The sequence below is a fragment of the Hydractinia symbiolongicarpus genome, chromosome 8 (assembly GCF_029227915.1).
Source record: "Hydractinia symbiolongicarpus strain clone_291-10 chromosome 8, HSymV2.1, whole genome shotgun sequence".
Taxonomy (NCBI): domain Eukaryota; kingdom Metazoa; phylum Cnidaria; class Hydrozoa; order Anthoathecata; family Hydractiniidae; genus Hydractinia; species Hydractinia symbiolongicarpus.
Genome location: NC_079882.1, coordinates 10,990,704 through 11,134,882, shown reverse-complemented (window position 1 = coordinate 11,134,882; position 144,179 = coordinate 10,990,704). Strand labels below are relative to the sequence as shown.

Below are 144,179 nucleotides of genomic sequence, written 5' to 3'. Positions count from 1 at the left end.
TTGATGGATAAATGCCATCATATGATCAATCTAGGGGTAAAAATTTATACATTCATTCAAAATGAAAACACAACTTGCCGTGTTTTGTAATTTATAAAATTCGACATAAATTTATGTACCTGTTTTTTTACATCTTCGTCACTGAGAACCATCGCTGCAATTTAAAAAGTGACTTTTTTGTTTAGAGAATTTGGTGTCTAAAGATATGCAAAATTTCTTTAATTAAAAGTATTAACACAATTCTCCCATAAACTAAAGTAAGTTAAGGAAACTCAAAATTATTTCATTAATTCTAACCCCTAATATGGATGACAGTCAGAAGTGCTAATTAAAAATTTGACTATACAAAAGAATTACTGACAATCCTTAATGCTCGCTATTTTTTAAAAAGTGGCCTTTTTCAATTGAAAATGCCATTTTGATTGAACCTATAATAAATTTAAAATGGAGATGAAATTTGCAGTTAAAATTAGAAAGGCATAGAAATATTTTTCAAGTTTTTATTAAAGTGGTATAAAGTTATAGCTATAAACTACAGTACTGTAAAAAGGTTTGTTAACATCGTGGTTCGTGTTTATTTCATGTTATGCACGAATAGCCCACAATGCCTATTTTTTTAACAATCGCGGACCACACAATCATGTTTCGAGGACTACACGAACAAAAATTAAACATTACACCATGGCGTCCACGCTAGATAACTTCTATTGTAAAACAACAGAGACCATTATCAATTAAATCAAAACCGACAGCAAAAATATAAATTAACACTTGTTGTTTTAATTCGTTGTCATAAAGCTAGCTACATAACAGATTTTAATAGTTCGTGAATCAAAATTGTGATCTAAAAAAACATTTCTATCATTGCTTTTTTCTTATAAACTTTTAAAATGTGATCTAAAAAAACATTTCTATCGCCGCTTTTCGTTTTTAAACTTTTAAAATGCAATCTAAAAAAGCGTTTCTAACGGCACAGCAAATTTAACTTTTCTAGACAAATGACATTTCATAAAAATACAATCGCGTCATGATGAAAAAGTATACACCAAGAAAAAACTCAAATATGCTTTTATAAATAGAAAAAAAATTAAATTATAATGGCTATAAAAATCGTGGAGCTCGCGAAAATAATCGTAGGACACACGATCCCTCGTGGAGATAACAATATTGGTGTGGTGGCCACAATAAAATGTTTGAATGTTTGTTATACATAAAGACCACGATTTTATCGTGGTTTGTGTGCACCACGCTCGTTACACGAACACGATGTTAACAAACCTTTTCACAGTACTGTAGTCAAGCAAACTTGTTATATTAATTAGTCTGTACACATTGATTAGTCTGTACTGTTGTAGCATCAGCTAGCATTTAACAGCAGGTTTCCACTAATTGTACTGTAATACCCTGCTAGTAGTTAGCTGTTTTAGTCTAGCTAGCAGCTAGCTAGGCTACTACATGAAGCAGGAGTAAAAAAGTAAGAAATTTACTTCACAATAGATGAATTTAGTTGCTTACATAGCGGTATGCTCTTTCGGCACTGGCATCTTTATGGCAGAAAAGATGGGCAAGGCTAGGTGAAGCAAAGTATTTTTTTAGTGGATTTCTTAGGACTTTAAATGAAAACAAATAAATCAGAAGCATTCAATCTACACTCAATGATAGTGCTGTGTTTTTCATGTGTGCGCAGAAATGGAGGTAACATGTCTGCTTGGTTTGTTTACATTTTTACCTCCATTTCTGCGCGCACATTGGGTATTATGTAATTGTTCTGCCCAATCTTGGAACACGCTCCGTCTTAAGACTGGCCAGGCCAATCTTCCGACAGTGACAAATGGGTGGCCAGTCTTAAAACTGGACTGCCCAATCTATGGACGTACATGCCCAATCTTAGAACAATTGTGGAAGACAAACAAAACAATAAAATTTTTAGAATTTACCTTTTAATAGGAACTTTAAATTGAAACTTTTCTTGGAAAATCAAAAGGCCAAAAATTTATATATACCATGTATTTTATGTATAAAAAATTAAAACTTCTCAACCATATTAGCATAGTCTATAAGGTTTTTCTTCTATAGACTATGATATTAGCTAGCTGGCTATAGCTCGCTAGCTGGCTAAACATCTCATCCGAAGAAATTAACAGCTAGCCAACTAATAATATGGTTGAATACGATTTTTCTGATTCTTCATAAATATAAACCTTATATTTTTAAAATGTAGCGACTACTACAAGCTGTATGTATATAAATGCTAAATGTATAACACATGCTCTACCAGCTACCTAGGTAGCTAGCTACGATTTTCACTCTACTGTGTCCAAAAACTGACCAGGTCAATTCACCATTACCCAAAATATGATGTTTTAATGTGCCTGAGAATGTTTGTTGAGACTTGCAAAAAACGGAGCTTGTGTGGTACATCCCTTCTTTAAAATCTAAAAGGCACCAAGGATGGGCCTAACATGGTCTTTTGCCCAATCTTGTGACGGCCTGCCCAATCTTAAGACTGGACGGCCAGTCTTAAGACTGGGCAATTTTATGTCCAAAGATTGGGCAGCGTTTTAAGATTGGGCAGAACATAATCACTTAGATGTGCGCGCAAGTAAATATCGGGACTGTGATTCCATGTATAATAGTTTTAAAACCTTGAACGATGTTTGACGAGAAGAATAAATCTACAGCCAAGACCTCTCTTCACTATCCAAATGCCAGAGTCGAAGAGCTTACTGCTAAAAAGTAAACAAATAACGACACGCGGGAATTAATCTATACCTTAGTTACACAATACAAAAAATAATCATGGATAAGAAGTATATAGCTAGAAGAAGATAAGAGAATATGAGAAGCTTCACAGGCTAAAAACCCATCTTCATCACACTCCTTTAGAAAAACTTAGCTAAACCCTTTTAGTATCATCAAAGAAACAAACAAGGAAAATACAACCACGTATTATGAAAATATATTATCAGCATATGGCTAGCTACGAGCTAAAAGATACAATAAATGGGTTGTTGCTCTTCTCATTCTCGTGACGTGATCCCTCCGCCATATTATGTCGCGCAACCCGATTTTACCACTTATTTCTATCCTCGAGTTCCGACTTCGTCCAACCTCAACCCTACAAGCCCGTACGCGGGGTTTGCGTTTTGGGGTTTTACGCGCGCTCTAAAATAAAAAGAAAAAACAGGAATAATTAGGCAACATATCATATTCATCCTACTAACTAGTCCTTATTATCGTTTAAAAACATTCTCGTAACCAGGGCTTGTTAGATGAAATCTTTCTAAAGCGAACACCGAAGACAAGCAAAATAATTTTTTTACTTTAAAAATGATTAGTTAATTTCTGTTTCTTATCATACTAACAGCCTTCTTTTCTTGGAAATTCCTCGATAAGCTTTTTTACCAGATACTATGGACACATTTCAGAGCTAATCTCGTACCCTAAGAATAAGTTACTCAAGATTAAGTTTGTTGATTTGATAAGCAATATTTATCAGTGATGTATGGAGAAACAATGCTAAAAACAAAAAGTTGTCGGTTGTGTGGCGTAGCGCCTTGCTCCATAATAACGGCTCGGTTGGACATTGTAGGAAAAAAAGGTTTATTCTCTTTTATATTTTGATATCTCAAATTTGAGTGGTGACGAATTATGGCTAGTAAATTGAACGTCGGTATTTTAGCCTTACTCTCACGCAAATCTACGCAATTTGTAGTGTAAAGGCTATCACCTAGGATACCATCGATGAGGAGAAATTAATCTGCTAAATATTAGAGATGCCCGCTAAATGGAAAGTCAACAGTTTTTTAATAATTTCAACTTTTTTGACCTGCGTAGGAGTTTATAAAAAGTGTAAAATTATATTTCCAAGTTATAACTTCAAGTACATATTTTCAAAAAAAAAACACTGATGCGAGTTCGTCTTTTCTGTTTGATTGTGTGTAAGGCCTTCTATATTTTTTTCTATACTGTATACAGAGTATCGCATTGTGTTGTCATCAAGAATCAGGGAGTCATCCACACTCGTGTCATCTACATTGACTAGCTTATCGAGCATCATTGTTATTCTGTGATGCATCAATTTTATTGTTAAACATTTACCAATGAACATATCCAAAGTGTCGGCACAGTTTTTACAATTACCAAATTCCTTCCTCAATATAAGGTAATTGGAAAGTGGGTTAGAGTTTCTTATGAGATAAACTTTGCACTAGGCATAAAAAACCAATCAACTCGACTAAGAAAATAAACTTTTTGGGAGATAAGCAATTGTCTAAAATATTTTTCTCCTTTTATTAGAGGTGTCCGCAAATTGGGGTGTCCCATAATTTAGGAGGTATATCTTCTGATCTTGTATATTTTTGGACTACTACTACTAACATCGTCGCAAGGGCTCCCATTTTCGTCCCCAGAGCTCTTTGAGATTAAAACCTCGAGATTGTAATCTCAAAGAGCTCTGGGGATGAGAATGAAGGGCTCCCTTCTTTCGCTCTTACGGTTTCTTCGCTTCGAGAAATTGAACTGCAACGTCAGCACTTTCGGTATATTACATGTCCACATTTACTTAAATAGATCATATGACAACCATATATGGAGTAAAAACTGAGAATTAAAATTATATTCAAAAAAGAAAGAGATGAGTTAAAAAAATCTTTTCCAAAATGGTAGATTTATGTGGTTTTTTGTAATCACAACAAGTAAAATGGACTTGGCATTTTACTTAATTGGTTTTGAAAATCCTTGTTTTTCTTGATGGATGATCGTTGCGTTTCCTTCAATAATTTTTTGTGGTTTAGCTGAACCTAACAAAGGAGGCCTGGGGATAAGTTGGGACGGAAAGTCACGGTAAGTCGTCCACGTATTACTTCCTGAATATAAAGGAGATATAGTATTCAACATGTGTTAGACCTATGTACGTTCCCAAGCCTTGTGGAGATAATGATGTGCTATTCTCCATAAAGCACAAGTGTAGTAGCCTGTAGTAGAGCGTAGTAGAATGTATTTCTCTGTAGTAAAGCGTATTTCTCTGTAGTAGAGTGTAGTAGCCTGTAGTAGCTTGTAGTAGAGTGTAGTAGCGTGTAGTAGAGCGTAGTAGAATGTATTTCTCTGTAGTAAAGCGTATTTCTCTGTAGTAGAGCGTAGTAGCATGTAGTAGAGCGTAGTAGAGCGTATTTCTCTGTAGTAAAGCGAATTTCTCTGTAGTAGAGCGTAGTAGCGTGTAGTAGAGCGTAGTAGAATGTATTTCTCTGTAGTAAAGCGTATTTCTCTGTAGTAGAGTGTAGTAGCCTGTAGTAGCTTGTAGTAGAGTGTAGTAGCGTGTAGTAGAGCGTAGTAGAATGTATTTCTCTGTAGTAAAGCGTATTTCTCTGTAGTAGAGTGTAGTAGCGTGTAGTAGAGCGTAGTAGAATGTATTTCTCTGTAGTAAAGCGCATTTCTCTGTAGTAGAGTGTAGTAGCCTGTAGTAGCTTGTAGTAGAGTGTAGTAGCTTGTAGTAGAGTGTAGTAGAGCGTATTTCTCTGTAGTAGAGCGTATTTCTCTGTAGTAAAGCGAATGTCTCTGTAGTAGAGTGTAGTAGCATGTAGTAGAGCGTAGTAGAGCGTATTTCTCTGTAGTAAAGCGTATTTCTCTGTAGTAGAGTGTAGTAGCCTGTAGTAGCCTGTAGTAGAGTGTAGTAGCGCGTAGTAGAGCGTAGTAGAATGTATTTCTCTGTAGTAAAGCGTATTTCTCTGTAGTAGAGTGTAGTAGCGTGTAGTAGAGTGTAGTAGCGTGTAGTAGAGCGTAGTAGAATGTATTTCTCTGTAGTAAAGCGTATTTCTCTGTAGTAGAGTGTAGTAGCCTGTAGTAGAGTGTAGTAGCGTGTAGTAGCTTGTAGTAGAGTGTAGTAGCGTGTAGTAGAGCGTAGTAGAATGTATTTCTCTGTAGTAAAGCGAATTTCTCTGTAGTAGAGTGTAGTAGCCTGTAGTAGCCTGTAGTAGAGTGTAGTAGCGCGTAGTAGAGCGTAGTAGAATGTATTTCTCTGTAGTAAAGCGTATTTCTCTGTAGTAGAGTGTAGTAGCGTGTAGTAGAGCGTAGTAGCGTGTAGTAGAGCGTAGTAGAATGTATTTCTCTGTAGTAAAGCGTATTTCTCTGTAGTAGAGTGTAGTAGCCTGTAGTAGCTTGTAGTAGAGTGTAGTAGCGTGTAGTAGAGCGTAGTAGAATGTATTTCTCTGTAGTAAAGCGTATTTCTCTGTAGTAGAGTGTAGTAGCGTGTAGTAGAGCGTAGTAGCGTGTAGTAGAGCGTAGTAGAATGTATTTCTCTGTAGTAAAGCGTATTTCTCTGTAGTAGAGTGTAGTAGCCTGTAGTAGCTTGTAGTAGAGTGTAGTAGCGTGTAGTAGAGCGTAGTAGAATGTATTTCTCTGTAGTAAAGCGTATTTCTCTGTAGTAGAGCGTAGTAGCATGTAGTAGAGCGTAGTAGAGCGTATTTCTCTGTAGTAAAGCGAATTTCTCTGTAGTAGAGCGTAGTAGCGTGTAGTAGAGCGTAGTAGAATGTATTTCTCTGTAGTAAAGCGTATTTCTCTGTAGTAGAGTGTAGTAGCCTGTAGTAGCTTGTAGTAGAGTGTAGTAGCGTGTAGTAGAGCGTAGTAGAATGTATTTCTCTGTAGTAAAGCGTATTTCTCTGTAGTAGAGTGTAGTAGCGTGTAGTAGAGCGTAGTAGAATGTATTTCTCTGTAGTAAAGCGCATTTCTCTGTAGTAGAGTGTAGTAGCCTGTAGTAGAGTGTATTTCTCTGTAGTAAAGAGGCGTTCATAATGGTCTCGCACTATATACAAACGAAAAATTATCGTGACATCTTCGCACAAAGAGATTCTTATCAGTACATCACTTGTAGTTGGTAGATAAGCAAGGGATGATGGCCGATTCGCCAGTGGTCATCATAATATCAGAGACAAAGAAACAAATTTAGCAGACACGCCTAAATATTCATTTTCAATTTCACATCCTGTGTTTTACTGCGCTTACCCAACGAGACATGATCCGTTTGTTTGAGCCTTAGAGAATACATTGCAAGCAATGTATGTCCTAAATACCATGAGTGTTCACTATTATGCTTTGTATTCATACATCAATCGTCAATTCCTCACAAGTTACTTTGGGGATATTAATTTTGCTCTTGATTGTTGAATGTCTAGTTGCGGTTTTATGAAAGAATAGTCGAAATTTCTATCTTTGAGCTGGAACGTGAGCAACCAGTGTGTAATGTCATCCATACTTCATAATTTTTATGTGCAGAAATTGTTACTTTAAAATTGCTCTACCGTGTTTAGTATTTGCGAAAACACTACAAAAGTCTTCATGGAAAAAATAAATGAAGCCTTTTCAATGTAGTTTATATGTTCAAACGCAATTCATGATAGCCGTTCACTGGGTGAAGCAAAACTAAATTTGGATATGTTTACATCCTACAAAGAGCTTTTTCTCAGTAAATCAAGTGTAGTTGGCAGATAAACAAGGCATAAACGTTGATTTGCCAGTGTTCATCATAATATCACATACAAAGAAGCAAATTTAGGAGACTCGTCTAAATATTCCTTTTCAATTTCACATCTTGTGTTCTTCTGCGCTCACCCAACGAGTTCGAAATACCCTCAATGCTCAATGAACAAATACAACTGGTAAACGAGACGGAAGACAACCCATTTATCCCAGATGCCGGAGGAAATGATTGATGCGGCTCCCTTAGAGACGATCGTAGACGAGGACGAAGAAGGCAATAGTGATATTGAGATCGATTAGTGTTTGTTTTTATTATACTTTTAGAAATATATGTTGTGTTTATTAAAATTGTTGTTTTTATTTTTTAGCACACTAAGACTTTTGCATAATTTTATAAGTCCCCTCCCATTTAACCCCCCGCCACGCCCCTCCCAAATAAGCCCCGTCCCCCAAAACCCATTTTGACAAATAAGCCCCCAGGGGCCTAATCGATCATTAACGGTAGATCTTTCACGGTTGCGCAAAGCATTCTGGGTAATCACTATGACAAAATACAACACCGCTGCTAGCAGGGATGCGAAGTTTATGTGGTCGCGTGGTTTTTCTGTTTATACAAGTTAATTTTTAATCAATTCTTATATATTTTACTTTTAATTAATTAAAAAACCTAAAAAGTTAAATCAAGTGAGCTTGATGGCTTCGGTTAAAGATATTAAATGTTTGCAGAATTTTTTAGAACTTTCTATGGCTGAACTTCAATTTTTCCTTTCCCAGCGTGGGCTTCCAACATCTGGATCACATGGAACGTTGGCTGTAAGAGCTCTGATTGCTCATGAGCAAAAAGTAGAAGTAAAAGCCACTGCTGAACATACAATTTGCTTCTGCGTAACATGCGAAAAGACATTTGATTCAGACGAAGAGCTGACTTGGAATGTTTGGAAGGGTAAGTCGGTTTAAAATAACTGAAACAAATACCCTTTTTGGTTGGTTCGTTTTTAACGTAATTTCGAACGTTTTCTTCTCCCTTTAAAATTTGAACTGTACATTCTAATTTAAGTAGTTGTGGATTAAAATTTGCCATACACTCAATTATAGTGCCGTATTTTTTCTGCGCGCGCAGAAATTGAGGTAACTTTTCTCAGTCAGGGATAACCGCAAATTAGGCTATGATAGTCTAATTAGTCTACGATAGCCTATTTAGGCGATTTATCTCTCCTAATTAGGCTATCAACATGGTTTTTGCTGCCTATCGCTGTTCTGTTACATAGTCGCAATGATTTTATTAGCTAAAAACATTCTATAGAACCCCTTTTTGATGGTCCAAATATATTTTTCTTTATTATTTGCGCTGTCAGAAGAAATAGCGTTTAGTTTGTTTTGATTTAGAACGCATGCGCTGTGATACGGCTTCTTTTTTTTACGGCCACGGTTGCTTCTGAACAAAGGCTAAATTTCCCGCGCGCATATTTTCAACATGGTGGCGCATAGCCTAAATAGACTATTTCTCGTCTAATTAGCCGATCCAAAGACTTTTGACATATAATTTTTAGTTCCGCGAAGCAAATTACATGAAATTTTACTTGACCAAAGACGACTTGACAGGCCACTGGATAGCCAAAAAAACATGGCGCAACTATATGTCGTTTCCGTTATATTTAACAAAGAAGATAGCAAATCGCCTAAATAGGAGATACTCGCCTAAATAGTCTATGAAAAATCTCCTAACTAAGCTACTAGCCTAATTTGGCGTGATAGCCTAATTTACGGTTATCCCTGACTGTTTCAGATTAGTTTGTTTACATATTTACCTCCATTTCTGCGTGCGCATCGGGCATTACATAATCACTTGATGCGTGGGCAAGTAAATATCAGGAGTGATTCCATGTATTGGTATTCCATCTAATCATGTGCAAAATTTGATTGTTGTTTTAAAGATGAGAATAGATTTCAGCTATAAAATGGCTACTGACCGGTTTTGATTCTGCCCTGTAAAATACAAAGCCATTTGTCAGGGGCACAGACCTCACAAGCTCGGTCTGTACTTTTGAGCCAGGCTTTGTATTTCACAGTACGTTATCAAAACCGGTCAGTATTTATTTATTAATGATTAGGCGGACGTCACAAATATTTGGTGTTAGAGTCACCCGACTGACCCTAATTTTTGATCAAAATTTTTGATATACTGAGTCGGAAAAACTAAAATGACAAACAATATTATACGCTTGTTGTCTCTCCACAGCAATTGCAGCGATTGTTGTGCTTCGCTTTAAAATGTGAAAAGTGTTCACGCGGAAACTGCCGGAGGTGCCAAAGTTATCATTAAACATCGGCAATTTAATGGCGCGCGTTAATGGCTGGATGGTTGGATATTTTTGAGTTATCATTCGCCGATCTACCAACCGACTTTATTTTTGGTGCTCAAATGACTCTAACACCAGATATTTGTGACGTCCGCCTTATGTAATTTGGATGCCAGCTATCGTTCAAAGTGTTTCCACTCTTTGAAGGCTTGAAATGCATAAAGAACTGTCAATTCTGAATTCCAGCTTGTATTAAGGCTTTCGGTGGTAAAGTAGCTGTATATTTATTTTTACTATAAAGCCAATGTTTAGCTAGCTACTAATAAAAAGCCTGTAATTAGTAAGTTAAAAAGAACACCCACTGTGCTGAATGATAAAAGATAAATGGGCTGTGGTATTTCTTTTGAATAAACTTCACTTCTTTTATTCTGAACTTCTGGTAACCAATTAAACCGGGGCTATGGTAACATTCAGATTCACTCACCCATGTTGAATCTCCGTCAAGAGGAATTGAGCCCCGGTCAGAGTACGAGAGCTATAACCACTAATCTACGGCCCCACAAGTAACCTCGAGATTTCCTCCTTTACACAAACCAGGGTTTCAAATAACCTGGAAAATACTTAAACTTGAAGTATAGACCTATATTCTGAAATTTTAAAAGTAAATCTCAATTATTACCATACACAACATTACTACAATATATCATTGGCTATCGGTTGTCTTTTCAGAAATGAAAAGGATGCAGCCTGAAAGGAAAGCTGAAATATTGAGGTATCAGAAAATATCTATAAAAATAATTCGATGGCTCAAAAGGTTTGACTCACTGATGGTATGACAATACTGGGATCTATTAAAGATTAAAATTGAAGAGGCGTCCAGGGCCTCAATCTTGACAGTCCCACCAGTGAATCAGAACTAGAGATCAAGACTATCACTGTAAAACATATGCACATTTTACCAGGAATTCCATGAAAAAAACAACACGCATGAATCTATATTGGAGAATTTGCGCATCCAATTTTTTAATTTTTAGTATTCACTTATTGAATGGTTTAAAAGTGTTAAATATATTAACACATTGTTTTGTCGGTAGAAGTAACCTATAGCAAATATATACTGCAGGAATACATGACAAAGGGAGGGCTATGTCGTACGATGTTGTATTCACTGCAATCATCTACTATTTCGTTTGCCGTGTCAATCTGCCCCTCAACATGGCCGCAGATTATCTTTTCACAGCAGGTTATATTTTCTCGTAACGATTGTGTTCCTTACTAAAAGACATTCTTTTTTAAACTCTAATTCCATTTCAATCTTTTGCTCCATACAATTCTTTTTTTCGTGGGCAAGATGCATGTGCATTGATGTTTTAAAACAGATGATCATTCCAATTTATTTTAAAAAGATTTATAATTTGTTAGGATTTGTGCATTTAATGTTTACAAAATCAAGATTTTTAATTTTGAAAATGTTACCACAAGATTTTTAGTTCCGTAAATTCTCAGTGATCTGCTGTTATAAGACCAAAAAATAACTTTTTGAGGAAAATGATGATAATAGGTATAATTTACATATAAAAATTGATTCTTTCCAGTATACAATATCTGGCAACAATAACTTACGCTGTTGATTGTCATAATACTTATTACAGCCATTCATTGGAAAGCCATGCTATTAATGGTACACATTAACTGTGGAAATTTCCTATTAAAAAGTTTAAATAGGTGTTGTTGTTTTTTTCAATTATCTGCTGAATAATAATTTTATAAAAAGATTAAAAAATAATTTTTTGAGGAAAACGTTAGTTTTTAAAATCTGATGTGGTGGAAAAGTAGGCCAGGGTTGATTTTTTAAATAAAGAGAATATTTTTTTAAATATAATTTCCACCAACATGAAATGCAGCTAATTCCATACTGAATACATGTTCTGAAAGAGCTGGCACATTTATATTTATTTTTGAAAAAAAGAGACAGTGTACGTCATCTATTCAAAGATATCTGAGTTAAGCATATAATTATATTTCTGTAGCCTGAGCTAGATTGAATTTTGTTAATTATTTTGAGTAAGCTTATTTTTTAAAGAAAGACAAATAGTGCTGTGTGTTCACTTTAGTAGTAGGAATACTTTTTGCCACTTGAAATACAATTGATCCGAAGATATTTTTTGTCTTGTATGAAAGAAATTTGGACAATACTTTAAGGCAAGAACTTCTATTGTTCTTTGCTCACGTGATCATTATTGGGAAATCTTTTCTTCTTTAATGTTAGATGTGGCCATGCTGGCTTTATGCATATTGGTTGATTTTAATTCGGGTTGCACTGAAAAATTATTATATAAAAAACTCAATTTTAATATCTCAAAGAAAACTTAGTTAAAGGAGCACTCCAGTGAAAAAAAAATCTTTAAAAAAAAAATGTTATATAAAACATAGAATCGGATAATTCTCTTCATGAAAAAGACTTTACAAAGCTACAGCCACACGACTTCGAACCTCTTCTGTCTCACAAGGGAGAAATTAATAATGATGCAAAGTGATGAGGTGTCTTTTACTGGCTCAAGCAACGTTCTTAGCAAAATATTTTTTTTTTTAAGAAATAAATATACTTAATCGCTTTTTTTAACATTCTTTTCGTCAAAAAACTTTATCATTTGCTTCATTAAAAAATCTTTCATACTTTACAAGCCAATTTATTTTTTTCACAGTTCAGCAATATTTTTCCTCTGCACGCGCTTTTTTTGCGCACAAATGTAAACAAATTTTATGTAACGTTGAATTTTCTCCGTGATGGAGGACCATTGAAATGCGTGATATAAAATCAAATAATGTTCGGGTCTAGATAAGTTGGTAAAACGGGGTATTATTATTGTATAAATAAAAATCAATCTTATGATTATGGTAGGTCATAAATGTGTTGGAGAAGCTACTGACTTACAAGTGGTTGTTTTGACAAAGCTGTTTTAGAAACTGCATTATCAGCATTACATGCAGCCGTTATAAAGTTACAAAGATTGAAGAAAATGGGTACATTTACCCCCTGAAAATACTTGGCATGTCCTTCCATCAAAAAAGCTTCTTTTTTGAAAAACAAAGAATAGAAACTTGAGCGCTACAAAAGATACATGTGTAACTAGAAAGCTTTTTTGTCGGTGTTTGTATTGGAAATTCGTATAATGTTCTCTTATTTAATATAAAAATGTACAAAACGTTATTTGGTTCAGTTCTGTGGATATAAGTACAAATATTGAGATGAGAAGAAATGAGAAACTTTAATCGCGTTCACTAGCTAAAATAGCATTTTTACAAAGTTGCAGAGTATCTTAATATGGAAGTTTATTTCCTGCAGATATCTTTTAAAAGAACTATCTGTGAAGTGCACCAACCAAATATAAAAACTTTGATCGCTTGGTAGATCACCTGCACGACGTATTTTGTTTAGTCGTTTTTGAGTTCTTTCTTTTTCACAGACGGGATTCTGTGAAAACTTACTTCTTTACACTTCTCTGATCAATCGGTACATAGAAACACAGAGCAACTAACCATTTTTTAAAGATTTAAACGTAAATTACATACAAAAAGCGATTTAATGTAAGCTGTATTTATAGGTCTTAACATGCGCTTGCTTAAACTTTCTGCACGATGTGATGTCATTATTTATAATCGGGTCCAGTCCGAAATGAAATCGCACCTGTCTGTTTTTTATGAGAAAAAAATTGAATATGCGAAGGCTTGTACAACAATTTTAAATAAGAAAAACAAGTAAAGTAAGTTTTTTTTTATTTCTTATGCTTTTCTGAGTACGTATAAAACAAACAAAAAAAAGAAAAGTGATTTTTACTGGAGTTCCCCTTTAACTAGGCTAGACAACTAACTAGGCTACTTGGTACCATAATTATTCAAATAAGTAGTCAAGTTTTTATTCAGTATATTGACTTTCAGGAGGGACATGTTATATGTACAGGTAATATTGCCAGTTGAAATACCCCTAAGTTGAAGTATATCCCTCTCTTCAGTCAGCTAATTTCCTACCTCAAGGCTTTATTGCGACTTATGCTGAAAAATTGAATAAGCAATTTCTGAAACTTTTACACCCTGTTTTAATTTATAACAATCGTGGAGTGGTGGAGTTAGTTTTACAGTGTAATGATTTTAAAAACTAGATAAATTTCTGTTGTTTTAATTTAATGATGATGCGCGATGTTTTTGTTCACAACTCTTCTCGGGATTTTTCTGTTCTAATTTATACTTTGCTTTTTATGTTAATCAATTTGGTGGTAATTTTTGCTTCTTTACTGTTTTTTTTGTTTTTTTTTGTATTTCTAATGCAGGTAAAACCAAAAAAAAACTTTGATGAAAATGATTCTTGGAAGAGTGGGATAAGGAAGTTTTCTGGTAACAAAATTAGTTTTGTGTAAATACTGATACTATGTGTGACCTTTTGTATTTCTGTGTTATGTTATTTAAAAAATATTTCCATTGTTGTAAAACCATGAAAGTTATTGGTTCGAATCCAATCCATCTTTAAAAGGTGGTAGTTCAAATGGAAGAACAACATGGTGTGTAATTAGTTTCATACTGCAACAAACAATAATGCAAATCAATTCAAAAAATTTTACAAACAAATGTTTCAAAAAAAGAGGTAACTATAAGAAAAGAAATGAAAGAAGGAAATTTTTTAATTTACTCGGGATATACGTTCAGTTATTCAGGTTTTGCTGAGCTATAACTACAATCATGTTCATAAATTATTGGAAAAACGGCTTTTGAGGCTTTTTTCAGAGTTTCCCCCCTCTCCTCCTACAGTCTGTGTTGATTTTGTGTTGATTTGTGCCCCAAAATACTGCCGGCGACTCTGGAAAAGACCTCCAACCAACACTAAAGAGTGGGGGGAGGGGGAAAGTGGTTTTTCCAAAACTATTATGAACATGATTGTCTCTATAATGTGAGACTTAGTTTTTTTAAGTGGCTTTTTTTTTACAAAAGCTTTTGTGTGCGTTTGTGTTGGCTGAATTAAGGACAAGTACTACTTTGTCATTCCTTATACCGTGCATGCAGAGCTGGTTGGTTTTCTTGTTTCATAAACTAGGTTCCAGGCCTCCTAATGTCTGTTTGTTTCTTATTGTTTGTCGTATGTGGCAAGAGCTTTTATATGCTTATATATTGTATATACATGACTAAAATTGTTCTTTGTATAACATAGACACTTTGTAGTATAAAAGAAATGGAAAACACACACGTTCCACACACGTTCCGCACACGTTCCACTCAAGTTCCATAGCCAAGTGTACAAGAGGAGACTGCAGTAGCACACGTTCCACACGTTACGTCAATTTTTTATAAAAATTAAAATTTACTTCAATTTCATTGAATTTGACGGTACGTGTGGAACGTGTTCAATTTAGTTGCAACCGATGGTGGAGCACCTTGGAACGGGTGTGGAACGTGTACGGAACGTGTGTAACGTGTCATCAAAGCAAAATTTTGGCTCTAAACAAGGGCAACCCCTTTTCAATTTTTTTATGTCATTTACAGACAATCATGTTCATAAATTATTGGAAAAACGGCTTTTGAGGCTTTTTTCAGAGTTTCCCCCTCTCCCCAACAGTCAGTGTTGATTTTGTGTTGATTTGTGCCCCAAAATACTGCCGGCAAAATACTCTGGAAAAGACCTCCAACCAACACTGAAGAGTGGGGGGAGGGGGAAAGTGGTTTTTCCAAAACTATTATGAACATGATTGTAGTTGCCATGTCAAAGTCAAATCCAATAAGTAAAATTTAGTTAAAAAAATAATTTTTTGAGGAAACTAATTTATCACACCGCAGTTTGTAACATGTAATTGGTAATAATGTAATAATGTAATTGGTTCAAGAAGCTTGAAAGGTGGATATATTTTGGATAAGGTAGAAGATTGGATTAATGAATTAAAGATGCTGAGTAAAATTGCTAAAACAGAGTCGCAAGGGACATAAAGTTGTTTTATCAGTGGCTGGCTACAAGCATAAATTAACATACTGTATGCAAACATACCACACATAATATAATTATTGGAAGAAGTACTCGTAGTTATTAATTCGAATTAATACCAGCACTGACGGGAGGTATTAAAGTAAACAATAACGAGAGACAACTGCTGTCACTCCCGGTTAAACTTGGTCGTCTTACGAATATTCTAAAACTTATCACAAATAACTGAATATCTTGGTAAACAAATAAAAAAACAGACTCGACAATATGAAGAAGATCCAGAACTGAAACAACAGAAAAAACAATCAAACAAAATAAATTGCTAAGATTAGTGTCATTCTTGATCATGTCAGAAGTAAAATGTGTAAGCAGGAAATCAGACTGAACGATATCAACCAGGAAGCAGTGTATCTAGTTGACTGACTACCTTCAAGGAACGAGAGATACACAATTAACAAGCTATGCTTCTGGGCTCAGATTCGAATTTCAAGTTCACAATTGATCATGCTTTGTCATGCAAATAATGTGGCTTCCTTTCGCTTAGACAATGAAATCCGTAATGTCACGGGGATGTAACTAAAAGAGGTTTGTCATAATGTACGCATTGAACCGTGTCTACAACAGTTACCTGGTGAGCCATTGAGCCAGTGGACAGCGAATGTTTCTCAGGAATCGAGAGTTATGTATGCACAAGAGGCTTTTGGAACACTGGTCAAATGGCATTTTTAGATGCGAAGGTGTGCTACCAAAAGCATATGATGTAAATAAAATGGAAAAAAAGAAAAATTACAATAAACTTATTTTGCAAGTAGAGCATGAAACTTTAACGCCACTAGCGATATCCGTGTGTGGCGGAATGGGTCGCGTGTGTCGAAAGTTCTATACTCGGCTTTCTGAAATGATTTCTGAAAAGCGTAAACAACATTTTTTAAAACTTTCAGCATGGATATGACGTAACATTTGTTTTGCGCTTATCAAGTCTATATGCATATGTGTTCGAGGAAGTCGATCAGTCTTTTCATCTAACCTTGTCGCATCTCTGTCAGTGGATCCTAAAGTAGTTCTGCTACCTCTATATATCATACTTATGTCGACATCAACTGAATAGCATTTTTCTTTTAATAAAGCGGCGATATTTCGGTATAGAAAAATTATAACAAATTATTTTATTGAAATGTATGTACAGTTGACTCTCTCTAATCCGAATCTCAAGGGGGATAATTCTCTTTCAGATTACAGAGAGTCGGATAGTAGAAAGTAGATTATGAGAGTTTCTTAAGGAAAATTGACGCTGATTTTTAATTTGTTCGGATTATAGTTAAAAATTCGGATAATAGAGATTCGGATCGGAGAGAGTCAACTGTATATACGTTTTAATTAAATATAATGTTCAAAAAAGGACCATAATTTTTTTGTAACATACTGTGTGCTTCTATGCTACCTTCGTGTAGTATGGATGGAGCATGATGACGGGTCTATTCAGAGCAATACGCTAACTATCTTGTAAACTGCCTTAGTCTATTAGAATTACTAAAACCTTTTAGAAATAACTCAACAAATTTTACTGTTTTGCAAAAAAAAAAATGCTAGAGTACTATTTCTTTTTAGGAGTCAAAATATACCCAATATTAGCTAAATCAAATTCTATTCATACTATTATTACCTAATAGCTATTTTCAACCGGTTATTATGAGAAAGTCGTAGCGTTCAATGGCTAGAGAGCCTTAAGAACGGGCCTAGGACAGCACAATATAACTTAACTTCGTAGCAACCATAACAGTCATAACTCAATTTTATTTAGCTAGTTAGACTATATTAATAACTATGTCCCTCCAATAGTTTTTCTAACAGCTACGAACAAAAAAAGTCCATATACATTTTTATCATTTTTGTCATAAGGTTTTAGTTTTAAAAATATTGAAAGTTCAAAATCACATTAAACTGCTTCCTATGAACAGCAAAAAAAACATATGATACACACAACTATTTTTCTGAAATATCGTTTTTATTTGTGTATGGATAGTTATTCAACTCTACTGCTTGTTTCAATATCTCTCTTTTGATAGATGTATGGATAGGTGTCCCACATTCCTTCATTTTTACTGCGTCGAATAAAGTATTCCGTGAATTGAGCTGTTAGAACATCTAAGGTTGGCGTGCTAAATATTTTAATTCGCGCGAAGGGTAAGATCAAAAAATGCGTTTTTCAAATGATGCATGTATATTGATAAAATCTCTATTTTTATAAGGTATGGATGGATCTCTCATTTGATTGGTTGTTTACTGAGTAGAACTAATTTTTTATACACAGGTATGCTAGGACATGCTGTATGTTTTTCCGCCTGAAGGTATTTTGCAAAATATCCTTTTAATATTGTATGGTGGTATGGATCGGTCTCCCTTGTTTCTGCTTCTTACTGAGTGCAATAAAGTCTTCCCGTGAATTTACATGCCAGGACATCTGATATTATCGCGCGTGATTGTTATCGGAGTGGAATGAAGTGTTTTTAGACATATCTGGTAGGGTCTTCTTCTTGATTGCTTCTTTGTGGTGTAGAATAAAGTTTCGCTTTTGATTCGCTTACTAGCTAAATCTCCTTTTTAGTAGTGTATGGATGGATATCTAACATTATATTCAGCGTGAAAGGCAACTTCCAAAATTCTCATTTCAAATGATGTATGGATAGGTCTAACACTCTCGTGCCTGTTTTCTGAGTGGAATAAAGTCTTTTCTCGAATTGGCCGACCAAGAGATTTAATACTTCACCTTTCGCGATAGCGTTTTTATCAGATATCTTTTAGGTTGTATGTCAGGATCTTTTGCTCCCTTGCCTGTTTACAAAGTAGAAGAAAGGCTTTTTTATTCGCTTGCTAGAACATTGAACATTTCATTTGGTGCGAGCTTCTTCCTACAAGGTGCGAGAGAGCTTTAACAAAATCTTTGATGTATGCACATGCAATGATATACGCACGCGCGTGCTACTCGCCCTTTCGATTTTTGAGTAGAAAAAAGTGATCGTTGGACCGTTTTTTATTCTGTTCTTTTTTTTATATTGCGTAAGATTATTCCCCAAAATACTTTTTTAATGATGAATTGATAGGTTTCGCTACTTGTCTAATTGTTTTTTAATCAGAATAAGATTTGCCTTATTTAGCTTCACAAAACATTCAATATCGTATATATTGCGGGAATGGTTTCCTAAATTTTGTTTTCAGTATTGTATGTGTAGGTGTGGATGTGCCAGGCTAATTGTCTAAATATTTACCCTAATAGGACATCTTCCCCAATTACTTAATTCAATTCGCTTGCTTGTGTACTGACTAGAATAAAGTTCCCCTTGCTTTTTTGTTTCCGAACAAACTCGTTAAAATTTAGAACAGTTGTACACATTTCATGTGATAAAAAAAGACCTTAATGTTAATCGAGATATTTAGTAGGTCTTTGCGTTTTAATTCTTAGTATTTAACCAGAATTTTAAAATTTGTTTAACGATGAATTTCACGTTGCAAAAATTAAATGCGTACGGTACGGTATGGATGGATGCGTTGTTTTATGAATGACGAGCATATGCCATAACCCATTGGGTAATTAATTACTCTGCAAGTAATAAAAGAGACACAGTTACATTAATACATGCAGTCATGCTGCCGAGCATGGTGATACATACTAACTTTCTGCAGCCCTTCCCTGGCCTCTTCCCAGCTGAACTTGTGTTATGTTATATAAGTACAACGTCGTCCGTAGCGAGGTTATAATAATACAACCTCGTCCCTGGCTATAATCGCTGTTGCGATGTCAGAAAAATACAACTAGTAGCTTTTTAAACGTCCTGGATATTTACGTTACACTTTAATAAGGGACATTAAATTAACGTGAATTTTTAAAAAAATCTGGCTAAAAAGCGAAAATAGCCGAAAACCAGTTGGCTGCAACAAAGTTTTCAGATAGGTGGCTACACCCTTTACTTTAAAAAAAAATTTAGCGAAAGTCTAAAGTTTGTTAATTCAAGGAGACAACAGTTTCAACAAACCTGTAATACTTAGCTACGGTTTTTAACTCACAATTAATTTTGTAACAACAAGCTTTATGATGTGTTTTTATTTGAAGTGACATTGAATTTCGTGAATTCCAAGTAAATTAAGTCTATTGTTGCAAGACTATGAAAGTTATTGGTTCGAATCCAATCCATCTTTAAAAGGTGGTAGTTCAAATTAAAGAACAACAGGGTGTGCAGTAATTAGTTTCATACTGCAACAAACAATAATCCAAATCAATTCAAAATTTGTAATTCATTCAGTAATACACTTTTGTAACCACATCATCAAGTTCTATCCAAGCCAGTACCGGTAAGTAACGATATGGAGGAGATTCTTATTTATCTTTTGCTGCTTTTTTAAAATGGAAACAAATCAGAAATTTAAGCTCTTCGAATTTTTCTACCGTGATTAATTAAAAGTTAAGGCTCTTTACATTGCTTTTTAATGGTTCGACAACGAAGATTTGAACAGCCAGATTTGAATAGTAAAGTTGTTGGGTTTTGACAAGGTTTAAAATGTTCTCCTTATGACATTTTTGACTTCTAAGGGCTTTGTTTTTACAACATACTCACTATAAAAAACGGACAATATATCGATATTATGTCCATATGCACTGCAATGAACGGGCTTCTAAATATTGACATATTGACCATATGTATGAAAAATGGATATATTGATGATTTTTTCAGGAAATCCGAGAATCCATATAATATAGAGACCTGGTGACTATGTCAGGACGGAGCGCATCGCTGCTGCGTCTATCCGCTGCACTGCAGGGCGCTCCGCGGTTTACGGACTACTGCATCCTTGTTCCCCATCCTCTTCCCTCTTTCAAACAAGGAAATATAACACTAAGATTTATTTATTAACGTCATCATCAGGTATCTACAAACTTGAGAAGCCGCCACTTACACTAGGCTGAGTCTGTAGCCAGGATACCCCTCAACCTTCCATAACATTTCATATCATACTTTATGACTAGCCTAGTTATTTAAGCTTTCTTTGATAGAGAAAGAAAAAATTGATCGTAAAGGCGGTTTGAAGGGAAAACGCTGGGTCTCCTGGCTAAATTTGTGGCTAGACAGACTCGTTTTTTCACAGAACTGTGCGTTTCTCTGCACGATAATCGTTTAGGGGACGTAGGTAATGTTTATTTACAGGTAATCAAGATTCTAATATGAAAGTGGAAAACAATAAACTGCCGTCATTAGCTAGGAGGGGGAGAGGTGCGGGTGGCTTTTGGAGATGGCCAGTCAGTTAGGCGCGTACAAGAGTTATCTTACCTTCTTTCTTGCCTCCAGCGGTGAGTTAGGGGGCCACCAATCCATACTGTGTATTTTACCGTGGTCACTCACAAACAGAGTTGTTTGCCATGGTATAGACAACCGCAAAAAACTAAATTGTTTAAAAAGGATAACTACCATAACACAAGAACTCACAGTATAGTACTAAATTTGCACAAAGTAAAAGGCTAAGAGTATAAAATATCAATTGTTTAATAACATTCTATGAAGTATTCTATAATGGAAAATCATTTGAGACTTACGTAATCAGCATGAGATAGTTTGTTGGGAAAGGTTGCTGAATATTGTTCCATTATTTAAAAAAATGACCGCTGAGCGAATGTAAATTGGAGGTGGTTGTTTATCTACACTAGGTACACTAGGTAACTTGTGAGTGAAGTGCAGAGCAAGTATATTTCGAGCTAAAAATGGTTCCTTCCTGATCAATATAGTAAATTTCAAAAGGAATAATTAAAACAAGAACGTATTGAAATTTCAATAAACACATTGAAAATGTGTATGTACTCTTCAAAAAACAATCACACAATGGTTCCATGGCGAAAATCTATTTCATGAAATTTAAATTCACTTTTCGAAAGTGTTCTTCAATTCAATTCAATCTTGCAAAGTTTCTATGATTAAAGTAGGTAAGATATATTCTATCATCTGAATATATCTTCTTGTTTCATGCAAAAGATCTAGAGTGGATCTCAACAAAGAATTATCCTGCTAGCAAAATGGAAAAGTTGCTCCGTGAAAAACTTGAAAATAACAACAGCAAGCGAAAAGGACAACGACACCTTATTTCATGGGCAGAAGCAATGCATATAAGAACAAACAAGAAACAAAGAAGGCAGATAATAAAAGGAGGATTGAATTACATAGTATGTAAATCTGTGGAGACGTTGATAAAGACTTCATGAAATGTTATAACACCATTGCGGGGACATTGGTGTACCTCGTGTTGAGGAGAAGTCTGGCGAAGACAGTGATTTTGATTTCCCATGGATGGAAAATACAGAGATTGATGGTAAGTAGAATTGTTGTTACATTTCTTGACACTTCATATATCATGATTTTACACTCATTGTGAAAACATTCGGGTTGAGGTACTGTAGGGTTTAAAAAATAGTGGCGACAACGAAAATGAGTTGTTGAAAAGATGTGAAGAAGAAGTCGGCATACTCAAAAAAGAAATGTCTAGCTACTGGCTTTTTTACAGTATAATTGGAAAATGAGATAGATGTCAATAGCTTCAACTTTTATGCGAATGAGGTATGCTGAATGCTTCTTTTGCCTAATTGTGCTAGTTTATATTTATATTTTTTTTTTTTTTTGGTTTTGTCAAATGTTCAGGATTCTTCTTTATTGTGTGCTTCTGATTGGGATGTCTTAACAACAGCTCTTGCAGTTTTAAAACTTAGGATTAGATATGGTTTCTCAAATGCTTTTCTATGACATTTTTTTATATTTCAGTGCTTACCAATGGCGAAAAGGTTAATCCTGAAGAGAGGCATGTTTCCGTGTCCGGCTCAGACAGTGACCCGGAATAATGTAGCTGTTATCGTCTGTATTTATTATTTGAACTACCATAGCTCTTTTCCGGGATTACATAATTTTTAAGATTTCGTATCGTATCCAAAATCTTGTTTAAACGGGCTTTTTCCTCCTTCGTTTTCCTTCTTATCCTTCTCACTCATTTTACACAGTATGTTCTATTGTTTGTAATCTCTTTAATAATAGCCGTCGTCTGTGTGTCTGTGTGTCCGCGAAAGCCGTGTCCCGTAACGGAAACACGAATTTTTAAAATGCGCATCAATACCAAATGCGATATATTTCTGTCCACTTTGTTGCAACGGGTTAATTTGAAGGACGGACGACCCCGTGGATTTTTCCACGGGCTAACGACTAGTCTCTATAATAATAGCCGTCGTCTGTCTGTCTCTGCGCGGACCCCCCGCTGAGTTAGAAAATGATGTTGCGGAAACACGAATATCAAATGCGATATATTTTTATCCACTTTGCTGCGACAGGTAAATATAAAGGACGGGCTACTAATCAACGACTAGTCAATTTATATTATCAACTTGTGTCAAGTCATTAAAGTATGTTTCTGAACTATAAAGGGAATGAAATAAATTGAATTTGTTCCGAAATCTTTTAGCCTGCAAGGACTTTTCATTCTACTTTAATCAAGAAGAGAAAAACTAATAGCTCTATACTATATTTCAACTATTTGTAGAATATATATTTTTCCCTTTTTAACAAGTAGTTAATTGCTTCTTAGAATAATACAAGACGTATAATATACGTAAAACTAGCACACCTCATACGTGACACTGTATTATACATACTCATTTGTGGAAATAAATTGAAATCAATCACAATGGGCTATCAAACGGAAAGTGAATGTCTCAATATCATTCCCTATGTAATATATTAAAAAGGATGACCACAAGCTTGATCATATTATTTTTGAAGTAATCATATAAAAAACTTCCTACATTAACAAAAAGCAATTCATAAAGAAGTAGCAATCTTTTTGTGAAACATTCTGTGATGCCACGGATGCTAATTGTTTTGACTTTCGTAGTGCATGAGCATATTTTTAGAAAGTAGCTTTTAGTCTGTGAAATACACAAACACCACTAGATTTCATCAAGACTCTACAACTATAAACTACAATCGTTCAATATATATTAACAATTGTTTCACAAAAAACGGATTCTTCTATATTCGAAAGCATAACAGATTAATCCTTAGCAAAGACGGCGTGATACATATTTGCCGAAAACTTTGTTCCGGTATACGTTAACAAGTTTTAATATTGTGAAACAAAAAAAGGTTTCTTTCAACCAAGAGATAATCGGCATATATAAAAGTATTCAGGTCTTAATTCATCGAAACAAGACAAGTAGAGTTCGTATATGTGACAATACCTTAGACACATTTCATTTTCCGGCCAAAATTAAGCGAAACGAGAGAAACATGGAGCGCTTAATTGATAATGGCATAGACAAGTGCCGACTTCGGTGATTTTTGGTCTAAAATTTCGTTTTATATTGTCAAAATTGAACGAAACAAGAGAAACATGGAGCGTTTAACTGATATTATCATAGACGAGCGCCAAATTCGGTAACTTTTGTTCTGAAATTTTATATTCCGGCCAAAATTGAATGTCAAAAAGTATTATCTAAAAGGTTATGAAAGGCCCAATTCACCAAAACAACTGAACCTGTTATGTATAGATTGCTTCTAGAAACATGACCATTTTCCTGAATTTTTTACAATGGCCTAGCTCACCAAAACAAGTAATTCTATTATGTACGGATTGCTTCTAGAAACAGGATCTTTTTCCTGAATGTTTATCAATGGCTCAATTTACCGGAAATAACCGCATCTGTGATATATGGATTGCTTCTAGAAATAGGAGCTTTTTCCTGAATGCTTAACAATGGCCCAATCCACCGAAACAACTGAATCTGAGATATATGGATTGCTTCTAAAACAGGAGCTTTTTTCTAAATTTTTATCAAGGGTCTAATTTACGGAAACAACCGTATCTCTTACGTAATACTGATCACTCGCCTTTACTAATGGTATTTGGAACATACATTGCTTGTGATGTATTCTGTTAGACTCAAACAAACTGATCATGTCTCGTTGGGTAAGCGCAGTAAAACACAAGATGTGAAATTGAAAATGAATATTTAGGCGTGTCTGCTAAATTTGTTTCTTTGTCTCTGATATTATGATGACCACTGGCGAATCGGCCATCATCCCTTGCTTATCTACCAACTACAAGTGATGTACTGATAAGAATCTCTTTGTGCGAAGATGTCACGATAATTTTTCGTTTGTATATAGTGCGAGACCATTATGAACGCCTCTTTACTACAGAGAAATACACTCTACTACAGGCTACTACACTCTACTACAGAAAAATACGCTTTACTACAGAGAAATACATTCTACTACGCTCTACTACACGCTACTACACTCTACTACAGGCTACTACACTCTACTACAGAGAAATACGCTTTACTACAGAGAAATACATTCTACTACGCTCTACTACAGGCTACTACACTCTACTACAAGCTACCACACTCTACTACAAGCTAGTACGCTCTACTACAGAGAAATACGCTTTACTACAGAGAAATACATTCTACTACGCTCTACTACACGCTAATACGCTCTACTACACGCTACTACACTCTACTACAGAGAAATACGCTTTACTACAGAGAAATACATTCTACTACGCTCTACTACACGCTACTACACTCTACTACAGGCTACTACACTCTACTACAGAGAAATACGCTTTACTACAGAGAAATACATTCTACTACGCTCTACTACAGGCTACTACGCTCTACTACACGCTACTACACTCTACTACAAGCTACTACATGCTACTACACTCTACTACAGAGAAATACGCTTTACTACAGAGAAATACATTCTACTACGCTCTACTACGCGCTACTACACTCTACTACAGGCTACTACAGGCTACTACACTCTACTACAGAGAAATACGCTTTCCTACAGAGAAATACATTCTACTACGCTCTACTACACGCTACTACACTCTACTACAAGCTACTACATGCTACTACACTCTACTACAGAGAAATACGCTTTACTACAGAGAAATACATTCTACTACGCTCTACTACATGCTACTACACTCTACTACAAGCTACTACAGGCTACTACACTCTACTACAGAGAAATACGCTTTACTACAGAGAAATAAATTTTACTACGCTCTACTACACGCTACTACGCTCTACTACACGCTACTACACTCTACTACAGAGAAATACGCTTTACTACAGAGAAATACATTCTACTACGCTCTACTACGCGCTACTACACTCTACTACAGGCTACTACAGGCTACTACACTCTACTACAGAGAAATACGCTTTACTACAGAGAAATACGCTCTACTACGCTCTACTACACGCTACTACACTCTACTACAGAGAAATTCGCTTTACTACAGAGAAATACGCTCTACTACAGAGAAATACGCTCTACTACACTCTACTACAAGCTACTACACTCTACTACAAGCTACTACAGGCTACTACACTCTACTACAGAGAAATACGCTTTACTACAGAGAAATACATTCTACTACGCTCTACTACACGCTACTACACTCTACTACAGAGAAATACGCTTTACTACAGAGAAATACATTCTACTACGCTCTACTACACGCTACTACACTCTACTACAAGCTACTACATGCTACTACACTCTACTACAGAGAAATACGCTTTACTACAGAGAAATACATTTTACTACGCTCTACTACACGCTACTACGCTCTACTACACGCTACTACACTCTACTACAGAGAAATACGCTCTACTACAGAGAAATACGCTCTACTACACTCTACTACAAGCTACTACACTCTACTACAAGCTACTACAGGCTACTACACTCTACTACAGAGAAATACGCTTTACTACAGAGAAATACATTCTACTACGCTCTACTACACGCTACTACACTCTACTACAGAAAAATACGCTTTACTACAGAGAAATACATTCTACTACGCTCTACTAAACGCTACTACACTCTACTACAAGCTACTACAGGCTACTACACTCTACTACAGAGAAATACGCTTTACTACAGAGAAATACATTCTACTACGCTCTACTACACGCTACTACACTCTACTACAAGCTACTACAGGCTACTACACTCTACTACAGAGAAATACGCTTTACTACAGAGAAATACATTCTACTACGCTCTACTACAGGCTACTACACTTGTGCTTTATGGAGAATAGCACATCATTATCTCCACAAGGCTTGGGAACGTACATAGGTCTAACACATGTTGAATACTATATCTCCTTTATATTCAGGAAGTAATACGTGGACGACTTACCAAAGTCACGGGGATACTGGTTTCTGATGTTCCTACGTCATTGTGCACCGTCACAAGAAAATACTCTAAAGCTAAAGATTTTTTTTAACTTGCCTCGCTTGCCTAAACGAACGTTTTTTTAAAAAATTTAAGAAACTCATTTTAATATCCTCATTTAAAAAAAAAAGGTTTGTTCAACCTCGGTCCCAGGACCTATTGTCAATCTATTAATGAGCACTGCACCGATGAGAGACAAAAAGGCATTGGGAGGAGATTGGAAAGTTAAAGCTCAGTTATTTAACCCAGGGGTATTTACCGTTGTTCTTTTTCGTCAATCTAATAAAATACAGAATAAAAATTCTAAAGTGACTTCAATTTTTTACTGAATCTGCAAAATATTCAAATTTGCCTCGGTTAGTTCTATGTATTCAAAATATCATCTGGTAAAAACGACCGAATCAGTAAGGACGAAGTTAGTTATTCTTGGAAATTGTCCATAGGCAAAGGCCCGGGCAAGATTGTTTTATTGTTCTGTTTATATGTTCGTGTCCTTTTTAATATCGCCCTTCTTTTTATTTTAAAACATTTCTGAGGACACCAGAATGGCTACATCGTTAAGGTACAGAGAAAGAAATTCTCCATCAACAAGCTCGGGTTAGTATGTAGCCTAAGAGCAAGTATAACTATTATAGCTAGCTATAGCTACTTCTAAAGCCATGTTAGATTAGCTAGCAAAAGCTCTCTGCTAAGCAGCCAACAGCTTAACCAATAGCTATTCTCCCACACTGAGACTACTTTTAAACATTTCACTAATAAAACCTTTATATTTTATTCCGGAAAAAAACAATTTAAGTAGACAGTTAAACTGTAAAGTAAAATATAAAAGCTATTCAACCAAAAGTTAGCATGCTCATCCCCAGAGGTTTTTAAGAAACAGCAACGAGAAGGAAAGTGTAGCTAGCTATGCACGTGATGAACATTTTCGTTAGTCATATTACTAAAAATAGAAATTTCTTGTATAGCATTTACACATGCTAGCTCTACATGGCTGCTGCGTAGCGGACAAAAATGCTATGAAAAATAATTCCATTTACCCTCTCAGTTAAAACAGGATATCTCAAGAACAAAATAAGATTTTTATATTCTGTAAAAATAATAATAATCTTAGATAAATTGTCCATATTATTAAAAGAAAAAATTTTTTGGACACCTGTCCGAAATTGGTAAAATTTCTAAAAATGATTTAAAAATTATCATTTAGATGAATGTCTTCCACAATATCTCTGAAATAAAGTTAAGAAAACATGTTTTTTATGGTCCACAGGTTAGGTTAAATATTTTGAATGAAAATTACTTAATTTTATTACTGTCCGAAATTGTCCAAAGGGTTATATTTGGGCCAAATATGAGAACTATGTGAAAAACGGCCTTAAGAGCCTCAATGTAATAGTTGGCTAGCTAAAGAATAAAGTCAGAATGCAAGTCTAAAAACTCTAAAATCTCTTTTTATTTCAAGTATTTTAATTTTCATACATTATTTTTGGTTTGACAACTAAAAATAATATTTATTTTATATAAGTGAATAATTGACAAAAAGTGAAACAAACATTAAAACTATATCAAACAAAAAAACATTTTGGATGAAAATACCAAATTTTTTTACAGAAAAAAACAACAATTTGATTTGAAAAAAATCAAAGCATAAATGAAAAGATTTTCTTCATAAAAATTATGCTCATATAATAATACCTGTATAAAAATATAAAAACACATATATGTGCTATATATAAGAACAAGCTTTGTAGCACATTTCTTTCCTTCTTTGGTTTTATAATGAGTATAAGTTTAAAAAAATCACAAAACTGCCTTGAATTAATAAGTAAAAAGTCTCAATTTGCTTTTATTCAAATAATGACATCATTTTAATATTTTAAAGCCTTTTTTAACAAGGCATACTTCATTTTGCCTTTTTGTATAAAATTTCAACACTGTAACATTTTCTTTCTAGAAGGTTCAATCCCATTTGGTGTGGGATACTTGCCACAAAGTTATGGAGAAAATGTCCTGGATGAAGAAGATTCTGATTGTTCAGGAAAATATGATGAATTCCCAAAATTATACAACGGATCGTAAGTTTATACAGTAAAATATTTGTGAAGGGAAATGTACATAAAAGTAATTGTGTATAGTTTTTATTTTTAGATTCAGCTCTTTACAATACTTACGTTTTTTGCGAGGAACGTATGCTGGCTATGAAACCACTAGGTTTTCAACCACTTCAGAATGTGTGTTGTTAAATAATTATTTTTTATTATTTTGATGTATGCATTTTGGAATGCATGGTAATAAAATTTTGCACACTTTATTTTTTCTTTTGTTTATAAACAACTCTTTGTTCAATTTTTTTAAAGTTATAAACTGTCAAAGATTAAGGGTGTGGAAAAAATTAGCTTTGGTTGTGGGGGGGGGGGGTAGTTTTTTTCCTAGGGTACTTTATATTTGGTGATTTAATGTAAAGGAAAGTTTATCTATACTCAAGGGGAAGAAATTTAAATTATTTACTTGACAGGAGAGAGAAGGATGTGAATATGAATATCTTCAAAATGAGGAAAGCTTTTTTAAAAAATCCAAAAGACTTGTTAAACGTTTTAAGTTCTATAGTAAAATCCGACATTGGTTTTCATCTCAGGGTCCCTTACATTCACATAATTTCGATACATTTTTGTGTACAATAAGTATATACATTTAAGCCAATTTTTGTGTGGAGGCATATTGTGATGTTTCAACTTCTGTGCCTAATATTTTTAATCAATTGATTGTGTAATATATAATGGTTTAAAATCAGCATTTTTTTAATATACTGTTATTATTTTATAGCTGAAGTAGACAGTGAAGCTTTTTCTCCTAGCGTGAGTTCTCTTTTATTAGTATTTTTTTATATTTTACAATAGAAAAAGAAGGAAAATGATCTTTAAAATAAAATAGACACTTTTGCTATTAAATTGCCAAATATTTCTTTGCACATTCTAAGTCAGTGGTCATATTTGATATGAACAAAACAGTCAGACAGTAGCCCCATCAAAGGGAAATGAGAATTCTTACTCAAGTGGGTGTCCAAATAATGTAATAGGTATTAATTCGTTTTTATTGAGCTAAAAAAAAATAATTCTGTTCATGGCTGATCTTGAAAATAGAAATTTAAGTCACATTCTGTAGACTTCAGAATAAGCTACATCAGCCGTTTTGACTAGTAAAACCAGTGGAAATTATGAGAATTGCAGTTGCTCTTTGACATACATCGACAGGATCCACAAAAAGTAAGTTTTTTAGCCTGCCACTCAACTTTGTTCGCAAAATTTTTTATTGTAAGTGGCAAAACTATGTTTACTGCAAGGTTGTAAAGTTGCAGCTGATTTTGATTTGGTTAAATGCAGTTAAATTTTTACTTTTTATGTATTTTACATCTTTGCTTCCTGGTTTTCTCAAAAGAGAAAAATCTACAACAACAAAAATTATATTTAGACTATACAGTTCTTTTTAAAACTAAAAAAGAAGCATTGAAAAGTTATTTGCTCATGCAGTGAAAAAAAAAATAATTACATGTTAAAAGGTGCCAAATGCATAGTAGTTGCATTACCTACTGGAAGAACTGAAAAAAAATTTTATAGCATGTTCGCAAGGTAGGAAGGTAGTAAACTCCAAAGCTGTTTCTGATCAACAAAAGTTCTAAAGTTTTTTGTTTCTATCGACTACGGTTTATAAAAAAAGATGTCTTAGCCTTTCTAATTATCATTGTAAGGAACTAAAATAATAACTTACTTTGCTACATTACGTTTTCCTAAATTAGCATTTTCAAATAAACAACTGTTATTTATTCGAAATCTAATTATGTTAAACATCTAGTTGTAAGTAAGTTTTCTAGATATGTCAATTTCCTTAAAACCATCTGCATGCATTGAAATGTAGATTATTAATATTCATGTACCTTGTAAAAATCATTACATTATTTTTTAACTTAGGTTTCTTTGTTTTAAAGGCTTTAAAATCGTACTCACGAACTAAATTTCACTGTGTTAGTTTTGTTTCTTTCAGTTTTTTAAATCACTGAAAAATGAAGTTTGTATGCATTTCACCACTGTTAGCAGAAATTATGTCTCTCCACCGCAGTTTACTTCTTTTGTTAATTGCTCAACGAAGCAGATCTTTGATTGTTGTTCAGAGATGGAATAAACATAGTTAATACAACTATGGAATAAAGCAGTAAATTATTTTATAAATGAATTTTTTGTTTTTTACAATATATACTACAGCAAGTACATTTGTCGTAAATGTGTAAAAAAATCACAAGCATTTGAACAATTTGCCAGATGCAAAATACATGGTCAAGATTTATTATGTTTAGCTAAAAATTTAACGTATCTATTTACAATTTTACATAGACTGCAACATACAACTTGCTTTTCTAAAATGTTAACCAATAAGGTGCAAAAAAATGTTTTAAAAAGTCCAGAGGACTTGATAGAATTAGATGTTTATTTGCGGTAAGAAGCATTTATGATTTTAATTGCCATATTCTGTATATTTATAGCCTTAATTGAGTTACTAATTACTGATAAAGATTTTAATATTCTTTGAAATGATTTTTAACTTCTTATAATTGGGGAAAGTGCAACATAAGTATAAAAACAAATTCTTCCGATACATTTTTACACATTATTTTATTTTGTTTTGAAATGCAGTGTAACATTAGAATGATGTTCCTTGGTTTGTTTTAAAAATAAACAAGCTGACAGTGTTTACCTTTTTAAGACATAAACATTCTCTATTTACTTTTCATTGAAACGTCATGTTTATAAATACATGTCAAGTTCATTTTCCAACAGGTATATAAAATTTATTCATGCCTAAAAAACTAACAGGCAGTGTTTTATAAGATCACCTTGCATATTTAGAGATCAAGTCCTAGGTTATCTAATGCTGCCTCAGTTACAACAACAAGTGATGAGATTAATGAATCTGATGTACAGTATGAAAGTGATAGTAACTGCCTGATACCAAGGATTGAAGAATTACAACAAGTCAGAAACTCTACAACAGGACTAATTACATACCAGTTTGTGCCAATATACACAACACGAATTTATGACGAAGTTTTTGAATATGAAGCTGATTCAGAACCAGAGTCAGAGCCTGCAGAAAACAGTGATTTTGGGGAATGTCAAAACAGTATTGAATATTTTCTTCTTATATATATTATATAAATTACTTTTATATATGCATGGCAAGCAGCTGCTAGTATTTTTTTATTTAATTCTTGAACTCCATTCTTTAAAAAATTATATATTTTACTTTTAGCACCTAAATGGATAGGACAAAAGGATGATGCAGAAGATGAGCTATCAGAATTATCAGAAGTGTTTTTTGAAAAAAAATGGGACTGCCCAAGTTGTTATAATAAAAACCATTCAATGAGTAATAGATGTGCACAATGTTTTCTTTTAACAGGAAATTCTCTGAAAAGGTATGGGACCATCACTTGTGTTTTTGCTTTGCTCTCTACTTTATTTATTGTGACAATTATTAGATAGATGTAAAATATCATTTTTTTTTTTTTTTTTTTTGCTTTAATTTAAAGACTTGTCGATTTTGTAGCAAACTCATGAGTCCAATAAACTTTACCAAGTAACTTTTCATGTGCTTGTACAAGTAATAATATGAGTAATCATGGTACCAAACCATATATTATTACAGATCTGAAACAATAGAACGTGATATTAGTAGCACATGTTATTGTATGTTGCTTACAAATTAATGAAGTATTGTAAAATAAAGTTAAGGTGAATAAAATAAGTTGATTTATTATTTGTTGTACATGTAATTCTTGATTTTTAAATTAAAGAGTAAAAACGTCTTTAGCGAAGTACCTTGAATGTATTACTAATAGATTTTTCTAATTATAGGTCAGTTTCCAGTCCACCTCTCATTGACACAGACAAAAAAAGACAGTTTACGATGCCATCATCAACAATAACATCGCGAGACATGAATTTATCAAGTAAGCTATAAATAACTTTAAAACTCCTTTATAATAAACGTCAGAATAATTAATTATCATTATTATTTTATAGCAAATTGGTTTAAACACCTATCATAAACGAAAACTTTGTACAAAAATTCGAAACGTTTTCAGATTTTTTTTACAAATTGTCTGATGTTTTCTTTACAGTATAGTTTTGACATTGGTAGTTTTGAAATTTGGATAAAGTTTTAGCTTTTGATTTAAAAAATATCTGTTTGTGTAAGTTATTTGTGTGGACAAATTTAAGGTTTACGTTAGCTACACTATAAATTTATGCATATTTTGTTTTATAAAGTATAGATGTTTTTGTTATTATAATTGTATATTCGAATACTTGTTTGAATTATTAACAAATGCAAATCTGTGAAAAAAACATAACACTATTTTTGCATAAACTTTAAATTAAAATATTTCTGTGCACTTCACCAAACTGTTTTGTTGAATACCTGCAATATGCAATACTAATGCACTTGACGTTTAGGACGTTCATAATAAGTCTTATTTACGTAGGAATCATTCTTACAAACCGCATTTACGAAATTACTTTTTTCAACCAATAAGATGTTAATTATAACAATACAATAGTATTCCAGTGGAACAACTTATATTGCAACAGTGTGAGGACGTATGATTTCTCAAGATCATCAAGTTCTCAACAACAGTAGTTACATGTAATTAAACTTTATTTGTTTTTTGTGTCAATAGAAATAACTTTGACTGTGTGAAGGAAATGTCAACTTTTTATTTACTATATAAAATCATATCTTCCTGTGCAAAATTTGTTCTTTGTAGTGATCATTTTTAAACATCCTGTTATACTTCATCTCAATTTCTGACGAAATAAAATAGCTTTACATTATATTTGTTGCACAATATTATAAACGTGCATTAAACAAAAAAATTTTGTTACCAATGTCAAGCTTTTTTTTGAGAATACACTTCGTACCCAGTTTCTATGTAGGAATGCCAAAATTTAACAAATTTGAATTTTGTGATGACTAAATTTTTGTTGACAAACAGTCAGGTTTAATTACCTTTAATTGACAACCTCTGGTGAATTGTTTAGGTGAAGTTTAATAATTTATAAGAGACAGATGATAGAAGTTTGTTTGTATAAATACATATGCATTATTATCTTTCAGATAACCTTGGATTTTCCATAGGATTAAGGGAAATGTCAGGGGATTTCCTGTGATGTCTTTGATAGTCATAGTAAGTTTATCAAAGACAAGTTTTAAGATTTGTGGAAAATACACTTTTGATACCGAAACAAAATTAATTTGAAAAAAACTAAGTTTGTTTTTTTCATCAAGAAAGTTACCTTTATTTGAGGGAAATAAATAATGTCAATTTGCTAATTTATTTATTGAGCGGAAATAAAACAGACAATAGTAGACAATATACACGTGATTAAGAGAACAATAAAATGTAATTATCTGTGTTTTTTTGTATAATAAAGTCTTTAAAATAAACAAACGTTTTTACAAAAGAAACAAATGTCAGAATAAAAATAATCACTTAGAAAATGTGACATGTTAATACAGCTACTCTTTAAGGAAAAGTTACCAATCGACTTTGCTTATTACAAACAGACACACTTAGCATAGTATTATATTAGATAAAATAAAACAGATTATTTGTAAATGTGAAAAAAAGACGGGTACTTAGCTTTACCTTTTACTTTGGCTAGAGAAAAAGTTTCAACTTCAGCCTTTCCAATTTGAATTTACCTGTGTCAGCAAAAATTTAGATGTCTGCCTGCCTGCTTTGTTAACACACCTGCAATTGTGTAACTTATAGTAAGATAATGAAAAATGGTCACCAAAATTTGTGAGATAAAAGAAGTCGAAATGATAATTAGGTAGAAATTTTTTTGCATTCATTTTATCAAAAAAGTCTAGAACCTAGTCTAAGTCATAGCTTCAATTTTTACAGAAGTTGTGAGGAATTATTTTGTAAAATTTACTACCTTCCACTAATATTAAAAGCCGTAAGATGATATGTCATAGCAGTAAGTTATTTAGTATTTGCAGATCGTTTTGCACTTCAACGACTTAGTGTCAGTAAAAAAAGTTTAGGATATTGTGAAAATCAAAAATAGCTTGTTTACAAATAGGATTTTTCAATTTAAAGTTGTTTTAGGGTGCCATTACGTAATGAAATTGGGATAAAAAAAATATATTAGCTGTATATTTACTTTCTGAGTTCCAAAATTTAGGCGTTTTAAAAGGAGGCTAACAAGACTTTTGTAAAACATTGGGAATTTTGACCAAATGTTGAAAAAATACGTATATACATTTTCTTTTCAGAAAAACATGATCAAAGCCTGAGTCAAATAAATCAGAGCAACTGATCTTGTTATTATGTTTTTACGCCAAATGTTGGTTAAGCTCTATTACCACATTTTATTAACACACAACCTGGTTTAAATAGGGTTAATTACTACAGGACAATGAATATGTTAAAAAGATATCAGAGATAAGGCTGCCTAAAATTTGCCTAAAGTAACCTGGGAAAATAATACTTTAACTCCATTATGGCAAAAACTAAAACATAGTATTCACCACCAGATACTTGCCATCACACTATGGAATAAATTTGTGGAATAAATATACTGGCTGTCAAGCTGGATATATGTGGCACAATATATTGCCATTAATAAATCTGTTTACCTATTCTTTTAAATTACTATGTCAAGTTACACTCAATATACTATAATACACAATTAAAAAAATTTACCGCGGTACATTCTCAAAGTAAAAAACATTAGAATTACATAACTATTCGAAAATAAGGAACAAAGGAAAATCACGAGAAGTGTAGTACGTCAGCTAGTGTAATTTCAGATCACAAAACGAAAGTACCTCTTGGTGATATAGATACGTAGCTAAAACATCAAAATAAATACATTTAAGATTTGTATATAGGTGAAAAAGGTTGTCAAGATCCAACTAAACTATAAAGATTTAGGAAAATATAAATAAGGAAGCAAAAAAGAAGTACAAAGAACTATAAAGGGACATAAAGAAGTTGTGGCTACCCTAGCCAGTTTTGAAGTTACATCGTCACATTTTGGGAAGCCTGGATGATAATTGAAACTGTGAGTAAGCTACCACTATAATAATCATTTTTAAAAGAAACCTAAGCTACTCCGGACGTATTATAATATGGATTGCATTAGTGCAAAACAAGCCATAAAAATCTTGCCTAACAGTCTTGCTTAGAATATGCTACCACATTTCTCGTGTTGTTGGTTTGTATATGTTGAAAAAAAATCTCTTTTTTTTTCTTACATCCCATTTTTGAGTTCCAGGGGCAATAACTTTGGAATAAACAAAAAATAATAAAAAAGTGATGGCATATTTCAGTCCAAGCTGTCACTATCTTCTTCAGAGCTTCATTATTTTTGGCAATAGGAATTTTGCAGATTTTTTAATATATCATTAGAAAGCTCATAATTTTCTTTATAAGAATATGATAAATTTTTTTCGAATTTTTGCTACAAACGACCTCGCATATATGTAATGACAAATATAACCAATAAACTGATAGTGGTAAGTTAATTTAAGTTTGTGCCAAGAAATAGTAAATTCAAAAATTAGTGAATTGAAAGGTAAGGGAAATGTTTATGACTCTGTGCTGCAGTACATGGTAGGAACAATAACAAGACCACAAAAAACAGATAGGTGTATGCAGGTATGCTTTGTCTCATCTTGCGTTCTACATTCACAATGTTATTATAAGTTGTAATAACTTTTAAATAACCTTTAAAAATTAAATTAAAAATATGTAAAAATGCTCAAGTAGCATTGTACAGCTTTAATTTGGAATGGCGGGAAATGCGCTGTCCTGAGTATTAAGGGGAATTTAGTGTCAAAATTTTCTAAGAACTCTTTATTGCCCACTGATGCTATATTGCTACCACAGCAGCCTTTCTTATCCAACTTACTCGTCAAGAAATTTCGGGCTTGACTTCACATTAGCAAACTGTTTTGCGTTGGCAATTATCTTTTGATTTGCCATTCCATGTTCCCATGTTCAAACAACAGTTAATTAAGAATGACATGAAAAAAAACAAAGTAAAAATTTGTAGACATGAATCAAGAATTTTAATGAATTGGGATTTTTTCATAAAATGTCAGCATTTGCTTACATATTCAAAGTGCTAACATGAATTAGAAGGTCTGCATAGAGATCTCTGCATTAAAAAGCTGTTGTACACACCAAATGAAAGAAGTGTAATGCATCTTTCTGCAGATGGCTGACTTACTGTCTGTAAATGTCCTGCTGAAGAGGAATGTTAAGTGCAAGTTCCTTTTGCTTTTTAAAATTGTACACCAGTTACAATTTGGTTCAAGAAGAAAGTTTATTATCACCACACTTCCTCCATTTTTAAATTTTAATAAGAGTAAATTGCTCATGGATAGAAATTTGCTAATTTCCAGTAAGATTGTATTTATTGTATTGTATTTGTACAGTAAATTTCTCTTCTTGGACTACAAGCATTTTCTATAAGAAGAACTCTTATAAGAAGAGTAAAACTAACATATATAATTTAAAATAATTTACCTACACTGATAAAGAAGTATGAACAAAGTTATGTACCAGCAGATTATTTTAAAGTGATTATTTGATAAAAAAAAATATGCCAGGCTTATATTATAGAGCTGACAAAATTGTTTGACCAGTCTTCTTATATTTTCCAAAAATATAACTTTTCCGAATATGTATATATGCTGCATAAATTATGTCGTCATAATTAAGTGAAATGTTCAGTTATCTGTGAAGTCAAATTCAAACTTTATCAATGTATAGGTTTTATGGAGGTGAGAGCTTTTACATTACTTCGTAATACCTTAAAGCCTACACACTGTTTTACAATAATCTTTTATGGGTTAAACTTGTATAGGCTCTTATATATTGAGAAAATGTGATTGGAAACAGTTATATAAATGTACACACTATTGTATAACGTTTTGTGGTTGTCAGTTAGTATCATCAGATTTTGTGTCTTCATATTCAATGTTGAATTAAGTTTATTCTCTATATTTTTGAAATTCTAATTTGGTTACAGAAGGTTTCCCTTTTTAGAATCAGATAAGCTGAAATATCTCAAGTTCGGAAAGGAGGCAATATTTTGTAATAGGTAATTGATTTATGGAAGACTTAACGCTTTCTGTTACTGTGTTCAACAGATGCACTTGTATCTTTTGTTGCTAATTAATTCTTGTCATCGGTGGTTTTGCAGGTTTATATGGGTTATCTTATTCAGATTGTAGTTAAATGTGTGATAATAAACAATCAAGATGTAAGTCATGCAAACAACATTTTGTTTATGGTTCCAATAATTGTTAGTCATGCTTCGAATCGAGAACATAATTTAGCTTGTGACATTAGTATCAATTTTACTAAACCAAGAGAAAGTCTAAGAAGTCTAAAATTGTCTGGGCCACCAACAATTTCTTTCTGCAAAAATCTCAGATCATACTAATTAAACTCGTACAGTATAGCAAAGTTTTCAGGCCTCCTGCAGACTCCTAATCTTAAGTCGTTTCAAAACTTCTCTATTCTCAAAAGTAGTAGTACTCAGCACTTTTTTCAATTCTATGCAAATATGATTATGTAAACCTTTTGCATTTCATTTTACTTTGTAAAGTATATTACGTTTTCAATTGCGTTCATTATCAGGTGTTAATACAGATTTTAAATTTACGTCTCAGTAAAATGAAAAAATCAATATTTGCAAATTTACCACGCTTTAGAAAAAACCTTTTTTTTTAATTTTGATGCCATCCCGTGCGTTGCTATGGTATTGCGCCCGTATTGCCACTGTATGTTTTATTGATATCACCATTAGTTCTAAAATTCTTTTATTTTTATAGAGAAAAATCTCAAAAACAGTTGTGCCACAAAATTAAAACAAACTTTAAAATTTTGCCACTTTTAAAGTATACTTTTTACTACCTTGCGGGTCTAGTATTGATAAAGATACGTGACTATATCTTTGTCCCGTATGGAGATTTTGACGTCATCTGTTACATATCGTATTAAGCATTATTTCTGCTTGTGGAACAAACATTTTAGCGTATTGATAAAGTCTATATTTTCATTAAGGGGATTTCCCGTAAACAAAGAATTTAGAGTGTAGGGAATTTCTCACAAACAATAATGCGATCTAGTGTTCGGATTGAAATGAAATTTGGTGTACTGTACAAGCAAATCATGCTGAATCTGATGCTGGCATGATATGAACAAGAACATTTGTTAAAGTATAATTTATTTATCAACTAATTTTTTTTTATTTTATTTTTTATTAACACATAGCTGCAGTAAAAAAACTTTATAAGTTTATGTCAATGCGCAAACACGTGGATTGATACAACTAAGTTCGTAACTAGGTCTCTTAATGTTTTTACTTCACTTAAAAGTATTTTGCACGATTGGTGCTCGATGCTGATCGTGCACGTGAGTTTTTTTGACCTGCTTTATTGTGTTTTTGGTAAAGGAATGTAAATGAATATGCACCTCAATTTTTCTCAATGTTTCTTTTTCAAAAAATAACATTTGTTCCTATGTAGTCTGACAATCAGTCTCTCTTCGAGCTCGGACCATGTCCGGACAGAGTTTTAATTATTTTCCCATATCCTTGTTGCGATAATACGTTTAAGAAGTTTGGCTGGCTCGTATGCTATTACAGTAAAGCAAAATTTATTTAGACTTGTTTTGCGAGCAGTTGACATATATTATACGTTTTGTTAAAATTTTTATCATTTTTTGCCCCATTTCAGTTTTTTTATACTGTTTAGTGCAGTCAAGAACACTAATGAATAAAAATAAAATCATTTTTAAAACATGTTTTAAGGTTTTGTGCTATCAGTAATAAAAGTTACAAGTGATTTCTAGCATTTGATCATCTTCATTTCATAAATGTGTTGTTATGTCTTCTAAAATTAAAGGGTGGATTTTACAGAATGCTCACGGAAATATAGTATCTTTTAGCTACAATAAACAGAACAAATATCCCATTTTGGGTCAAATTTCTAGAAATTTGACCACTGAACTTTGTCTGAACCCTGTCAGAGAGAAGTGAATTTTAAGTTGAAGGAGTTTCACTTTAAGAAATTATTCGAACAATTTAAGTTTTTTGGGATTTCAGTTTTTGAGATAGGAGTAATTTTACTTAACTAACCTGTAGCTACCTAAAAATAAACCAAATCAGAGAACTTTGTTTGTGCCACTAATTTTACAGACAAAAATGGAATTTATATTTTAGCTCTAATGTCAACCAATTGAACGTTCTTTTAGCTATAAGTAATTTTTTAATCAAACTATTATCAGTGTGCCAAAATATCCAATTTTCTTTTTATGCAATTCTGAACAAAAACCTCTAAGCCATTTTCGTTAAACATTCATACGTAAGTGGTAAAACAACCATATAATACCATTTGTGAGGATATAATCAGTGTTTTCTTGCAAGCCAGATACACAATAAGAACTGTATGAAAGTCCTAAATATTACAGTGATTGTCAATGTCAATTTGGTGCAACTAGAGAAAATATGAACCATATGCTTAATTTTTTACTAAATCTGAGCCTGTAAACGTTATGCTAATGAAAAAACATGTATATACAAAACAAATTACATACCATTTTAAAACAAGTTGATTTCATATGAAAGAACTTGTCTGGGAATTTGTATTTTTTATTTTTTTATTTTTAAAAACCTTGATCGGTTTTAAAGTTGTCCATTCTATAGTTTTCCAATTGGTTTAGAATATGTTTTGTTTACATGCATGCCATGTATGTTGACTGGTTTTGCGCTTGACTCTATAAAAATGTAAATAAAAATCTCTTCATTTCTACTCATTTTTAAAAGTCTTTCCTTGGAGGAAAGAATACGGAAGGAAAAACAACTTCATTTCCGTATGCTTTAAATGTATTGAATTTTCGTGAAAACTTGAACAACACGTTTAGAAATAAGCGTTGTTTAACTGTGATTAACCTATTTTTACAGGCTTGAGTATACCACTTTGATCATGAGAAAAAATACTGCTAGATGGGCGCCGGACAAATGCCGACAAAATGTGTGGAAGATTAATGTTTATTTTAACTGATAAAATAAGTTCCGATTTCAGAAAGTCGTTTTATAACGAGATATAAACTTTCTTTCTTTGTTTACAAAATGAGATAGCACGTGCTTTCGTTGTTAATTATGCATTTGTAATATACATAATTAGATATCACGAGATAAATTGCAAATATGGTATATGTACTTACAACTAAACACAAAAGTAGAGCTTCAAATGTAAAATAGTTGTTTCAAGAGTATTTGTGTGTTTTAAGAGACATGCATACGAGAAAAATGTTAATTAAATTTCAAAAACTTAATGTTTGTTTTTAAAGAAATGTGCTAACAGTGAAGTGATATTTTGTTGCAGTTTGCACGTGTTTTATCTGTGAAATATTAAACTCGCTCGCCAAAGATCAAACATGCAAAAACATGTAAAGGGTCTGATACACTTGTACAATATCACTGAAATATACCTTATAATATTATTATAATTTCTTAAAATATATGGTTATAATTTCTTATAATGTAGCTATAATCTATATTATAATGCCCGTATACGTCTGTCTGTCTGTCACACAAAATGGTAGCTTTGCTGCGTAATAGCGCACGCAATGCGGTGTAAAAAGGACGGGCGAACCCGTGGATTTTCCATGGGCTAACGACTAGTATGTATAATTTCAACACCTGGCATGTGCGTCATAACCTCATAATTTGCTGCATTTTGCGTGACAGACGGACGGACGGACAGACGTATACGGGTATTATAATATAGATAGTCGTTAGCCCGTGGAAAAATCCACGGGTTCGCCCGTCGCAGCTAAGCTACCATTTTGCGTGACAGACAGACGGACGGACAGACGTATACGGGAATTATAATATAGATTATAAGTATACTGTAAAAAATTTAACTGTATTAACTGTATTATAGAATATAATTAATGATATTATACAAGTGTATCCTGGTCTTAATCAAAATTTTAGTTTTTGAAAAGATGGCTTTGAGAAAAAATAGCAGAAGTGAATAACAGCTCGTTTAAAAATGTTTTTATGTATAATTTTAAAAAGTTATTACTTTAGCAACAAACTTTTTCATTCAGAAATTAACCAACCAGAGAATAATGTAATATTTTACTTAAAGCCAATAATAACCACGTATTTCAATTTTCGAATAACTTTGTCACAAAACCGCCCAAGTTTAAATTTAAGTTTCTATACAGACACCTGCTAAAACCTCGTGGAGTGTTTCAATAGAATCAAGAGGGTTGTTTCTCCTTCTGCATTTCTTCCTCCAAGGTCTCTCACATAGCAGTAGAAAACCTCCTCAACTTTCATCATTTCTTCTACAATTTTCATTTTAGCTTAGTAAAATTTTCCCTAAATAATTTTTGACCTTTTTTTGGTAATTTCAATAAATGCTGGCAAATAACCTATCCATTTTTTAATTCTTTTTTAGGAACTTCTAACGTTACAAAAGAAAATAATATCAACGATAGTGGTTTTGAAAGCATGTCCAGTCAGGAATTAACCGTGGAAGGTAATACCACACAATCTGATGTCCTTGATACAGCATTGTCTGACGTGCAAAGTACGTGTTCGTGTCCTGTGGATAGTAAATTGCAAGAGAATGTTAAGCCAGTGATATCAGAAGCACGTATCGATACGAATGTGCTAAGCAGAAGAACGAATTCTTCGACTCCGTTTTTGATACCACACAGTTTGCAAAAAACACCAACTATAAACAATACATCTAGCCCGGATAATTTCCAATGTACATCCAAAACTGATTTGCTACCAAAAAAAACTGCAGATGATGAACAGGATTCTTTTGAATGTGATAATTTGATTTTTTTAAAACCAGAGAGTGATCCGTTTTTTCAGCAAAAGTGTTGCGTGTGTCTTGAAGGAGTGCGTAATGCAACTTTTATTCATGGTGATACTGGACACCAATGTTGTTGTTATGATTGCGCGAAAACTTTGAAAGAAATGAAAAAGAAATGTCCCATATGTCGCAAGAGAATTGATCATGTTATAGTTAACTATTTTTGAATTTTTAAAATCAATCTATGCCGTTGTAAATGGAAATTTACTGAAATATAAATTCATCTTGTTTTTTATATTCATGTTATTGTCATGTTCATAAAAACCGGAATAGTTTGTGTAAAAACAGGAAATGCGAGGAAAAAATCATGCTTTTGTCAGCAACAATCAGCACATTTTGAGATTTGAGATTAAAACTTTTGTTTAAATTGTAAAATTATATTTTAAAAATAAAACACATTTTTATTATGGAAGTCGTGCATGAATAATGTTACGTCGATACGCAGCCGTAACTCGAATGGTTTGGTTCCTTGACATTTTCAATTACTAAGTGTGTCTACGCTAGTGTAGGTGGTTTGGAAACAAAGTTGTTAAATTTAACACAAACTATGTTTCAGTGTTACTGTTTCCCATCAACCCATGCAGGGCAAAAATTTTAAACTCATTCATGCGTGACTGCAGTGCGTACAATAATGCACCATGCATGATAAAGTTTTAAGATTTATATTAGAATAAATAAAATAATAAACAAAGAATTAAGTAGGATATTCTATTTATTTACGAAGTATCTATTTTACGTATTGAAGGAATATCGTGTATTTCACACGCAGTTTGAAGCCCATAAATATATATCGGGAAGTATTTATTCGGCATGATGTTATATAGCGGTGAATTATGATAATATGTGGTGGCATTGAAACTTCCCTGACCGCACGATGCTTTGGTTGGTTCACAAGAGCATATTATCAAAAATAACTTCAAGCAAGTTTAACGCGAAAGAAATTTTTTTAAGGAGACAATGTTATCATTTCAATTGATCCATCTTTTTACAACACTCGTGGTAGGAATTCGCTTGAGGGGTGAGTATTAAACGTTCCACCTTTAATATGATTATAACATCAAGACGACACTGAGAGTATCCAAGAGAACTTTCACTTGAAGCTTGAAGAAAAACATTAAAAATCTCAATGAATATTCCTCTTTTTTTAAATTATTTTTTCTTTAGATGATCCCTCGTGCAGCCTTTATCTTGGTTTTGATCGGTACAATGCTGAACACTTGTACGACGATTCTGGACATGACAATAAAGCTACCTTAGCCAACGGTGCATCCATCAGTAAACTTGATGGTAGTTGCGGTGTGTGCGTTCAATTGCTCGGTGGTGAAGTGATTTTAGATGGGAAGAACTTTAAAGGTATTACTTTCGGATTCATTTTTTGCAATGTTTTGCATTCTCGTCCCCAGAGCTTTTTGAGTCTCAAAGAGCTCTGGGAACGAGAATAAATATTGTGATACAAGCGTTAAAATTACTGGCTTCATCTGGCTTAATTTTAGGTGTACCATATCAAGGCATAACAATTAGTATGATGCTTAACTTGGTGAATATCATAGGCTCGCACGAGCTTTTTCAAACGGTTGGCGATCATTCTGATCATAAAGAAGGTATGTTTTTAATTTTTGTCCACACACCCGGTTTAAAATCACGGTATATGGCTGGGTATATAAAATCCTTCTAACTTGTACTTGGTGATCGTAGTTGAACGAGATTATTATTATTATTATCCCGCATATTAACATATGATATAGCCACTACAGTGCTGGATATGTTCTGACCAATCTTGGAACGCGCCCCGTCTTAAGACTGGCCAGGCCAATCTTCTGACAGTGACAAATGGGTGGCCAGTCTTAAGACTGGACTGCCCAATCTATGGACGTACATGCACAATCTTAGAACAATAGTGGACGACAAACAGAACAATAAATTTTTTAGAATTTACCTCTTAATAGCTACTTAAAATTGAAACTTTTCTTGGAAAATCAAAAGCCAAAAATTTATATATACCATGTATTTTATGTATAAAAAATTGAAACTACTCAACCATATTAGCATAGTCTATAAGGTTTTTCTTCTATAGACTATGATATTAGCTAGCTGGCTACAGCTCGCTAGCTGGCTAAACATCTCATCCAATGAAATTAACAGCTAGCTAACTAATAATATGGTTGAATACGATTTTTCTGATTCTTCATAAATTTAAACATGTTATTTTTAAAATTTAGCCACTACTCTACAAGCTGTATACAAATGCTAAATGTATAACCCGTGCTCTACCAGCTACCTAGCTAGCTAGCTACGATTTCACTCTACTGTGTCCAAAAACTGACCGGGTCAATTCAACAGTACCCAAAATATGATGTTTTAATGTGCCTGAGAATGTTTGTTGGGACTTGCAAAAAACAGAGCTCGTGTGGTACATCCCTTCTTTAAAATCTAAAAGGCGCCAAAGATGGGCCTAACACGGTCTTTTGCCCAATCTTGTGACGCCCTGCCCAGTCTTAAGACTGGGCAATTTTATGTCCAAAGATTGGGCAGCGTCCTAAGATTGGGCAGAACAGATACACTGTTATCAATGTGGGTTCTGTGTTTAGAATGTATACATTAAGTATACACCGACATAGCATGCCCAATTTCCCTCGCATGGCATGGGTTGACCCGTAGCTGTGGTAAACGCACTTTCTAAATATGCTGCACTGTGGAGTGAACAACGGACCTTGTGATTACGAAGCAAACGCCATAACCACAAGGACACGAGCCTGAATAACTTTCCGTACCAAAGTTAAAGTTTATTGTTTTAAGGTCAGTATCATTTGGAAGTCATTGATGGAAAAGTGCGCTGGTTTCATCGTAACGAAAAAGGCGAAACAGTATTTGCTGCCGAAACATCGAAAGTTGTGATCGAAGCCAACACGTGGTACGAACTTGCAGTGAGTTACAACTCCACAAGTGGAAGTGCAAATATTTACATAGATGCATTGCTTGTGAAAGACGAAGTGTCTGATCCGATGGTGCTTTCGACAGATTGGGGTTTATTCGCAGGTGTGTGTATTCACATTTCGACAAAACCACGCGGGTGTTTTTTTCATATTAGTCAGCCAGTCGCTCATCTAAAAAAGGAAATCCTTTTAAATTTAGGTATTGGAAATTTCAAAGGTGACCGAGAACTGAAGGGTTACATTGACGAGTTTTATGTTTTCAATAGAACGCTAATGCAAACAGAAATCCGCGATATAAATAGACACTGTAAAGGCGCCAAAGCGTCACAAATTATACATTTAAATTTTGAAAACATTACTGCCAACGAAACGTTCGACACTTCTTATCAAGGAAACAATGGACATTTTATTGGAAACGTTGTGACAGGTACGACTTTTGTTTGTATTTTATTACCTGCTTAAATTGTGGTTTTTATTTTTGCGCCAGAAAGATGTCGGAATATTTTTCCTGAGCGAAATAGACTCCATTTATGAATTTTTAAAAATTATCAGGCAAAGAAACAAATTCTTGCTGTTGTTGACATCTCTCCATAATTTTATCTGTATTTTGTCTCTATTTGCGGGCGAAGTCGTGCTAAAAGGCGAAATAACAAATGTGTTATTTTCTAATTCGCACCTCAAACGAAATTAACTTTTTTATTATTATCTTTACTTCTTTATCACTTATAGTAGAGTCAGTCTAGAAAGGACTTGTAGAGTCAGTCTAGAAAGGACTTGTAGAGTCAGTCTAGAAAGGTACAGCGAGTGTCATACAATATCTAACACAAAATATATCTTATATATTTCTTTTCTCAATATATGTCCTACAAATATTATTCTAATCTAAGAGTGGGTGGGAGGGTCATTTTTATCGACTTGTGATGTGTCGGAAGACGATACACCCGTAGAAAGACTAGCACACGTGATAAAGGCGCGCCAAAGAATCAAAAATAAATTAATATATCTTTAACAATTTGTTACAACTCGCAGAGTTATTAAGTACGAAATATCCCAACCTCATCCAAAAGACCCTTTTGGTTTTTTATATTAAGGACAGCGCGAAAACATTTTCTCTCTTTCTTACCTTTTCCAAGCTGTTTTGCCACATGTGAAGGGTCTACCATAAGTTAGCATAATTAATGAAAGCGAGGCTACCAATCTTAGTGTAATTCCAACCGACTTGGTCCAAGACCTTCTTATTAGCGTCCTACCCAATATAAAAAAGCGAAACATCCTGGTTGATTCTTCTACAGGCCAACAACCAGTTAAGTTGAAGGCGCGAAAATAAAACTGATGTAAAAATTTCGAAGGATGATTTTAGTAAAATGGACCGTTTTCTTTCAGGAGTAAATGGCACATGTGGTCCAGCAATAAAAATAGGAAGTCAGGAAGCAAACACAACATCCGAAATTTCCGTTCAAGGTCCACGTTTTCACAACAAGCCAACAGACTCTTGTACGCTAGCATTATGGGTAAAATTAGAAGATAATCGGGGCAAACATCGATTGTTTTACACGCTAGGTAAGAAAACTTATTGGATTGAGTTGGTATTATCTAAGTGATTTTTGGCATGAATGCAAACTTCTTTGTTCATTTAGGCGGTCACTCAATGCATACTCACGAGCAATACGATTTGAGCGTCAATGACGGTGCAGTTCACTGGGCACATCATAACGAATATGACCAACAAATATTTAACGTGAAAACAGAACCAATCATCGTGAAAGGTCATTATTTTTTATTTTTGTTGACCTATTTTAACTTTGTAATTTCTTTTGAATAACTTTGATTCATGTAGCTGCTGTAATCAATTAAACAAAAATCGCAAGAAAAAAATCCTGGTCCTCTACTTTGCATTTTTTTTATCCTTTACTTGTAGATGAATGGACACACATCGCTGCAACTTACGACTCTACAAAAGAAATCGCTGTTATTTATGTGAATGGGGAAATCAAAGAAGGAGCGAACGGAGCTGGTGCTCTGTCGGAGGATTGGGACGGCAGAGCGGCGTTTGGTCGACATGACGGAACGGCTTCTTTTGATTATTTCGATGAAATTGATATGTATGATAGAGAGTTGTCGCCGTTAGAAATACGTCAAATGTTTATGAAGTGTAGTGACGTATTAAATTACGGTAAGAACTTTGTAACTATTGCGACGGCTGAGTAAGTTATTAAATGGATTTTTTAATCTCGCTTACATTTTGCAGGAATGAGAAGTTTTATACCAAATGAGAAGTATTTTTCTCTGCTTCACCAAACTTCTCACAAGAGAAAAAAAAGAGGTTGGTTAAATTCTGTTTCCTACACATATGCGAATCTTCGACCCTAGGGTTACTTTGTGGCCTAACCGTCCTTACGGACAAACCAATAATAACAAATTAATTAAAAAGGAAAAATGCCCTCGGAACGAGGTTAACTGAAGAAAGAAACGGAAGAAAGGTTAACGGAAGAAATACCATGTTTACTTATTTATTTATTTGAACAGAAACAGAAAATCAAGCGCAATTGATCTATATGACGTTCGATCGAATTGCAGGAGATAAAGTTTACGACGACTCAGGATATGGTAACCATGGCAATCTAGCAGGTTTGTCTAAGCTTGCAAGGGACGCTGGGAAATGTGGTCATGGCTTGCGTTTTCAAGGAGGTACGGAATATTTGTTCTTGTTTGCAAACTTTTTAGTGATTTATAATAAGTCAAAAGACAGATAGAAATACATTACTGAAAAACTTGTACATCAAGCTCCGTTTTTTAGGTAATATGCTTTTAAACGGCCACTTAATAAAAAACAAACCTATTACTGGAATAACTATTGCATTGTGGGTATATATGGACACAACAGAAGGGCAACAAGAAATCTTTCAAACGATTGATCCAAAAGCACCTGTCAACAAACATGGAATGTATTATCTAGAAATAAGCGATGGTCATGTTCGTTGGTTTCACAGAAACGAACAAGGAGAGGTATATATTCCACTGTTTTGTTTCGCATATTTCCTCACTCAGTTTTTTGAGAGGCGTCCTTGATGTCCCATTTTTTTTAATTTGCAGTTTTTTGGGTTTGTTAAAAGTCCAATGTAATTCGTTAGTCTTTGTATTTCTACAGACTATATTCAGTGTTGAAACTTTAAAAGTCGTCGTACAGAAAGAAGTTTGGATTCATATTGGTGCAACATATGATTCAAAGACTAAGAAGGCTGTTCTCTATGGAAACGGCGACGTCGTTACGACAGATGACGGAAATGGGTTGTTATCACAGGTATAGCATCTAGTCAAACGTAGACAGGGAGAGGAGAGCGTTGTGTGAAAACTGTCACTGGTTATCGATTTTCTTTTAGGATTGGGAAGGTCGAGTATGTGTCGGTAAATTTTATGACACGTCTGATTCTGGCGAATATTTGGAAGGGCGGTCACTTGAAGGAATACTCGATGAATTTTATTTGTATAATCGAGCGCTGAGTCAAATTGAAGTTAGCCGACTCAGTCAAATATGTGACTTTCGAAGGATAGTTTTATATTATGGATTTAATAAAATAGTTGGAGATAGTGTTATGGACCAATCTGGTCTAGCGAATACTGGTCGACTAAAAAATGGTACGGTCTCAATAGATGGGAAATGTGGAAAGGGACTTAATTTTACAGAAAATAGTTATATAGCTTTGAATGGAGACGAATTTCGTCAGAAACCTTCGAATGCAATATCTTTGTCTGTATGGATACATCTTAACACAAACAGGTCAGTAAATTATTGCTATCGTTTCATCCAAAGAACTGGATACCCATCGTCTCCAACCTCGTTCCCAGGTAAAATATGCACAAAGACGAGGTTACATCATTTCCAGAGTAGAGTGTTCACTCATTTTGGAAAAGCAAATTCCAGGACTTTTTTAGATGTTTTCATTTAACAAAAAGAGAAACTTAATTAAAAAAAATCGATTTCCATAAATTGGTGACTAAAAAACGCAAATTTAAATGAAACAAAAAATTATGCTTTTTTTTTCATTTTTGCAACCTTTAAGGTCCTTTCACCTAGGAGTACATTCAATTTTTCAAGAGTCTCAAGGAGTTACATGAGTTTCCCGGAGTAGCTACAATAGTAGCTACAATGCAGATGGTAATTTTTTTAGATGTCATGGTCACTGAACTATATAACAATCGAAAAGGCGTGAGAGGGGTCTTGGGAACGATAATGCTAGATTTTGGTTAAAAAACAAAAGAAAACGATTCGCTATCACCAGGGATTTTTGACATTTCTGATCATTTTGCTTTCTTTGTCAAAAATTCCTGAGTAAAAGGGTGGATTCGCTGTCTCCACTTTTGAGTGTCAATTTTTTTATCTTCTGATTCTTTTTATTTAGGGGACGCCATCAACTTTTCAACACGATAGGTAGTCGTTCCTTACACAAACATGATCAATATAACTTTGCAGTTGATGATGGACAAATACTCTGGTTTCACCGAGATCATTTAGAAAAAGAAGTTTTTAATTTACGTACATTAGCGGTAGTGAAACCACGGCAGTGGATAAATATTATAGTTACATATGACTCTCAAGAAGAAAAAGCGAAAGTTTTTTTGAATGGCGATCTTGTGAAAGAAGTCGATGGAAATGGCTATCTATCGCAAGATTGGGGACACTTTTCTGGAATTGGAAAGCATTATTACCAAAATACTTATTTTTCCGGAGCTATGGACGAACTTACTATGTTTAATTACGCTTTACCTATAGACGAAGTGCAGTACGTAGCGAAAGGCGACTGCGATAATGTTTTAAGATGACGAGTCCTTAATAGAAAAGATCATTTTGTTTCCTCATACTTTTCTTGTAACTTGTACATAGGAATTCCTAGAATTTGTAAATCATTTTTGTAAAAACAATTCGATGTAATAATTTTAACGTGCATTTTATGGCGTTTGAAATCTCAAGTAAATTTAGCGATGAATTAGCCCAATTAAAAGTTTATTAGAGGCAAGGTTGATGGAGTTGTAGAATTCCACCAGTAAACTTTTAAAATTAATTCAAGTTATAGGGCTCCGGTCACCAATTCGTTCAATGGTTAAGCCGTACGTAACACTTGTATTAACTCTATTTAAGCCTTGTATAACCCCTAAGTCCAACCTCGATCCCAGGGCTCTTTTCTCTCTTTTTGATATGAAGACGGTGAGACAAAAATATTTCTGTCTCGCCGTCCTTATATCAAAAAGAGAGAAAAGAGCCCTTTTTTAACGATATACCACTTCTTTTCACATCTTCCTAACAATAAATTAGAACAGAAAAAACAACAGTATTGGAGTAACTTGTTATATTGGGTATATTGGTGTAATGGCACATCGCATGACATATTTTATAAAACATATTTCATATTCATCACAGATGTTTTCACTTGACATCGACCGACTTGTGACCAGCAACTGGATTAAAAACTTTTTCGGTATCCACGGCCAAATGTGGATTGGATTTTTTGTGCGTATTTTCCAAGAAAGAAAGCCGTGAAGCTAGTCACTTTACAGTTGTCGATGTCCGTCTGTTCTTCTTCACGCCAACATTTTCTTGATTATTTGCGCCGGTGAGGTATACATAAAACGAAAATTGCATCAATTAATATTAATGACAGTTAAGGTTTGCGATGCTTTCCGCGTGATCAAAGACCGAGGCTTGGCCGAGGATACAACACGTGCATTTATACTATTCTCATGCGCACGCGCATAACCCGAAAAGACACAACAGCTCTTTAACACTTTTACAAATAACAAAAAAAATTTTAAATTCAGGCGATGGCCCATAGGAGAATCCTTCTGTTATGTATTATTCAAGTTAATTGGTCAATTAACTTATAGGTAAAATTTGTTTTGTTTGTTATCAATTCTTCCATTCTCAAAGGTTTTATCTGAAAAAGCTCTGGGGACGAGAATGGTCAAATCTGTGTCAAAATAATATGCCGATGTAACACATATTTGATATACCGCTGACGATGGTCTTTTTTGAGAGTAAGGTAATTTTAGGGAAAGGCGGTGGTATTTTAATAAAACAAAATAGAAAGTTAAACACGGGATATACATGGCTTAACAGACAATTCTACACTATGATTTCATCAAACCTCGTTTCCAGGGCCTTTTTATGAATTTTGTATCAAACAGGCGAATGTGACATGTGATGTAGGTCCACTTCATTTGGCAGTGACAGAAAATTTACTTTAAACACAGCAGCAGAAGAAAACACATTTCTACCACGAGAAAATATTATACTTCTCAAATATATAAACACCAAACATATATACAACCGATAAAAATTCTTAATTCGCCAAATTAAATATTTTACCTAGAATACAGAGAAGAACGGAACGTACATAGAATTCATTATTGGGCCAAAAAAAATAACTCGATTTTATTCAGTGTATGAGGAGTGATAAAAGCTTGTATGGATGCAGTTAAAAACCTAATTTACTATAAAAAGAACGTTTTTTACTTCGCTGATTCGCAAAGGCATTGTGTCAGATCTTTATACTTTAGAAACCGCTCTTCCTTTTTAAAATTATTTCATCCTACTGTTTATCCCATCAAAAATAAATTAAAAGGGAAAGAAATTACAAAGATCAGATCTCTGAAATAATAGAATAAAGTTTAATCCCTCTGAAAACAACCTGAAACAGCTTTGTTTCCTTTTTGTTTTCATTCGAACGATATACTAGATACATCTTACAATATCCATTGAAATTTCTTATCCTTAAATTTTGCTTGAAATAATGCATCTCAGGGCATGTAAACTTACCTTCCTGAAAAAAAAATATTGTACGTCACTGTGACATAACATATACTTTAAGGCACCTTCCGCTTCACCGTCGCTCGCTACTAACCTGAAAAGTTGTGCTTTGAAATATCTCGCACAAGAAGGACAACTAGAACTGCTAAAATTGAAAAAAATTGTTAGCTACAACTACATATGAATAAATTAGACCTAACGTAAAAATGATTCAACGACAATTCCCCCCCCCCCCATGGTTTTAGATCTCTTTTCTCTTTACAAACTTTACTGCTTTTTGAGATTCAGCAAGCGCCCAAAATTCTTTTTTCTTCTTTTTTTATAATTTGTAGCAATTAATATGTATGTTTTGTCTGAAATCATGACTTTTAATAATTTATCCTTGTTATTTGAGGCGAAAGTTGAACGTGTGAAAAATACATCATACGCAATAATTAATACGCACACAACAGATTTTTTTTCGCTGTCCAAAAATTAATACGAATAATACCATGCCGGTATGATTGTCCCCCTGATCCTGGGAAAGTTTTATAGAGCGCGTGGGTATCTGCCAGGGTGGAATTGTCCTGATAACCACAAAATGTAACAATATACTTAAATTTTTAATGTACACGAAACAAAGGACGATCCAAAAAATATCGTCATCCGAACCATGCAAATATTTGTGCAAGAACAAATATTTAGTTGGAACAAATGGCCAACAGTATAATTTCAAAAAAAATTTTGGAATTTTTTAAAGCCTACAGTACCAAAAATTTAGTTTACAAAATTTACAACCTATAAATAAATAATGTTTTATAATGACGTTATTTTTAAAGCCTTTATACAAACAATGACGCTACACAGCAACTTATAAAGCTACTAGAATTTGGTACTAAATCTTTTAAATTTTGTTCACGCTAATTATGATAAATTACTATCAATAAGATAAAAAAAATTAACATCATATAAAATTTACTTCCGTTTTCTTTTCCTTCTTTTAGACGCATGCTCAATATCATACAAATTATTCTTCGTATCATTCTCCAGTTGGGTCACTGCGATGTCCACAGACGTGGATTTGCGTTTCCGAAAAGCGGTAGCATCAAACCAAAACGACTTATGTTGGATACTAAATCATGGGTACAAAATCAAGTAGCGCACATTTCTAATTAAAATATCAATAACAACTACTTTTAATTCTCAACTTACATTCTATCAAGAGAAGGGGACAAGAGCATATCACAATCGCCCTGGATTGACGTTCTCCTGCCAATCACCTAAAAATAAAATACCCTATTGAAAAAATATATATTTTTTTAATATTCAAATGTTTACAAAAGAGACAGCTTTAGCAGGTGATGCTACAGGACTAACGGAACCACCCACACTCATTTTTCTTGTTAACCTAATTGTAACACTAAATTTTAGAAAATCCACCTATCCCAATTTATCACCACCCTCTCCAGCTATCGATTTGGAGAAAATTACTAATAAACCTCCTTCACAATTAAGTTATCAAGAGTATTGACCCCTCCACTTTTAAAACCAATTCATCAGTCATGGCAGTTTGGCACTGTTAATAGTGAAATTCCCTGGGCTATAGAAACCATTGACATTTTCATTCAACATTATCTGAGAATAAACATCAGAAGATCATTACAAGCAACATTTTGTCCAAACGATTCAAAATAATGTTTTTATTTATTTTTGCGCAACTTTAAACACCATCTTCAAAAGAATATTGTGTCAACATATATAAGCTATCACGAATTAGCAAAGCTGTTTTTAAATAAGGAAATTTGTGTATCAGAAAAACATTGTCCAAAAGGGTTTTGATTGACAGGATGCCAAACTATGTGTCGAAATTGTAAACTCGTTGTTTAAAGAAGAATGTGTGTTACATCAAGCCAAATCCCAATACAATACCAACCTTATGTTCTATACGAAGAGATTGCCCTACATAACCATGATTTCTCAATGGGCTACATGATGCTTTTTCAAGTTTTTGTTTCACTTGATTATACACTTTTTGGTTCACCTTATGTTCTAGAAAAATAAACGAGAACAGGTCATTTTTTTATAGAACTACCTTATTTGTACAAATTTTGGCAAGCATTAAATTTGGGAAATTTGGTCTGAAATTGCCAAATTAGGTGGTCATAGCCAAGCATGAAAAAAATCAACAACAATTAGAGGAACAACAGTACGTATTTAAGATGCTATCTTCTTAGCACATTGCAATATAACAAAATGGAGAGGCTTATGTTCTCCTTTTAGCATACCCTTCTACTAGCACATTACAGGAAGATATCTTTGGTTAGTGCGGGTTATCTAGTTCTAGGCATGCTGTTTTGACTAGCTTAAAGTAAATTAACTGGTACTTATTGTATAAGGAAATGTTATATATTCCTGCAAACTTATAATTTACAGCATAATCTATTTTGATATGATATGTTTTAATAACCTTTGTCTTGTGACAAAATCTATATACTTACTGGCTATTCCCTTTTTCTTATGTTTTTCAACAAATTTCTGCAATTTTGACTTAGCATCAGCTTCCATTGTGACATTTTCTTTAGTTTCAGTGATATTTGTGCAGCTGTTTAATTTGGCAACAAGACTTTTCTTTACCTTTGGTGACTCCCAATGTTGCGATGCTTCACTAGTGTTTGTCATAACACAAGTTCGTCGAACCTTTCCTTCATTAAAGTGAGTCGGCACATGTCTTGCTAAACCATTCTGTGTAACAAAGGCCATATCACAGCCAAATATAACACATTTAAAAGGTTTCATATCACAATGACGCAAAACATGCTTTAACAACCATTTATAAGAGCATGATGGCTGATTTGAGAATCGACAGTTTCGCCATAGACATACAAACACATCATTTTTGGCTGCAGGATGGACATGATCCTTCTTCACATGCTTTGTTACATTCTCTACTGTTGAAAATTGTCCTTTACAGTCATGCCATTCACATTTGAAATAACAGTCAGTATCAGTAAGGCAAGTTTCCTCAGAGGAAACTGAACTATTTATTCTGAATTTTGGGGAGCTTCGCATTTTCTTTAGTTGTAAAGTATTTGATGTGTGTTTGATTTCAATTGGGGCATTTACATCAACCAGTAGTAGGTTTGTAATATCTTGATCTGTAGCAGTAAACCTTTTTTCAATAAAAAATTGAATAATACTTAAACGTCTTACCGATTCTAAAATATAAAACTTTGATCCAATTGGGTACTTGCTATTGGGGTTTTGTATGTCATTTTTACCAGCATGTTCACAAGCATTCTTTGGGTTTGCATTTTCTTCATCAATCTGTTTTAGTTTCACATGTTTACGATTATGCACAAAATTATTATCTGTTAAATTATTAGATATATTTTCGTTGTGTTCAGTCCTGGAAAGATTACCTGAAGCTTTGGCTTGAATATTGCATTGACAGTCCTTTACAGTTGTAGTAGGGACTGAGGACGTATTACCATTGCCCATTGATAAAATGGTTCCATTTATTTCATAATTGGACTCACGTTTAACTTTGCCCAATAATACATGGTTTTTTCCCCTGCATGTACTTTCACAATGAACATTAAGTTTTGCAGCTTTGGACTGTATTATTTGAACAAGTTTATTTTTCACTCTATTTTTCATATTATCACTAACCTTGCTCCCTTCATCACCAGCAAATTTTGCAGTGTGGCAAAAATTTTGACAAGGTCTATGCTGGTAAAGTGCTTGTTTATTATTGGAAGCTTTAGTTTTGTGGCACACACCATTTGCAGGATGAGACACATTGCCATTGCTACCATTTTCAGGATAATCGATACAAATACGTGAAGGCTTACTCACTAGAAGTGATAAATCAGATTTCACTTCATTGCGCATTTCAATAAAAACATACTCCGTGTGTATTTTTAGTTTATCCTTCTAAAAAGAATTAAAAGAATTAGTAAACGGTGCATAACTTGCCACATATTATCTGAATAATTATCGGTAGCTACTTGATTTCAGTAACTTCCTAAAAAAAGCAAATCTGTATATTTCATAAAAGCCTAAGCCAGGTCAGTAACATAAAATAAACTTCACCAGACCAGAGGTCATAACGTCGCGGACAAGACAAGTAAACAAAGGAGCAAAATAACTGTGGAGTGGCCCGACCATGGTAATAAACTTGAAATCCACGGTCCTGACACATCTTCATGCTAGCCGATAAAACTAAAAATAGGGGTTACTTATTTGTTGGTGCAAAATACAACATTTAACTTGTTGAACGTAATATGTTAATAATAAATCTATATTATCATTACTAGAATATGAAATTAGAAATATCCTAATCAAACATCGTAATAACCTAAATCAAAATTATTGATAATCCTTGTACTTTTAATAATTTAGTTTTGTATGCAAGTTAACTTGCAGCAACTACCATACTTATTTCTTTTCGTGAGGCTCCTCTGGCGCGTAAGGCTGCGTGCTTGTTTACTTGCAAAATCACCTCGTATTAAACTGCATAATTACAGTTCCACATTTGCAAGATTTAACTGGAAAGGGTATATTCGCATAATTAAACTATTTTTTTTCTAGTCACTTTTTGTTTTTGTACTTATTATGTATATCAAAAATTGTTTCTGACTTTCTCGCTCTAAGCTGTCCAAAATATAGATGAGTTGCGAATATTTACAAAGTTATATGCACGCACACCCTGCCAGGCAAGAAAAAAAAGGACTACATAGCTAAATTGAATCTTTATGCTAATTTATGGATTTTTAGGAATATAGGGTTGTAAATAAATTTGAATTGTTTTTTCTCAACTATTATCTCTGTTTAAGAGCAGATGTTACCAATTTTAGCGTAGGTTTTTTTACACTTAATTATTTTCAATTGTCGTGGTCTATTGTTTATATTTTTTGCTTGTGCACATGTGTGCGCATGTCTATTGTTCTTGATGCAAAATCAAAACATTAAATCGCGTTGCAACTCATCTATAATCTGCTTGAAATTTTAAAAAAAATATTTTTAACAAAAATGACCAACACATTTCAACACGTTTACTGCAGTTGAATATTACGGTCAAACTCGTATGAAATTTGAAAAATTGAAATTATGGTTTTCCAAATCTTGTATATGTATATATATGTACATATATATAATTTTTGCTGATAAATCCAAATATGCTGCTCATTTTCCTTAATTTTTTTTGTTTTCTCTTTCTAAATTTAATGAGGTTAATACCCCGGATTAAATAATTGGGAGACTCCATCAGAAAAAAAGAAATTTTTTGGGATAAACCAAGGTTTTAATTAAATATCTTTTAAAAACATCCTGGCCTCAGGTTCTTCTCAAATTTTTTTGTGTTATTGAACCTTGCAAGTTTGCAATCAAAAAATATGTGAAGACAGAATTTCAAATATATATATTTCTTTTTACAGTGCTTGGAGATACTGCATCTGCCGCTGCTGCAATAGCATTAGCATTAGCTTGGCGATTTGTGTTTTGTTTGAAAAAGGCGAGGCATTAGTTACTGCAGCGACGCAACCTGCTCTTTGCTAAGGTATATAATAAGAGCATGGCTGAAGACAAGCGAGCAAAAGGTGTATGTCGAGATTTTGAGCGTGGTGTATGTAATAGAGGAACTTCTTGTAAATTTTATCATCCAGAGGGAGGCACGGGAGGTCCTGATCAAAAGTTGCCTATTTGCAAAGATTTTCAAAACAAGGGATGTGATAGAGCAAAATGCAAATTCTTACATATTACACAAGAGGAGGAACAGGAATACAACATGACAGGTGTTTTGCCAGAGCATGGGGGACATCCTCAACCAGCTAAGGCAAACTTTAATAAGAATGATGTTTGCAAGGATTTTTTAAATAATACTTGTCAGCGCGGAAACAGGTGTAAATTTCGACACGTTACCGAATCCGAGTATCAAATGGAACGGAGTTATGGGGGAGATGGTGGTGGTTATGGCATGTATGGTAAGCGCAGAAGAGATGAATTTGATACATCTGCAGATTATGGTTCATTAATGCAAGAAAACGAAATGTTAAGAAGAAAAATAACAGATTTGCAAAGGCAAGTTCTTGATTTACGCCAAATGAACGATACACTGTATGATCAAAACACCCGCTATCGGAATCAGTTACGAGGTGCTCAGGTTTCTGCATCAGCTGCAACTACTGACCCATATGCTAAGCCACTGACATACCCAGCAGTAGCACCAAGTAGCATGGATATTAATTCGAGAAGTGCTTATGACGGTTACTCTAAATTTTAGTGGTGCGCGAGCAAAGTTATAATGCGACTGAATTTGTGCATTTTTTTATGAACGTGTGCAATAAAAAAGCGATGGTGCGACGTGGCCTTATTGCAAATTTGATGTTAGCTTTTCTTAACATTTTTCTTGGGATATTAACATTTTTTTAAATTAGTTTATTCATTATTTTAGTACATAGTTTTGCTTCCTGATCAATATATTACTGTATACAAGAATGTATGTGATACAAAAATGTATATGTTTAAAATGCCGGTTTTAGTTTTTTTCTATTGTTTGCAAATCCACAAAAGTTTAATTTTCATTATGGGGTTTGATCACATAAAAAGAGCTAACCCAATTAAGCAGCCGGCTCGCTTTGCTGAGATCTTGCACCTAAATATGTGCCAGCCCTGTTATCCGGGCAAGGTTACTTCATGTAATAAGATTATAAAATGAAATTGTTTTTGAAACAGAAGGCTAAAGTAGCGCATCGTATGGGGAAATATCCAGTGGCAAAATAGGAAATTAATTTTATCAATAGGCTAATTGAATTTCCGCGCCCGAAGGCGTAGGAAATTCTTTAAAACCGTCGTCTTTTCTTTCGGAGCATTTTTTGAGAAAAAATCGACCCTGGGATTTCACGTTTCTCTGAGAGGAGGATAGTATTGGTATAACTGACTAACTAACCCTGTCCCAAATAGTCAATTGCAACGTCACAGATTTAAACTTCGTACCCAAACTCCCTAAGTACTGGGAAGTCATCTAAATGACTTTTCAGGCCAAATTGGTATTTGTTTTCGACAAAATTTGCCACAGTTAACAAAAAAGTATGCTGAACATGATGGTGACATTAAAATTTTAATTCCCCCCTCCGCCCCCTTAAATGTCATTTTAGGCCAAAATTAATCCAAAAATTAAAACTACTTTATTTTGGACAAAATTTGACACAGTTAACAAATAAAGTATGCTGAACATGATGGTGACATCAAAATTTTGATTTGTGTCACCTAAATGCCATTTTAAGCTAAAATTGATCCAAAAATTAAAACCATTTTATTTTCGGCCAAATTTGGCACAGTTAACAAATGAAGTATGCTGAATATGATGGTGATACAAAAGTTTGATTTTTTGTCACTCAAATGTCATTTCAGGCCAAAATTTGTCCAAAAATTAAAACTACTTTATTTTCGACAACAATTGGCACAGTTAATAAAAAAAGTATGCTGAACATGATGGTCACATCAAAATTTTAATTTTTTGTCAACTAAATGCCGTTTAAGACTATAAACGTTTCAATCGCAAGACTTTCAACCATGAATGGCTGTATTTTTTGTTAGCACGTTTTGTTTGCGTTTGTTGTAAGATATAATGTCACTTGTGTGCTTTATCTTCAGAGTTTCATGCACCAAACCTCTTCAAATGTTTGGCACGATAACACAACGAATAAGCAGGTTGTCATCAAATGTTTTGGTAGCGAACGGAAATTCTTAGAGCGCCCAGGGCTTCTTGTTTTTTTTAGAACCATTCTTTACCAAGTAAGGAAGTCCTATTAATTCGCGAGAACGAGATTTCGCAGAATTTGATGAGATTTTGTTTCTCAATTTATACCGAATCAGATGAAACTAATTTTCACAAATTAGCGAATTTTTATTCGTATTCGCGAAAATATCCAGGAAGCTCAAAAATTCACGAAATCACTACAGTTGAACTCGTAATTTGAATCTCCAAGGGGATTTAAAATTTGTTTGAATTATGAGTTTCGAATTATAGGAGTTAGACTTTTTTCGGCCGAATTTTGGTAGAAAAGTGTTAACGGGTCTACGGCGCTGTTAATTATCAATGTTGTAACATCTTATTGAGTAAAACGACGCGTAGTATTTGAGAAATAAGTTGCTATTTTCATGTAAACTTAATTATCAATTTTTCTTATAAATGTCCATGGTTTTGCTCTGTCTCCTATTAATCAATCTTCTATAGTTGATTTGAATTTTATGGGCACGTTCCATTCCATTGTTAAAAAGTTTGAAAATTTAAAAAGTTTAAAAATGCGATGTTTCGTCGAAATTAATCCTTGTAGAATTCCATCTTTTTTACCTCGCAATAAGTCCAACTTAGCGACGGTTCATGTTTCGACAGCACTTTTGTGGCAACTTTTTCTCCACAACGGTCGGTGGGGGTCTTTATGTTCATCATTATTTTAAGCCTTGGTTCTCATGGCGCTTAACGCTTTTTTAGGTTGATGATAACGCTCTCTTTAGCGCCTGTTTTTCAAGAATTTTTTTAACGTTTTTACAAATTCGAATGCTTGATGTTTCAATCCTTGCTAAAGCTCCGGGGACACGGCAACAATTTTCATGCGATTGCAGCAAAAAAATTGTTTTGTTGCAATCGCATGAAAATGTTTCACTGGGTCCCCACATCAAATATCCTCATTCTGCAACATTTTTCGCTCAAAATTTTTGTTGCTGCAACAAAATTTTCATGTTGCATTTTTTATTTTAACCTATCAAATTCGTTTAAAAACAAATCAAAACAAAAGTTTTTCAATCACAACAAATTAGACAAGACTTCATGGCGGAAGATCAAGCGAAGCAAAAACTTTCGGAAGAAGAAAAAATGAACTTATTAAATTTTATACCGAAAACAAATCGTTGTAACCATGGCCTTGTCCAAATAGTTCGTTTAAATTGTTTTTTTTTTGTTTCTTCTTCATCAAGAAGAAGTGCAATAGAAGCGATTATTATACTTCGATAAACTGCGACGGCCATCATTATTCACTGTCACACATGTTTTGGTTTCATTTTCATAAATTTTGTTTCATGTGCTGGAACTCATGCGACACGGAAACATCTTTGCATGCGATTGCATGAAAATTGTTGCCGTGTCCCCGTAGCTTTAAGCTGTGCGGCAATTGTACTATGACTAGAAATCTAAAATTTTTAAAACAAAATTGTCCAATTTCACACTTCTTAAAAAAAATTTTAAGCTCTACAATATTTACATTATTATTTATCTGCAGACGTGAGTTTGCATGATTTTCTTGAAAACTTTTTCTTTTGATCCATCTCGGACTCTCGACACTGGAGCATAACAGCAGCTTTATTTATTGGTCTCTTAAATAAGGCAAATCACCGACTATTTTTGCCAATTTCAGAATCAAGACGTGCGATTTATTAACCATCTTTATGCCACAAAAAGACGGGTTTTTATCAGGCACGAATTCGGGCTCCTATTAACAGATACAATACAAGGCAGTTTTTTAAGCTAACTGAATTTGTAAAAGGAGAATTTAAGCTAGAATTTTATCAAGTTTACTTTGCGTGTGTCCGCTAAACAAGCTCATTTTAAGAAAACCTGATTGGTTTATTAAAATTTTGCAAAACTAAGGGGTGTTTTTTTATTAAAAGGAATAGATTGCGAGAGCATAAAAAAACATTTTGGCTCGGTGAAATTTGCTGACATGGAAAACGTTTATCCTGCCTTCCTTGGATCCCGGCAAATTCAACTGAAATCTCTGATAATATACCTTTTTGTGCAAAATTACATCAAAGAAGTATATACAGTAAACTTTCGTTAAGTGGCACCGCGGGTAAGTAGGACGCCCGTTATATATAGTACGCTTTCTTTGTCCTTTTAACTTCTTTACCCTTTTCTAGTAAAAAACTTCGCTTAAATGGAGATCCCAAAAGTAGGACGCCCGCTAAGTAGTACATTTTTTCCGTCCCACTTAACAGGAGCATACTGTAATAGCTAGCGCCAGCATGTATCATCTATGACAGCTATTTTTGTGGAATTTGAGCAACTCTACGTTCCCCCACACTTCCTAAAATCACCTTGTTTTGCAACAAAATAAACTCTGGACTTTAATGCGGTAAGGCGGGTAAATAATACGCAGTTCAAATACAATTTTCTGTACGACCGCCAATTTTAGAAGTGTTCGTTCAAACTTTTTACGATGCTTTTTCACCAGAAGGCGGCATCCCAAAACGGGCAGTGCTTCTTAGAGAATAGGAAATTATTTCCACACAGATGCTTTGTAGGAATCATCGCCGTAAGTAACTCAGAGTGTTGCAAACCAAATGGCCGCAGAAATATTTGGACGCTTTTTTTTAAGAATCACAGTCGTGTGATTTTATAACCACCTCATCATAGTCACAGTGCTGCTTTACGTAACAGTTTTATAACATTCTGGTCAATAATAAACAGTTCGTTGCATTCGTTGCGCCGACTCTTTCTAGAAATAGGCGTATAATGGAAAAGAACGTCCCACTGCTTAGCCGGGACGTTCTAAGAAGCACCGCCGTTTTTGGATACCGCTTTATAAAAAAAGGGACGCGATTTTCGACGACTATTTCTAGAAAGCGCCGTCCCAAAAGTCTTGCAACACGATTTCTAGAAATGGTGGTCAAACAATAAAGTAAAACGAAGTTGGGCTACGGATTATTAACCCGCTTCTCGCCTTTTTAAACTTATTAATATGACGGAGGAAGAAGAGCCAGGGGCGGGATTATATATGCGGCTAAGGTATTGGTCCAAACTCTACAGAAATATACAACAATCTCACATGTAAATTATTGGAGAGGCAAGATTATTTTTTTAACTATGCCAAGTTTATCAGATAGGAGAGGCGGAACAAATACGGTATTTTGCACCACGTGGTTGTTGTATGGTTTGGTTCTTCTTTTCCTTTCCTGGGAAACGTGGTATTTAACAGAACGGTAACACATCGACTTCGTTGCACAGAAAACCCCATTACGTTAAAAACATTCCTAGAAATATTGCGTCATTCTAGTCGCTAAATAAAAAGAGTAGCATTGCTGTGAACGATAAGCTGACGACCATAAAAGTGACACATTTTCTTTAAATTGAAGAAAACTTTGTATTTTGGGTTTTGGTAGCATTTAAAACCGTAATTAGCATCCTTGAAAATACTAAAAAAGGTTATCAAAACTTTTTTCTGAGATTTACTGTACAAACCTAAAACGTTTGCGATCTCCACTCAAACACCCCCTCTGCCTCCTCCCCCCAGCTCCGGGTGTGTCTGCCTCCATTGTTATATCTGGTTGAATACCCTTCTGTTTTAGAATGCCTGTAGGTAGCTATGTAGCTACTACATTTTCTTAAAACCAAAATGAGGACCCAGTATTTATGCTGATTGCGCACCAAAAATTTTTCCCTGGAAAATAGGAGGGAAAAAATATTCTGTCTCTTATAAATTTGGAACGAAAATTGGGCTTTTTTTTTTGTCCAAAAAATTTTTTAGTCCGAAATTTGTGTCTCTCGAAAGTTTTTTTGTCTGAAAATTTTGGTTTTTCTAATTCTTCAAAAAAGGACCAGTGCATAGAAATTATAGATGAGTTGTGAATGTTTACAGTTTCGTAATGTGCGCACATCTTCACAGGCAATTAAAGAAGAACCACGTGAAAAATTCATAGATTTAAGGAATAAACGATCTAAAAGGAGCTGGAATTGGTTTTTCTTAGCTAACTATCATTTTCTCTTTTTAAGAACAGGTTTTAACTATTTCAAAAAGTAAGTTACCTTCCCTGATTAGAACTTGATTTCTTCGATCGTTGCAGTCTGTTCTTTATATTTCTTGCATGTGTGCATGCGTGCGCATGTCCATTGTTTTAGACGCAAAATCAAAACAACTACGTCACGCTACAACTTTTTTTGTGTGTGTGTGCATATTTTGCATGGCTAGCCTCACAAATATTGAGGGATACAGCCTGTCTAATATTTCCAGGAGGGGCCATGGTTTAGATGGGGACTCCTGGTGTATTTAATGCTTTCTTTGAGCTACGCAAACTCAATTAGGGTCAGCGCTCTGCCAGACAACTCCCTGTCACATCCAACGGCTGACACAGTGAGCCATCTCACTATATAGGGCACTCATAAAATCAATAAAAAAATTTGATTAAATATATGTACACTATAAATGCTTTAGCCTTCTTTTTGTGTCATTTCCCGTAATCATCCTTTTGAAATTTGGTTAAAATTCGTTTAAAAGACCACCCATACATTTTTTGATTTTATAGGTTTTATAACAGAAATTGTTTCCAATTGTTTGTTTGGAAACTGTTTTTTCAGTTTGGCTGGGGGTAAAATAGCTTAAAACTGGGGTAACTTTGATTAGAACTCTAGTAGTAAAAGAACCCCTGAAGTATACCCCAGTTCCAAATAATATTTTTAAGTTTATTGGTGGGGCTTTCTATTGGCCAAAAGTTTATAATGCAGAAAGCGAAGGTAGCTTGAATGATTTTTTTATAAGAAACCTAAGCATTTTCTGAAATTTTAATTATTTCAGTTTCACAAATATATATTCTCAATTTTCCTTATTTCAGCTTTGACAAGTTTCTTCAAAATTTGTTATATTTTATTTGAAAGAATTTTCAAGGTATACATTCTTGAAAAGGTTTTAACATTGCAAAACAACTTGTTCAAATTTTTTGGCTGGTAGAAAACTTAATTGACAAGCATTATATGCTTTAAAGCTTACCATACATGATACATCCCTGATTAAAAACACTGAAATAAATAAATTCAAAACTTTATATAGCAAATGTATATAAATGCAAAGTAAATTTCTGGACATGAATTCTGTTATATCATCAGTAACATAGAGCATATACTGTACTGTTCTTGTATATACATACACAGAATAAAGAAGTGTAGCTCTCTTTGCTACAAGCACTTAACTGTAACACACTCATTATTTTTTCTCCCTAATTTCACTTCTGTACTTCTAATTTTTTACTATAAATCAGAACTTTGTTATCGAGTATTGTTGGAATAAATGTTAAAATTTTGAATGCCTATTTCATGTTAGACATACACATTTTGAACTTGTTGATGTTCATAATAGCAGAATAGATTTTATGTTAAATCTAAAAAAGTATAAACAGGATTGTATATAGCTGTTAGTAAAATAGGATGTGCAGATTCTCAGTTGAATTTATCAATGCTCTGCTAATACAATTACAAAAGTGCTGAAACATTTTTCCTTGTTTTATAATAAGCAAAAATTGTATTTGAATTCATAAGATTAAGTCATCTATTAACCTATTATAACTAAGTGATCTGTATTTCTTTTTTATTTAGGTTGAATGTCAATTTTAGGAACTTCTTTTGTCACCATATTTCACAAAACAATCTCCAAACAATTGCTAAAACGAGTAGTTTTGTCTCATTTAAAGTATTCAACATTGGGAAGATATACTGAATTTGGAAAAAGAAACATGTCTTCACTTAAAATATCAAGCCTGGATAAAAAAGCTGATCAAGTGGTATGCATATTGTAATATTATCATCTTATTTTTATTAATACCCAGTTTATGTTGTTAACTTATCTTAAAACTTAAAAAATTGGCTGTTTTTTAGGTTCATTTAGTATGATGTTGAACACAGTACCTAATTGCTATATCTGAGAGTTAGAAAACACAAGCACTAGAGCTCAATGTTCACTGGGTTTTTTTCATTGCTACAAATCTAATTAATCACCTTTGTTTTCATATTCAACACAAAATAATAGTACAAAATGATTTATTTGTAAAAATAATTTCGCGTTTGCAACATCTAACAACTAAAATTTTCTGCACTGCTACACTAGACTGGTAGCTTTTGATACTTTACTAGTCTCAGTGGTAAAAAGAGCAACATAACAGGAGCCAATTTTAAAGTTCTATTAGCTTAAAAGTTGTAGAGCAATAACTGTTTATCTTGTCTAAAATGCAGATGTCCTGAAATATTGTTCTAAAGCGTGATTTATTTTGATTTTGAAGAAAATCAAAACAAAGAGAATGGAAATATATGTTGGTTTTGTCAAGACACCATATTTTTCATGTTATGGAAGACATAGTGTCACAAACAACCCTTTTTTTATTTTATTTTTAAGCAGGTAGCAAAACATGATTTTAGATTCCATGCGATTATGTAAAAAAATATCCTATTTTTTTGTTCTTACTTTTAAAACACCATCTGAAGACATTTGGTAATGCTTTCTAAGCCTATACTTACATTGACCATATGTGAGATATTTAATTTTATTTGTTAACGAATGGTTTACTCTTAATGTAAACAGAGTACTGCAGCTTTAACATTCTTTCAAGAACAAATCAGTTCCTTACTATTATGTCTGAAAATGATAAATTCATACAGCAAACTCTTAAATAGGGGTTGCATTTATTAAAAATATCTACACTTAATTAAAGTCTACTATAAAAGCATCAAGCCGTTAATTTTGAAACACAATTTCATGAAGTTCTACTTTTCAAAGAATGTTTTTTTTTTCATTATATAGAAAAAGTTCCTTGTTTACCAAGTTAATATTTTAGCATTTTTTAGTCTTTTTAATTGTAGTGTGGCAAGTCACATGCTCAAATTGCTTATCAGGGTTCAGATGTGTGATTTTTGAGTTTTCACTTAGTCTATATACAAAAAAAATAACTCTTACATGTGTGGTTTTGATTTTATGTGTGGAATTAGGACAGCACAGCCAATTCGGTTTCAGGCAAGTGCAAAGGTGTGTGAGTGTGATTGCACACGTTAGAATGACAAGAATGCCTTTTAGAACCACCATTGGCTCTTTCATTTCAAACTGAATTGTTCTTTTTAATAATTACATTTGTGCCCAGAGTGCTAAAAAATTAACAGTGTGGTTGATTACTGATTATCTGTTACTGTTAACGTTAACATTTCTAGGAAGCTGAAATTACCAAACTGAAGGAGGAAATTTCAAACTTGAAGCGCAAGGTTGAAAAAGATGTCGATGATGACGAATGCTCGAATGAACTCAAAACTTTAAGAGTTAGAAACCAAAAACTTAAATATCAGCAGGTACACTTAAACAGAGTAAGTAGTCTGAATACTTTAAACCATTTCTGTTTTGTGTTCCATAATTGCTTATCTATTTGTCTTTTGAAGTTATTCTTAAGTTTAACATCATTAAGGTTGTGTATTTATAATCTCAGTTCTCTGTCAGACTAAAAAAACTTCGTAAAACATGGAAGATGATCATTAGTACAAGCAACACAGTACAAGGGACAATGTTATAGAAGAGAAGCAGGTTAAGAAACAGTGCTTATGTAATGCAAATCTCAAAATCTGTCTTTGAAATCTTTTTTTGCATTATGTATTTCCAAACTTAGAAAAAGGAAAAAGGTAAGATTATAAATACAGTAAGCCACTTACAGACTGGTGGCAGTCATGATATATGGATTATAACACATTGTTGGCAGATTGTTTGTACACAAAACTTCTGTCAAACATATAGCAACACACTATTTTTGTAGGCAATTGAAGAAGAGAAGAAAATGGCACCTAAGAAATCTTCTGATGTTTATTCAATTTTGCAAAAAATTTTTGAATCTGCAATCCAAGATGCCTTCCCAGAGATTAAGGATGTAAAAGTAGTTCTGTCTCCAACTAATAATCCTCAATTTGGTGATTACCAATGCAACAGTGCAATGTCAATATCAAAGGTATACTTATTAAGTTGCATCTTCAGCTTTTATGTTTTCCATTCGTTTTTTTCACCACTTCCATTTTTCTTAATACAGAAATTGGTGAAAAAAACATCACCAAGAGATGTTGCAGAAAAAATTGTTAGCCAAATAAAAGGGATGGAAAATAATGTGATTGAAAAGGTTAGTTGTCTATTTTGATTTTCAAAACTTAGGCAAAATTTTAGACTGAACTCCGTTATTAAGTGTATAATTTGTTTTCTAGATGTCTGTAGCTGGTCCTGGTTTTATTAATATTGACCTACGAAAGAAAAGTGTTTGCAATATTTTGAATGAGGTTCTTAAGGAACAAGTTTATCCACCAGATGTTAAAGGTAAAAAGCGGGTTGTCATTGACTTCTCTTCACCAAATATTGCAAAAGAGATGCATGTAGGTCATTTGCGCTCCACTATTATTGGTGAAAGTTTATCTCGCTTGTTAGAATTTGTTGGACATGATGTGTTCAGGTACGAAACCTTTTTTTTTAATGTAATTATTATTTTAAGGATATAATAAAGTTTTTTTGTTTTTGCATATTGATCAATCCTGCTTTCTGGTAATACCTTTGACGACTGAATTTCGCTTCACTAAGTTGATGGTTGTTATTGTAAAAAACTAATACTATTGCCTATTTCATAAATAAAAATAGCATTGAATTTTGTAATTTGACATTTGAGTAATAAGATTCCAGAACAAGAGAATCCCCATGAAATTGCTTTTTTACAGTAGCCTTACGTAATGGGCTAATGACCTTAATTCTCAAAACACTTGGCATAAAAACAACATGACCCACCTACGCCTATTAGCTTCATGCGATTTTGAAATAACTCCTAACAATTTTTATTATTCACATGGGAAGTGACCTATGGATTAGGATGTCTGTACGTTGCAACTTTTTTGCGGATCTGCTCATTAGTTAGTTTCCAATTGTTTGACCAAAGTTACTTATTAATAAATGCTAGAAACTGTTATTTTTGAAATATTTGAAAAAAAACAAATATGGCCCAAATTTACTATTTTACAAGTTTTTCCCTAAAATATTTTACAACTTTTTTCTATAAAGTATCTAAAATGCTAGTACAGATCATTATCTACAAATTTCAATTTAGTCTTGGGAAAATCTGGATGCTAGGCAACAGACCTAGAATGCCTCAAAATTAGCTAAAAATAGGTTTTGCATCCTTATGTACAATCGTTCTAGTTTTGTTTCCAGATTCCCCTCACACCCCCCTCCCCTCTCTCTCATTTCGAAAAAAAATCAAAATTAACTGTAAATAAGGTTGTCATGTTTCTCTAAAACTTTCATTGTTTCATTGTTTATACTCATGTTTAAAATTTGCACGTGAGCGTTAAGATGTAAACGTTCTATTCCTAAATTGGTCCATCTATTTTCGAAATATTACACGCATATATATTTTAGGTTGAATCATGTCGGAGATTGGGGCACCCAATTTGGTATGTTAATCGCACATTTGGAAGATGAATTTCCGGATTACAAGACTGTGTCTCCTCCAATAAGTGACCTCCAGTTGTTCTATAAGGTAATTTAGGTCTCATTTAATTTTGTATATGTATATTTTTGTTTTCCTTGACTTTTGTTTGAAGCATCAGGTTAAAATGTTATTGCATTACTTTTACATGATACCTTTTAAAGTATCACATGATCGCTATGTAGTACATTTTGTAATACTGTGTTTGATTCAAACCTTTTTTTTTTTTAACTGAGACAGCAGGTTACAAAAATTCTCATCCTTGTTGTATCTGCTGGATCACATTAACTTCTTCTGTAGGCATCAAAAAAACGTTTTGATGAAGACGAAAAGTTTAAAAAAAGGGCTTACCAGAGAGTTGTAGATTTGCAAGCAGGAAATGAAGATGTGCGTAAAGCTTGGAATATGATTTGTGATGTATCACGAAAAGGTAATAATTACCATACATTAATAAAATTGAAATTTTGTCCAAATTTTTTTTGGTCCCAGGCAAAATTCCTTTTCCCTCTGCTGGCACATTTTTATAAAAAAATGTTTTGTCGATGCTGTTTCTTCTTTCAGTTAACTTTTTGAACAGGTGATATTAACCTCATTCAGACCCAGGCAGGACAGCTAAATTTATCTATACCTGGCATTCTTTCGTTGATAACTTTGAAATAGTTAATCAAATGCTATTAAAACTTCCAGTAGCTGATTTTTTATCATCAGATAGGACTGTAAAAGAAAAATCTGAAGATATTTAATTGTGGGTTCATATGTTTAAAATTGTTGAGCTAGTTTATGCCCTTTGCAACTAACATGCAAACCTATAATGTTTTTCCATGACTCGATACATTAAAGAATTACATCGAATTTTGATGATTTTGCACTGAAATATCTCTGTCTAAAAGCTAAAAATATACCTGTGCAGTATATTGTTTGGGCGAAGGATTATGAAAAATAGAAGTTTCAGTCAGTTTTATACACATATTTTCTTCCATTACTTTGCTTACAAATTTTGTTTCTTATAAACTATAAATTTCGCTGGATCAAATCGTTAAATTAATGAAAAACATTGCCTTATATTCAACGAACTATAAAATCTGCTGCAATTTCTCTAGACCTACTTCTGTACTAGCGTTTAATATCGTTTTAATATAACGTTTATTTTTATAAAGAAATAAAAAATATTAAAAGTCCAAACAGTGTACAAAATAAAAATCTTGGCACTTAGTTTAAAGCTAGAATCACATGAGGAGAGAAGTCTAATCAGACTTCCACTGATAGTAATTAGCTTTTAAAGCCTGACCAGTGACTTCTTATTTTTTTTTTATTTTTGTGATATATTAGAGATACATCTTTTAGGTAAAACTTTTTTTGCTTAGAATTTCAAAAAATATATGACCGTTTGGATGTCACGTTAAAAGAAAGAGGAGAGTCATTTTACAACGATCTCATGCCAAAGCTTGTGGAAGAGCTCAAGCAAAGTAAAAATGGCCAGAAAGGTAAGTAAGACAGGCCGGGAAATCGAGGCGATACTGTCCTATTTCTAAATATAGCTTCAATTTTTTCAAGTGAGCCTCGATGATGTTTTTAGCTTATTGCACATTATCTGATGATGGAAGGTGGGTGGTGTTTGTACCTGGCATGAAGGTGCCTCTTATCATGGTTAAGTCAGATGGTGGTTTCACGTATGATACGAGTGATATGAGCGCAATAAAACAACGCATAGAAGAGGAAAAAGGAGATTGGCTTATATATGTGGTAGATGCTGGTCAGGTGAGATTAGATAAGAAAGTCAAACTTATAGAAACTTATTTTTTTAGAGATTTTGTGTTTGAAATTATTATTGTTAAAAAATAAGAAGTGTTGTCTTGTACTGATGTGCTCTTATATAATTGCTCACGGATGTTAGATAAATTGTTTCTCTTTCTCTTTTTACTTGACAGGAAATTTTGTTTTTATCTTTTCGAGCCTAAAAGGAACAGACATTTGAAGCTTATCCCATATAAATCACGCACGCTTTGTAAATCTACTCCACTTCAGTACTGAAACGCTATTTTCAGTATTTACAGGAAAATTTATAAAAATTAAATTTTAATCAGTTTTTAAAAGAATTATTATATCAACAAATAAATTTTCGCAAATAGAAACAAACAAACAAACAAACACAATAAAAAACAGTGCATCTAATAATTCCTCACAAAAAGAATATAACTCTTCACCTTTTCTTTTTTCAGGGTGATCACTTCAAACAAATCTTTGGTGCAGCAGAAGCTGTTGGTATATATAACCGTGAACACACACGCATTGACCATGTCGCATTTGGTGTTGTTTTAGGTGAAGATAAGTAAGTGAGAACCTTGTCAGGATATTTGATCGTATATTTAAGGATATTATATGGTTTTAACGTTTGATTTCCCTTAGGAAAAAATTTAAAACTCGATCCGGAGACACTGTCCGCTTAATTGATCTATTAGATGAAGGCTTAAAAAGAGCTAAAGACAAATTGCTTGACAAAAATCGAGACAAGGTAAAACTATGTAGTTTTATTATTAAAATTATTCACTTCGGATAGTCTCTTTAAGGTTCTATTGGTACTGTTCTGCCCAATCCTGGAACGCGCCCTGTTTTAAGACTGGCCAATTTTCTAACAGTGACAAATGAGTGACCAGTCTTAAGACTGGGCATTGTTATGTCCAAAGATTGGGCAATGTTTTTAAGATTAGGCAGAACAGTACTACTATCAACGGGCATTAAGCGGGCATTTAAAGCTCCCAATTAAGCTACGAAAGTCGTACAATCCTGTTTCTGTGCTAAAGGTTAAAAAGAAAGCATAGATTCACATTTTTATGGCCTCTGACATGAGTTTTGCGGGGGTTTGGACCCAAGACTTTCCGCACTAGAATCGCACGCTCTACCGCAAAGCTACCAGATTATTTCTATGACTGTCATAATTTTTTAGCTTGTACATACACTTGACTTTTTTCAGGAACTAACTAAGGAAGAGTTCGAGGCTGCACAAACGTCAGTGGCTTATGGTTGCATCAAATATGCTGATTTGTGTCACAACCGTATCGCGGATTATGTATTCTCTTTTGATAAGGTTTGTATGCCATCCATTTTTTTGATCGACTTAATTTTACGTAAAACTACTCAGCGCTAAACGGACCAAAAGCGTAGAGGTACGTGCGAGGAGGTGGTGTGTACGTACGCACTTTGATCATCTATAGTTCCATTTTTTGACATTTTGATATTTCAACATCTCCTTTAATTCTGTTAAAACAAATCTTTTATAGAAATGGTGAAATTATTTCACTATTTTTAGTGAATAGATGTGTACGTACACAAGAGAGGGGGTCAGGGCACAAGAAAATACGCAATTTATAACGTACGTACTTTGTCAATAACTCTGCATTGGACGAGTTAAACCAAATACAATTATTGCATGTTACAAAAACCAGCATTGTGACATCACTATCATTTTTTGCATGGTAATATTCTAATTCAGTGTCGGCTGAAAGTAAAGAAGGGAAAGGAGAAACGTAACGTAAATCCGCAGGTCCACGACATGAGAAACAATCATTGGAAATAAAAAATACTGGAATGACAAGTCAAAATATTTTCAGAGAAACGACTGACTCCTCAAAAATCTTAATATCTATTATTTTATAGATGTTGGATGACAAAGGAAACACAGCTGTCTATCTTTTGTATGCTTACACTAGAATAAGGTATCTGTTTGTTTGCTTCTTATTTAATGGATTGTTTGTTTGTTTGTTTTGTTTGTTTTTGCTTTTTTGGGTATTTGCTTCCTTATTCCCGGTAAAAATGTATATTGTGTTGTTTTTTAGATCTATCCAGCGAAAAGCAGGCGTTGACCGTGCTAAGCTAGCGGAATACACAATTAGTGAGGACTCACTCGCACATCCGAAAGAATTGAAGTTGGGTAAATTATTATGTCGGTTTCCACAGGTGATTGTAAAATGTGTGGATGAGCTAGTGTTGCATCCATTGTGCGAATATTTGTATGAACTTGCAACTACCTTGACAGAATTTTATGATGCTTGTTATTGTATTGAAAAGAATAAAGAAACCGGTAAAATCGAGAAGGTACACATGGAACGTATTGCATTGCTAGAGGCGGTGGCAAGAATTTTTGAGACTGGTTTTCACATATTAGGATTAAAAAAAGTTGAAAAAATGTAAACGATAAATATAGAATATTATGCAAAAGAAGACGTAGAAATAGAATCTACTTTTGTTGTTTGTTTTTTTGTGTTTTTTGTGCAAGAAAAAAAAGGAAAATAATTTTTTCGGTACGATCCAGGCGAATACTCACTTTGAACTAGAAAAAACTCATTTAGCAGTTTGAAGTGACTGATAATGTATAAAACCAACATGGATTGGATTTTTTAAACTGCGGAACAAAAGTAGTAGCATATGTCACTTACTTACTTCGCGCATTAGTGTCTGTTAAGTCTTTGTTGTTGTTGCCTCGCCTAGGTTCCGCCTGAGATATAAATATAACTTTAATAAAAACTTCTTTAATAAAAACAAAAAAAAAATCTTTAAGATTGGAGTGAAGAATTGGATTGGACATTTTTTTACTAGTACTATTAAGCGCTTCCCTTTACAATGGAACAACTATAAAGCAAGCTTCACGGGCGCTTAATCCAGGAAAAAATTTTGAACTTAATCACTCTTTTTTACTACTTTTAAATATTTTTTGCTTCCTTTCAACTTTTTGCACTCTTATAGTGGTAAAATTTATTTTTTTCGATGGAGTTGGCTAAAAAATATGGTAAAAGTTCTAAATGATTAAATTCTCAAAACTAATCTTTAATTTCAAATAATTTTCATGGTCGCGCAAATCTGAGAGAACTAGGTCCCAATAAATGAGCATACGTCACGTGCAGAAAGTCAGAGCTCGGCAGCTTGTCTTCTAAAAGTTTTGTTTACTTACTGTTTGCATGTTCCTTGATAAGAAAGTTATTACTTAGAAAGCTCAGAATCGGATATTTCTTTTCACGAAAATGACTTTACAAAGCTAAAGTCATACGACTTTGAATCTCTTGTGTCCGACGAGGAAGAAATTACTGACGATGCAAAAAGTAACGAGGTGTCTCACTCACGCAGAGGCACGTATTGGCTTTTTTACGAAGTGGCAGTATTTTATGGAACTTTTTTACCTGGGGATCTCTTTTAAAAGAACTGTGTTAAGTGCGACGAACAAATATAAAAACTTTGATCGCTTGGTAGATCACCTGCACGACGTATATTATTTAGCAATTTTTGTTTGAGTTCTTTCTTTTAAGACGAGGTTCTTGGAAAACTGACTTCTGTACACTTCTCGATTGGCACATTCAAATGCAGAACAACTAACCATTTTTCCAAGATTTAAAGCTAAAGTATATACAAAAAGCGATATATATATGTAAAAGTAAACTATAGGTTTGACATGAACGTTCTCTGAGCTTGTTTAAACGTTCTGCACAATGTGACGTCATTATTATCTATTATTATACTATACTATTCGATTATAATCGAGTCCAGTCCTAAATGAAATTGCGCCTACCTGTTTTTTCATTAGAAAAAATACAACAATTGTAAATAAGGAAAACAAGTAAAGTAAGTTGTTTTTTGACTTTTTATTCTTTTCTCAGTACGAATAAAAGGAAGATAAATAAAAGGAAGATTTTCACTGGAGTTCTCCTTTGGATCTCTCACACATGTAAATATCAAACATTCGAATCGGTTAAGACGCAAAATCTCGCGAATTTTTGACCTAACTGCAAAACTTATTTTAGCGAAAGACTGACGTTGGCATAATTTCGTGAATGGGATCGAAAAATCTCGAAATTTCGCAAATTTGCAAAAAAATTTCCCACAAAAATTACTTCTCTTAGGGTTGGGGGAAGCAAAAGCAGCAAAACGTCAAAATTTTAATGTTTTAAAAAAGGAGTTGGAATGAGTAAAAATACAAGGTATAGAGGATGCAGAATTATTAACAATGAAACATTATATACAAAACATCGTGAAACCCAATATCACTAAATTACAAAATAGATATGCACTAAATTTCAAAGTAGACTTGTGTTTGAAAATAATTTATCTTCTGAATTTATTTTTAATGAAAACAAGCACGAGTTTGTAAAAAAATCCTGCTAATAACAATTCACATAACTAATTTTGGCGGAATGTGCGCGAAATAGTTTTTTAGATGATGAGCAAAAAATAGATTATACAAAATTGAAACAAGATAGAATAACGAGATTTAAAATATTCTAAGATTTTTTACCACACAAATTTATCACCAGTTTATTTTCCACAACTACTTGTAAGGAGTGCGCGAAAAATAAACGTGCGCTAAATCTAGGTGTGCAAAATAAAAAGAAGGTACTTTAAATTAACGAAATTTTTATATATATTGCCGTGCGTATTAAATAGTCCACCACCTATGTTATAACTAAATACTTTCACGATATTAATATTTAGATTTCTTTGATATGAACGATTTTCTATATAAATGCGATCTTTTCTTTTATAATGACTAATTATCCAAGTAAAATAAACATTTTTAATTGTTGGATCAAAAATTAAAATGTGGAGAAAAAAATTCTAATTATACAGCACTTTTTAAAGGGGATAAAAAGGGGTTATAAAATCAATTGAATTAATTATGATATGGAACTCTTCAACCAATTTTTTCAAAGAAACGTACAATTCCACAAGGTTTGACTAATGTCTTGTACACTTTATATTCCTTTCCCTTATGAAATACAAAGAAATACAAAAATATAGTATTTATAATAATGTTTACAATAGAACAAATTAAGTATATATACGAAGATGTGTTGTTGTTGCTGTTACAACATGAAACACCTGAAACAAAATAAAATAAAGAGCAGACAATCATAGGAAATAATCTTCTTATAATTTAAATTTTAATACTAGAAATAAAAGCAAAAATTTGTGATCTTTAGCCTAAGCTTAAGATTCTGTACAAAAAACCATCAGGTGTTAACAGTTCGGTTCCACCAACCAATACTTCCCATGATTGCTTAGCTTTTGTCACTTCATACGCACATCTCATTTCGGAGTATGATGTACCACCAATGATGAAAACGATTAAGCGTGGAACACTTTTAGTATCAGATTGAGACTTTTCTTTGTGCCAATTGCCGTACATTCTTGCACTTCTGGCTGTAGTTGCTCCTCCACCCATTAAACCACCTCCTTCTCTCGTCATCAAGTAAGGGAACAACTTTCCATCAAGTTTTCCTTCCACAGCTTCTTCCATAATATCTTTAACATATGGAACATATCGAGATAATTGATAACTTTCTTCAGTTCTTTCTTTTCGAGTGGGAAGAGGCTTTTTCTTTCCAGAATCTTGAATTACAGTCACATCAAGATTTGACACATTTTTGATGGTGTTTCGACCAACACTTGAGATTTTAGCATGTTCCATTAACTTGTTCATGCTTTCTTCACTGATACCTTGCTTCATAATCGCATACAACAGAATTATCCTCAGCTTATTATTTTCAGTAATACTTGTATCAAGAAGGACAGGGACAATTGCTCTCATATGGTCCTTACTGATTTTTTCCCCATCCTTGTCAACTCCTGTAGCAAGATCTTGCTCCACAGCACACAATTTTTCAATTTGATTATTATTATAAATGCGTAAACACTCTTCTGCCAGATTAAGATGAAGCGAGTACTTGCTCAATTCTTTCTGATACTGTGGCATTTTTTTGAGCAATAAAGACAAATCCTTTATTGTTGTTGCTTGCTTGGTACCTGGACCAGTTATTCTTTTTGATTCTGAAAATTCTTTTATCATGGATGTTATCTCTTTCGACACATTAGCAATGTGCTTGTGTCTTAACTTAACCCACAGATCATCATTCTCATCAAGCAGTGTTTCTTTTGGAATATATTCCCCAGAAGATTGCACTTCGTATTTGTAAACATCATTTTGGATATCAAGCATGTCATATGCCATTGCTTGATAAGTGAGCTCGTGAAGTAGAGGACTGACAAGATCAAATCCTCGATCAAGGATAATTAACTGTGACTGCTGCTTTTCTGGCCCATCACCCATTGATGGATCATCTGCTTTGTACTCTCTTAATCTGTCCATCAATGCTTGGGCAACATCACAAGACAACTCAGATGCGGAACGGTAACGGATAGATGGATACTCTCCAAGTGATAAACACAGTGTTGCTAATTGTTCTGCAATTTGTTCGACACATGGTGGTCTTTTCTCACGGACTACGGAGTTGTTGTGACTGTATAAATGAGGTAAAGCTTCTCTGTTATCCAGAGAAAATACTTGCATTTCTATTGGAAGATAAGCTATATCGATTTCCTTCAAAGTCCTTATACGTTTTGCCAGGTTGTTTGCATTTGCCAATCGATTAAAAAGTTTTTCAGGACAAGTCTCTGTAAAAAACAGGTGCACATTAGGATATCTGGGATTATTAGCATCTTTGAAGTCATCTATCACACTTTGCACAGAATTTTCTGTAGGAGATATGAAGTATATGGCTTCCAGAGGAAGTGATTGTCTTCCTTTCGTTAAATCCTCAACAATTGTTACACCAGCCATAACAATATCTCTCATTTTGCAACATGTTGATATTACTCGCATAGCGAGTTTATCAACAACTAAAACTTTTTTTTCAGTTCCTTTAACTACACTTTTAATGACATCATTTAAGATTCTCTGTCCAACTAAATTTTTTAAAGCCATCACAAACCAAATCCTGTTTCAACTTTACGAGGGAAAACCTTTTTTTATGCTGCAAAGCAAAACAAAGTTTAGCTGGAAAACTCTAATAACAAGTGCCAGGTTGGAGGGCCTATTTTGCTCGGCGACTAACTTAAGAAATTCGAGTAGCTGACATATGGAGGTCATTCTTGTCTCGATGATTCATGAGACGCGCGAAAACTGCGCACACGAGATTCGGTTTCTCTTGGTTTGCGTTATAATTTTTAATCTATGATCTATTATCATGGAAAAAGACCAAGCAAAGATTGATTCAACCGATTTTAAAAATAGGTGAATTCACTGTTTTTTTTATTTTATTTTTATCTCTGTTTATCGTGAAAAATAGTCATTTTTGATATACTTGTGTTGTAAAATATGATGGAGAATGACTATTTTCAAGTGACGAAGAAGATGATTCGTTCTTTAAATCTGATGCGATGTAAAGAAATATATTTTTTATTTTTGTGTTTATACATTATTAAAATTCTTCTACAGTAGCTATAATAGCGCGCATTTTATTTATTTATTATAGAGATGAAATTTTAAAAATACAAAAAAATCATGCGCAATCTCGTAAAAGAAAACTTGGTAAATCTATACAATAAATTAATTATTCATGATGTTTTAATTGCAATAATCCTTTTGTTAAAATAATAGTGGAGCAAAAACATAAAAGTAAATCTGACATGGAAGTGGAAAAACCCCAGAGATTGTAGAAAAAGCGCAAAGAAAACGTATTATTTTGCTAACAACTTTTACTTGTTTGCATTAGCTACGATTTGGTCACAAACTTAGAACAAGGTTTTCTTAATGACGTTTTAACATCATTTCATTGTCTTTACAAAAACGTGTATGTTATACCGTCGTAGACATTTCTCCTAATCAATGAAACTATACTGCTTTAGAAAGTTAGACAGAATGTGTCGACTCCTTACGAGAAGCTAAAGAAATAATTCAGCAACATGAAATAGAAACCGGAACATCGTATTCTAACTACTTTAAGGATGAATAACATAACATGAATACTGAACAGACAAACCGAAATAATATCTTCAATAATACTTTAAGGATGTAGCTTTCGGTGCAGACAGTAAGTTTTGACTAAATATTTAATAGAATATAGCTACATAAAATGTGATTTAAATTAAATTTTAATTTAAGCGTGGAAATAAGTTATCCAAATAAATTTTTGAATTAAAAGGAAAATGCATTTTGTTTGAAGACAAAAAATCTTCCATTTCTCAAATAATGTTCGACGGGATACCGTTTATAGTTGTTGGAACAAAAAGCCTATGGTACTGATAGGAACGCTTCTCACAAGAAAGAAAGAAAAGAAAATAAGCTAGAGCGAAAATTATCCTTCGAGATATTGTTTCCTTTCCAGATTACAAGGTGAAATAATATTTTTCCATTCAAGATTACCCGTAAATGCTATAGGATAACACCGTCCTAATATTATTTTATTGTTTATTTAGATAGACAAGTTAAAGTTTTAAATCCTTTCTCACTGTTAATAACGCACAAATGGAAAATAACGAACTAAGTGAAAATGAATTATTCAAAGCGATCGACTCACTACAATCAAATAAAAGTCCAGGTTTTGATGACGTCAATAGTAACGTTGTAAAACAAACAAAAAATGCTCTAAAAATTCCACTAATGCATATATTTAACCTTTCCCTGCTGCAAGGATATTTTCCTGAAAAACTTAAAATTGCAAGAGTTTTACCAGTATATAAAACAGGCGAAAAGACTAATGCATCTAATTATAGACCAATATCAGTTCTTCCATGTTTCTCAAAAATACTAGAACGCATAATGTACAATAGATTTTATTCTTTTTTAACTGCTAATAATATTTTATACGACAATCAATTTGGCTTTCAAGCAGGTCATTCTACTGATCATGCAATAGTTAAACTTGTTAATGAAATATCAAAGGCGTTTGACGAAAACAAGTACATGCTAGGAATTTTTATAGATCTAAGCAAAGCATTTGACACCGTAGATCACAAAATTCTACTAGAAAAACTCAAAAACTACGGTATCCGCAATTCCAACATTCGCTGGTTTGAAAGTTATTTATCCAATAGAAAACAGTACATTTCCTTTGACGGTGGAAGTACAAACTACAAAACAATCATCTGTGGAGTTCCACAAGGTTCCATATTAGGACCACTCTTATTCCTTATATATGTAAATGATTTAAACAAAGCTTCGAATATTTTACATTCAATTTTATTTGCAGATGATACAAATCTGTTTTATGCACATAAAGATGTAAAAACATTATTTCGCACAGTCAATTATGAACTCTCTAAGCTGGCAGAATGGTTTAAGGCAAACAGACTGTCCCTAAATATTTCTAAAACAAAGTACACACTTTTTCACAGGCACAATAAAAAAGATGATATGCCATTGAAGCTTCCTGATTTATCTATTAATAATATAAGTATAAAAAGAGCACAATCCATGAAATTTTTAGGAGTTATTCTTGATGAAAATGTTACTTGGAGAGAACATATAAATATTTTAGAAGAAAAGGTCGCAAAGAATATTGGCATCCTATTTAAAGCAAAATTTGTTCTAGATCAGAATTGTTTAAAAAACATATATTCTTCTTTCATTCACTGCTATCTAAATTATGCAAATATTGCGTGGGGCAGCACCAACGCTACAAAATTGACAAAATTACAAAATAAACAAAAACATGCAATCAGAATTATTTTAAATGTTGACAGGTACACTCACTCCAGAGAGTTATTCAAAAAGATCAGTGTACTGAATTTATACCAACTAAATATTTATCAAACTCTTATTTTTATGTTTAAGCTTGAGAACAATATGTTACCAAGAGTATTTAATGATATGTTTCAGAAGATACAACATAAATATCCATCCAGATTTTCAATTAACAGTTTCTTATTGTAGAGGAGTTCATCGACAATGTGATAGATTGTAATACTGTAACTCCGCCTCAATCTCCACCTGTCATTAATTTGACCTCACCCCAGAAAACAAGAAAAACTGACGTTGTCCCGGGCCAGTTACTGAGTGAAAAAGAATTGTTGACTTTGCGTGAAATGGACAAAATTATCAACAACCATATGCTAACCGTGTGTTGTGGTATTTTTGGAAATGAAAGGATGGCGCAGTGTGACAAGTGCAAAAAATGGTTTCACGGAATGTGTGAAAACATACCAAACAGCGTTTTTAAGAAGTCCAACCAACAAGAATTGGTATTGCAAATTGTGTAAAAGTGTTTGTTGTAAATTTATCTTATCTCATAAGAAAAAAAAACAAAAACGAACGAAAGTGTTTTATTCCATTCCGCGTGGGTGTTCAAGCCGTACGGGCATAGTTTGTTTAGATATTCGGAACAACTCGCGAAAACTCGTCCAAAATATTGTTTTTTATGAACCTCCGACCCGGCACTTGTTATTAGAGTTTTCCAGTTTAGCTCCTCTTCAGTTCTACTACCGTAGCCCCCAGCAAAGAATAATGCGGGTCGATTTTGAAAAAGGCGTACGTACAGGTCGGGCGAAGCAGGCGACGTTAAATAAATGGTAGCTGCAGTTAGTTGTTTATGTATGCACGTGTTTTTTTTTTAATTTTTAAAAAGGAGAAGTAACTTTTGAAAAAAATAAGTAGCATATTCAGATTCATCTAAAATTATGGGAAAATATAGGAGCGAAGTTTCAACAAATAAATTTTCTAATAGTGCTACCATATTTAGAGAGAAATAAGTCCAGAGGTAATACTTATATGAATAGAACATTATTAGGTAGCTAACATCATTAAAACGTCGGAGGGAACCTTTAAGCCAAATAGGGTAAATAAATGTTACTTACTTGGTAAACTACCCGGTCAGGTGATTCCGTATCTTTCCAAATGTGTAGCACATTCTTTAAACAGGTGAAATTAATAAATTGTTTTTATCCCAGTCAGGTTTTATCCATCTATCATCTACCTATATGGTAGCTTTGCTGTGTTGTGGGTTCCTGCTGCTCCTTCTGTGTAACATCGTAAGGAAATGGGCTTGCCTCAAATCCTTCAAACATAGTTTTGGAAGAGCATATAATCGTAAAATGATCTCCCTACGACTTAAAAATACCTTTACTCAGGTTAGGAAACCCCCACATTTACGCTAAAACTGATTTTTGTGTTCGTTGTATTTTTAAGCAACACAAAACCTTCTTTCAAAAGTAGCTCACCCAACAACAACGAAATGAGTCGACTAGTTTCTTTTCTATCTCTTCACTTGATGCCTTCAATAGAGTTTCTGACAGCAGCTCACTCTCCAATTAAAATTAATGGCTTTATCAAAACTTAAGCAGGCACAAGTATTTTTATTTTTTAATCCTCTTTTTAGGGACATCTGCCTCAACCCAGGTATCCCTGTTCTTCATGCTTAAAACCTGTGGCAAAAACACACAAAGCACTTTCTTGTGACGAGTGTGAATTATGGGCTCATAAAAAATGTGAGCGTATTTCTGATAAAAAATATCCACAATTTATGAAGACTCCTGAAGATAAACTGTTTTTCGTTTGCAGTCCTTGTCTTTCTCGTAATTTGCCCTTTGCTAATGAGGAGTCATTTGGTGACAAAATCAATATTACTATTGATCAAAACTTTGATTTTGAGGCAATCAGAAATGGAAAAGGCTTAAAATGACCCATCTCAACATTAATGGTCTGTTATCCATCTGTGGAACCAAAATTGATGACGCCATCACGGACAATGACGTTAAGATTGATGGCTATTTTTGTTATAGGAATGATCAGAATAGACGAGGTGGGGGTGTTCTGATATTTGTTCCCTTGGTCAACACAGAATTTGGCAAAAAAGCCTTCCCATTTAGAGCTGTGGAATAATCTTCCAGACCAAGTGACCTGTGATGGAAGTCTGCTTTCGTTTACAACTTCCATCTCCAATATATTTGGCAAATTCTAATGGAGATCACTTTTGAACTTTTTAATTTTTGTTTTTTATTCTTTTTGTTTTTAATTTTCACAGATTATAAATGTTACTATGTTTGATTAAGCTGAGGCAGTTTAAGGTTTATCATTTTTTGTTTCTTTTTTGTTCTAGTGGCCCCCAGTGGAAACAATCCACTAACTATAGGTTTTTGTGATTTTCTGGGCTAGCCACTTAAAATATTTATTATTATTCTTTTATAATACTTTTTCTTGCTTTGACTGGAGGTTAACTGGCTGGGAATAGCACATTTTAGATTTATTGTTTAGTTAGGACGTATACTGTCCTTTAATTGGTATGGTTCAGAGGTGAAAACAACACAAAGTAGTGTAAAATGTATTCTTAAATAGTTTGCAGTTCTATTTGGGGTATGAATCAGGCTAAGTATCCATAGAATTAAAGATGTTATCCAGATAAGAAGATTGAATTGGCTGGGGCACTTGGAAAGAATGGAGGGGGATAATTGGGTAAGAAGTGTAGAGACTTGATAGTTCCTAGGCAAAGCCCAGAGGCAGACCAAGAAAGACTTGGCAGGAGGTTTTAAGGACAGACTTGATACAGAGGAAGTTGAGTTTAGATCTAACACAGTCTAGATCAGATTGGAAGAGGGTCATTAATATACCCCGTCCAACCCATGCTAGCATGGAAAATGGCTGTTAAGCTGAGAATGATGAGAATGATGTATGAGTTGAGATGCTAGGGCTTCATTAGAAATTAAGTATTGAAATAAATTACTGACATTGGAACAGACAGGACAATTGAGAAATTACTGACCTTGTAACAGACAAGACAATTGACGACATTGTAACAGGACAATTGACAAATTATTGGCATTGTAACAGACAAGACAATTGGCACTATATGCCTTAGACAACAGACTCTTGACACTACATGTCTATTATGGTGAGTGTTTATCGTAACAGTTGGCACACGGGCTTCTTTTTACTGCACCATATGGCCACTGGCTTCTTTTTACTGCACCATTTGGCCACTGGCTTCTTTTAGACATTTTGACAACGGACTCATAACACTTGACACATATGTCTTACTATGGTGAGTGTTTATCGTAACAGTTGGCACACAGGCTTCTTTTTACTGCATCATATGGCCACTGGCTTCTTTTAGACATTTTGACAATGGACTCTTGACACTACATGTCTATTAGGGTGAGGTTTTTATCGTAATGATTGGCCCACAGGCTTTTTTTCCTGCACCATATGACCACTGGCTTCTTTTGACATTTTGACAACCGACTTTTGACAGTAAATGACAATTAATGACAAGGTTTGTCTGACATGAACTGACACGCTCTACACAAAAACTTACTTAACTCCATCATTGTAAAGAACATACAAGGCTAAGCTTAGACAGAATAACTCAGAAAGCCCAGCACCCCTACCAGGATTAGTGGAACTATAAGAAAGACAATGCCACAGAGATGGTTGATTGTGCCTCTGGACTAAAACCTTGGTGGGGTCTATCAGCCAAATAAAACGTAGCCCCTCTGCAAGGAAACCTTGAAGCTAAATCAAAAATCGACCATCAGACCCGCCGCGCTGCACTGCGCATCCAGTCACCATCCACATCAATGAATACATAGAAATTGTGTCACGTTGTTCTTGTCCTCATTCCGTCACCAACGTTGGATTTACGTGTTGATAGAAACACGAGATATAACGTATACCAGATTGTTATTGTCGTCATCCCATCGCCAATGTTGTATTAGTGTGTCAAATATAAAGAAAACAAAACAGAACTAATTAGTACATTAATCAGGGAGGGTGGGCAGGAAAACCTCTGAACTGTTCAAGAGCAAGAGGCTCACTGTGTTTTACTCCATATTTATACCCCCTACTTGTGGTATGGACCTATGGCCTTAATTAACAAGCTTAAAGCTGTCTATTGTTTTGGTTAAATTAATATAGTGTTGACTATTAGTCATAGGTCACCAACACATTTGTAAAATTAATAACGCAGAATGACAAAACACTAGTGAACCAGGTTAGCCTTATACTAGGAGTCAATGGAGACACACCTTCCCCTCTGTAACCCCAAATAACATGTGCTAAACTTTTAGTTTAGCACCATTTATTACATGGTCATTTAAACAAACAGTTCTGGTGATGATTATCAACTCTGCTCGCTTTGTAACTTTATTGTATAGTCTATATACACTCAACCCCAAGAGGGTGCCGATAAGTCGCAAACACCGCATATATAAGGCTGGGTTTGGGCAACTTTTCAAATTAAATTGACGTTTGTCCTTCAAAACCACTTGCACTTTCCTGAACATGCCTGAAACATTCAGGAAATAAATTCCTTGCAACATACCATGCAGATGACAGTTGAAAGAAGGTGCTTGAAGAGAAAGGAGTTTATATATAAGTTATTTATTAAGTAAATCTTGTCAAAACCATCAAAAACTACCACATAGTAAGTTTATTTTAATTTTTTATAGTTTTTTGAATCATTTGTGGTGAGTCTTTGAAGTGTTTTTATTCGGGTCTATGTAGGGTTTTTTCAGCGAATACTAGATTTTTTTTCAAAAGCTGAATCGCCTGAAAATACCTGTATTTTTTACAGCATATGCGGCTTATCGGCACCCTCGTTCAACCCCTTGAACAACTCAGCCATAATGCCCAGTAGACAGGCCTATTATATGATTAAAACTAGTCAATAAGTCCCCTTGAAAAATCCACTTACGTAGAAGTTGAATGGAATTCAGCATTGAATTAGTGGAGCAATTAATGGTTCAGCTAGTTCATTTCTCAGAATTTGGTGAGTCTTTGTGTGAGCAAGAGCAATTGCTGCGGCCTGCAGTTAATGTGTACTGTGTTTGCCAAAGCCCATCATTTAAAAGGATGGCTGAATACGATTTATATTTCCATGAAAAAGGGAAACAAATTTGAGAAGATCACCGACATATCCATAGAGGTTGTGCTACCGGTTTACCAGTATGTGATCCTAAATTCTTATCCCCCAAAAAAAAAATGGAAAGAAAAAAAATAAATAGTAAATTAAGTAAATATAAGCTCTTAGTAGTATGTTTTTCTTTAGCAAATTTGCGATCCTTCAAAACGATTAAACACTATTTTGAGGCCTCATACACATAAAAACCTTTTCGAAACACATCAAAATTTTCTTTTTACCTTGCAAGTTTGCTGATGAAACATGTGCAAGTTTTCTTTTTTCTCTTGCGAGTTTAATAAACCATCACTACTGTAAAACAGTGAAGAAAAATATGGAATATGACTTTAAACAGGTTCTCAAATAAATCTACAGTGAAAAGACTTTGTGTCGCCATTATATAAAAAACAGGAAACTAACAGGTGACCTATATATTTATATTGTAAGTATTAATGCAAGTAATAATTGTACAAAGTTTTGCTGTTTTGAGTGCCGCAAAGCCGATTTCCAGCGATCTATGGACCTCAAAACCCAAAATTTCCTCTTCCGCACCATCCGGTGGTGCCTCACATACTAACCTAAGCAAAAGTTGGGTATAAAAAACGGTACTCCCAAAGAAACTCTGGATACACCACTGAAGATGTTTTGTTGGAAATATTACATGGTTGTGTAGTTTGTGCAACAAAATAATAGCTTAAAATTTATATTGAAAAAAAATAAGTTTACTCTTTATTGCAATGACAACCAGAACTATCATTAATTTTACCTTAATAATATTAATTTTAGTGGCTGTTAAATTTGCGTTATCAATACCCATGAAAAAGTGACCTAAAAATTATTATTTTAGAGCAAAAATAAACAAGCCAAATTTCTTACAAAGACTCAAAAAGCGGAATTTTGTGAATGTTTTATTATGAAATTGCTTTTTTTTCTATGAAAGGTTTTAAAACAGGATGGGGCAGCAATGTTCCGTTTATAAACAGGGTGTACGGCTTACGAACATTCTCTTGTTATTAGCTTGTCACAAGACAAACATATCTGTGTATTGTGTTCGATTGCTCTATCCAGCACACATTCAGAATGCACATCTGGTGTATTGTAAAACTTGTAACAGGTGTTCCTTAAAATTGGAAAAAAAAGATTTAAAAATAAAAAATTAAAAAGTGATATTCATTAGACTTAGCCAATACATTAGAGGTGGAAGGACTTAAAAGAAAGCAGATTCCCATCACAGATCAATTGTCTGAAAGATTATTACACATTTTCGCAGCTCTAAAGGGAAGCTTTTTATTGACCAAGGAAGTGAACTTGTTTTTAAAACTCCTCTTGTTTGGTGATTGTAATATGTTTTTCCAAAAGGAATTTTAAGCACATATAAATCAGGAGTAGTAATGTAATTTATGAATTTGAAAACTAACACTACATCATTTTTGATAAGTAAATTATTAAATGAATATTCCCTCTCTCTCAATCTAAAACAGTACTTAAAATATGTCATGACAAGCGCATTATTTGTTTTTGGTGTGAGGTGTTAAACAAGATGCCATGGTTCCAATTTTAGAATATTTAACAAGGATTTTTCTATTTATGTCATTAATGTGCTCTTCTCATTCCATTTTTTGGTCAAATATTACCCCAAGATATTTAACTTGTTGGCTTCTCTTCAAAGGAATACCCATATTGTTGATGGTTTTGCTTTCAAAAGATAGTTTCAGTTTTAGTACAATTGTGTTTTCGATACATGGTAAAACAAAAGATGAAGAGTGCATTCGCCCTAACTTTTCAGTTCTTTGTACCTTAAGGGAAGAAATTTTGGAAGTAAATTTTTCAAAATTTAATTTGGTGCATCACAAAAAATAATAAATTTGGCAAAAATTTAATTTGACAAATTTTGGCCAAAACTAAATTTCTTTTCCGCTAAAATTTGCCTTCTGTAAAGTACCTTTCTTTTTTTGTCTGCATTTTTTTGCTGTTGTTATGTTATAATAGTGTGGCAATTCCACAGACTTTGTCAATTGCTTTCTTATTTCTTTTTTGTATTTCTGACACTGCTCTATCAGTAATAAAAGCTATATTACTGGAATTTAAGTTGCTAATTTTCCTGAAATTCCTGACATATATTTTTTAACTAGCATTTTGTGTAATGCAAAATTTAAGAAAAAGTTTGAAACCTAGTTGTAGTTATTTAAAATCTTTTTTTTTAGTAAAAATAAAAAAATATTCACTTCTAAAATGACTCCAAAGACAACGCCTGCTTCAATCTGAACATGAGATTTGTAAGTTTCTAGTGTTCATATATGTAAGATTTTCCTTTTAGTTAGACATTCAAGTTTTCACTGGGACTATTCTTTTAAATTTTGGAGAGTGATGAAAAGTCTAGAAGAATGTGCATAATGGCTGCTTCAATGATTCTAAGATTCTAAGAAACAGAATTTGTGCGGAAAGGAAAAATCTGTACAAAAAAACTCGATTTAATTTTTGACTCAGAAAATTTGGTTAGCTCATGGACGTATAAAAGAAAAGGAGACACAACTTCCAAAGCACTCCTTTAAATTTTTATAAAAAGCAGTGTTTTTTGAAACTTGATCTTTATTTTTCAAAATCTGAATTTTATTAGTCCCTTAAAAGTAGTTATAAATATTGAATATCCAAGAATAAAGAAACAATAATAAGGGGTTTCTCCTGCATTTATCATAGATGTATATCACATCTGTCGTGCTGCACCCAGGCATAAAACCAAACTATGTTGTTAATGTCAACTTGGATAAGATTTTCAAGAACAAGCTCAAAAACTTTCATAACATAGAGACCCCTGTAGTTTTTTCAATATGTTACATTATCACCTTTCCATTATAACAGTTTATAATGAATTAGTCCTTCTAATCCTTTGGTATCTTTTCTTTCCACAAGATTTGTTTACATGTATTATTGCAGTCTTTGCCACCTGCTTTAATCATGTCAACTATGACACCTGATGGACCTCTTTCTTTTCCTTGCTTAATCTTCTTGATGGCAGCTGTTACCATATCCTTTGTAAAAAAACGTAACAGTGCCTTCAAGTACTACTGAGTTGTTTAGAGAATTTTTTTCCCATCGAAACTCAACATTTTTGAAAGTGTTCTTTCCAAGGATATTATAGATTCTCATTGTCATCACGTACACACTGTGTTTATGTTTGGAAAATTAACAAGCTTTATATCTGTTCTTTTAACAAGGATGTAATATACGTGGGTTGCATACCCTCCTGAATTGTTATAAGTTTCTCTTGGTAAAGAATGTGTTTGTCACAACAAAACTGTAGCACCACAATATTGATATTTTAGTACTCCTTAAACAAGCAAGCAAACTCACCATGTGTGATTTTAAAATTCAAAGACCTAACTGTTATGTTGGACTGTCATTTGGATTTATCATCTGTTTTAAATTTCTTACCAACTGCTTCCATTAACAGGTATGTTTCCTGCTCTTGTATAATCTGAATAATTTCTTTCAAATGTAAGTGTTTGTGACGTATACACAGGAATGCACCTTAAATTGAAGAAAAGGAACATTATGTTTTTTTATATTTGAATAGTTATATATACAACAAGAATTTCTTTACTCAAATGATTTTTTTGATCATTTCAGTTAGGTAATTCGTCAGCAGATTTTTAATTTTGTAAAGATGAGTCTAGAAAAATGTAACGTGTTTATAGCTTTATATTTGTAGATACATAAAACTTTTATAGCGTTACAAATAAAAAGAAGAATTTTTTGTAAGCTGTTAGGTGTACAGGCTTTTTTGCTTTTCAATACATACATCCAAGGTTACATATCCAAGCCTTGTGAATTAGAGTTAAGAAGAATAAAAATTTTTGTGTCTAGCAAGAAATGGGAATCCTTAAGGCAATGGACATCATTTGACGTAAAACAGCAACTTGGTACAGAGACGGTATAATGTGCATCCTTTTTACTTTTACTTCTTTAATATGTTTTAATCAGCCTAATGGTACTTATGCCACCTTTATACTGCTTAATTTTTTTATTGTTATTGTTTTTTTGGTTTTTTTAGAATTTGTATGAGAGCGCAGGGAGAATATTTGTTAACAGTTCACCAGAAGCAGCAGTACCTGAAGTAATTTTTTAGTAAATCTAATGTTTTTGAAACACACCACATGAGACAAAATCTTAGAGATTCTCTGGCAAGTTATCAAATACTAAGTCAGCATCTTCAGTGATTGTATTATATGAGGCAAGTTGGAACTACAAATTGTTAATAACCCTTCTTAATAATGCCATTTTGGAAATTTTAAGCTCTAACCCTTCTTAATAATGCCATTTTGGAAATTTTAAGCTCTGTGTGTTCATGAATTGGCAGCCATTTTAGCAACATATTATCCTTTTTGTTTTGGTAACAACCATTAACATAACCAGCTCCTGCGTTTAAGACGTTTGCAAGTGTTTTTTTTTAAAAAATCCTATTTGCTCAAGCATGGTGGATTTATGCACAAAATGAACAAAACCTGTCCGAAAATACTGTTTTTACGCATTTCTCAGGATTAGATTATGAGTTTTTTCTGATGTTTTGCACATGAAACAGTAGAACCTCAAATGTGACAAATGTACCTCAAAAAATGCAGATTTGTGTGCAAAAATGGTCCCACAATATGGTTTTTAGGACATTTCCAAGGATTGAATTTTAGTTTATTCTATTTTTTTTTTTGCACAAAGGTAGAAAAGAATTGACCATCAAATGTGATGAAGTCAGTTTTTTAAGAATTTGGATTATTAGTTTTTTCTTATGTTTTGCACATTGATAGGACACACAATAGATCCCTTAAAGTGACAAAATTAGTTTTTTGCGATTTTTTTTTCAGCCCAAAAAATCTTAACAACCCAGATACATAACACACCCTTTTTTTAATTTTAGAACTTTGGAAAACAATGTTGTAGTTGTGTGTGATAGCTGATATAATTTTTTTAGTCTGGACTGATTGACTTCTCTTCAGTTGATGTTATATTACTAACAAACTACTTCAGTGTTCTTGCATTACCATATATCACAGAGGTTTGTAATTATCAGTTTTGATTTTTATATACAAATATTTTTTAAAAAGGTAATAATTAAAGTTGTTTTGTTTTTTCAGTACTCTGGTTTTAATGGTAAAGTTCTTGCAACAGAACCTACCCTTCAAATTGGAAGGTTTGTACTTTTTTGTAGAATTTTTTTTATAAATAGCTGACGCCATATTACCTGCTAAGCACTATCCATTATAGACGTTATTAAACAGCATGTCTGCATGCATCAACTGTTTTTCTAAACTGAAACAATTTAAAGAATTAAATTAAACCAAAATAACAGGCTAATCGTATTTAAGCATGGGTACAAGTATATGTGACATGTATGCTGAACAATAAAGAAATTTGTCGTTTCATAAGAACAAATTCTATGATTGTAAACTTCTGAAACCTTGTTTTGGTTTAGTTGTCATTTTATGTCGTCCATACAATCCCATAAAAGAGCGAGCATTTGGGGAATAGCTAGAAATCCTTGTGCTGTACGTCAGTTTTTCTGTGCGATTTTGCAGAACTTAATTTTGCAAATAGGGGCAAAATAAATTCCACAAATAAGGTCTACTTGGTATTATTACGTGCCTTCAAATAAAGCTTGCTTCATATCTGTGTGGAGTGCTTAGAGCAGTGACCCCTTTCTGGCACTATATCAATTTCATAAAACAACAACTTTGGATTGTGTGTTGTTAAAAAGATTAAATTTTCGGTCAAATTTTAGTATACTTATGTAACAGCTAAGTAATTATTTCATATATGTTTCAGATTATTTATGCAAGAATTAGTCACATACAATGAAACTTCGCAGAAAAAAGAAAAATTTTCTTTGTGGAAAAACAGAGACATACAAAAGTAATGGAATTGTCTTTTGACAAATTTTGTTCTTTTTCTTTAATATGAGTTATTTTGTTCTATATTCTGTATAGGTCGACTTGTATGTTTTCTTATTTATTTTTTAGATTTTCTTTGTTATAGGTATTTACCTTATCCTCTGTGTGATTTTAACGATGCAATTTCTTGGGAGACAATTTACAGGTAATGATCCACATATTTGCCGAAATATTTGCATGTTTGTGTGGGGCATGCCATATCACCTACAAAGTGTAGTCAACACTTGTGGATTGTTCCTTTGTTATTTTTGTGCTACATTTTAATCTTAGGCTGGCGTTTTTCCTGATTTCATTTACAATCGCAACCAAAAACAATGAAATGCTACCTAAATTCCTCTTTTCCCCATATCCCTTTTTCCCCACTTAAATGTAGGGGAAAAGGGAATATTAGTGTTTTTTAATGTTTTTTTTTAATGTAACTTAAGATTATGTTATTTAATGCCATCTTTAACCAATTATATTTATTCACATCTTTTATGCAGTACAGTTTATAAAAAGAGATTTAAATCTACTTGACATATACTATTCAGACTAATAGTTTCGAATAAATAAAACAACATTCTCCAAATTTTCAGAACAATTATCCGGAACTAATGTGATGGCACACTAGGTCATTAAAATGCTGAACTACAGAAGAAAGGGTGTTCCTTAGCAGCCAAAACTTTTCCCACTTTGCTTGTCACAGGAGGTATTTCTCATAATTAGGAATCCCTACCTTCTAAGTGTTGATTGGTTTTCAAAAAGCAGAGGAAAGATTATTATAAATATTATATAATTTTAGTTAACTAAAATTTTTATTGATGGTTGCAAAGTAAAAAGTTGTAAAGCAGTTGTTTAAGGGAGGTGGAAAGACTTGCACAAGATCACACTTGCACTTAAATTCTCACAAAAAGAGTGGCTTAAACGTAATATTTTTTTCAATACTGTTCTATTTTTTAATTCTTGACTTTTAGCTCTCAGGATGTTGCAAACAGTATCTCAAAAATTCAAACTGTTGGTTTCTCTGAAAAAATTGTAAGTTTATAAAGTAAATCCTATCGTAAACACTCGTTTTTTAGAAAAAAAAACATCTTTTAATAAATGCTTCCTATAAACCCAGAGAAACTATAAAAACCTTAAATATTTATCGTAAACACTCGTTTTTTTAAAAAAACATCTTTTAATAAATGCTTCCTATAAACCCAGAGAAACTATAAAAACCTTAAATATTTTTATGGCTCGACCGTTTTTTAATTAATATGACTAAAGAATATATGCAAATAGTGCAGGAAAACCAAGACAGTAGGCTGCATTGCATGGTTCCCTTAGACTTGCTTTTAAGGTGGCATTTACTAAATGTTAGTTGAAACTACTGGCTTGTCTAAGGTAATATTTTTTAGTCCATCAAATTATTATCAAGAAAGACTAAAATTGTGTTGTAATCAAACATTTTTCAATTTAGGACATACTTGGTTTAATGCAAGTGATTCCAGTCAGTTCAGGATTTGCTATTGGAAGCACCAACTGGATTTTACAATCAAGTTATCACAAGGTAAACTGGCAGTTACCAGTTTTATTTTTTGTGTAGTTACAGTGTTACAATGTTATATTTAATGTAGTTGAAGTGTTATTTTGCGTGTAGTCGCAGTGCTATATTTATGTGGTTGAAGTGTTATTTTGCGTGTAGTTACAGTGTTATTTTACATTTAGTTACAGTGTTAATTTAGTGTAGTTACAATGTTATTTTTAAGTGCAGTTAAGGAGGGTTCACACTTGAATATAGCATGCTTTGTATTTATACAAAGCATGCGATAACTCAAGCAAGTTTCGGTTGAACAGCAAGTATAAATTTGTAAATAAATATGTTGTTTCAAAATCATATTCAAAATTTTCTTAGTTGCACATGTTAGCAATTCTATTGAAATCTGTAATTATAGCAGCTAAAGCAGAAATAAAGTAGAAAGGCGTCCACATTAGCAAACTCGCCTTAAATGATAGCATTTAAATGAAAACTGTAGCATGCTTTATGCAAGTATGAACCCCGCTTAGTCTTTTTAGTGTAGTAACAGTGTTATTTTTAATGCAGCTAACAGTGTTTTATCGTACATATAAACATCAAATAATTTTTTACCTTCTTGTCTCTCAGATTAGTTATATCTCCAGTTCTTCTGTCTTTGCAACTCATGCGATGCCGTTGGAACAAAGCAGTTTAAAGGATGCTGACATTTGCATTTTAAATTCACTCACTGAATCATGTGCTGCAAACCCAGATGCAATGGTTCGAGAATTTTGTAGTCACTTAGGTAACTTTTGATCTTCATTTTTCACACTTATGTGTTTGATGAGTATGATAACATTTTTGGATGCTTTCTCTGATAGGTGTCACTTTAAAGAATGGTGGAAATGTATTGGTTCCTTGTTTTCCTTCTGTGAGTATTTTATTTTTAATAGACTAATTCTGAATTATTTTTGAAGTTGCACTGCAAATTAAGCCATAGTGACCCCTTAAAAGTGCTTAGTGCTTATTTTTGGTGATGGTTGGAAAATCATAAGTGGGAATTTCTATACCATTTTATGTAGAGTGCAATTTATCATTTTCTAATTTTGATCAAAAGTCAAAAATGTTTCCTGAAACTTAAAAAATGTTTTAATAAACTACGCATCAAAAGTTAATTGCAAATTACATGCTGACCATATAATTACTGACACATATTTTCCATGTTACTGTGTTACTCCGTTTGATGCAGAAAAATATTTTATATATTGCAGGGTGTTATATATGATCTTTTTGAGTATTTGTGTTCATATATGGATGGCTCTGGTCTGTCCTTTATACCAATATACTTTATATCGCCAGTGGCTCACAGTTCCTTGGCGTATGCTAATATTTATGCAGAATGGTAAGTGCTAACAATTTGTTTACAAAATCACTTATGTGTAGTCTTTAATACTTATGACCAGTGTGGAATTATTATATAATTACTAGTCGTTAGCCATAGAAAATCCACAAAAATTTGCCCATTGTGCATATAACCGTAATTATATAACATCAAAGATGGCGCATTAAAAGACGATCTTCATTATGTTACACTGCACGAGCTTTAACTTTCGATTATAAACTTTAAAATAAAGTAATGTTCATTGGATAATAAAACAATTTGTTGCACTGTTAGGATTCTTATTGGCTTAAAACTCAATTTAGCCTCGTTCTCAGAAAAAAATCTGTCAAAACGAGGATTTAAGCTTTAGCCTGGATAAGTTTTAGGCGTCCAGGCTCTGGGCTGGCTCTATTTCTCTTTCTATCTCTCTCTCTATCTTCCCAGGCGATATTAAAGATTCCGCCTTCGCCGGCGGAAATCAACAAAGTCAGCAAATGCAGATATTACAGTGCAAAAAGTTAAAAAGTTGGAAAACAGTGTAACACTGGTGTGCTATATTTTAAAAGACAATTGTTTAGATGTATGTTTTTAATTTTGTTCTTACTATTTTAGGTTAAATCAAAATAAGCAGGCCAAAATGTATCTGCCAGAACCTCCATTTTTGCATCACGAGGTACAGTTTATGATAGTTCACTTTTTCGCAGCAATTTGTACTTTCAATGATCAAAATTAATGCTTTTTAATTTAGTTGGTTAAATCAGGAAGAGTAAAGCACTTCCCAAACTTACATGGTGCGTAGATTTGTACTGTATTTGTTTTAGGGTTGGAACTATTTTTTGTTTAAATTTTTCTTAGGATAACTAACAACTCGGTACTAGTAATCACACGGTACGGAGTACAATATAGCATATTTTTTTAATTTTTGTCTGGTTGTTTTCAGAGTCCTTAGACAAGGAAAACGAAAAGAAAAATATCTAAACAAGAAAAATCTCATATTGTGCAAGGCTTCAGTAGCTAGTTGGTGTTTTTTCAAAACAATTCAGATTCGAATGAAATGTTATTTCGAATGCTTTGTTTCGAGTTCTTTTTTTATTTTTATTCATGTTTATGTTGCAAAAATAGAGTAACGAACCAACGTCTCATTAATGTGAGAAAATCTTATCCAATCCGTTTTAAACTTGAAGTTGTTGAATTTGAAAACATTCATTCTACTTCTTAAAAATATTGACCATCAATTTATTCGTGATTGAAAAAAAAGTTGTGAGAACGCACAAACTCAGTTAGTTTCAAAATAGAAAAATATTTACAAGGTAGTGTAAACAGTGAAGAGGTGAAGGATCAACTTCTAAATAGATTATTAAATGACGATGCTCTTGTATGGAAAAAAACTGATTAGGAAGAAAGCAATGGCAAGTTATGCAAATTTGCAATGTATCATTTCAAATTGCTATTCATGCTATGCCCGCAATGGACTTTATGATGCGAGAAAAAAAGATTCTAATCTTTTTAAAGCAACAGTTATCTGATTATATGTTAGGAAGGCTAGCAATGACTTATTTATTCCAATCAGCTGATATTATTTGATGAAACACCTATTTGGGTCGTTTCGACTGTTCATACAACAGTGTGGGCATCATTTAATGTCAGCTGTTCATGCATCTCTTAAGGCTAAGATTGGCTTGTTTTGAACCCTAATAGCTGTACCAAATACATTTAGGCAACGAATTGAAACAAACCGTTCCAGAAATTCGCACAGAGTAATGTGACGATTAGTTTTGTGATTTTTGAAGAAATATTTCAGTACTAAGTATTGGCAGAGCGTTAGACGTTTTTAACTTGCTCTAAAGTCTTGAAGCCATATGTTCTTATATATTTTAGTTTTATTAAAAAAGCATTACCTTCCCCGTCCTGGATAAGCAAAAACTTGTAAAACTGATTTGACATCATCTACAGTATCTTCATTAAAGCAGCACCGCATGATCTGTTTATTTAACTTTTAGATGGATTTAGTAATAACTTTAAATCTCCCTGCGTTGTGTTCACTGGACATCCATCATTACGCTTTGGTGATGTTGTACATTTCATAGAGTTGTGGGGGAATGGCGCAGGCAACACAATCATCTTTATTGGTGGGTGTCATTTGGAAAATGTTTGATGAATTTGAGAAATTTCTTCTTTTTTTACTCCTGATTTTATTATAGATTCTGAATTCCCTTACCTTGACGCTCTTACACCTTATCAACCACTCTCAATGAAGGTATGTTTTCTTTATCTTACAAAAAATTTTCAATATATCAACTTGACATTCCACACGAAATTTATGTTTTTTTAGGCAGCGTACTGTCCAATTGATCCCCGTTTAAATTTCCAACAAGCAAATAAATTGATAAAAGAGATAAAGGTTTGGTTTCAATGCATATTGCTTTTTTTCTTTTTCTTTTTTCTAGCCCTTTTTAATCCTCTGCCATATTTCTTTCCAGCCGAAACAGTTAATTATTCCAGACCAATATACATCACCTCCAGCTACGATGCCACAGAGAACAGATCTTGTCATTTCGGCCGTACGTTACCTTTTTGTTATTCTTCTTTTTCTCTATTGATAACTTAGTTAGTTACTCGCTGTAGATGCGTGTTGGATTGCCCTAAGTTTTTTGTCTGCTGCAAGTTTTCCTTGGTATAATATGTAGGATGGTTGTTAGGTATACGGTATGCAAAAACAATTTGGGAAATAGCTACTGTCAGGACCCAGAACCCAGTTCTGTAAAATGGCACTACAATAGGCCCCTTCTCTGTCGAACTGGCAAGGGAGTGAAAGATTTTTTGGGGTATAGCATTCGAGATAAAGAGGGTTCTCCACACGTTAAATTTAATATGCTTTCAATGAAGCTAAATGAAAACTTAACTTTTAGCATTTCCAATTCATTTTTTCCATTATGCTTGCTTCGTTAACACGTTGGCATTCGTCTTAGTAATCCCTAACGTAAATTGGAAAGGCCGCATTTTGTTTATTTTGCGGCTGTATTTTTTTATGGGATCTTTGGATATTATTGTTTAAATTTAGGATTGTCCTATTCAATCATATCGTCATCTTGATGTTATTGATTTACCGTTACATAAAAATTTCGCAAAAGTGACACTTTCGAATGAGGTAAAAAGGCCTTTTTTCTGTTGTCTTACCACTTAAATAAGCTTGTTTAAAACTCTAAGTTATATATATATATGTATATTTTAGATTGCTCAATCTCTTTGTCCTAAACAAATAGAACCCGGCGTTTCTATTGCTATGGTAAAGGGTAAACTTGTAACTAGAGACAATAAGCATGTGTTAAAACCGCTCGAGGGCCAATCTGACAGGTATAAAAAGTTTTTAACACACCACTGTTTTCAAGAAAAAAAAGTGAGAGTAACATTTTAAACTCATGATGATTTTTGATCTAGATCACCACTTCAGCCCCGTTTATTTGGAGATGTGGATGTAACACAGTTTATGATCGCATTAAAAGAGGTGAAATTTCATCAGTTACATCAACTGTGTTTCCTGCCATAATTTATGCTTTTCAGTAGTGAAAGATTGTTTTGGACGTAGCTGTTATAGATCCTCATTAGTTATTTTTTAAGTATTTGTATTCATTTTTAGCCGTGTGTAATTTTGTTTGAGAGTGTTTAGTAGTTAGTTGCTGCATGTAATTTTGTATAGATGTGTTCAGTACTTAATGTGTGGATCTAATCTTTTTTAGATGTGTTCAGTAGTTAGTCGTTGTGTGTAATCTTGTATAGATGTGTTTAGTAGTTGGTCGTTGTTTGTACTCTTGTATAGATGTGTTTAGTAGTTAGTCGTTGTGTGTAATCGTGTTTAGATGTGTTGAGTAGTTGGTCGTTGTGTGTAATCTTTTATAGATGTGTTCAGTAGCTAGTTGTTGTGTGTAATCGTGTTTAGATGTGTTTAGTAGTTAGTCGTTGTGTGTAATCGTGTTTAGATGTGTTTAGTAGTTAGTTGTTGTGTGTAATCGTGTTTAGATGTGTTCAGTAGCTAGTTGTTGTATGTAATCATGTTTAGATGTGTTTAGTAGTTAGTCGTTGTGTGTAATCGTGTTTAGATGTGTTTAGTAGCTAGTTGTTGTGTGTAATCGTGTTTAGATGTGTTCAGTAGTTAGTCGTTGTGTATAATCTTGTTTAGATGTGTTTAGTAGTTAGTTGTTGTGTGTAATCGTGTTTAGATGTGTTTAGTAGTTAGTCGTTGTGTGTAATCGTGTTTAGATGTGTTTAGTAGTTAGTTGTTGTGTGTAATCGTGTTTAGATGTGTTCAGTAGCTAGTTGTTGTATGTAATCATGTTTAGATGTGTTTAGTAGTTAGTCGTTGTGTGTAATCGTGTTTAGATGTGTTTAGTAGCTAGTTGTTGTGTGTAATCGTGTTTAGATGTGTTCAGTAGTTAGTCGTTGTGTATAATCTTGTTTAGATGTGTTCAGTAGTTAGTTGTTGTGTGTAATCGTGTTTAGATGTGTTTAGTAGTTAGTCGTTGTGTGTAATCGTGTTTAGATGTGTTTAGTAGCTAGTTGTTGCGTGTAATCGTGTTTAGATGTGTTTAGTAGTTAGTCGTTGTGTGTAATCTTGTTTAGATGTGTTCAGTAGTTAGTTGTTGTGTGTAATCGTGTTTAGATGTGTTTAGTAGTTAGTCGTTGTGTGTAATCGTGTTTAGATGTGTTTAGTAGTTGGTCGTTGTTTGTAATCTTGTTTAGATGTATTCAGTAGTTAGTCGTTGTGTGTAATCTTATTTAGATGTATTCAGTAGTTAGTCGTTGTGTGTAATCTTGTATAGATGTGTTTAGTAGTTAGTCGTTGTGTGTAATTGTGTATAGATGTGTTTAGTAGTTAGTTGTTGTGTGTAATCGTGTTTAGATGTGTTCAGTAGTTAGTCGTTGTGTGTAATCGTGTTTAGATGTGTTTAGTAGTTGGTCGTTGTTTGTACTCTTGTATAGATGTGTTTAGTAGTTAGTCGTTGTGTGTAATCGTGTTTAGATGTGTTTAGTAGTTGGTCGTTGTTTGTACTCTTGTATAGATGTGTTCAGTAGTTGTTCGTTGTGTGTAATCTTTTATAGATGTGTTTAGTAGTTAGTTGTTGTGTGCATCGTGTTTAGATGTGTTTAGTAGTTAGTTGTTGTGTTTAATTGTGTTTAGATGTATTCAGTAGTTAGTCGTTGTGTGTAATCGTGTTTAGATGTGTTTAGTAGTTAGTTGTTGTGTGTAATCGTGTTGTGTTCAGTAGTTGTGGCTGCATGTTTAAGTGTGTTTAGCATTAGTGGTTGTGTATGATCTTGTTTAAGTGTGCAAAGTTGTCAGTATTACTGGCTGTGTCATCCTGTTTTTAGTGTGTTAGTAATTGTGTGTGAAGTTGTTTACTCTCGGTAACCTAATTATAAGATTGAGAAAAGGGCTCCTTGAGATTACGAGTTGAAAATTTACTTCAAATCGGTTGTTAGGGATGGTTTTAATACATTAAAGTGAGTGTATTTTCTTGTATTCTTGTTTATACCTTTAATTTTTTTCATTTTCTAATTCTTTTTAATCTGGGTATTAAATGAGGGTGGGTGAATTTTTTATGGATAGGAGGTGTTAATAAAATGAATTCCCTTAATTTGGTGTTGTCCCGCTCTCTACAGTTAGGCTACCAGTGCTGTAATTAGCAGTTATCTTTCTTAGCAAACCTTAATTTGTAAATTTATAGATACTCTTAATTTATACGAAAAGTTAATAAAGGTTCTACCAAAGTCTGTCTATAAAACCGTTGAGTCTTAACATCTAAAAATACATAGATTGTTAAACACATTTTGATATATATTTTTTTCTTTTTACACAAGTTTATTTATTATTTCTTGTTGTTATGATTTTTTCCTGTAGCAAGGTGTTAAAAATGCTGAAGTAGAAACCATTGAAGATGGACACATTGTGCATTTTGTAAGTGTAATTACTTTGAAGGCTATGGTATATTAAACTCAAGGGTGAGTTAAGAAAAATGAAAACACTGCTTATTTTATAGCCTGATATAAATGCGATGATTCGGTTGGAAGCAGGTAACACTCATATCATCAATCATACTAGTAATGAACTTCGTGTTAAGATTAAAGCAGCGTTGTTATCATGTTTGTTACAAGTGTGATGACCATAAATAGACAACATAAATATGACGGATTTTAAAGCAAATGCACGCTCTAAAACCTTTACAAGAATACATCAAGACATTTACCAACGAGAGTAGAACACCAAGAGTTTAAATTATATTTTCCAGATTCTATTAGAAAATTCATTTTTTTTAGAGGTTGTATTATTTCTTTTGTAATAATAACATTTTTGTGCTTTTGGTGACAATAGAGGTCATGCAGAAATATAACAAACACACGATCAGTTTTGAATTGGATTTTATGTCTACTATTCTGGAACTTGGTCAAGACTTATTTTGCTCACAATTGATGACAGAAATTTGTCATCTTGACGCACTGTAAGCAGCAAAGGTTTGTCATAAACATTTTTGGTATAGTTTGACCATCTTTTTATGTTTGCGTTTATCTTTTTAGCGGCGTCTTGTTTGTTTATGCTCATTAGCTGAGTATTGATGTGATCTTTTTGCGTGGCCCGTACATGATTTGTGGATTTACTTGCAGCAATGTTTTCATTCTCAAGGTTTTTATGGCTAGTCTGGCTAATATCATTTAATATATTTGAGTCAATACAGCCAATTGTACTTCCTCGTGATTGGCCCCAGTTTCCTGTTGACGTACGTCTACTTCTTTTTGACGTACGACTGGAAGATTTTATATGATTTTTTTCGATTGTGGTGTTTGATATGTCAGTTGATATGTGATTGAGTGCAGCTATTATGTCGATGTTTTGAGTTAGTTGTTTATCATCTGTTTGAAATATTATGTCATTGTCGTCTATACATATTTCACTTTGTTTACAATCGTCTGCCATAAACGTATTTGCTGGTATCTTATACTTGTTTCGCATGGGTTGATTAAAAATTAAACGTTGATCTTTTTTATGGGTGACTGACCAACTTGGAGTCTGGTCCTGAAATGTTCTTTGCTTGGGTTTTCGTGTTACCGTCCAGCCTTGATTGCTGTTTGAATATTTTGTTTCTTGTCGATTCTTTTTCACATCATAACACGACTTCGTATTGTTAAACTGATACCATTTGTAAGCTTCTGAACTGCCGCTATTCTTAAAATCTGGATGCGATGTTTTTTTTCTTAAACCCTCCTCTAAATGGCAGCCACAGTTTATGTTTAATAATTCTTGCTCGGTGTCGGATATATTTGTTTGAATTTCTCTGTGTTTCATTTCATATTCTTTACTAATGTCAGAAATTTTATATTTTAATTTGTTTGATTCAACTTTATTTCTTTTAGTTATACCTGTGAAGATTTTTCTTTCGCGCCTCTTGATGTTAGTGATCACACTGTTCAGTTTTGTACTGAGAAAATACGACATTTGTAAGCTTACAACAAACTCTTGCGTCGAGGTTAAGATGTAAGTTTTGGATCACAAGAACGTTTAAATTATGAAATGATAAACATTAAAATTTATTAAATTCCTCTGTTGCTAAGATTATGCTGCGAAGTTAAGATATTTAGACAAAACAAAAGAAACAGGTGATTATCAAAAAGTACGGTAAATAGTAAATTTTGTTGATTCTGTTCTATTTCGATTTAAAATTATGTCAGGGTCAGATGAAAAATACTGTGGCTAAATAAAGTGAATTATTAAAGTCCAATGTAAACTCACCGGGTATTTGCTCAACCCTTTTTTAGGGCTAGGATTACGGGGGGGGGGGGGGAGGTGATTAATTTTACCACTCCTGTTAAATTTAAGAAAGGACAAATGCTATGACTATAAAACTTGGCACAGTAACTAACTAAAACAGAAGAAATACGAGTGATTTGACATCAAAAAAATAACGCTGACGTTATTTTTTGCTGACGTCATCATTTTCTTTAAAAAAATTAAATTTAAATTTCGACTAAATTTAGTATGTGAGGGACAAGTATATGTACATCAAAAGAAATGTTGTTTTATAAAGCTCTATGTTAAAAGTGCTTTTTTAAAAAGTAATTATACCTCGTATATATCGATGGATGTTAAAAAATGGGTTAATTTCTATTGACCAAACATTGGCTGCGCGAAATATTATAGGAATGTAATAATGTAAAAAACTTTCTTTTTTACAATCTTGCTTGTTAGTTTGATACTGTTACATATTCATTACTTCGTGCAAAAAAGGCGGTACATCTTCAAAATCGTGACAAAATGTAAGCACAGTGAGTGTTTAAATAATGATAAAATGCGTTATTTGGTGCGTAGACAGCTTGCTAAGTTAGACATTCTCTCGTTTAACAAGTATTTGAAATTACTTTATTGTCTAATTAATCATTACTACCGTTCTAATGTTATTGTATTTTCCATCTCCATTCTTTTCTAAATAAAATAATGCCATCATTACTTTCAGCATGTTTATGCAGGAGAGGCGTACACGAGACGGCACGGTTGGCTAAGCACGGTTACTTAACCAAACAGGCACACTTAGCCGAAAACTTTGTGAGATCTTAAAAATATGTTTATATGGCATGCTTAGGGTGCATGTGAAGTAGGCGCATCTTTCACGTTGTGCAGGAATAGAATTAGCTACTATTCGAACGAATGAAATGAATAATTTATGCCATATTTCTGTATTGCTTAGCTGATCATTGCATTTTACAGCAGAATATAAAAAAATATAATACATAAAAAAGCTCCCAGCATGCTGCAATACTGCACCACAACTTCGACTGCAGTAAATTTTGATTTGCATCTGGCTGCTGATTGATTTTTTTCTTTATTGTTTCACAGTTTTTGCAAAATCTTAATATATTCCGTTGCTTACTTTATGATATTAAAAATAAGAGCGTTTTGAGCAAAACATAAAGAAAAAATGAGAATACCTAGCCTTAATGTACCCAGAACTAACACAAAATTTTTGAACTCGTGATCATAAATTGTAAAAAAGATATGTCATTTGCTGGCATATGAATTTTTGGTATTTCCTTTCTAAAGGGCGTCTTTCAGGATAAGTAAAGCTGTAATATTGAAAGCTATCGTACTAGCTAGTTTACAATTTGATTTCCAGATGTGTAGTTCGAAAAATTGCGATTTACTAATAGAAATACAGTTAAAACTCTTTAAAGCGGACACTTTCAGGACCAAATTTTTGCCCGCTCTAGAGAGGTGTCCGCATTGGAGAGGTTTTACTTATTATTGGCAAAAAATCTACTTTACCGAAACTGGAAATCCATTGGCATCAGGGGCGGATCTAGGATTTTTTTCTGGTTAGGCAAAATTTCATTGATTTTTTGGCAAAGTAATATCAAGGGTTGTGCTGTTGTACGAGGTAAAGCGGGCGTTTTGTGTTTTTATTATAAAAGGAGCTAAAATCTTTCCAAAAGTGAGGTTTTTAGTTATTAAAAATCTTTCCTAGATTAGAAACGAAAGTGTCTTTATAGCCCAATAAATAAAAGTAACCTCCGTAGTTTAACACTGGTATCCTCGCTAAAATATGCGGATGGAAAACTCCGTTTGGTAAATTAGACTCGAAACAAGGTTAGCGTTGCCACAGTTTCTTTGAATGACATACCACACTGGTATCATCTAAGCATCTTTTTTATTTTTTACGCATTTAATACGAGTACAAGTAATCGCCAAGTTACAAATTTGTGGAGTTACTTTATTTCAAAATATGCAATAAGTCTAATAGCTAATAATACCACAAAAAATTACATTACAAGACAATTTTAGGAATAGATAGTCAACAGCAGTGCAACGTAGAATTATTGTTTGGAAAATTACAGCCTGAGTTAACGACATGCAAATGCAAAAACAAAAGCAGCACGTGTAAGATAGCAACGCATAATTAACGTCTACAAAAAGTATATAGTAGTTACCCCTTTATGAAGTTAATATAGTTTAATATTAAGGTTACTGGTGTAGTTTTGCACCAATTTCTATTAAGCATTAATTTTATTGTTAAAAAATTTCCACAAAAGTTAAGCAGTTTATTAAGCCAGAAAAGAGTTAGAAATCAGAAAAATAACATCAAAACATTTAACATGTCTGCATATTATTTACCCTCACATGCCCCTGTCAACTATTTTTAAAAAGTAGTTTAATACTTTAAAATCTTTAAAAAAGTTTTAGTAACTAGGTCAATTCTGAAGATTCTCATACAAAAAGCAACATATATATATATACAAATTCTAACGACAACAGAACGTTCTTTAACATGCAGTTCTTGTTTCGATCGGTATCATTTTACGTGAAAATCATTTCTATCAGTACAAGTTATTTTGATATCATATCCATCCATTTGATATATAGATATATATCCATTGTTTACAGTTTTCCAATATTATAAGGATTCATAATGAATCTCCTGTGTTCTTTAATTGATGGTGATTTTCATTGTCAGAAGAATATTCATCATGGCTGACATCAATATATCTATTCCTAAAACAAAATTATATATGTTGTATTGCTCAACAAAAAAGAAGAAATATTATACAACAAACTTGGACTATTCTTAGATTAGGTATTGTTTCATTCTTTTGTTTTTAGCAATTTTATCACAATTAAAAGCAGCATGGGAAAGTTAAGGATCTTCTCGTGTTCTTAAAAGTTTTTAAAATGAGCAGTGGGATGTTGTATATAAAATCTACTGTTCCAACGAAGTCAAAGTTCTTAGGGACACTCACAATCGAAAAGTATATGCTAAACGTAAATTTGACGTTGGGACGAGGTAGAATCCTTTGACGTTTAAGTATATCTCATACTGTAAACATCGATTTTTAGAGAACAGAAATTATTTTGAACTTGTTGTCGTCTGCCTGCTTAACAGGAGCACATATCCGAGTGCGTATGATTTCAGGGACTGACAACATTCGAATATTACCTATCTGTAAATCCCCAGGGAAAGGCGATCTACAGACCTATTTACATTTAGTTATCTTGCAAGAATTATTCCTTTTCCACACGGACACAAAGATACACAGTTGCATAAACGGCTACACGAAGCCTGTGACCTTAAGACAATAAACAAAAAACTATCACAATTCCAACTAATACATGCAGCTTAGCAATACTCTATACAAAACTTAACATACACCTCCAAACATTTTTTGACCGCCAAGACAGTGTTTACATAAATTGCCTCAGTTATCTCGTTTAGCATTGGCATTAATGAACAAACAATCCATTTGATCGAGGTCAAGTTAAAACCTTTTGTTTTGATAAGAAAGAGATTTTTTAAATCACACGTTTTGTAAGAACATCTGGTGGTTTACCACTTTTAAGAATAGTTCTTGACACAAAAGTGCCTTAAATCCAGCAGCAGTAAAAACTAAAATATATGAAGTGTTACTTACTTTAAAGCAATGTATTCATTGTCTTTTGCAGAGGCAGGATGAAGGTTTGGTTTAAGACATCAACATGGCATAAGTGGCAACAATACTTCCCTCCAGCATTTCCAATCCTTTTAATATCTGAAAGGGTTTCTAAACTCAAAACTTCTTCATTTAACTTAGCTAGCATACAATTGCTTTGATTTATTCTAGCCACTTGAGGTGCTTCCTGCAATTGGACCTGACCCAGCTAAACCATGTTGAAAAAGAAGCATCCACTTGTCGTCCATTGGAACTTGAAAACCCGCGGACGTTTTAGGCGTTTTTTCTTCCATCTGTGATTTTCATTCATTCGGAACTTTAAAACCCGCGGACGTTTTAGGCGAATGGACATTTTTGCCTAACATCGCCCCGGGTTTGCTTTTGAGTAAAATATCAATGATAAAAAAATTAATAAAACGCCGCATCGTCATGATGTCGAAATGAGCCGGATGCCAAAAACAAATTTACAAAAATAATTCTGTTTTTTTTGGATAATTCTATCTATAGAATGTTTTTTCTACGACCACAAAATTAGACTTAGGCAATTGCCTAGGCTGCCTAACCCCTGGGCATGCCGATTTATAAAAGTAAGTTCTGGGGGAAAACCCATGTGGGGCCTGGAAAAAGTGTTCGCTTTAAGGAGGTGTCCACTTTTTTAGACTCTCCGCTTTAGAGAGCTTTTTTTATGGAGTTTATTGACAAATCTTTAGGTATAAAATTTTTTAATAAATATAAATTGTATTGGCCTTGAATGAAAGCTATTTTTTTTTTGAAATTATTAAAACATCAAAACGTTGGCCGAGTGGTCTAAAATTTCAAACATTTTGTAGCTTCCTATTCATTACATTGGCTCATTCATTTTCAAAACGAATTCGTCCACCCTGTAAAAATTCGTTTGTAAATAAGATCTAAAAATAAACCGTATGTCAGAGTTTGAGTTCTCAACGTGATTAGAATCTCGTTCTTTTTTATTCACAAAGTAAGAAAACTTTTGTTGCGCATAAATACAAATATTTTATAGTGTTCCGTTTTTAGATTTTCGATTGATTTGATCTTGATTGTTTGAGCATACCTGCATGTTGCGATTTTGTTTACAAAAACGATTAAGCGTCTATGAATAAGAAGTGCGCCAATATTTCTTTGTTACGCGCATGATTAATGACCATTTTTTTCACGTCTTTTTTTAGAAGTTTAATTAATTTTTTACATGTATATTAATTATACCTAAAAATGACATCAATTTCTTATTACATTCTATTCCCCCCCGTCATGACTTTAGGACTAGGTTTCTTTCAACTAACGTTTTCTGTCATTGATAGGGGGAGATAAAAGTGTGTATATGTTATAGAAATTTTTAAGCTACTTACCATTTTGGTTAAAGCTCAGTGCTGCTTAAGTTCATGTATTACTGTTGCTTGTAAATTGCTCCGTTTTTTTAAAAGATTTGAGCTTCATGTTTCGTGTATGTGTATTAACCGATTATTTTGTGTGCATCTGGGTAAGGGTTAGGATTAGTGTTGTGATAATAGCAGGGGAATATGCGTATTTCCAATTTATAAATGACTTTTTTGTTTTTTCTGCAAAGATTTGAATACATATTATGCCTATTTCTTTTCACACACATTTGTTAATTTACAAACTCTTACTAGGCTGGCAACAAAAACATAAATTTTAAAGTTTGTCGATTTCTGGTAACGGTCTTTGTTTATGGTTTTCAAATAAGAAAAAGAGCGCCAACATTGCATAAAGTAATTTCTGTAGCACAGGTTTGGACGAAACGTTTATCAAAACATACTAGTGGCAAGATATTTTTTTTCTTTCGTTTATTAATTTGAGCATGATAGCTATCGTATGCATGTTTAAGTATTCGGTATATTTTAAAAATACAGCGTGTGAGTACTGCATGTTTGGCGCCAATTAAAAAGGTTGCAATTTTTATTAAATATACGTAATATTGATTTTGTTTTTGTTTTTTACTAAGAACGTTCAAAAAATACAACCATTTACCACACGAATCGACTGAAAGTGTGTGAAGCAAACCTTTCTCTGCAAAAAGACAACCTTCAGAAACATTATTTTTTTATTTTATTTTTTTTCAAAAAAAAACTACAGTATTCTCTCTAATTAGCCGACACTGTTGGTGCATGAAGAAAGTGTCCGCTAATCAGAGGTGTCCGTCTTTTAGAAAGTTTTGCAATGAAAGCTCAAAATTTAAAGAAAATGCGATTTTGTATACGAAATGTCTAACTTAAAGAATTAGCGGGTACTGTGCTTGACTTAGACACAAAAAAGAAGAAAACAAATAAATTGAACGTAATATAACTTAAAATAAATACCAGTTATGTATAAGTTTTATGGACAACAAAAGTTGATTGACTGGTTTGCGAGGAAAATTGAGGCTGTAAAAGCTGACATTTCTTGTAAAGTTTTAAAGTGTTTAAAATAAATATTTTAAAATTATTCAGTTTTTCATTATTTTTGTATGCTGCTCCCTAATATGTTGGACTGTCCGCTAATTTTAGAAAAAACAACCAATAGTTTCCATTTCGTGCATATTTTGTCCATTTTTTGATAGACATTGTTTGCAAAAATTATCATAAATATTGCTACATTCTAATTAGCAAATTTATTTATATTGAAAAAAGTAGTTTTGCGAGGGATAATATGTTTTAAAAGCCCACGACTTTCGCGGTTTTCATCAGATCGCAAAAATAATCTTTTGTAAATTAAACAATCGCAAAAATTAATCCCCTTTAGGCTCAAAATCTAAAACCCTTAAGAGGGATTAAAGTTCAAACAAACAAGTGTTTATGTGTCAGCTAATATTGTAAAACTAGTTCGCCCGTGTTTTTTACACCGCATTGCGTGCGTCTCGCTACTTAAGGTACCATTTTGCACGGGTAATTATTATGTAGATCTTTCAACAACAACGATTTACAACACCGTAATCAGTCGCTTCATGATTTCTAACGCGTATAAGGGTCTCTAGACAGTTGGGTATATGAGGAACCAGGAAGAAATCGTCACGAAATGTAGCTTTCAGACGAATTGAAAACAAATATAAGAATGAAAAAGAAGAACATGTTGATAACATTATAAACAAAATAAAATTATCTCTTATTTAGACGTCAGAATTCTAAATGTTGTTTTTGAGGGAACAGATACATAAAACTTGAAAATAATGATGTTTGTTTGTGTGTTTGAATTCCTTTAGATATTAAGGATTGAAAATATCATATGGATAAATATTTGTTTTTAGAATTCAGTTAAGAATAGAGAAACAATAATGATATCGCACTCACACGAGACTCGATTTTCGAAGACGACAAATGTCGTTTTGTGTTAAATACATTTATTTTGTAAAACACGTGTTGACATGCAGGAAGAACAGACGTAAAACAGTCGGCACATTGTCGGTCGTATTGTAAGATTAAAAAAAATTGACATTTGGTTTATGAAAAGAAACGATATCCTTATTGAACTGAATTTTGTTATGAATTTTGCCTAATATAGAAAAACACGTTAAACGAATATTTTGTCGTGGGAAATCGTTTTTCCCGACTTTTTAGTTGTGACGTAATAACAAATAAAAAGCAATCATGAAATAAAATTGAATGCTTTTTGTCTTCTTGATCGCCGCTTATCAGTGGAAAGAAATAGGTTTTATATAGATGTTTTGAATTTTCATTCCTTCCTGATAACATTTTACAAAAGACTATAACTTTTTTATTCAAGTTCCATGGAATTCTTTAATTACGTTTATCAAAATTTGCAGATGGAAATAAAGAAGAAGAAAAATCAAAAGTTAATTCGGGTCCATTTTACTATTCCAACCGACTCTCCCTGAAGGAGCTTGAACTGTTAATTTCTTATAGCTTGCTACCCAAATTAGCCAAATTTTACTTTATAGGCATTTGCCTAAAGGTGTACTTAACTTCGTCATTTTTACTTTGCTAAATAAAATTTTCTTCCTTTGTATATATCAAAAACAAATAAAATAAAATCGGCGGTGGAGTTTTCGGAGTTAATTTAATTTTATTGTTTTGCAATCTTTGTGTAGTTAAATACACCTTCCTATCTCTTCTTTTATCAATCTGAATTTAAAAACCCGACTAATTAAATGAAGGAAAACATGGGACACTTATCGAAGCTTTTGTTTTCGTTCAAAAGTTTTAATTTGGAGCTGCGATTACTGAAAAGTATGCACGCCTCTTTAAGGGATGTGTTTGTTTACACGGAACTATAAAAAGAAACAGGAAAAAATTTAGAATAAAAAAAAAATTTAAAAGGACTTATCATGACATCAATTTGTCGCCATCTTTTATTATTAAGTATATAAAAAACAGGCTACAATGTCATGATTGTTCACATTTTTATTTCATAATTATTTCTTTGTCTTCGTTTTATTTTCCATATATATAAAAAATATGTTATTGATGAAAATAAAATTGTAAATGTAGTCTCAATAAGGTTTTGGTCGTCCTAAAAATTTATTTTGATCATCTTGTAGTTGATAGCTGTTTTCCTGGAAACTTTTTTTTTTTAACACATGTTTCCGTTATGGACAAAGCGATTTAAATTTTCATATACCTTCACATTCTTGTTCTGTGTTTATTTATTTCATATGCATTTATTTACTGATATATAACTCATAAAAAACAATCCAAATTTCTTATCCTTGTTCGGATTTCTCTATCAGTGTTAAGGTCCTGGGAAGAAGCCATTGTCGAGGTCTGATCATAGACAGAGAATGATTCAATGTTTAGGTCTAATTCAGTTTGTATCGTAGACGTTACTATCAAAAGCATTGTTCTCATTATGCATAAAACATTTCCAATGCAGACATTCTTCTATGTGAGGATGGACATTGGTAATTATTTCATTAGGCTAAAGTTGTGTTTTCGTTTAAAGATCTCACTTTTATTGATCACGTGTCTAGACAAAGTTTTGGCGACTTCTATATTAGTTTGTGTTATTGTTTTGTTCTAATGGACGGTATTCTACACGTCCACAAAAATCAATATCACGTTGGGTAACAGGGCTAAATTTTTTTATTTTTTTTTTATTTATCTTTTAACCTAACCATCCATTACGTAACTGGTTTAGAAAAAATATTTACGCAAGCTTATATTTTATCGTTTTTTAACAATTAACTGTTTTTAAACCCTCTTATAGGAGAGGCAGTTTTTTTTTTCGTTAAAAGACTAGATGTTACAGTGATTTTTGCAACCTTGGCTTGAAATAAATATCTAAATTGAAAAAAAAGAAGGCTAATTTCCTTTTTTTGAACTACTAGATGTACATAATTGACGTTTAACATCTTTCAAAATATGTTGAATGGTGTAAAAATAACTTTTAAAGTGAAGAACTACATTTCCAGCATTAGCAACCAAGGTTGATACGTTCAGTTATGTCTGAAGTTGTACCTCCTTCGATGCAATATAAACACAGTGTTGTTTGACCATTTGATGCTATTGGCTGATTTCAAATAGACTTAGAGTCAATTTACTCCAGCTATAATTATAAGGAATAGTAGATTGTACGTGATGTTAAAAAGGAAATTATCATGAGATTTTATTCTGTCAATACTTGATTTTTCTTTTTTAGTTTTTTTCTAGTTTTCCCCCAATTTTTCTTTAAAACATTTCCATTTGTTTTGTTTTTTTCTCTTCCTGATGTATTTTTTACACAAATATTAACAGTAAGGAGCGACAAAAGAAAAACATCACTTCAAAATAAATTTTGTTAAATTTATTTAAAAGAGAACTCCTGCAAAGCCAAATAAGTCGGTAATAACACATATTTTTCTATAAATTAAATTAAAATCTAAAATATTAAAAATGAACAATAAATAAGAAAAATATGTTAAGTAATGCAGTAAAAACGACTTTTTCAATTCATCATATATAAGCGAATTTGCAAGCATAAAAAAAAGAGAGGAAAAGAAGAAATTAGATGAACAAAAAACCTGTCGACTTCGCAAAGACTATTTGAAGCTATTTGTTTTGGATTATATTTTGTTTAATAGTTTAAGATACGGTAAAGAATGGGAAAAAAGATAAAATTAATGAACTTTATTCAAATTAAGACTTTTATCAGCTGCGCTATCAAAAAAACATCAAAAAATAACCACTTGTGAAAAAGTTAGTATCGAGCCTCGAAAAAAATACGCTAAAATGGAATTAAGTTTGGATACATAGTTTTGGCGCCATCTTTTATTACATGCGTGCAAACACATTATAAACCTCAAAGTTTTAAACCTCAAAAATAATGTCGTTTTACTCTCAAAAACCTAAAATTATTTTCTTTTTTATTTTTTTTATGTATACATGTATATTTTTATCAAAAGTTTTTCTCCAGGCAAAGATTCCACAAGGTGGTCTTTCAGTATGTTTTTATTTATTTTTCGATTTGCTTTTGATTTTGGCGGTATCCGCCTATGCTGAATAACTTTTTGAAAAGAATTCTTCATAATTTATGCAGGTTTAATTAAGACGTTTTATGCTAACAATGAGAAAGTCTTTTGAAAACATTTCACATGCGCAATTGTTAAACAATTTTGTTCTATTCAAACCTTCTGCGCATGTGCAAACCTATTGAGAATATAAATATGACGACCGTGGTTATTATTAAGAGATATTATTAGCTACCACTCGGTCGAGAAGGTCGTTTAAGAAAGGGAAGGTGGAAATTAGCAAAAAGAAATTAAATCGAAGAAGTTTTGTTGGAATAGATAGAAAAAATGTCTAAATCATTTTTAATCGATACCATCATACATGAAAAACAAAAGCTGATAATGAGGCAGCCGCCATCAACACTCGAGTCCGGACAATCATCACCCGCGTCAGATTATTCTCCGCACTATCGACACTCGCCTTTGGGTGCAACAAGGGTGTATTCACACTCGCCTGGATCGTCACCGAGATCGCCAACCACTCCTCCACATATTGAACGACACCACAATTTGGAACGCCATCATACTATGGAGCGATCGAATCATACACCTTCATCGATGTGTAGCATGCGCGGCCCCACAATGTGCACATGCTGCCAGCCACACACTCCACAACCTATATGTACGATATGTGAACCGGGTCCAAGGGAAGGAGAAGCAGCGCCTTCTCAAAAGATTTATCCGTTTGGTAGAGACTCGCAACATTGTTCCAGACATATTTACGGAAACGAAAGACAAAGAATGTATCCTTTAGGGTCACCATTAACAGGACAAAGAATGCAGTTCAACCCAAACTATGGTAAATAGAATATATCGTATTTAATTTATTTTTTTTACTCATTTTGAGAATTCTACACATTTTAAATGAAACTTTCTTTCTCTTTCTTCAGCACAAATGTAATTTCGGCAAGTTGGCGCGTATTTTTTTTCCACAGTACTCTTCGGCATTGCGAAAAATCTTTTGTAACAAAATACGCGCCTTCGAGACTCTTTTAGTAAAAGACTACCTGCTGAAGAGAGCTAAAACCAGTATCAATCTGCTGCAGAAGAAGAGCTTTGTTATTATAAAATAACCGCGCTAAATTATGCTGCATGCTGCGTTATTCGGTATAAAATACAAATTCAACCCCACTAAAAATATCATTACTGATGTTGTTATTCATTTTTTTTGTTTATTTTAGTCCGAGAAATGGAAAGCCGTCGCCTCCAAATGCAACAACAACAACAACAACAACAACTTTGTGGGAAAGTCAAAAGAATACGCACTGCATACACCAGCATTCAGCTGTTGGAACTGGAAAAAGAATTTCAAAATAACCGATATTTATCCCGGTTAAGACGGATTCAAATAGCAGCCATGTTGGATTTAACGGAAAAACAAGTTAAAATCTGGTTTCAAAATCGACGTGTCAAATGGAAGAAAGATAAAAAGGGATATGGTTACTCCCCAATAAACAGTCCCGATTCGCCAATGTAAAAAAGGGATTTTTTCTTCAAGTTATTTGTTATTTAAGTGTAAAAAAGTAAAACTTTGATTTTGTTTGGTTACCGCTAGATCAATCAGTGGGATAAAAAGTGTCAGAATTGAAATGTAACGTGACACGGAATATTATTGACACGGAATTTTGATGATTGCTTTTTTCAATCTTTATCCTTTTTTTTTCTTTTCTTATCCTGTAAATTATTCTGTATATATCTATGAATTAATTTATGACTTTCTATTTATTTGTACATAAATAACTCGAATTTTTTTATTTAAACTAATTTATGAGAAATATTGTTCAATTTATAAACCTCGATTTATTCCTTGTCCTCCAATATTTTGATTTTCTCTATGACTTAATTTTCTGGTTTGTATCAGCTGAATCAACCATACGTTTAATAATGATGTACTTAAATACCATAGAGATTTTGTTTAGCATATTAACATATAATTTCAGTGGTTTGTCAATTCCTACTTCAGTCTATATAGGTCATTTCGCGGGTACAAAATTTCAACGAGAATTACCGCTTAACATTTGCAACAGCTACCATTCATCAGATAGTGTTATTTTGCCATAAAATAATAAACTGGAAAGACGTAAAAAATTATCGAACACCTTTTTTCGAGTTGCGACACTCGAGCCTAAAAGGTACGGCATTTAAAGCTTATCGCATAAAAATCACACTATTCAAATATACTCTGTTTGAGTAGTGAAACGGTGTCTCCTGTTTTACTTTTTAACATCTAGTTCCGAATTTATATCGAAAAGTTGTTTCTCGTGCTCCTCCGTTGTGTATTATTACCATCACACTGTGAAAAAATGTTAACAATTCATTGTTTGAGAGCTCGGCATGTTAAGAAAGTTAAGCTTTGCATCTAAAATCTCCCTTTTTTGCAAAAATCAAAAATTTAACAAAAACAATAATTTGGGTGTTTCTTGTATATCCTTGAATTTAATTTTAACATCAATTTAAAACGTATGAAAAATATTTTTTCCACCTGAGCGAAATTAAAGATTCCCGAAAAATATTTCTTTGTTTCGCAAAATATTTTACCTGTGAAATTTAATAACTTTAATATAACCAGAAATATAGGTTTAATTTTTCTATAATCAGTTTTCTCCGTTACCTTGGGTGGCCGCCCTTCAATGACATGATTTATTTTTTTAGTACAAATTAAAAGCGCTTGAATTGATAGCTGGTTTTGTAGCTAAAAATAGACTGAAAATTTTAAAATCACCTGTTAAAGACAGATCACCAATTAACTCTCCCCAAAAATATGCCGAGAAAAACAGTGTTAAAGCGCCGTAACATATTCGTTGATCATATTCAGCATCTTTATACACAAAGTTGTTGACATTTAATATTCGCGGAAAAAGTTGTACGCTTCAAACTATATGCAAAAGATCCCAACAGTCGAACATGATAATGATCTCAGCACATAGCTTTCAAGTTAAAAATTGATTACACTCCAAAAAAGCTATTGGCATAACCGAGTGTTAATGCTGGATCTCTTTGCACTGCTGCGCTGACACCCCATGTGCTAAATGAACTCCATGAATGTACGGAGTTGTGTGCTATGGCATCTCACATGTAGCAATATTCAGTAAAAATATATTTTTAAGTTTAGTGAAATTTATTTGTATTTAGTAAATTTTTTTTTATATTTAGTGGAAATTATATACCTATTTGACTTGTATTTTCACAAAAAAATATTTGTATTTAGTGATTGCAAAAATATCTGGTCAACCAAATATGTCGTCAAAGTCTGTGTTTTGTAAAAATTTTCAGTCAGAATGCAGGTAAGTCACCTTTGTTTCTGCCTTGTGTTTTAACCGCCAGAAAAAACAAGATGGCGTCGTCGTTAAACTGAGAAGGTTTATTTGACGAGTTGTGAGATCCATTGAGATAAACAGCCCAACCGATGCAAATGCTCCAGAAATTTCAAAGGAACACATCGATTCAGTCATCGGTCTTCTAAATGAGTTACTTTTTACGGAGAATTGCAACACGATGTTACATGCAGAAAGGCTGTTGGTGATGTGATTCGTCAACTTTATATGTTTTCACAAGATCTCCATCGCAAACAGTGTAACATCTCGCCATATAGTGCATTTAGATTTGCACGCTCTGCCCCTTCCATCTCTTGCTCGGCCATGTTTATTGTGGTATTTCCCTTTCCCTTGCATTGGTAAGAACAAAAATAATATTCCGGTAAAATTCGAGGACCAGACGAGAGTTTCGGGGGGTTTTCCCGCTAAGTATATATTTTTTTCACTAAATATATGTTTTTCAGTGAATAAATATATATTTTTTTTACTGAATATGAACATATAATTCACTTAATATCAATATATGGATCACACAAGCAAATATAGGTTGACTAAATATTGCTACATATGGGCTGCCATAGCGTGCGAAGTCGATGATGAATCAAGACGTCTTTTTTACGAAATACCGGGTTATTTTGTTTCGATTTTGTTCTACAGTTTTTACTAGATTTTTGAGACTTCGTACACGTGAAGGTGTAACTGTTTTTTGCGCATGTTTCGAGGTGTAAATATTTTTCTATATGATGAGCCAGCTTTGTTCGCACATAGCTACAACAGCCGTCCACAACCAAAGCGAAAGCATTCTGTACCCAGCTCGTAAATATCGTCAGTCTAAATGACTTTTGTAAGCTTCGCTTTTAAAACGGACTAAGATGGGAATTTTTGTTGTAGTTCTCACATTATATGCTTTGGCGCCAATTGTGCAAACTCCATTCGTGCATGCAGTCAAATGACTGTGTGCGCAAAAACATTTCTAAGCAAAGTTTGGACTTAGTAGTTATCACGATGCTTTGTCTGGTTTTCTTTATATTAAACTCGTGCAGTTAGAAAAGATTTGTAATTCATCATCCAGCCTTGCTTCGTTTTATTTTTTTAAAATCTCATATAAAAGTGTACAAAGTCTCGTATAAAAGTGTATAAAATCTTCTATAAAATGTATAGTCTCTTATCAACAATCGCTTTTACTGATTAGATGCTGGCAAAAGTTTTTGACCATATTTTATTTCAGATCAATTTATCAATTTCATGGACAGTGGTGTAATTACTAAAACATAAACCCACCAGAAGCGAGCATGAACCCCACCTTTAATTATTCGAATCAATGTTTCTAGCATCGAATTTACTTTTAGTACGGCAGTCAGAGGGAGTCCACCTTGCATATTAGGGTACAAATTTTGGTCTAACTAACCTGTTCTAGAGTTTGGGCTTATTTCTCTTGCAAGATTTATTCCATGGACTATAATAACATTTTTTTTATCATGTAGCTACTCCTTGAACAAGTAAAATTGTAATTCATACCATAACCTTTTTTTACTACTGATCTTCCGCATTTTCAGTTTTCATATGAAATGTATTCCACGGCCCAGGAGAAGAATAGAAGATAGAAGAAAATACCAATACCGTTTTTTAAAACCACATTTTGTACCTTTTAAAAATGTTATTGTTTTTTAAAATTAACGATAAAGACGTGATATAGCTTCTTTCGGTATTACACGGGGTCAAACGATCAAAAAAATAATTGTTCAACTGGAGCTTGAAAGGAGGATTAGAAAACGCTATTAAATGTCAATTTTTTGTTGCAAAAGCAGGAAAAACATAGAAATTTGATACTTAAAATACCTTTTCGCGATAAGTTTCTTAAAAAACATATTTTCGCGCTTTTTAATTTTCTCACAAAAGCGTGACGTTGCGTTACATTTTGTCGGTAGCTAAATTGTGATAAAAACGTTTTGCAACTGTTATTGACTAAAAACATTCTGCCGAAGCTATTGTAGAAAAGAAGTGAATACACAGAAAACATGTCCGCGTCATGGAGGTTTATTTAGAGTAGCGTGGTTGTCTAAGTATTTGTCCATGATGTATCAACTTCACGCATTATAGACGATGTTCACATTAGAGAAGTTTCACCGTACTTGCTTCGTTCATAGCATCTAGCTTCCTCATTAATGTTTATCGATATGTAATTCATATAGATATATTATAAATCATGACATATTACAGAATTTACGTAAAAATTATTTATTATCATATATACATTTAGTGACACAGAATTTTTAGATTCTTGGCAAAACGACTAATATGCTGTATATCATATTTATTCTGTACAACGAGATCATTGTTGGCGGGAGCTAATTTTTCAATATATAAAACTGAGTTAGTATTATTTTAAGCGAAAAGCAAAATTTAACCGGGTTTCAGAATTACATGACACGTAAAAAGAAATAAAAACCTAAATGGACGCTGCAACTACCACATCTTTGAATTGAAATTCTAAAACACATGTATTCGAAATAGCTTGGAGGAAAGAAAAAAATAATCACACTGTCACGTGGTAGAAATATTGGGGAACGTAGGTACGGTACAAACTCGATAAAAAAGCGGGATTACTATGGAAAAGAATGGGGGTATGAATGAGGGGAGGTAGAAAAGAAGGGAGCAACAAAAAGGAGAGTAAGTGGCAAATATGATAAAAACAATACAAATACATACTACGTTAATAATTTTGTTTGTACATAGCACAGAATGAATTATCAGGGCTCCCATAAAAATGTCTTGAATATAATGAGGAAATCGGGTAAGATTTTCTCAAAAATATATGAAAAATTAGGAGAAATCTCGTTAAAATGTTGGAAACTTAGAAATAATTTCTACGATGGCCCTGAAGGCTCACATTGTGCGCGGTGTTCTCAATCATTTACGCCTTGCATTGCTTAGTGCGCGCTCTTCTTTAGTCAGTGCGCGCTCTTCTTTGATTAGTGCACGCTATGTATGTATGTATGTATGTATGTATGTTTCTTTATTTAACGTTGGTCAAATTTACAAGATAGTTTTCGCTAATAAAAACCAACTAACGTAACAAATAATAATAATAATAATAACAATGAAAAATAACATTCTGGGCAAAGATAAATTAAAGTTTACAATTCATATTTTACACTTTTTTTTTTCATCAATTTTTTTTACATATTTTACAATTACATAAAATAGAATCCTGGCAGGCTAATTTAACCGTGAACTCTTCAATGGTTGAACTATTTTTAATTTCACGGGGAAGATTATTCCATATCCAACAACTTTGATACAAGATGGAATTTGTACCATAGGAAGGGCCTCTCCGGAGGTTATGCTCACATTGGTATGTGTTAAAACTAAATAGGCACCACATGAATTCAGGGTTCAGATTCTTAATGCTTTTAAACACCTCTATTGCTAAAGTTTTTAAGTGGCGTTGGTGGATGGATTTGTCCTTGTATTTTTCTAAAATGTCAATATAGTCAGCTTTCACTATATCGTATACAACCTTCAATGTTTTATAATGTACTCGCTCTATTTTACTATATGCAGCTTTACTGCAGAACATCCAAATAAGGGGTGCATAGTTAAATTGACTCTGTATAAAGCTTGAGCTGAGTATTTTTGCTTTGGGTTGCGATAAATAAGGTCGTAGTCTTCGTAATGCATGAAGTTTAAAATTTGCCTTCGGGTAGAAGTTGTTTATATGTTGATTGAAGTTTAATTTATTGTCAATTTGAATACCTAGGAGTGTAACGTGGTCAGACTCATTTAAAGTAACTGATTCAAGTGGTAGAGTGATTTTATCTCTTGTTTTTTTACCTAGTATTATAAATTGAAATTTGGTTGGGTTGGCTTTTAGTGAGTTGATTTTAAACCAATGTAACCAATTTAAACCAACGCTCTTCTTTGGTCAGTGTGCGCTCTTCTTTGGTTAGTGCGCGCTCTTCCTTTGTTTGCAGTGCACACTGTTACTGCTACAGTTTTTGCGCGCTGTGCCAAAAAGACCGGGTCGAGGGACGTTAATCAAATGACCACGTGGGTCTCGTGGTCTGTATTTTGTACATTTCATGCGCATGTTACAAGGTAAACACAAAATAAAAAAATGGAGGGAGTACTAAAAGAAATCATCAGGGAAGAAGTAAAAAATCTTTTTTGAATTTAAACAGACTTGGACGAAATAGCTACAATGAAGAAGAATCTGATGTAGTAGCAACAATATGTGATAGTTTTGGTGAAGAAATTTTTACCAATGAAAATTTACCAAATTATTTCAAGAGCAATGGCCTCTACCCGTCGAAAACTTACTTTGTACTCAAAACAAGGTCGTATTTTGAGGATATTGATGATCAACTGGAACTTTCCCCACTGAAAGTAGCTGAAAAAAGGAAAATTTGTTCCGACTGTAGCCATTCGTATACAGACACTTGTTTGATTTGTGAACAAAACAAAGATTTTGAGGATTCCTTAAAAATTGACACTGAGAAAATTAAAATTTCATCAGATACTGAAGAAGAAAAGCCTGACCTAATTGGACTACGTAAACGGCGCAGAGAAATATTTGAACCTTCCTCTTTTGAAGATGATTAACAACAGTTGAGAGAAATATTTGAGAACACAAAATCCCATACATTCACCATCAGAAGACGACATGTATTTTCTGATATGTTGAAGAAAATGAAGTTGTTCTTTGAAAACAAAGATCTTACAAAAATTTCTGTGGAATTTACAAGTTTTGGTATGATTGAAGGTGGTGTTGGTGTTGGCCCAGGAAGAGAGATGATGTCATTGTTTTACAGACAGGCCAAGGGGAAGCTGCTGTACGGATTAGAAAATAATGCAGTCTTCATGCACGATATAGCAAAAACCGGTGATAGATTGTACTATTATTTTGGAAAGTTGGTAGCTGCAGCAGTTTTGTATAATTACCCAACACCAAATTTGTGTCCTGGTTTATGTTGTTCTCGGTGAGTATATAATATAAAAAAATTCATGAATAGTGTTATACTTTTTGCTATATAGTTATTTTTTATGGAGGATTAATCCAAACTGAATAAAGACAATATTGTAAAATTCTAGATACATTGCCATGCTATAGCCAGTGTTACACCTTTAGCAAATATGCTTTTGTACTGTAATTTAAGGCCATCAGTTGTATTTATTCCATTCTTTTGCAATTTCTTTAGGTCTATTATCCTGCACATGCTCGCATTTGGATATACCAGATTATGATGTCAAGCAGAAATTGATTGAAATCAATGAATGTACTGACGAAGTAGCTTATAATACTCTGGTGCGAAATTTCCCAGAGCGAGTAGAGTATGGGTACAATAAATTTCCTTCTTATGATGAGAAACCCGAATTTTTAAAAACAGTTGCACACCATTTTATTATATCCTTGCAACTGGAAGAAATTCAACAATTTCAGAATGGTTTGAAAACTAACAACGTTTTTTCGCTTCTTCAGAAGTACCCGGAAGTGTCAAAGAAATTTTTTACATACAGAGAAAATTGCATTTGTCCTGAAGATATCAAAGCCATCTTTGTCCCTCACTTCTCAAGTGGTGAGGGAATGGAGGTGGAGGAAGATATTTGGTATAATTGGCACAATTTCATCGACGAAACCGGCCAAAAGAAGACGCAGAGTGTCATTGCCTTCACATTGAATGACGTTGAAGATGGCAAGGTAGACGAATCCGTCAAAAAAGCAAAAACCCTCACACTTGAGGACATTGTCATGTTTCTAACAGGACAATATTGTTTGTCTCTTCCACCACCGAAAGTGGATGCTTATTTTGATCATAGCAGTGAGGGAAGAGTGATAGTATCAACATGCGTAATGAAGTTCACATTCCCAGTCACATCTAGATATAATAGTGAAAACTTCAGTAAAAACATAATAGAAGATATCATAAACGGAGAGTGTTATGGAAAAGTTTGAGCTCCATGTTATTCTTATTCTTGGAGAGTTAAACCTCCTTGGAGAGTTGCATGAAACTAAGGATTTCAGCTGTTGATATTATGTTATTTATTTACCTAGACTTTGTATATTGCAGTAGTATTTTTTACATATCTTTATAATTCTGTTTATTACATTGACTGGAAAAGGTTTTTTCACCCTTTACACGGGAATTGTAAATTAAGAGACTATGTATTTGGGCAAAAAGCATTATTCATAACAAAAAAAGACTAGAAATTTCATTGGTGCTGAAAAGATGTCGAATGGACAGAAAAACATATAAAAAAAGTATTAGTTGTTATGATATATGTACATAGGTGGGCGAGACCCAGAGACACTTGGAGACGGACTACCGAGGTGGATGGTCGAGCTCTGATACTTACGTAAATATAAGCTCTTGTGTTTAACTACAACGCGTAGTCTTTGTCTGATTCGCTGTCTCCTGACTTCCAAGCACTGGTCACATCATTTGGCGACGAATTTGACTAGCAATTCCAGTTCTTGCAGCAGTAAAACTCTGAAAAGGAGCAGCCAAGTCTCGACGAAGACATCCAGCCACGACAACGTTTTCCGAACATTTGCCTCGATTGCCCAACAAATCGACAACCCGCGCGCCAGAAGAGTAATTTGCAGAATGGCGGGCGCAAAGGGCGTGTACGCTGCAATGCCGCCCTTTAAGAAAACCAACGACGCGGGCGCCACCCTTGACTCTTTCAACAAATATGTGAAAAGAGCACGTATGGTTTTCGACACAGAAGACATCAATGAAGACAAAAAAAAGAAAGCTCTTCTACAGTTATGGGGAGGAGATGAAATGATAAACTTTTTCGAACATGAAGGCAAAGTGTTGGAAACAGACACTTTTGACCAAGCAATTGGGAAAATACAAGCAGCCATCAAGTGTCAGATAAATGAGGTATACCCAGTCTTTAAACTTTTCTGTGAAATGCCACAGGGTCAAGCCAGATTTGCTGATTGGTATACAAAGGTCCTGGACCAGGCAAAATTGTGCAACTTCGAAAATTATGATGCAAACCGAGCGGCACGGGACGCCATGACAATTCAGACATCAAACCACAAGCTTCGCAAACAAGCATTAGCAGAAGGAACGAATTACAATGACTTTGTGAAATACGGACTAGCACTAGAAGCCTCTACCTCTCAAGCCAAAACCATAGAGAAAACAGAAAGCGTCAACTACATCAGTCGCAGACAGGAAAACAAGCAAGAGCACAGGGCAGAAAAAGAGGAGACAACACGGAAAGCCCCAGTACAAGGAAAAATGTGTGACTTTTGCGGATATGAACGAAGGCGAGCACACAAACAAGGCAAGTGCCCAGCAAAAGGGAAAAAGTGCAACGAGTGCAAGAAAAAGCACCACTTCGCCCACGCCCCAGTATGTCCAGGGAAAGTACGATCGGTTGACACAGATTCAGATTCAGACGACAGCCTGACCGGCAGAGTGGAAGTGGTATCAAACATCCCAGAACCCAGCTCCAACCTACCCGACAAACAGGACGACCAGACCGAAGTGAAGGTAAACGGCCAGCCAATGACCATGCGAATTGATTCGGGATGTCGAAAGGTACTGATACCAGAAAAGGACTTTAAGCAGAAACTCCAAAATACAACAAGATTGGTTCGGACAAAAGTAAAGCTGAGACCATATGGCACAGACAAACTCTTAGACGTTAAAGGACGAGCAAGAGTCCAAATCGCAGCTAAAAACGGTTCCACCTGTGAAGTTTTCGCTTACATAATCGCAGGTCGGCACACTGAATCGCTCCTGGGTTGGGAAGCTGCGACACCTTTAGGAATTCTCAAGTTAAATCCTGAAGGAGAGGTAGTAGCCAACCTCAAGGATAACGGGAAGGACGATGATCGCCAAGACGAAACCTCCACCTCAAAGGAAATACAAGAGACGTTGGAGAAACACGACCAACTATTTCACGGCATCGGGAAGTTTGAGAACACGGAAGTTAACTTTGACATCGACGACAGTATAACACCAATCGCTCAAAGGGAAAGACCAATTCCGCTAGCATACCAACCAGAAATATCTCAGCACCTTAAGGAGTTGAAAGAAAACGACATCATCGAGGGACCACTGACGTCGGACGAGGACCTGTCGTGGATATCAAACGTAGTTGTGACACGTAAACCGACCGGAAAAATTCGAATGAACTTAGATATGCGACATGCAAACATAGCCATTAAGGACAGCAAGTTTCCGATACCTTCAATACATGTTTTACGACACAAACTTAATGGTGCAACAGTATTCAGCAAATTAGACATGCGCCATTCGTTTCACCAGATGCTGCTAGGGAAAAAGTCGAGGAAACTAACTAACTTTTACACGCATGAAGGCATACACCGTTTTAGACGTCTCGTGATGGGAGCTACTCCAGCCAGCCAGGAGTTCCATGAACGCCTACGACAAGGAATTGTGGATTTAAACGGTGTACTGCAGATTGAGGACGATATACTCGTTTTTGGCAAGGACGATGCGGAACACTTAGCGAATCTAATCGCCACACTGAACCGCGTGGCAAAACTAGGAATAACTTTGCGAAAAGAAAAGTGCCAGTGGGGAGTACCAGAAGTAATTTTTTTCGGGTACAAATTCAACAAGAACGGCATGTCAGCAGATCCTGCAAAGATAAAGGCAATAACAGAACTGACAGCCCCCTCAAACGTAAATGAGGTGAAAAGTTTTTTACAGATGTGCCAGTATAATGCCTTGTTTATGTTTGGCGATTCGCAGACTTACAGCGACATCACAGAACCGCTCCGGAATCTTTTGCGGAAAGGTGCCAAATTTGAATGGACGACCGGTTGTGAGGAGGCATTCAGGAAACTCAAAAAGGGACTCTGCAGCGAGCAGGTAATTTCACCATGGGCTCCAGACAGGAAGACCAAACTGGTAGTGGACCGGGGGCCAAAAGGAATCGCAGCCACACTGTATCAGCAAGACCCTCAGAGCAGTAACTGGAACACCGTAAACTATTCAAGCCGAGCACTGACCAGGACCGAGCAGAGGTATGCGGCTATTGAAGGGGAGAGTTTGGCCATATTATACGGCATCACAACCAATCACATGTACCTGTATGGCATGAATTTCGACGTGATCACGGACCACAAACCCTTGGTCACATTGTACAACAACCCGAAGCGACAAGGTCCAGCACGAGTAGAGCGCCACCGGCTGAAACTTCAGGCGTACCGTTTTACAGTAAAGTACGAGAAAGGCACATCCAACCCTGCGGACTTCAACAGTCGACACCCCCTGCAGAGGACGCACGCAGACGAAGAAGAAGGAATCGAGGAGACACAATTCGTGAACGCAATCGTCAGCAACAATGTTCCGGATGCGCTGACGGAACACATTATACAGAAAGCCACTAATGAAGACACAACGCTCTCGAGACTCAAGTATTGCATCCTGAAGACTGGATACATCCCAGAGACTGCCAAGGACCTAGCGGCTTATCGAGCTGTCTTTGGAGAATTGAGTGTAGCAAATCAAGTCGTCCTACGTGGAACTAGGATAGTGCTGCCACAAAGCCTTCAACCAACAGTGATCGAACTAGCCCACGAAGGGCACCAAGGATCGACCAAAATGAAGCAATATTTACGCTCCAGGGTTTGGTTTCCCCGTATGGACACCCTAGTGGAGAATTATGCCCAATCTTGCCACTCCTGCCTAGCAGCCACCCCGCAGACCAAACACCAACCCTTGCTACCGACCGAACTTCCACAAGGACCGTGGAGACATGTGGCATCAGACTTCAAAGGACCGATTGCAGCGGACTTCTACTTCTTGTTGGTCATCGACGAGTATTCGCGTTTTCCTGAGGTGGCGATTCTCGACTCGACGGGAGCAGACACAGTAATTCCACAACTTGACCGAATTTTGTCAACTCATGGCATTCCAGAAAAATTAAAATCGGATAATGGTCCCCCTTTTAATTCTAATGCGTTCCAAAATTACGCTAAAAAAAGGGGATTCAAGCATCAACCCGTCACTCCAGAACAGCCAAGCTCAAATGGTCTAGCAGAAAATTTTATGCGTATGCTGCAGAAAGTAGCCCACACCGCATATATGGAACAGGAAGACCCAAAGGAAGCCGTCTACAAGTACCTCTTATCCTATCGGGCGACACCGCACAGTGCCACAGGGAAGTCACCTGCAGAACTGTTGTTCCAAAGGAAGATATCGACTACCATTCCTCACTTCAAACTCGACGAGAGAAACCCCGATGTCACTGAACGGGAACGAAGATACAAGGAAGCCACCGCCACGTACCACGATGCACGCAGGAACGCCAAAGTTGTGGACCTGCAAGTTGGGGACAAGGTGCTTCGCCCTCAACGAAAGACCACCGTGAAACCCCCGTTCAACCCAGAGCCCTTGACAGTCGTGGAGAGAAAGGGTTACACCATCACCGCTCAAGCTGACAACGGGAAGAAGATTACCAGAGCAGCTACGAAGTTCAAGAAGGTCGTCAACCGTTTCCCGATCTTCAACCACACCTCGCGTACACAAGCTCTCGAGTCCGACAGTGACGATGACGGGCTATCATTCCGCCGATGGCGAGAACGGACAGCAGACAAGGACGAGGAGGATCGCACAGATCCTACTCCAGTGGTTCGTGACGATGATGCCGTCCAGGATGAGTTCAGACGGGACACTCCCACTCCAGCAACAGAGGACGCTGGTGAGTCGGCAGACGATGACGACACTGAAGACGAAGGAAGCGACACAATTCCATACAAGGGGAGCTCCGATGAAGAGTCGGAGGATATTCCCGTACGTAAAAGAAGAACCCCAAAATACTTGAACGATTACGTGACTTCATAAACGGTAGGGAAAAACTTCGCCGTTTGAGACAGTATAGAACAATTCGAACTATGCTACAACGAAGAGGCCACGGGGCAGATACTAGTTATTTTTTATTTACGGTTTAGTTTTTTATTTTACTTTTCTTTTATTATAAGGATAGGTGGGGAGAGATGTTATGATATATGTACATAGGTGGGCGAGACCCAGAGACACTTGGAGACGGACTACCGAGGTGGATGGTCGAGCTCTGATACTTACGTAAATATAAGCTCTTGTGTTTAACTACAACGCGTAGTCTTTGTCTGATTCGCTGTCTCCTGACTTCCAAGCACTGGTCACATCATTAGTTTATAATGAGAAATAAAAATGTTAAGAATATGTTACAATATCCTCTAATAGTGCAAAATATATTTTCAAGGCTTGATTTACACTTGAAGGTCTTTCTCTCGACAAGCCCCTTATTTGCAAAACAGCGTCCGCAAACTCACAAAACTCTTCGCAATTGTCTGGTCTATTTTGAGCAAAATTAGGATTGTCGAACTCCTCCACATCTGCCAAATCGACCGACATTTTATACGACTTGGTCCCATACAATTGTGGTAGATGATACAATGAATTTGGTCTACCAGTAGGTAGTGATGCACCTTTAGACTTTGCAATAAGATGTCGATTCCAACGCTCTTTAAATTCATCCAGTTATTTTCTTAGTATGTGCATGAAACAAAATCGCAGGCATTCTTTCACAACATAGCTTGAGCTATTTACAAAACCAAACGATGAAAGTTCAGAGAAAAATTGTCTCCACCACATTGGACGGTCTTTTGTAAATTGAGACCATAAACTTTCTATGCGTTGATTGGATGGAGATGTACCAATAGCATAACTTGCAAGGCCTGCAAATTCGTCATCATGTTCGGCCCTCAGTGTTATTTGTATAGGCTCGATCAAACTGTTTTCAGTGCCATCATCTGACTTGATTTTAGTAGGCACCGCTGCGTTTTCCTTAACTGCCGAGAGAAAGTAGGCTGCAATTATGTTTGGATCTTTGTTGCTTGGAGAAACTTTCATCCAAATTATTTTGCGGGAAAATCCGTCAATGCACCCGTGTATCGAAAATCCATATGGCTTCAACTTATCATAGCCATCGATGTGCCACAGAAAGTCTGGACCAGGTACTGAGTATATTCGTCGGCGAAGTCTTTTCTTCTTCCTTGTTGACACTCCTTCTGGGTCCAATTCCCTGACAATTTCCATAACTGTGTTACGGTTAACAGCAATACTAATTTTTTTCAAGATACTCCACATCTTTCTGTATCCTAAACGAAACATAGTCATTATCAACTGTAACAAAAGATAATATATTGAACTTCCATACAGTTGCATACCCAAATTACTGCCGCTGCCAAAAAGCTGTCTTGCTACCTCTGCTTCTATTGCAGCTCTGTCTTCGTTCTGTTTTGAGATACGCCTACGTAATTTTTTTTCCTTCAGTCTTCTTTTAAGTGTTGATACACTTATGTAAATATTGTGTTGAATGGCTAAGAAACCCAAAATTTCAACATTTGTATATCCATCTAAAAAGTACGACTCGATTAGTTCCTCCATCATGTCTAAACTAAAAGAAGCGCTAGAAATAAAAGTATTCCTTTATAAGATAAAAAGTTAATATAAACTACTGACCCGCTGGCTTCATAACTCTGCCCCAGTCTACTTATAAAAAGTCAGGTTCAGAAGAACAACTCTCGAAATTTTATATGGAGAACAGCGCGAAGTAAGCCAAGAAGAGCGCATTAGGTCGTTGAACACCGCGCAATGTGCTAAGAAGAGCTTGCACAGAACGAAGAACACCGCGCACAATGTGAGCCTTCAGGGCCATCGTAAATTTCTAGTATTTAAAGATGTGTTCATTAATTGATTAATGTGTTCATTAATTGATACGCTAATGAATATTATGAAAATTATAGCATACATTTGTGAATCAATCAAGGGCAAAGAAAACTAAGTACACATACAACATTCAAAAATAACACTACATTTTTTCAAACATAAAAAATATTAACTGATAAAAAGTTTGAAAATAGTGGCATTTAAACAGTGAAAATTTAGAAAATTTAGGATAATTTCAGGTTACTGTAAAGGAAAAAACCCACTTGATGAGTAGTCTCAGAAAAACCCTTCAATACTTTTATATTTTTCTTATTATTTTTGTTTCTGAATGCTTGATGAAAGACTTTTTTGATGGTGTTATTTTCGTGAGATGGTAATTTTCCAAAAAGAAAATATAATTAATAATCGTTATGGAATTATTTGTAATTATGTATAATCATTCAAAAAAATGCATATTTTTTTCTTTCTGTCGTCATAATTCGCTAATCAGTAATTTATACAAAAAAATCCGGGAACCTTTTGTGCATAATTCATTTAGCTTTTCATTACCAAAATTTCAATGAGCCAATAGGAAGCTTTCGGAAAAAGAGACCACAAACGTAAAGGCATGCATGCGAAAATTTACTAACGAGATATTTGTTTTTAAAGATTTTCGTAGGTGTTATAAAAATGTGTGAACTGAGTATGCAGAAAGATGATAGAAGTGTGAACTTTTTCTTTATGCTGAATATGCGTGCACGCGTTTAGAATTATTAAAGACAATTAATTCTGATATATATCACAACCAAATCTCGGTATAGGTTACGGGAAATAGCAAAGCATGGTTTTCCTTTGTTACGTGGTGCCATTCGTAAAGAGTGAGCCAATGACATAAGTTTTTAGGACTTACGTACAGGGCACTTTGGTTACACTCATAAGCGCAAGAAATGAACACATAAAATTTAGTACTTATCACAAAAATACCAATGGGTTTGTTTACAAAAGAGAACAACCTCGATGTTGTTTGATGTTGTTCTTACAGGTAGCTTAGCTACTATAGTTACATTTAGGATTAAACTAGCATTTATTACTTAATACTCAGTAAAATAGGTCAAGTTTGAATATTAAACTTTTTCGCTATAGCTAGCTAGACTAAGCATGAAAGGACAAGGCTGAGCTTTTTAGCTGGGTTAAAAGTCAAAACTTAAAGAGGAAAATTACACATATTTGAGAACACCTGCAGGAAAATGCATTGTTCATCAATTACCCCATATGGCTAATATGGAAGATTTCTTCATAAAAAGCATCAGAAACTTTTTTCATGTGGATTACTTTTACATTAACAAAAATTAAAAATTTGAATATAAACTTGCGATTTTGTCATTCATTAGTTTTCAAATTTCTCGCTAGAAATTTTTAAGGTGTAAAACCCATGTCTCACAGTAACTTTTTCGTTCTTATCCTAATGTTAATACATAAGCTATGCAAGAACTTTTGCAGGAAAATAAAAACACATCAAGAGAAAAAGTTTGTTACAAAATATTATAAATAATTTCAAACCGATTAGTCCCTGCAGTAATTTTGGTGTCAGCGGTATGAAAAACTATGCTAAAACTATAATAAGTAAAAGTCCTATTACTTCAGTAAAAATTGAAATAATGACTTGAAACTTAGTATTACATGTTTTTAGACCAGTTTGATGAAATAAACCCAAAATTTTTTTTACTACTATCATAGTTTTTGAGTTCTTAATTTTAGCCATTTTTGGAGACACCGATAAACTTTTTTTGACAGCATACCAATTTTGACAAGCCATGTGTACAGAAAACATTCTAAGTGATTCTCAGGCTTAAAAATAATTCAAACAGATAAAATGTGTCCCACGTTTGTCCTAAATACCTTATCCAGCTCAGAGAATGTGGGAATGTGTTTCTAAAGCACAGTGCTAAATTTTATGCCGTATAAATACAAAGTGGTTAGAAAGTTATTTTTTTGTCCACCTGTATCTGCAACACGTTTACTTTGCACTAATCGCCTAGTCTGGTGCCACTCACAATTAATTTTTGAATATCCACAGGAACTTTTTATGCAAAATAAAAAATGCTAAACAACTGTATTTGCTTTGCAGAAGTAACAATAGGCTTATCTTTATCATAAGTCCTGTGAATGTTGGTTTATGAAAAAGATATTCTTAATGCTATAAGCGCTCCACTGGATTTGTAACACATTATACTAAGTGTCGTCCATGTGAAACAGTTTACGCTTTACTAAGTCTTAACCTGAAGACTTTAGGTCTTCCCAATTCAAGCGAATATTACTTCTGGCTATACTTTCCCAAATTTTGTTATTTCATAAAAGAAAACTGAAAATCTACAAAATTATTTATACATGCAGAAATTTATTTATGAAATATAGGTTTCAGTTTGTCGTGGAAACATGTTTACCAACATGCAATGTCTTGCATACCTAACTAGCTATATATATACTCAAGTCTTGAATGTTCGTCTATAGGAGGTCCAAATAACTACCTAGCTATTTTTATTTAAAATGACAGAATGCCTTGAAAAATCTTTTGTGCAGCTAGCTACATTAAAGTAATATATTTAGCTCTTGTACTTTATCACTTAATTATTTAATAACAAATGTGCCCTGGAGTGCTGGCATGGTACTGGCTAGGTAGCTTAAAATCACAAAATAAATATTATCCAGATGTGACCATCCCTCATCATCAGACATCGGAAAGGCGTTTTTGTTCTTTACTTCTCATTGTGGGGTACCTCAAATTCTTGTAAATCCATTGAAAAAAATTACTTAAGAATTCCTCTTCCTTCCCTTGTACTATTCATGGCATTTCTTTGCATGTCTTTAGTTTCAAGCCACGATCCCTGAGCTTCCAACCCCGTCTCAGTCACAAGTTTCAGCGCTAGCCAAAATGACGGACAACGTCAAGGAACTCTGGGTAATTTTAAAAAAATGTGGTTCTGCTTTATGATTTTCAGATATTTGCTGCTGATATCAGCATATTTTGGCCCTCGGGTGCCACACCTCCGTACATATAGGAGTTAATTATCTTTAATAGACAGAAGTCAGGTTTACAAGAGACAGCTCATATGCATATTCCTACTTTGATTTTTTTTAATTCGATAGTGAAAGTAAACTCTCTAAAAAATATTATTATGCATATTTTTATACGGCAGTTCCATATTATGCATAATGTTTACAAAAATTATGCTCAACTCATTTTCACATATTTTTTCAAAGGTGTGAAGGATGTAAAACACTTCCAAAAAGGCTTTTTCCAGAAAAAAGGGATGTTCCAAATATTTTCATAGAATATAAAATATGTCATTGGAAAGAGAATTTTTTTTCTATACGTCATGAATTTTTTGCAAAAAACCTAAAAAAATAAATTGTTTCCTTTACAGTAACCTTAAATTATTTTAAGAAAAATCAGGATTTTTTGACAGAATTAAAAAAAGTAGGAAAATTAGGACCAATGGGAGCCCTGAATTATATACTATTCCCAAAGCAATCCATCAGGAACTTAATTCTCGTTTGATTCGCCATTTGTTTGTTTCGTTTCTTCCAAGAGATTTATACAATTGATTGGTTTATTCAGGTCTTCCGAGATACCTTCAAGCAAAGGAAAAAACCTTAGTGTGTTTTACAGAACAAATTTTCACGGAAAACCAGGTTTAATTACCGCGAAAGGTTTTTTAAGTTTGGAATTTTTGAAAACTTGAATAAAAAGGAGGTATAAAAAACTAAAAAACAAATGAAATAAATTTATTTGAAAACTACAGCTCTTAAATATGCTAATTTTTATTTTATAAAATCTCCGTCGAGAATGATTAAATGAATATCCCAACCCATACAAACAAAACGTTAAACAATATTAATTAACTAAAACATTTTCTGTTTTCTTTCCTCTTCTCAGATACAGTTGGCTAAGGAACAGCATTGTAAGACTGGGAAAATGTTGCTTTCCCTGACGCGAATCAGTGGGTCGGGAAGGATTTGACCACAAAACACATGGGATGGTCAAAAGAAACATCTGCACATCTGTCTACAAACATCCGTCTGTAATTGACAAGTAACATGAACCAGTCAAAAAAGATTGACCTGCTTGTTCGAGTGAAAAGACCATAATGGAAGCGGAATACTCAACAAAAATTCTTCTTCGCAGGACATCCAAGAAAACATTCTCTATTATAACCCAGTACCATTTAATTGTGTGAAAACCCCAGAGGTGGATTCTGTTATAAAGCAGTTGCTGGAGAAGCAACATAGCTCTAGAGAACCAACTATGAATAAAAGATTTAAAAAGTTCAGGAGAAAGTAGTGCATATCATGGGACCTACTTTACGCCTCTGGCATGCCAAGGAAAAAATATTAGTAACTATAATGATGACTTTACGGGGGTTGGATGCTCTGCAATCACTCATGAAAGACACGAAAACTAAGCCGTTCCTTAAGATAAAGATGCTCTGTTTAAAGAAGAAGAAAACTGTCTTCTTGTGATAGCTTTGAGAAGAACTTGCTAAAAACATTAAAAACCATGAAAAAATGTGCGGAGTTTCCGAATGTTAAATCACCAAATCAATTAACATTTATGAGACGGCCCTTTCACTAGACCCCTCTTCCATCGAACCGAGGCAGTAGAGGAGGGGAGATGCATTCTACTTCGGAAAAGAATAAGATAGGAAATTATTTGCCAACAGTATTCTTTCAACAGACATATATAACAAGCAGAAATATCTTAATATTGACCCAGCTGTAAAGAGTTTATGTTTCAGGGAAAAATACCCATATTATATTTATTAATAATACATGCTAATACATTTTTAAAAAATTGAAAAGTTCTGACCCAAGAAATCCTGTCGGTTGTAAAAGGCTTTGAGATGCCCTTTTTTCAGGAGACACAACAGAAACATCCACCTTTGGGCACAACATTTTCCGAAGAACAAACTCATGATAAATCAGGATGTATAGGAAATGATAAGAAAAGTAGCAGTCTGTATTAAAACTCACATCCTCAACAGTTCCTAAGTCAACTATTCTTAGTGGGCAAAATGGATGGCGGAAAATGTCCAGCCCTCAACCTCAAAATGGAGGGCTTCACCTTCTCAAGGATCTACGTTGGGCGAAAATTTTTTTACGAATTTAAATAAGGTTGGTCTCCGTGCGAAAAAACCTTTGTGAAAGGTCAAAATCCAAGAAATAAATTTATTTAGTGAATCCCATCTAAGGTATTTACCATAATCAAAAGCCAACATCATTTACTGTTTCAAGGAATTTTTCGTAAACATTCGCTAAAATGAAGAGGATAAATGTGAGGCCCAATGCCTATTTGAACGCCATGTTGTTGGTGTCGCATACAGTCGCATTTCTGAATATTGCACGAGACACCCAAACTTTGTTAAAAACCAGCCAAAGTCCTAGATGCAACCAGTAAAATGTATAGAGTTTCTGGGCGTCGTAGTGGACTCTGAATAAATGACATTGTTGTGACCTCCAAACAAGGTGGACAGCTTGATTCAGAAATGTCAAATGTTTTTAAATCAACCAAACATATAAGGAAATTGCTATTTGCCGCTCAAGCAGTAGTACCTGCAAGACTACAACATCGTTATCTGCAAGTACAAAAGATATCTAAACTCAAGTTAAAAAAACGTACAGTTCTGTAACAAGTCTGAAAAAAGATTCGTTAGAGGAAATAGCTTAGTAGAAGGACAATCTGCTCTTATTCAATAAGTTATTAAATGTGTAAACGCCTGACAAGATAATTCAAACAAATACAGATACATCAATGTCAGGATCTATTGATTTTCAGATAGACAATATGGTTTCTCTCAGATACTGCTGAAAAGGCTAGCCAAGGAAATTTCGCATCCCCTGTCATCTTAATGTGATAGCGAACTGGGAGTCAACACACCACTCAGATTGTGGATATTAATCCTTCAATTGCTTTGAAAAATGACAATAAGGTTAGCGATCCCAGATATGAACCAGTTTGCTTCACGATTGACTCGCCAAATTCCAAGGCACCTGTCTTGGAAACCGGATGCCGGCAGCAAGGGGACAGATGCAATGTAATGCTGTTTGAATAACATGTTTATTCGCTTTCATTTTTTTGCAATGATAGGACCATTCCTTGCAAAAATGCAATAATGCAAAAAAGAGAAAGTGAAAATTTTAATTGTGACACCAGTATAGCAAAGTCAGTTGTGGTATGCGAGTCCACTGCAGATACAGAACTGATGTATTTTTCTCAAATTTTTAAAAATAACAAACTTATGAGAAGATGCTGGCATTAAAATCAAAAATATTACTGGCTATCTGCAGCTTCTAAACTTTCCAAAATAGCCAAAAGATATCATTACATATCATTATAAACACCACAGAAAAAATAATTATTGTTTCTGTTTATCTGTATCTTCTCGACATCCTGTCGTTCCAGTAAAAAAGAACCACAGCCTGTAAAGTTAAAACACTGTCTTGCATAACTTGCAAAAAGACGTGATCCATCGTTTTTCGTATATATAGCGAAGATGTAAATCATGATTACATTGTAGATGTATCCAGGGAACACCCTCTCCCCCCCCTTCGCTATACTTCTTCAAAGTGCTCGTCGGCTACTGCAGATGCTTCATGCCCTGACAGTAACCCTGAATTAATCTTTAAAATTCGGTTAGCAATAAATTCGAAAGAAAATAATGGGAAATTATTGCTGGCTCGTATTTTTAGACTCAATTTCTGCATTTCTTAAACAAGGTCGGACATTCGAAATCACCTTTATATCTGACAATCTGTAAAGTTAACATATTAATTTAACGTAGTACATATCTAATTTATAATAGCACCATAGTTTTCAGCATTCGCTACATCGGTCTGTTTCTCTTCTTTTTCAGTTTCTTCATCCTCTTCTTTATCTTCCAAAACTTCATAAAAGCTTTTCTGACCAAAAATCTTTAATATGCTAAAAGAAAGTGTTGACAGTAAGAAATAAAATTAAATTTGATATAAAAAGTATTCAGCCGTTTCAAGTATATCAACAGCAATAACGTTCTTTCCACCTCATTCGTACTAATTTTCGCAGAAAAACGCTTAGTACAAAAATTAGGCGCAGAATGTTTGGCGCAAAGTTAATACGCGCGAAAATATACTTGTTTTTTACGGAACAAAACTAAATCGAGAACACGTCAGTATTTTGTCTAAAATCTCGAAGTTACTGTTCTTTTTGAAGCCAAATCTCCACTGACGATATTCGCGACGATTTTTGTGACGAAAAGTAGAAACCAATAAAACTTTTCACCATGTCAAAAATCGCGACCAATCAGATTTGAGTGTTGAGGACGATCGTCGTAAAAATCGTCCCGTGAAGATTCGCCTTTGTGTGATTTTGAACTTGCGCGGCAATGAATACGCGCGCAAAACGTTTATATCGCTATTGCACACAAAAAATGCGCGCGAAATAGAATTTTGACTGAGCGAAATTAAATACGCGCGAAAAATAGTACGAATTTCTAATTCTAATTTATTTAACCAAATAAGATTTGCCATTATATCACACCAAGGAGGTTGGTCAGACTGTGTTGATGAAAACTTAAATTCTTAAAGTTTAAGAAAAATGTATGTACAATTTTGACTTTCTTATTACAAGGAGGGCGAGAAAATGATAAATTTCGAAAGATTTATAATTTACAAGTTGCACGCCGATTCTAGGAATTGAACATCAAGAAGCAAAGTGGTGTTGACAAGTTTAAAACCTTTTTCTGTTTTTTAAGTGAGCACCTTACCTAAAATTCCCTCATTTTGCCCATTTGTTTTTTTAAAAAAAGCTAAACCGTTGATTTGAGAAAACCCTGATTTGGAGCTAATAATCTAGGAACAATGAAATGAAAAAATGAACCTTGTTCAAAACATAAAAGTGTGTTAGAAGAATCACATCGGTAATTATTGACGTTCATCGAAAAAACTTTTTTGACATTGTTCTTTACCAGAGCTAACTGTTGATTGCAAACACTGTTGTATTATCATAAAAAATGATCTTACATTGAGAATGTGAATGGAAACACAGTTAATCCTGCTAGAAGATAAAATGAAAAACTCGGTGTCAAGTCCAAAGTACTTTTGTAAATTGCAGTAAAACCAGTACTACTGATCAATGAAATAACAACTTCAATGGACGATAACACTGAAAACAGCTTTCCTAAAGTGAAAAAAAACAAATTTATTTTATGAACAACAAAAACGACAACAACAACAAAAGGTTCGGCTGCATGTGGTGCTGTGGATTCATCTTCAGCTCCCAGCTTGTGAAAAGCAGATGGAATCAGCTAGCATGTTAGCCACGCACTAAGTAGCTACGTTATGGTCCAATCGAGGTGAATGGGCACACGGATGATAAAACATTTACAATAGTTTTGATATAGTACAAGTTGATTAATTTTTGCGAGGTCAAAAAAAAAAGCTTTTCTGGAAAATTAAAATTTAAGAATCAGAAATATTTTGCGAAAGTTTTTCTTATTTATTAAGATAGGGTAGCCGTTAATTGAGCTTTTCATAACAGATTTCCAAAAAATTCGCAAATGTTAACTTGAGCAATTGCAAAAATATATTAAAGGTAGTCACTCTAGTAAAAAATGGTTCCAGTTGCATTTTTGAAAGGAATTAGAAGACAGCTCAAAAAAATTAAAAAGGGCAGAGTAGAAACACAAAAACACTAAATTAAATAATGAGTTTAAAAAATTTCAAATTCCGCAATGATTTCGCGTTTGTTGCTCGATAGCTCCTTTCTAGTTCCTTTTCCAGCGACCTACCTCTAATCTCTCGGCTCCATATAAATATATTCAAAGGTAAATATATTTAAAGGTAAAGCAAAAATAAATAAGCAAATAATGTGACTTTTATATAGCTACCTTGTTCTTTTGCAGTTACAATTTTTGACAAACCAGCTCTTGCAGACGATGTTCCAGTGCCTAACCCAAGACACCAAAGTATACCTAAAACCAAATTTATAGTAATTCTTTAAGCTGAATAATAATTTAAAATCATCAATATAATTGATGGTTATATAATAATTAAAAATCATCAATTAGATCGTTATGCACCATCTAAATTTTTTTTTCAAAATCTAAAAAATACGCGAAAAGGAAGTGAAATTATTACACATAAAAGAGGTATAATGTAATCAGGGTTGCCACATTTAAATTTAAGAAGATTTGAGGACTTGTGATAAGAATTATTAACATTTTTTAAAAGATGACGGTATTTTTATAAAAAAAATGAAATTTGAGATTTTTATATTTTTCCAATTAATTGAGGACATTTTGAGAGGTTTTTGAGGAGATAACATGAGCGAAGAACAAATTATTGCTATACCTGCATAGAGTTTGTATGCATTTTAAAAAAAACGACATGCGAGATGTTACAGAACTAAAATTTTTGTAAAGAAAATCTTCTCTTTGAGGACATTTCAGGAGGTTTTGAAGAGACGTAATGTATATTATAAAGAAAAAATCTCATGTAAATAGGTCTTGCACAAAAATAAATACATGCGAAATTACACTACACAATGTTTGTGCGAAAATTGAGGTAAGGTAACTTATAATTGTCTATTTTAGCAACACTTTTTACTAATTTTAAACAAAAAGCAAACTGTTACATCCAGTTTTACAAACTGTTTAGTAATGGGTGAACAGTTTCCCCAACCACCATTTTAGCATAGTCACATAAAATAAACATGGAAACAAGTGAAAATATTGCATGTTTAACCAAGACATCAACTTCACTTTTAGTATTGATTTGCATCAATACTTTTTATAATATAATCACAACATACCAACATAAACGTGCCAATATTTGTTTGCTAAACCCATTGACAAGGCAAAGCCACAATACATCACTGATGCAAGTAGTATAACAGAATAGTCTGTCCATTTATATCGATGAATCAAAATAAAATTTACAAGCAACGCTCCAATAAATTTAACTCCATTAAGTCCTGCCAAGAAGTAACCAATTGCAGATGGTGCAAAGTTTAATGGTTGATGCAGCATAAACAAAATTGATACAGAATTGACAGCAACAAAGACTAAAAACATAACTTATGCACATTATCGGAGAGCTGATAAGAATAAGCATGTTTTAAATTAAAATAAATTAAAATATTGCTAATTTGCATTAAAACCTAGGTAACACGATAAGAAAGTATGCAATATGACTAAAAATTGGTGATACTACTGTGACATGTTTTATGCAAAAAAAAAAATTAAGGTGAAAACATGTATTAAATTTTGTATTTTTTTGTAAATAGGAAAAAGAAAATATAGTGAAGAAAGTATAATGCCTTTTTTTCAATACAATTTAGTTAAAAAATACATACATCCTTACAAACCAAATGTTCGAAGTCTTGTTTGTTATGTTTGCTTGCTCACAAACATTTCTTAATGATAGTAGCTAAGAAATCTGGGTAACATAATAGTGGAAAAATTATTGTAAAAAAAATTTAAACATACACAAAATCAAAAGTGTGAAGCAGCTGAGCAGAATCATCAATGTGAATCTAAACCTTTCCTTCCTTCTTTTGAAAATAACATCTAAAGATTCTTTTATTGCATTACAATTTAACGTTTTTTCCTTTTTATCTTTTGATAGTCTTCTTTTGTACGATTCTTTCAGAAAAAATAAATATATTATCTGAGCAACTAAAGCAGCAGCAATCAACGAAAACACAGCAACAAAGCCTGATTTCTGAAGCAGCCAGCCACCGCTGATATTACTGACCACAGAACCAAAATAAACCATAGACTCTAAAATAACCATACGTTTCGTTCGAGACGATTTATCTGACACGTCTGCAACATATGAAAAGGTAGCAGACAGAATTGCAGCAAAGTTTCCAAACATTGCAGTTATAATAGTTCCAATAAGCATATATGACACCGGTGCATGAAAAAAATACGAGTTCAAGATTGAACTAATGGCAAGAATCAAATCACCAATAATAGGTAGTATCATGAAAAATTTACGACCAAATCTGTCAGACCAAATTCCAAAAAGAATGGTTGATACAGCAGCAGGAATGGTTTTTGCCACATTCAAGTAAATAATCCATTGTGCTGTCTCTTTCTGAATCATATTTTGGAAATCTCCATATTGTTTTTGATGTGATGTATAAATTTTCTCACAAAAAGTTCCATTGAAATGTTTATTACACAGCTTTTGGTAAACTAACTGCTGTTCCATTGGCATGTTTAGAAATGCACAAAACATGTAACCAAATAAAATTGGTTCTACATACTTTATTTGTAATCCCATAGCCAGAAGTAGATGTCTGTAAAATAATAATATACTAAAATAAGAAATACATTTCTTAAAAATTACAGAATCACTCACAGCAAATTTAGGACCCCGATTAACACCGAGCTGGAGAAGTCGAAGATATATTTTTGTGGCTGGACACAAAAATGATCTTTTGACAGGACTTTTAAAAAATACACCAAACCTGAAAAAAAAACTCAACATTTTTTTTAATGTGAATAAAAAAATACACGCCATTTTGTAAGATCTTAAGCAAAAATTCTGCATGTTCGTTCTTGAAAAAAAAAGTAATTAAACTTTTTTGTTATTACTTGTGGGGCAAACAGATAAACCTTATGTTAATGAAAATTATTACGTAAAAGAATATTCAAAGCAACAAGATTAAAAAAAATCACCTCGTTGCCTTAAATATCAAGTACGAATGAATTTATTCAGACTAAGTTTCTTACTATATATATTGTTTAAAGGTACTGTCCGATTAAAAATCAACTAAAATTTTGACAAAAAATTCTTATTTGGAACTGATTTCTATAAAATAATTAAATAATTATTTGTTTTCTTTCCTAACACCAACTGAACAATATCTCATTCTTGTTTACAAAAAAAGCATGCGGTCTCTCGCTTCGATTGTTTATATGGATGGCGGATGATAGGCACTAAAGCGAGGCTGAAATAATATGTCGCGTGTGACGTATTTACCTGGAGCGCGCCGAACTGACCAAAATAGATAAAACGTGGGCCAGGGCTGATATTTTATTATATGTTTAAAAATTTTGGTAATTTTACCCCCTGAATTGTGAAAGACCGCTTTTTATGAATTATTCATATGGAATTGAAAAATCGAAGGCGAGAGATGTGTCTAGACCTTAAGGTAAACACACACTGTGCTAATTCTGTACGAACCTAAGTAAGAAGCTTTCGCTAATAAACTTGAAGTTCAATATGACTTTAGCCTTAGGGTTGCATAGTTGTTTCAGCTACTCTAAAGACAACCAATCAATAATTAAAAATTAGATTCCTCTTCACTAGATGTCCCGCCACAGAGAGATTAGACTCAGATCGCACATTCAGTAAGGTTGAGAGGCAGAATAATGTCTTGGTGCGCTGTTGTAAATTGCACTAACAACAGTCGAAAAAAACAGGATAAAATTTTTTTTTCGCTGCTCAAGGATCCAAAAAAAAAAATCTTCCGTATAAGGAAAAACCAAAAGTCAGAGAAATATCTGAACGGAGGAAAGAAAAGGATGTTAAGGAGGTGAGTGGGGGCTGGTAACTAGGTGGTCGTTCGAAACTCTCTGTCATGGAGTGCCACCAAAGATGTTCACAGCGTACTCTTCAATAAAACCACCGCTCGGAATTCTTCGTGTTCCGTAATACATTTTCTATCTGAAAAATATTACAATATTACTCAATCACACTCGCATCTAAGAATTACTCATGAAGGAGTAGAACCTTTTATACCATGTAATTGAAAATATTTAATAGAGTCCAGTCTTTTTCAGGAGAGGCGTGCGATCGCACGCGCACGCCTTGGCACACGCCTAAATCGTTTCAGGCGTGTGATTAATCGCACGCCTGAAAAATAAATATTGAGTTTTCAAAATCAACCTATAAAATCCATTTTGTAGCGTGCGATGGCAGCCCTCGAAATAATTTTTGGACAGTCGTCAGACAAAACGTCCGATAGATTTCCGTATTGGTCGGACACTTTTAGATCTCAGAAATTATTGAATAGTCCTGGTCCTTTTAATCCACGAGCAAGCCTATTCATAGCCAACCTGACCATCCTAGCTAATTCACCGACTCCTGACTTAGTTAAAAGAACTACGTAGACATAAATCTCTTTTGCCTGGCCCCTTCGTCGTTGGTAACCAGGTCTTACACAAGAAATCCAGCCATGCGGTTCTTAACTAATGCGGAGGTGAACGCCGACGAAGCACGGATGAAGCAAGTCTGCAAAACTGCACTTACAGGCGGAATAGACATTTTATCATGGATTTAATTGTAGATAATTTCTTCATTTGACAAAATAATTGGAAACCATAGCAGGTTCGAATTTAATGGATTTTTTCTTTATGCCTGTAAAACCGAAACCCACGGGCGGTATAAATTTTTTTCTGTAAAAATTTTGGTAAAGTGTAGCTGAACTTTTTGAATGAATTTTGAAGTTTTGTTTAAGCCACGTGGATAAAGATTTTTTTTTAATTTGAAAACAAAGCATATTTTTGCCTATTTGCTTGTGAAAAATAAACAATAAATATAAAAATGACAGTATAGTCATGCATACTATTTCGGACATGTAGAAAAGGAAGTTAAGATTGAGAGAGTCGCTATACCAGTAGACGCTCGATCATCGTGTTTGGGGTTCACGATTTAAAACGTCCCCCACTTTTCTACCGCAAAATGAATGCGCAACAAAAATAACCTCGGAGCCCGTATCGCAGGCGTAACATTCTTTGCACGTGTGTTTTACATCGCACGCGTTACTTGATTTACACGTGCGAATCATCGCACACCTACTCAAATATTTCTGAAAAAGACAGAGTCTGTCTCGTGACAGCAAAAACATTCTACACTTCAGAGGGCATCCTCTCACATTTAGGAGTAGGAGCAACAAGGTTTCCAATGTTATGTTCGTCTACGTCTTGAAAAGTCGGAACTAGCTCATCATTCGCTGTTCTTTCCGGCTCGAATTGAAATCCTAGAACCTGCGAATTATTTTCATTCATTGCTATCTTCATGAAGAACTTTTTTAAACAAAGGAAAAAAATTATAAATAAACATTTAGTCGTTCGATGCGCAAGTCGGGGGGGGTTCGCCTAATAAGAAGCCAGGTAACTACGTCACAAGCAAAAATGTACTGAATAATGAATTGACCCAGTCCTTTTGCCGCGTTTGAAAGTTCGTGAAGATGGTAGGCTAGTGGGAAGATGCTTTATCCAAAATGCGATTCCGTGGTTTTAAATTTAAATTATTATTAGAATAAATAATCATCATTCAAGTATGACGTGTTGTTGCGTATACCGAAAATGCATTGGGTGCGCATTTAGCAGGAATTCGTGGAAAAAGCCTGGAGGCACACGCACGTGTTTTTGAGGTTTTGTATACCGTTGAAGTTTTCAACTAAAATAATAAAACCTTTCGAACTGTAATCATTGTTCAATAATCGAAATAAATAAAACGAATAATGAAAATCTAGATGGTAAATTGTCAAAGTTTTTTTTTATTATTCTTGGATATTATAAAGAATAAAAAAGATTGATCGTTTGACCAAAAAAAAAAAGCATTAGTCTTCTTTAAAAAAGAAAATCTTTGTGTGTGTTACCAACTTAATTTTTTAGGTATTAATTTAAAAAATCACAAGATTCTCTTCGAAGATATCAAGAATAAGGAGTCATCCCAACAAATCCTTTGGTCCTGAACTCCTTTTGTGATTGTTGGAAAAAACCTTTTTGGTACGAAGTTCTGTCCCGGCTGATAACTACACGGTTTGTTTGGGTGACAATTTGGTTGTGGAAAGACCAAAAGTTAT

The 144,179-nt window shown here is 33.8% G+C and overlaps 11 protein-coding genes and 1 long non-coding RNA gene across 17 annotated transcripts in view; 7 read left to right on the top strand and 5 right to left on the bottom strand.

Moving 5' to 3' along the window:
* The window catches only part of LOC130655860 (V-type proton ATPase subunit E-like), a 2,800-nt gene extending 2,603 nt beyond the window's left edge, over positions 1-197 (bottom strand). The window contains exons 1-2 of the mRNA XM_057458675.1: positions 120-197; positions 1-30 (exon numbers count right to left, since the gene is read on the bottom strand). The exon at positions 1-30 is cut by the window's left edge and continues 36 nt beyond it. Coding sequence (XP_057314658.1) covers positions 1-30; positions 120-152 — 63 coding nt within the window. The 5' untranslated portion in view covers positions 153-197. The remainder of the gene's footprint in view (positions 31-119) is intronic.
* Positions 198-19,727: 19,530 nt separating this feature from the next.
* On the top strand, positions 19,728-21,368 carry LOC130653925 (uncharacterized). Its single transcript, XR_008984303.1, has 2 exons — positions 19,728-20,532; positions 21,085-21,368. It is a non-coding gene; the product is annotated as an uncharacterized LOC130653925 (long non-coding RNA).
* A 6,052-nt stretch (positions 21,369-27,420) lies between these two features.
* Positions 27,421-43,233, top strand: LOC130653923 (E3 ubiquitin-protein ligase Mdm2-like). 4 transcript variants are annotated; one of them, XM_057456419.1, is made up of 9 exons: positions 27,421-27,623; positions 28,978-29,098; positions 29,172-29,254; positions 29,847-29,878; positions 31,922-32,195; positions 32,325-32,490; positions 32,930-33,024; positions 38,140-38,194; positions 42,573-42,716. In XM_057456419.1, exons 1-9 carry the CDS (start codon positions 27,572-27,574, stop codon positions 42,580-42,582), a joined length of 888 nt encoding a protein of 295 aa, XP_057312402.1. In that variant the 5' UTR covers positions 27,421-27,571; the 3' UTR covers positions 42,583-42,716. The 4 variants fall into 4 exon arrangements, with proteins under 4 accessions (XP_057312402.1, XP_057312399.1, XP_057312400.1 ...); XM_057456416.1 differs by lacking the exon at positions 38,140-38,194 and having other exon boundaries at positions 27,423-27,623; positions 42,573-43,233; XM_057456417.1 differs by lacking the exon at positions 38,140-38,194 and having other exon boundaries at positions 27,425-27,623; positions 29,159-29,254; positions 42,573-43,233.
* Positions 43,234-43,524: 291 nt separating this feature from the next.
* Positions 43,525-50,864, top strand: LOC130653922 (uncharacterized). The gene is made up of 14 exons (XM_057456415.1): positions 43,525-44,016; positions 44,163-44,351; positions 44,492-44,599; positions 45,795-46,034; positions 46,131-46,358; positions 47,315-47,491; positions 47,569-47,697; positions 47,850-48,104; positions 48,180-48,254; positions 48,458-48,619; positions 48,729-48,937; positions 49,080-49,232; positions 49,312-49,709; positions 50,332-50,864. Exons 1-14 carry the CDS (start codon positions 43,956-43,958, stop codon positions 50,750-50,752), a joined length of 2,805 nt encoding a protein of 934 aa, XP_057312398.1. The 5' UTR covers positions 43,525-43,955; the 3' UTR covers positions 50,753-50,864.
* A 937-nt stretch (positions 50,865-51,801) lies between these two features.
* Positions 51,802-56,910, bottom strand: LOC130654461 (uncharacterized). Of its 2 annotated transcripts, none has more exons than XM_057457045.1 (4): positions 55,211-56,902; positions 54,646-54,761; positions 53,925-53,992; positions 51,802-53,844 (listed from the first exon to the last, which is right to left on the bottom strand). In XM_057457045.1, the coding sequence occupies exons 1-4, from the start codon at positions 56,601-56,603 to the stop codon at positions 53,688-53,690; spliced, it is 1,734 nt and encodes a 577-aa protein (XP_057313028.1). In that variant the 5' UTR covers positions 56,604-56,902; the 3' UTR covers positions 51,802-53,687. The 2 variants fall into 2 exon arrangements, with proteins under 2 accessions (XP_057313028.1, XP_057313029.1); XM_057457046.1 differs by having other exon boundaries at positions 53,704-53,844; positions 53,925-54,008; positions 55,211-56,910.
* Positions 56,911-57,132: 222 nt separating this feature from the next.
* LOC130654462 (zinc finger CCCH domain-containing protein 10-like) lies at positions 57,133-59,239 on the top strand. Its single transcript, XM_057457047.1, has 2 exons — positions 57,133-57,268; positions 58,148-59,239. The coding sequence occupies exon 2, from the start codon at positions 58,285-58,287 to the stop codon at positions 58,990-58,992; it is 708 nt and encodes a 235-aa protein (XP_057313030.1). The 5' UTR covers positions 57,133-57,268; positions 58,148-58,284; the 3' UTR covers positions 58,993-59,239.
* Positions 59,240-65,895: 6,656 nt separating this feature from the next.
* On the top strand, positions 65,896-74,199 carry LOC130654142 (arginine--tRNA ligase, cytoplasmic-like). The gene is made up of 14 exons (XM_057456680.1): positions 65,896-66,257; positions 67,672-67,821; positions 68,262-68,450; positions 68,529-68,615; positions 68,698-68,939; positions 69,893-70,013; positions 70,263-70,392; positions 71,327-71,446; positions 71,539-71,720; positions 72,182-72,291; positions 72,369-72,474; positions 72,934-73,047; positions 73,617-73,675; positions 73,796-74,199. Exons 1-14 carry the CDS (start codon positions 66,078-66,080, stop codon positions 74,148-74,150), a joined length of 2,145 nt encoding a protein of 714 aa, XP_057312663.1. The 5' UTR covers positions 65,896-66,077; the 3' UTR covers positions 74,151-74,199.
* A 1,374-nt stretch (positions 74,200-75,573) lies between these two features.
* LOC130654144 (syntaxin-binding protein 1-like) lies at positions 75,574-79,057 on the bottom strand. The gene has a single exon (XM_057456681.1). The coding sequence runs from the start codon at positions 78,706-78,708 to the stop codon at positions 76,924-76,926; it is 1,785 nt and encodes a 594-aa protein (XP_057312664.1). The 5' UTR covers positions 78,709-79,057; the 3' UTR covers positions 75,574-76,923.
* A 9,079-nt stretch (positions 79,058-88,136) lies between these two features.
* On the top strand, positions 88,137-101,808 carry LOC130654371 (integrator complex subunit 9 homolog). Its single transcript, XM_057456937.1, has 24 exons — positions 88,137-88,887; positions 89,935-90,062; positions 90,476-90,542; positions 90,663-90,725; positions 91,575-91,658; positions 91,738-91,793; positions 92,426-92,512; positions 92,636-92,695; positions 93,504-93,564; positions 93,992-94,081; positions 94,676-94,832; positions 94,909-94,958; positions 95,299-95,429; positions 96,021-96,081; positions 96,157-96,199; positions 97,409-97,537; positions 97,610-97,665; positions 97,741-97,809; positions 97,889-97,969; positions 98,470-98,556; positions 98,641-98,762; positions 98,847-98,913; positions 101,305-101,361; positions 101,444-101,808. Exons 1-24 carry the CDS (start codon positions 88,879-88,881, stop codon positions 101,561-101,563), a joined length of 1,935 nt encoding a protein of 644 aa, XP_057312920.1. The 5' UTR covers positions 88,137-88,878; the 3' UTR covers positions 101,564-101,808.
* Positions 101,809-111,534: 9,726 nt separating this feature from the next.
* On the top strand, positions 111,535-115,168 carry LOC130655089 (homeobox protein Hox-C5-like). The gene is made up of 2 exons (XM_057457792.1): positions 111,535-114,124; positions 114,507-115,168. The coding sequence occupies exons 1-2, from the start codon at positions 113,614-113,616 to the stop codon at positions 114,800-114,802; spliced, it is 807 nt and encodes a 268-aa protein (XP_057313775.1). The 5' UTR covers positions 111,535-113,613; the 3' UTR covers positions 114,803-115,168.
* A 12,702-nt stretch (positions 115,169-127,870) lies between these two features.
* Positions 127,871-129,623, bottom strand: LOC130654765 (uncharacterized). The gene is made up of 2 exons (XM_057457379.1): positions 128,842-129,623; positions 127,871-128,772 (listed from the first exon to the last, which is right to left on the bottom strand). Exons 1-2 carry the CDS (start codon positions 129,062-129,064, stop codon positions 128,153-128,155), a joined length of 843 nt encoding a protein of 280 aa, XP_057313362.1. The 5' UTR covers positions 129,065-129,623; the 3' UTR covers positions 127,871-128,152.
* A 2,502-nt stretch (positions 129,624-132,125) lies between these two features.
* On the bottom strand, positions 132,126-140,702 carry LOC130654672 (proton-coupled folate transporter-like). Of its 2 annotated transcripts, none has more exons than XM_057457286.1 (6): positions 139,843-140,702; positions 139,167-139,418; positions 138,244-138,327; positions 137,378-137,534; positions 136,165-136,301; positions 132,126-132,955 (listed from the first exon to the last, which is right to left on the bottom strand). In XM_057457286.1, exons 1-5 carry the CDS (start codon positions 140,642-140,644, stop codon positions 136,169-136,171), a joined length of 1,428 nt encoding a protein of 475 aa, XP_057313269.1. In that variant the 5' UTR covers positions 140,645-140,702; the 3' UTR covers positions 132,126-132,955; positions 136,165-136,168. The 2 variants fall into 2 exon arrangements, with proteins under 2 accessions (XP_057313269.1, XP_057313268.1); XM_057457285.1 differs by having other exon boundaries at positions 136,186-136,301.
* Positions 140,703-144,179: the final 3,477 nt, after the last annotated feature.

Excerpts from the sequence above, each read along its gene's own strand:
- LOC130653923 (XM_057456416.1), top strand. The coding sequence starts at position 27,572 with ATGGCTACATCGTTAAGGTACAGAGAAAGAAATTCTCCATCAACAAGC. Across the intron at positions 29,879-31,921 it reads GTGAAGCTTTTTCTCCTAGC|AGATCAAGTCCTAGGTTATC; the intron begins GTGAGTTCTCTT and ends TTGCATATTTAG. Across the intron at positions 32,491-32,929 it reads ACAGGAAATTCTCTGAAAAG|GTCAGTTTCCAGTCCACCTC; the intron begins GTATGGGACCAT and ends TTCTAATTATAG.
- LOC130653922 (XM_057456415.1), top strand. The coding sequence starts at position 43,956 with ATGTTATCATTTCAATTGATCCATCTTTTTACAACACTCGTGGTAGGA. Across the intron at positions 46,035-46,130 it reads AGATTGGGGTTTATTCGCAG|GTATTGGAAATTTCAAAGGT; the intron begins GTGTGTGTATTC and ends TTTTAAATTTAG. Across the intron at positions 46,359-47,314 it reads TATTGGAAACGTTGTGACAG|GAGTAAATGGCACATGTGGT; the intron begins GTACGACTTTTG and ends GTTTTCTTTCAG.
- LOC130654461 (XM_057457045.1), bottom strand. The coding sequence starts at position 56,603 with ATGCGCAATGAAGTGAAATCTGATTTATCACTTCTAGTGAGTAAGCCT. Across the intron at positions 53,993-54,645 it reads CTCTTCGTATAGAACATAAG|GTGATTGGCAGGAGAACGTC; the intron begins GTTGGTATTGTA and ends TTTTATTTTTAG. Across the intron at positions 53,845-53,924 it reads TCCCCTTCTCTTGATAGAAT|TATCCAACATAAGTCGTTTT; the intron begins GTAAGTTGAGAA and ends CCCATGATTTAG.
- LOC130654462 (XM_057457047.1), top strand. The coding sequence starts at position 58,285 with ATGGCTGAAGACAAGCGAGCAAAAGGTGTATGTCGAGATTTTGAGCGT.
- LOC130654142 (XM_057456680.1), top strand. The coding sequence starts at position 66,078 with ATGTCAATTTTAGGAACTTCTTTTGTCACCATATTTCACAAAACAATC. Across the intron at positions 68,616-68,697 it reads AAAATAATGTGATTGAAAAG|ATGTCTGTAGCTGGTCCTGG; the intron begins GTTAGTTGTCTA and ends TTTGTTTTCTAG. Across the intron at positions 71,721-72,181 it reads ATGTGGTAGATGCTGGTCAG|GGTGATCACTTCAAACAAAT; the intron begins GTGAGATTAGAT and ends TTCTTTTTTCAG.
- LOC130654144 (XM_057456681.1), bottom strand. The coding sequence starts at position 78,708 with ATGGCTTTAAAAAATTTAGTTGGACAGAGAATCTTAAATGATGTCATT.
- LOC130654371 (XM_057456937.1), top strand. Across the intron at positions 96,082-96,156 it reads CTCCATTTTTGCATCACGAG|TTGGTTAAATCAGGAAGAGT; the intron begins GTACAGTTTATG and ends TTTTTAATTTAG. Across the intron at positions 96,200-97,408 it reads GCACTTCCCAAACTTACATG|ATGGATTTAGTAATAACTTT; the intron begins GTGCGTAGATTT and ends TTTAACTTTTAG.
- LOC130655089 (XM_057457792.1), top strand. The coding sequence starts at position 113,614 with ATGTCTAAATCATTTTTAATCGATACCATCATACATGAAAAACAAAAG. Across the intron at positions 114,125-114,506 it reads GCAGTTCAACCCAAACTATG|TCCGAGAAATGGAAAGCCGT; the intron begins GTAAATAGAATA and ends TGTTTATTTTAG.
- LOC130654765 (XM_057457379.1), bottom strand. The coding sequence starts at position 129,064 with ATGATGGAGGAACTAATCGAGTCGTACTTTTTAGATGGATATACAAAT. Across the intron at positions 128,773-128,841 it reads TGGCAGCGGCAGTAATTTGG|GATACAGAAAGATGTGGAGT; the intron begins GTATGCAACTGT and ends TGTTTCGTTTAG.
- LOC130654672 (XM_057457285.1), bottom strand. The coding sequence starts at position 140,644 with ATGGGATTACAAATAAAGTATGTAGAACCAATTTTATTTGGTTACATG. Across the intron at positions 138,328-139,166 it reads ATATTGGCACGTTTATGTTG|GTATACTTTGGTGTCTTGGG; the intron begins GTATGTTGTGAT and ends ATTTGGTTTTAG. Across the intron at positions 132,956-136,185 it reads AGCGAATGCTGAAAACTATG|GTATCTCGGAAGACCTGAAT; the intron begins GTGCTATTATAA and ends CTTTGCTTGAAG.